This window comes from Lampris incognitus, chromosome 11 (genome assembly GCF_029633865.1).
Source record: "Lampris incognitus isolate fLamInc1 chromosome 11, fLamInc1.hap2, whole genome shotgun sequence".
In the NCBI taxonomy this organism is placed as follows: domain Eukaryota; kingdom Metazoa; phylum Chordata; class Actinopteri; order Lampriformes; family Lampridae; genus Lampris; species Lampris incognitus.
This window is the reverse complement of record NC_079221.1, coordinates 39,558,267-39,702,445: the sequence shown is the minus strand read 5'-3', so window position 1 is coordinate 39,702,445 and position 144,179 is coordinate 39,558,267. Positions and strand designations below refer to the sequence as shown.

The following is a 144,179-nucleotide window of genomic DNA, read 5'->3' as shown; positions in this document are numbered from 1 at the left end:
AATTGGGAGTGATGAAGAAGGACAGGATTAGGAATGAGTATATTAGAGGGACAGCTCTGGTTGGACAGTTTGGAGACAAAGCATTGAGGCAAGATTGAGAAGGTTTGGACATGTGTGGAGGAGAGATACTGGGTATATTGGGGGAAGGAAGCTGAATATGGAGCTGTCAGGGAAGAGGAGAAAAGGAAGGCCAAAGAGGAGGTTTATGGATGTGGTGAGGGAGATGGCTGGTGTGACACTGAAAACATGTTTGACTTTGTGCCGAGAATGTGGACACAGCTCTCACTTTGGTTATACAAGGACGGATGGCTTGTAGCAACTGCTGCGGTAACCCCATACTCCCGCAGTACCCCCCACAGAGTGCCCTGGGGTACATGGTCATTAGCCTTCTTCATCTCCACAAAACCAATGTAGACTGGCTGGTCAAATTCCCATGCAACCCCTTAACTATGAAGCGGGTTACAGCCCGGTGACATTTCTCTCTCTTTTCTTTCCTCATCTTAGCATTGGTACCAGCCAAAGAGAATGGAGTCACAGAGACTTGACTTGGCTTGACTTGGTGATCTACACTACTGCAGGCTTGGAGTAGGGACGAATGAAATAGGAGATAAAGTCAGGAAAATGCAGAGCTGACGTTATCTTTTTTTTTTTAACCTCAGACTACTAACTGTTAACTAAAGTTAGCTAGTGCTAGCTATGTTAGCTTCATTTTTATAACCTAGCGTAGCTAACGTTCTATGACGTTAGACTAGCTTCATTTCTTTTTTACCTCAGACATACTGTTAACGTTGGAACCAGAAACATTTGACAGAACCGTCCTTACCTGTTTCATCATTGCTAGCAGTGGCACCAGAAGACCCAGTGGCAGATGTCCCAGAGCTAACGTTAACGTTGGCAGCAGCACGGCCATTAACGTTATCAAACACAGAGCAGTTGTCCACTCGTAAATTTATCCCATGCATGATCAGATGTTTCATCATATTCGACGTATTCCCAGACTTGCATTTGATGATCACTTTGCAGCGGTTGCATTTTACTGTGCCAGGTTTGCTGTTTATTTTTACAAAGTGTAGCCATGCTTTGGAACGCATCTTGCCTGCCAGTTTTAAGCTCCAACCAGTCACGAGACACACACGCATACCAAATAGCTTCATGCTGATTTGTCAGTCTGTGTACAACAACGCCGGCAGTGATTGGCTGGCTGCAATAGCGTTCACGTCATCTACCGTAAAGTATCGAAATTTGGCACCGTTTTTTTCCAAAGAGTTTGATACTCGGTAGGACCGAGATATTTCGGTCGGTGCCATATGGGCACAGTTTTTGATACCCAACCCTAGCCAGGATGGAAACCACTTTGTTCCTCCTAGATCCGAGGTTTGACAGTCAGTCGGAGCCTCCTTTCCAGCACCCTAGAATAGACTTTCCCAGGGGGGCTGAACAGTGTGATGCCCCGATAATTGGAGCACACTCTCCGGTCCCCTTTTTTAAATATGGGAACCACCACCACAGTCTGCCACTCCACAGGTACTGTCCCTGACCTCCACACAACACAGAAGAGGTGTTTCACCCAAGATAGCCCAACAATGTCTAGAGCCCTCAGCGTCTTGGGGCGAATCTCATCCACACCCGGCGCCTTGCCACTGAGGACCTTCTTAACTACCTCAGAGATCTTTGCAAGGGATATGGGTGTGGCTTCCCCCCGAGTCTTCAGACTCTACCTCTTCCACTGAGGACATGTTAGCTGGGTTCAGGAACTCCTCAGTGTTCTTTCCACTGCCCGACAACATCCCCAGTTCGGGTCAGCAGTTCCCCTCCTCAGGTTAACACAGCCTGAATCAAGTCCTGCTTCCCCTTCCCGAGTCGCCGGATGGTTCGCAAGAACGTCCTTGAGACCAAGCGAAAGTCCTCCTCCATAGCCTCGCTGAACTCCTCCCACACCCGAGTTTTTGCTTCCACGACTGCCGAAGCTGCAGCCTTTCTGCTCTCCCGGTACCTGTCTGCTGCTTCAGGAGACTGCTGGGCCAACCAAGCCCGAAAGGCCTCCATCTTCAGCCTGACGGCTTCCCTCACCACCGGTGTCCATCAGCAGGTTCTTAGGTTGCCACCTCAACAGCCACCGCTGACCATAGCTCCTACCTGCTGCACCTGCAGTAGAGGCTTTGAACATGGCCCACTCAGACTCCATGTCCCCCCCTCCCTCAGGATATACAAGAACTTCTTCCGGATGTGGGAATTGAAGATCTCATGGACAGGGGCCTCCTCCAGACATTCCCAGTTCACCTTCACTAGATGTTTGGGTTTGCCAGATCTGTCCGGCAGCCTTCCCCGCCATCTGATCCAACTCACTCCCAGGTGGTGATCAGTTGACAGTTATGCTCCTCTCTTCACCTGAGTGTCCAAAACATACAGCCGCAGATCTGATGATACGACCACAAAGTCAAGTCAATTTTATTTGTAAGTCTATCATCGATCTTCAGCTTAAGGTGTTCTGGTACCAAGTACACTTATGAACTACCATATGTTCAAACTTGGTCTTTGTTATGGCCAATCCATGACTTGCACAGAAGTCTAATAACAAGGCACCGCTTGGGTTCTGATTGGGGAGGCCGTTCCTTCCAATCATGCCCCTCCAGGTTTTTTTATCATTGCCCATGTGAGCGTTGAAGTCCCACAGCAGAACTATAGAGTCCCCAGGCGGAACCCTATCCAGGACACCACCCAAAGAAGACCACCACCACCCAGACAATTGGATAATCCAAATTGCTATTCAGTGCATAAGCACACACAACAGTCACAGCCTTCCCCCCAGTGACTCACAGTCATATAGAGGTGACCCTCTCATTCCCCGGGGAGAACTCCAACGTGGCGGTGCTCAACTGGGGAGTTGTGAGTATCCTCACACCCGCCCAGCCTGTCACCTTGGCCAACTGCGGAAAAGTAAAGAGTCCAGCCCCTCTCCAGGAATTTGGTACCAGAGTCCATGCTATGTGTGGAGGTGAGCCCGACTATTACCTAGTTGGTACCTCCCGCACCAGCTCAGGCTACTTCCCTGCCAGAGAGGTGACGTTCCGTGTCCCGAGGACCAATCTGCTATGCCGGAAGTCGGGATGCCCTGGTCCCCGCCTTTGCCTGCCGCCCGGCCTGCATTGCACCCTACCCCAATGTTCATCCCCACGGGTGATGGGTCCACATGGTGACACATGTCTCATATAGCGTTCTACATATTTTTTTATGTCTGAGTTGTCCTTGACACATGATGTTTTGCCCATGGTAGATTCAACCCGTGTATTGCTCAACTTAACTGGCAACTTCCTCTTTCGAGACCCAGTGACATTCCAGCTCAGAATGTCATGTTTCTTCATCAGATCATCTGTCAGTGTCATTACTTTATCAAAGTCATGTTTTTGTATTCCTGAATTTATTGTAACTCTCCTTATGACACTCAAATTAGATCAATGCAATCTGTAACTGATACAATAGAAAATTGCAAGCCCTTAGTGGCATAGTCATTCATTTCAAACAACTTACATGACAAGTAGAAACACAGTTATTTTATTTGCATTTGCTGAAGTAGAGAGTTGGCTTCAGGTTTTGTGTGGCCAGAGCTTTCAGAAAATTCAGCAAGAGTCTCCAGAATTGAACCAACAAGTGTCAAGACTTTACTTACGGCACTTGACCATGAGCTCCATGGGCTAGCGCAGGATCTCTGTAGTTCTGAAGTTCGTTTCCCTGGTCACCGCTGTTGTTGGATTTCCATAAAACTAGCATGTCTATGTGACCCTGTCATGAAACTATGCAGGTTATTAATGACATCGATAAAGATTGAAATGGCTGGGGACACCTTTGATACTGGGCACAGGACAAGATTTCGGCAATGGGAATTGCAATCTATATATATGGCAAGAAGAAACGTTTTCTTTAAAATCATGTCCCCCTTCTTTGTTGCCAGACATACCCGATGCTCCATCGAAACCAAATCCAACGCACAATGAGGGGTCCAGCTGCATCGGCTCCAGTACTTGCAGGATCTTTGCTGATATAGCATTTGCGTTCATGTCCCCAGTCTCCACAAAATCCAGAGCCCTTTCCTTCAACTTGTCTCCGTGAACCCTCACGTCTTTGTGCTTTGTGTATGTATCTCTTACAGACTACCACAAGCTCTCGTTTCGATAAGTCTTTACACTCGTCTGTCAAAATTGCATAGTACGTGTCTGTCTCATTATACAAACCCGTCTTTATTTTGCAGATAAGTAGTGATGCTGTGATTTCCAGTATCTCATTCTGGATGTTGGGGCTCGTAAGTTTCTTGTTTCTAGGTAATTTCTCCAGTTGCTGTTTTATTTCCGAGTCATAGTTAGAGATCAGTTGAAATAATTAACACGATGTCACCTCTGTTCAATGCTATTTCGTTTTAACGATGCCCATGCAACGGGATGTCTTGTTTTGCACAGAATAAAACAAAGTCTATTACAACTTTAATGTACTCTCTATTCCTTTCCACAGATGCCCTGTTGACAGCATCATTGTTCAGCTGGTTGATATTTCCACATCCTGGCTGATGGCTTTGATTGTATTCTTTGGTTCTGCCCAGCACTGTAGCATGTGCCCAGCTTTGTTTCGCCATGATTTTTTTAACCTACAGTAGTAGTAGTCCTCTGTTCCTCTGCAATGGGGCAGGCTGTACACTGAGCGAAAGAGGAGGGGCTGCTTGCAATCTGGCTTTTGCGAAATGCACTGCCACTCAAAAAATTAGATTTATCAAGAAGCAAGAAACAATAATTTTATTTTTATTGATCGCATATTCAGATAATTGAAACAGTATCCCTTGACTACTATTCACTGAATGATCCAGCAAAAAGAGAAGCCTTCTGATTGGCTGGGCCTGAGTGTCAGGTGGGTGGGCCCCGACCCACCTAGGCCCACCCACAGCTACACGTCCAGTTTGACTAACATCTTTCAGCCCTTCTCCCCCTTTACTTATACCTTTTTCAAAGTTTAGATATTCTTAGTTGTTTTGTATGCTACCTTCTTTTTTTTTGTTCCTGATTTTTTTTTCTCAAGTCAAGTGAAGACTGGATTATTGTTTGAAGCCCAGTTTCCGTCTGCTGTTTTCTGCACTTGGGTCCTATCCCAAATTGAGACTCCAGCACTGACAGTATAAGTATTTGAAACTCTGAAAGCTTGTAACATTCAAACATCTTAAAAGTTAGATACATTTAGACATACTGACTAGGGTTAACTTGTATAACAAAAGGAGTCTAACCTGCCACCAACATTAACTTATCACCCCGTCAAATTTCGCTTGTCTTTGAAGCACTCACCAAACGCACTGTTCAGTCTAGGGTTGGAATTAAAATGCATTTATATTCATTTTTTGATAAGCCTTAAATGCTGAATCTAAATATAAATTGCTGATGGACTAGAGTGGAAAAAACCCATTACCTGCATTTGAAATGAGTTCTATATCCTTCTATACATCTGTCTTCTCTTAGGATACAGGGCTGCCACGGTTATGGGAGCAGGTGATTTAATTTAGCTCCAAAAATGGATTTTTGTTTAGTTTTAAGTGAACTTGCGTTACTGACATTTTTGTTAAAACTATTAGTAAGTCTTTCAATAAACATAATCACTGCTAGTGTGCTTGCCCTGGTCTGTTGAACATCCTGACCACATCTTACAGCAGTGTTATCTTCCATATTAGGGCTCAGTGTTCGGTGTGAATACATTCACAAGGCTGGGCATGCACCCGGACATGCCAGTGTGTTCAACACACACACACACACACACACACACACACACACGCACACACACACATACACATACACGCACGCACACACGTAAGTAAATTGCGTGATCCAGCTATATTAGTGTCGCACCTTGAGAAGATGCTAATTATCACGAATGTCCAGTATCTGCTTGCAACTATTATCTTTATGGCTGTGGTGTTAATGGGATCAAAAATTATGCTGTTATGAAAGAGATTGTGTGTGTGTGTGTGTGTGTGTGTGTGTGTGTGTGTGTGTGTGTGTGTGTGTGTGTGTGTGCGTGTGTCTGTGTGCGTGTGTGTCTGTGTGTGAGACAGATGTGTGAGAGATGTGAGAGAGAGGTGTGAGAGAGACAGAGATGTGTGTGAGAGAGACAGGCAGAGACAGAGAGAGGTGTGTGTGTGAGAGACAGAGACAGACAGACAGAGACGTGTGAGAGAGATGTGTGTGTGAGTGAGAGAGAGACAGACAGACAGACAGACAGAGATGTGTGTGTGTGAGAGCGAGAGAGAGAGAGAGACAGACAGACATATGTGTGTGTGTGTGAGAGCGAGAGAGAGAGACAGACAGAGACAGAGATGTGTGTGTGTGAGAGCGAGAGAGACAGAGAGAGAGAGACAAGCAGAGACAGAGAGATGTGTGTGAGAGACAGAGAGAGACAGACAGACAGAGAGACGTGTAAGAGAGAGAGACAGACAGACAGAGACAGAGATGTGTGTGTGTGTGAGAGAGAGAGACAGAGAGAGAGACAGGCAGAGACAGAGATGTGTGTGTGAGAGACAGAGAGAGACAGACAGACAGAGACGTGTGAGAGAGATGTGTGTGTGAGTGAGAGAGAGAGAGACAGAGATGTGTGTGTGTGAGTGAGAGAGAGAGAGACAGACAGAGACAGAGGTGTGTGTGTGTGTGAGAGCGAGAGAGAGAGAGAGAGACGGGCAGAGACAGAGAGATGTGTGTGTGTGTGTGTGTGTGTGTGTGTGTGAGAGAGAGAGAGCAAGAGAGAGAGAGAGCGAGAGAGAGAGAGAGAGAGCGCTGTATAATACCTGAACAAAGCAAGTCATTAGTGCCTGTGACCGGTATTAAAGCAGCTATGCTCAGCAGTTGCGTCAGTCCTTTCAGCTAGCTTTAGACGCACCTTCCAACCCAAAACAAACTCTTGCAAAGTTTCAAATTATATGCAGCACATTTTGTCTCGTGCAAAACAAAATCTATCGGCCACATGTGTCTCTTTGTCAAGCCATCATCTGATCTGGGCTTGCTGTGGTCACACACGCGGGAGGAAATGATTCTGGGTGTTGAGAGAGGGACCGGCAGATGGGTAACCACACAGAGGAGAGAGAGAGAGGCATGCATGAGTGCTTTTGACTGGTTATTTGCTATCAAATGTGACTGTGAAAACAAATGATGGCTTTGCGTCCACATAATGAGGCTGGTTTGCTGAGAACCTCCGTGAACCCTCGCTCGTCATCACAGCATTACTCCGCAAATCCCTCTGCCAAGGCGAGCGCCTACAGTAGTAGTAGTCCTCTGTTCCTCTGCAATGGGGCAGGCTGTACACTGAGCGAAAGAGGAGGGGCTGCTTGCAATCTGGCTTTTGCGAAATGCACTGCCACTCAAAAAATTAGATTTATCAAGAAGCAAGAAACAATAATTTTATTTTTATTGATCGCATATTCAGATAATTGAAACAGTATCCCTTGACTACTATTCACTGAATGATCCAGCAAAAAGAGAAGCCTTCTGATTGGCTGGGCCTGAGTGTCAGGTGGGTGGGCCCCGACCCACCTAGGGCCACCCACAGCTACACGTCCAGTTTGACTAACATCTTTCAGCCCTTCTCCCCCTTTACTTATACCTTTTTCAAAGTTTAGATATTCTTAGTTGTTTTGTATGCTACCTTCTTTTTCTTTCATTTTCCTCCCGTGTGCAGAGCCAACAATGGCGTGCGATGCTGTACCGCTAACGTCGCCAGCAACCTTCACCTTTTCTGTCTGAACGTGTTTGTGGAGGTTTTCTTTTCTTGAGGTTTTTTTTTTTAAATTATGTTGAGCCTTTGTCGTGCAATAATTTGATAAAAAAAACATGTTTAGATCTGCGAAATACTGAGTTAAAGATGTCTCAACACTTTATCATCATATTATGTAAAAACTGTTTCTTTGCTATGGGGTGAATTGTGGAGACGCTGACATTTCATTTACATATCATATGCTAATTTGCTATCATTAGTAAGAAGGCAGAATAAATCCAGAGGATGAATTATTTGTTGCTTTACACGAGACAATATTAATTCTTAAATATGGTGGGCTGCTGAAATTGAGACTGTTTGTTGGTTCATACGGGGGTCGGCATCACGCCATAAAGACGGGAGTGGATGCAGCGTTTCCACATTGCATATTTTTACTTTGAATTGGAGCAAATATGATGAGCCCAACCGAAACCACTACTTTAAAGTGAGATTTTGTGATCTTTGCATACAATTTAATTGGCCACCACAATAATCAAATAGCTCTTCTACATTAGATTAAAAAAAAAACTTGTATACTGAGCCATATGGAGTACGCTTTTCTTAAGAACATTTCTTCGACCACTGCTCGTTAATGCAAATATGAGGCGGAAACTCTGCATCCAAGTTTTGTTCTTACTGACTATTTGTTTTTTGTTTTTTTTAGTGTAGTTAAACATGTGAGCATTCTGCCCAGAGCATGTGTAGTGTAGCCCTGAAGGAATCATATAAGGTGAAAAATCTGATGACATAATTCTAATAACTTCTTTCTCCTGCTTAGTTTGTTACAGTCGACAAAGGGTGTGTGTGTGTGTGTGTGTGTGTGTGTGTGTGTGTGTGTGTGTGCATGTGTGCGTGTGTGTGTGTGTGTGTGTGTGTGCGCATGCGTTTGAAAACGAGGGCGCTAAACAGCCGTTGACCGAAACAACGGAACACATCTTGACTGAAAAATAATACCAGCTCCTGTGTGCAGGTAGCATGGCGGTCTGTTCCGTTGCCTGCCAACACAGGGATCACCGGTTCAAATCCCTGTGTTACCTCTACCTTGGTCAGGCGTCCCTACAGACACAATGGCCGTGTCTGCGGGTGGGAAGCCGGATATGGGTGGGTGTCCTGGTCGCTGCACTAGCGCCTCCTCTGGTTGGTTGGGGCACCTGTTCGTGGGGGAGGGGGAACTGGGGGGGAATAGCGTGATCCTCCCACGCGCTACGTCCCCCTGGTGAAACTCCTCACTGTCAGCTGAAAAGATGCGGCTAGTGACTCCACATGTATCGGAGGAGGCATGTGGTAGTCTGCAGCCCTCCCCGGATCGGCAGACGGGGTAGAGCAGCAATCAGGACGGCTTGGAAGAGTGGGGTAATTGCTGGATACAATTGGGGAGGGAAAAAAAAAGGGGGGAATACCAGCTGTGACATTGTCACTTACAGTAATGTAGGCATGCATACCCCAGCCCTGTCATGATATGACATCCCATTATTATTTCATTCCATGAAACTGCCAACAATACCTCCGACACAAAATATATTCACTTTTGAGCACCTTACCAAATTTATCAGGAATTCTATCACAAAGTTTTCCAAAGTTATCCATCATATCTTCCTCCCAGGTGTAGAAGTAATACCAGCCAGCCGGAGGAATCCTAATTTAAGGATTACTTTCAACACACCTCCAGCATTTCACATAGCCTTTCATCCTGTGTCAGTTCCTACATTTTTGTGGTTTTATGTAGGATATAATGCGATCGAACGTCACATCAGTTCAGGGTTAGGGTTCTAGTTTAAATGTAGACTTTATGAGATTTTCAACATTAACCCTAGGTAATAATTTCGAAGCAGGTCTTAAATATATAGGTCCTGAATCCAAAGGCTCAAATTTACCTCATGTCGATAAAACTTTCGGACACAACCCTGAAGAACATGAATAACCCCCGCCACTCAAAAGAAATGGTGGTGGAGTGGCCGGTCCTACCAAAAGGTACGTTGTGTAGCAACAGTGACACCGGCCTATAAGGATGCCAATGTATACAGAGATAGACGGAGGGTATGTTCAACAGAACTGACGCACTTTGTAGGCCTTTATACTTGGTATTATTCTGTCAGTTCTTCGCTCTGAACAAAAAAAAAAAAGTTTGCTGATGATAGTCTTGCTTGAAAGAGAGAGGGCACTATGGGTCTGTGGAATAACAGGTTGATGCTATGGGAACTTGCAACTACAACCACAGCACCCACATCAGTCACTCTATCTGCTCAGCTAGAGCACCTCTTGACGTAAATTTAGGTAATAAGATGTAAGCAGCTTCATTGCTGACTGTAAATGACAGTAGTATTCCTTTTTATTTTTTTTTCTCCCCTCTTTTTCTCTCCAATTGTATCCGGCCAGTTATCCCATTCTTCCGAGCTTTCCCGGTCGCTGCCCCACCTCCTCTGCCGATTTGGGGAGGGCTGTGGACTCGCCAGCCACTTCTTTTCACCTGACGGTGAGGAGTTTCACCAGGGGGACGTGGTGCATGGGAGGATCACGCTGTTCCACCCAGTTCTCCCTCCCCCCGACCAACCAGAGGAAGCATTAGTGCAGCAACAAGGACACATACCCACATGCAGCTTCCCACCCGCAGATATGGCCAATTGTGTCTGTAGGGATGCCCGACCAAGCTGGAGATAATGGGGATTTGAACTGGCGATCCCCGTGTTGGTAGACAATGGAATAGACTGCCACGCCTCCCGGACGTCCCCAGTAGTTTTACTTTTGAGTCCTTAGCACTGATGTGGTTGTGTAACATTATACACAGACAATATATTTGCAGTAGGAAAGGGAAAACATTGTAGGCCTTTCTTAACAGAAAGAAATCGAGTCTTTAGTCCTGAGGGAAACTGGGAGAAAAGTGTGGACCTAGAGCTTGTCATTTTTGGAGCACGGACAGATAGCAGACTACCTACCGGAGGTAATTTAGATTGACTTTTTTTTCTGCACCTGTGAAGAGGCAGCAGTTTTTCCTCACATATCTTTAATTATTCCCAAGTTGCAATTATTTTTTAAATGACAGCTGTGAAAACGTTGTTTGTGAATATGGAAAAGTCAATTACTCATTGCAGACTGAAACTGACATATAACATAATTAAACATTTCACTGTATGACTGGCGCGGCTCATAGTATCCATTAATGGTTTTGTACAATGTGGAAAATGTGTTCTTCATCCTGACTTTGTTTTATGAGAAGAAGTTATCTCCAGAATGAATAGGGCCTGGTTGCACGTCAGGGTAATGGCTTTGCAAGGGATGTAAACAGATATTAAATGGATCACATATGAACTCAGCCACCCTAATACATCTCTCTGGCTATGTTGCTTTAGCTTCCACAATGGCTTTTCATGAAACTGGGGAAGTTGATGGACGTGATGCTTTCCCAACACACCAGCATCTGGATGGCAGATGATAGAACTGAAGCCAAGGGCTTACTGTAGGTGCAATGACTGACCAATCTTCTTGTTGATGCTCCACAGTGGATTTGTTCTTCAATGGAACTATGAAAAGTAATCCAGACTTTACATTCAAAAAGGCATACCGAAAAGGGCTATTGTGGTGGTCTTCCTTAAGTCATTATGACCCTCACATTTCTTTTGGGCTCAACCCAATGGCGGCTGAAAAGCCGCTGGCCTCTGTCATCCATTGTAAGATGCCGAACGGCTTTGTGGATGAAGGGTCGCTGCATTACCATCTACTGGCTTGATCTACTGCAGACTGAAAGAAGTGCAGACAGTCTCAACCCAACGCCTCTCACCTGGAGCCTGACTAGGTCGTTACCTAGCACCCACCAGACACCAATAGGCTGCATGAAAAAGACTCCAGAGATTATGGATTCACCAGAATAGCTGGCTTTTGGGTGTATATCAACATTCAACCCCCAACCCAACCCCCTAACTATGAATTTGTTGCTGTGGTAAGCCAAATGAATAGACTGCTCCGTCTGCCCATCCTCATTACTCTGTACTGTTATAAGTCGAAAGCAAGGGCCACATAAAATCACAGTATTCTGAAACAGACTGTCACACGGTCTCTTACATCTCATTCTCTTTTTTTTTTGTTGAAATTTTTCCCCCTTTTCCTCCCCAATTGTATCCATGTGGAGTCACCAGCCGCTTCTTTTCACCTGACAGTGAGGAGTTTCGCCAGGGGGACGTAGCACGTTGGAAGATCACGCTATCCCCCCAGTTCCCCCTCCCCCCTGAACAGGCGCCCCCGACCGACCAGAGGAGGCGCTAGTGCAGTGACCAGGACACACACCCACATCCGGCTTTCCACCCACAGACACGGCAGATTGTGTCTGTAGGGACTCCCGACCAAGCTGGAGGTAACACAGGAATTCGAACTGGCGATCCCCGTGTTGGTAGGCAACGGAATAGACCGCTATGCTACCAGGACGCCCCTACATCTCATTCTCTGTATTGGCCGTTACATTTTTATCATCTGTACAGTAGAACACATCTACCTTGTAGACTTACCCTTTGTATAATTCACAACATTAGATGGATATTGTATTTTTTATGCATTCAAAAGTTGTAGTAACTCAAATTTGACAAAATTAGTCATTCAATTTAAAATCAAGCATGCCTATACCATCAATAATGTACAATATTACTTTCCATTTGTGGACAATACACAATGCATATTTCATATTTAACGTCTGAAATGACCAGCATGAATCAAAAGTGACTTCATGTAAAAAAACAAAACAAAACAACAAACTTGTAGTTAAACAGATGCAAGAAGGGCCACTACTCACCAAGTCCCAGTTATTTACACAGTGCCTTGATGATGTAAACTTGCAACTTGTCATTATTTTCCCTCACAAAGCCAAACATAATGAAATTCTTGTATTGGCACATTAATGAAAAACTGAAGCAAAAGGCAGCCATCTATAGTTAACATTCCTCATTAAAAACAATGGTTTATAATTAGCATAATTCAGCTCATTAGCAGTACAACGCTGTTAGATTGAAGCATTTATATGATATCAATAGCTTACGTCACGGTAGTAAAAAGACAAACCTTGGTTTTATTTCACAATATGAAAACAACAGACCAATTTATATTTATATATATATATATATATATGTATGTATGTATATATATATATATATATATATATATATATGTATATATTGTGGCAGGATGAGGAAAAACACAGAAGACAAAGGCGAGTTTGAACTTCATTCCTCAGCTCCAACCAAACTGAAACAGGAACAACCTTGCACCAGAAAGCCCGGGAACGTAAAACATGCCCCCAGCTCACAGCCCTGCAGGGTGAGAGGCATAGCCCCTAGTGTCCGCCACAATATTTATTTATATATAAAAAAAATATCTATGTATACCTTTTATTCAAAGAGCAGTAGCCAGCATCTTAGGACCATTAAGAGAGTGAAAACAACTGGAGAGGCATAGTCCACATAGAATGAAGAAAGACAATTTGGTGCATTCATTTGGATGTAATTATCCATACGATTCTGTGCTAGAGGAAAACAATACCGATCCAGAGACCATGTGGGGAAAAAAAACAAAAACAGCACAGTCTGCAGTATTCCTGATGGGCTGATTTTCATCCTGCGTTGCAGTGCAGGTTGGGAATATGGGGCGTCAGCTTTACTCCATCTCCCTCATGTGTCTTCTGAAAACCGGGTAAGCTTTGACCACTGAGAGCACAGTCGTCCTTGGGTACATTTGGAAAATGAACACGAGGAATCTGGAAGTGCATGTTGATATGAAAACAAGTTTTCAACAGAAAGCGGATTCTGTGCAAGAAATTCAAATTGTTCCTTTTTTATTTTATTTTGTTAGGGTTTTTTTTTTTTTTTACCAAATGAAAAGCTTGCCATATTTCTGGCACTATGTTCCAAAGAGTATGGGGGCAAATAATAAAAGGACAGGGTTTTTAAAATGTAGTAGGTACCAGCTGGACTTAAAAGCCAGATAACAAACAAACAAACAAAACAGAAACCTGTAAATTTCTCCACACATAGTACCACTGCCTGGTCAACAAGGGTTAACGTGTTACTCGAAAGCAGAAAAGCTATTTAAAGGTTGATTCAACCTGAGTGTTGCTTCTCAGGATGAATCATTTCCCGCATGAAGAAAACAAAACCAAAGAGCGGAAAGCAAAAGGTGCTTTTTCCAAATGGCTCTAAAGGGGTCCTATTAGGAGAATGGCCTCGCTGTGCAGTCAGACGTTGTTCATGTGTCCAGGGTCCGGTCACTAGATCCATATTGTAACCATGTGACACATTTTATATGCACGATTCTAATGCCAAACGGCTTTACAATGATTTTAGGTGCCACTGTAGGGATTTCTTTTTTCCCCCTCATCAACTTGCTTAATGATGCTTTGGAAAAAATCAAACTGACCATAGCAATCGGACATTGCAAAGTGTCCACATACATTTTTTTAAAATATTTCTGTGAGTAATGGTTTGGCTGGTGAAGCAAATGATACTGTGGAAGATACTGTTGAGAGAAATAAATGTTGCTAGGTTTTCAGCTCAACAATACTTTACAAATTTATTAGGGATAAAGAAAAAGTTACACTTCTAACTCTCATATCAAAAATAAAGTACCTCACATGGTTACAAGGTGTGCATTTGCCATATAGCTTCCGCTTTAAGTGAGGAACATATTTGCCTTATATGGGACTCTAGCTGTTGCTGAGTTACTGATATGTATGCCGCTGATATGTATGCTTTGAGGAATACAACAATCTGCACTCATTTCTTTTATATTAGAGATCTGCAGACTTCTATATCATATAAGCATGTGCGTAGGCTTTCCCCTATCTTTTGGCCATTTCACTCACATACAGTAGTGCCCTTTAAGAATGTGTCCATTCCTTTGTTCAAGGATTTTACTTTGAATCATCTTCACATCTTTTAAAAGGAGGATGTGTTTGAAAGCTGTCCATGGAAATGTCATACGTGTGCACCTTATACACTGATGACCCAAAACATTATGACCACTCACAGGTGAACTGAATAATGTTGACAGTCTCGAAACAAGGGCACATGTCAAGGTCTGGATAGATTAGATGGTAAGTGAACAGTCAGTTCTTTTAGTTAAGTGACACAGGAGAAATGGGCTGGAGAAAAAAGCCAAGCGACTTGACAAGGGCCAAATTATTATGGCCAGATGACTGGGTCAGAGCGTCTCTGAAACAGCAAGGCTTGTGGGGTGATCCCGGTCAGCAGTGGTGAGTACCTACTGACAGTGGTTCGAAGAGGGACCAGTCATAAACCGGCGACAGGGTGTTGGGCGCCCAAGGCTCATTAATATGTGAGGGCAACAAAGGCTATTCCATCTGGTCCAAATCAGTAGAAGGTCTACTGTGGCACAAATCACAGAACATTTTAACGATGGTTACGGGAGGAATATGTCGCAATACACAGTGCATCGCGCCATGCCGCGTTTGGGGCTGCATAGCCGCAGGCTGGTCAGAGTACCCATGATGACCCCTGTTCACCATCGAAAGTGCCTACAAGTGTCAGAGCTGGACCTTGAAGCAGTGGAAGAAGGTGTCCTGATCAGACAAGTCCTGTTTCTTTTTAGATCCCGTTGATCGGCATGTTCATGTGCACTGTTTACCAGGGGAAGTGATGACACCAGGATGCACTGTGGGAAGATGACAAGCAAGTGGAGCAAGTGTGATGTTATGGGCAATATTCTGCTGGGAAACCCTGGGTCTGGCCATTCATGTGGATGTTACTTTTACATGTGGCACCTATCTAAACCTCATTGCAAACCAGGTACATCCCTTCATTGCAACGGTAGTGAAATGGTAGCTGAAGGAGGCCACTAATGGCAGTGGCCTCTTTCAGCAGGATAATGCAACCTGTCACACTGCACACATTGTTCGGGAATGATTTGAAGAACATGATGAAGTGTTCAAGGTGTTGCCCTGGCCTCCAAATTCTCCAGATCTCAATCCGATTGAGCATCTGTGAGATGTGCTGGACCACGATCCATGGCAGCTCCACCTCGCAACTTACAGCAGGACATAAAGGATCTGCTGCTAATTTTTTATTGCCAGATACCATAAGACACCTTCAGAGATCTTGTAGAGGCCATGCTTTAGTGGTTCGGCACTGTTTTGGCAGTACATGGAGGACCAACAGCATATTAGGCAGGTGGTCATAATGTTTTGGCTCACGAGTGTATCTTGTAAAAGTCTATTAAGTATTTTGTACTTCCCGGAGCCTGGCAAATATCCCTTTAAGCATGGTCTGATGTAAAGACAAAGATCTCAAGTGCCGAGCCCTACAAATGATACAGAAATGTTTGATGAACGAATCATGGTCAATTTATGAAAATCTCCTCGATAGAAATGTGAACAGTCAGTGTAATACGACTTTGTCACATCTTAACTATTTAACATCCAACGGTTCCCTACTATTGATATTCATCTCTGGATTTGTACTGGAACCGGGCAGAAAGGACTGCGGCTTCTCTTTGTGTGTTGTGTGTGTGTGTGTGTGTGTGTGTGTGTTTGCCTCACACCTTCCTTGAAGGAAAGCCCAGTGGGGGGAAAAAAACAGAACTGAAGAAAGCCAGGGTGAACAAAGAAATCCACATCCATCCCCATTCTTAACACTTTCAGTGCATCGGGAAAGTATTCACAACCCTTCACTTTCCCCACATTTTGTTATGTTACAGCCTTATTCCAAAATTGATTAAATTCCTTTTTTTTCTCATCAATCTACATACAATACCCCATAATGACAAAGTGAAAAAGGTTTTGTAGAAATTTTGGCAAATTTATTAAAAATAAAAAACGGAAATATTGCATGTACATAAGTATTCACACCCTTTACTCAGTACTTGGTTGAGGCACCCTTGGCAGCGATTACAGCCTCAAGTCTTCTTGGGTACGAAGCTACAAGCTTGGCACACCTATATTTGGGGTATTCTTCTCTGCAGATCCTCTCGAGCTCTGTACGGTTAATTGGGGAGCGTCGCTGCTCAGCTACTTTCAGGTCTTTCCAGAGATGTTCAATGGGGGTCAAGTCTGGTCTCTGGCTGGGCCACTCAAGGACATTCACAGACTTGTCCCGAAGCCACTCCTTCATTGTCTTGGCTGTGTGCTTAGGGTCGTTGTGTTGAAAGGTAAACCTTCACCCCAGTCTGAGGTCCTGAGCGCTCTGGAGCAGGTTTTCATCAAGGATCTCTCTGTACTTTGCTCCATTCATCTTTTCCTCGATCCTGACTAGTCTCCCAGTTCCTGCCACTGAAAAACATCTCCACAGCATGATGCTGCCACCACCATGCTTCACTGTAGGGACGGTATTAGCAAGGTGATGAGAGGTGCCTGGTTTCCTCCAGACGTGACGTTTGGCATTCAGGCCAAAGAGTTCAATCTTGGTTTCATCAGACCAGAGAATCTTGTTTCTCATGGTCTGAGAGTCCTTTAGGTGCTTTCTGGCAAACTCCAAGTGGGCTGTCATGTGCCTTTTACTGAGCAGAGGCTTCCGTCTGGACACTACCATAAAGGCCTGATTGGTGGAGTACTGCAGAGATGGTTGTCCTTCTGGAAGGTTCTCCCATCTCCACAGAGGAACGCTGGAGCTCTGTCAGAGTGACCATCTGGTTCTTGGCACCTCCCTGACCAAGGCCCTTCTTCCCCGATTGCTCAGTTTGGCTGGGCGGCCAGCTCTAGGAAGAGTCCTGGTGGATCCAAACTTCTTCCATTTACGAATGTTGGAGACCACTGTGCTCTTCGGGACCTTCAAAGCTGTAGAAATTTTTTTGTACCCTTCCCCAGATCTGTGCCTCGATACAATCCTGTCTCGGAGGTCCACAGACAATTCCTTTGACTTCATGGCTTGGTGTCTGCTCTGACATGCACTGTCAACAGTGGGACTTTATATAGACAGGTGTGTGCCTTTCCAAATCATGTCCAATCCATTGAATTTACTACAGGTGGACTCCAATCAAGATGTAGAAACATCTCAAGGATGATCAGTGGATACAGGATGAACCTGAGCTCAATTTTGAGTGTCATAGCAAAGGGTGTGAATACTTATGTACATGCAATATTTCCGTTTTTTATTTTTAATAAATTTGCAAAAATTTCTACAAAACCTTTTTCACTTTGTCATTATGGGGTATTGTGTGTAGATTGATGAGAAAAAAAAAGAATTTAATCCATTTTGGAATAAGGCTGTAACATAACAAAATGTGGGAAAAGTGAAAGGGTATGAATACTTTGCGGATGCACTGTATGTTTGGCAGTACAGTCACCTATTGCCGTGTGTGCTTGGCAAGTTAAGTCTCACAACTAGCCGGAAAGCAGAACAACATTTGGGTTTTCTCTGCACCAACCATGAACCCCAGCTGCCCCCTTTTTTCACCTCTTTCTTATGTGACGCTAAACGTAACAAAACTTATCCATATTTTCTGGTGCAAATTTGCACTTATTTAAGCTGAATATCAGAAATCGTCTCACATTTAAGCTAAACCTCATTAAATTTCTCAAACTTATTACTTGTGAATTTACTTAAAGATGATACTTAGATGTTAAATGTGCTATAGCAAAATTGAATATTCACTAAATGTCTGAACAATTTCTCAACATTTATCAAGTGTATGAACATTTTGTTACATTTCAAAAACGTTGGATTTTTTTCCCATCATTTAACCAACGTGTAAAAAGTTTTTCCACATTTAATGAATTTCTTTTATACATTTACTCACTCTCCTCCTTCAACCCCTCATTATAATGCCTACTCCTTCTACTCTTTAAACTACTTGTACCACTCCTACTCCTTCAACTTCTTCAACTCCTCCTACCATGCCTACTCCCCCTTCTTCTTCAACTTTGACTATTGCTCCTACTTATATTCCTTCTACTACTCCTACTCCACCTTAAACTACTCCTGCTCCTTTTAACACTCCCAGTACTCCCACACTTCTCCTCAACCCCTACTATTACTGCTACTACTGCTCCTTATTCCACAAGGACTATTCCTCCAACTACTTCTCCTCATTCTACCATTCTGAGTAATCTTCCAACTTCTACTATAACTGCTACTGCAACTCCTTCTCCAACACTACTACTCCCCCATCTCTCACCATTAGTTCTACTATTACTCTTACTGCTTCTCCAATTACTCCTACTTCAACCACCCTATTACTACTCCTTCTACATCTATTACATCTCCAACTTCTCCTTCAACTTCTAATCCTCCTACTACTATATGATCATGAGGACAAAACCATTCAAATTGCTCCATAGGGGGCGCAACAGTGCCAATGCTTGGACCCCTCCCAATGCCGCTTGCGGCTTTAATTTGTTTTATTTCTGTTTTTATTTTTACTCTTACTTGTTCTTATTCTTATTTTTGCCTTGTCTGGTTTTACTTCTTTGTAAAGCACTTTGTAACATTGTTTTAGAAAAGTGCTATATAGATATAATTATTATTACCTAAAAACACCATAGCAACCACCTGTTACCTCTTATATACCACTTGGAACACACTAACAAATATTTAGTGACAACTTAGCAATCACAAGGAACACCCTAGTGTAGGTGTAACAGGGTTATCAGATCACTCTCATAAAATCAGTCTCAAAAATGTTTTAATAATTAATTTTGGTTGTCCAATATTTATAATTGAACCATTCAAATTGATGGAATAATCAATGTTTCACCAATTGGAGTATTTGGCAGAGGATGGCTCTAGTAAATACTGTCACAAAACAGGCAGGACAACTTCCTTTAGTGAAAACAGTTTGAACAATCAATCAAAAGAGGAAATAGACTAATTCTAATCAACACTAATTATAAACTAATACTAATCAGGTACATTCAATAACAATCCACATTGATCAAGGTAAAAGGGTGATATGAGGTAGTGAGGCTATGTGAATAATGTGTGTGTGTGTGTGTGTGTGTGAGAGAGAGAGAGAGAGAGAGAGAGAGAGAGAGAGAGAGAGAGAGAGAGAGAGAGAGAGAGAGAGAGAGAGAGAGAGGGAGAGAGCGAGAGTGGGAGAGAGAGAGAGCAGCACATGCGCAATCTACCTGAAAATAAATGTTCAAACATCCATCCATCCTTTATCCAAACCACTTATCATACAGAGTGTCGTGGGGATACTGGAGCCTATCCCAGCAGTCATTGGGTGGTAGGTGGAGACACACCCTGGACAGGCTACCAGTCCATCACAGGGCCAACACCTGGGGACAATTTAATATGGCCGATGCACCAGACCTACATGTCTTTGGACTGTGGGAGGAAACCGGAGCCTGGAAGAAACCCACCCAGACACGGGAGAACATGGAAACTCCACACAGGATGACCTGGAATGACCCCCAAGGTTGGACAACCTCGGGGCTTGAACCCAGGACCTTCTTGTTGCGAGGCGCCTTAATAATGATAATAAATGATATAGTTATTAATGTTAAATAGCAATATTAATATTGATTCATTAGTAACAGTATTATAATAATTGATAATAATTATAATAATATTATATAACTTATATAATGATATCATTATTATTATTATTATTATTATTATATATTTATATTATAGCAGCACAGTGATGCAGTGGTTAGTGTGGATGCCTCACAGCAAGAAGGTACTTTGTTTCAGCCCCGGGGTGGTACAGCCTTGGAGGTCGTCTCGGGTCATCCTTTGTGTGGAGTTCGCATGTTCGCCCTGTGTCTGTGTGGGTTTCCTCCGGGTACTGTGGTTTCCTCCTACAGTGTAAACATATTTAGGTCAGGTGAATCGGCCGTACTAAATTGTCACTATGTGTGTGTGTGTGTGTGTGTGTGTGTGTGTGTGTGTGTGTGTGTGTGTGTGTGTGTGTGCGTGTGTGTGTGTGTGTGTGTGTGTGTGATGGCCTGGCAGCCTATCCAGGGTGTCTCCCCCCCCAGCCGCCCAGTGACTGCTGGGATAGGCTCCAGCATTCCCGCGACCCTGAGAGCAGGATAAGCAGTTTGGCTAGTGGATGGATGGATTATATTCATATCATAATGTTATAATAATATTAATAATAGTAATGTAATAATTAATTAATAATTATTAATAAGTTATTAATTAATATCAACTTCTATATATTTAATATTATTTTAATGAATTATTGTTTATTTATTAATAAATAAAGAACAAAAATCTAAATGGGCTTGTCCAATCATAACTGTCTGAGCTCCTTAAACTTTATATTCCATCTCAAGCTCTCCACTCTCAAAACACAGGGCTCCTATCTGTACCAGAAGTTATAATGAAGTCAGCAATTGAATTGGCAGGGCCTTTTCCTATCGGACTACATTCTTATGGAATAACCTATCTGCTGCTGTCAGATGAGAGTCTGTTGAGTCCTTTAAATCCTAACTTAAAACTCCCTTTTTGACTTAACCTACAATTAGTTGCCTTTAAATTGAATATTTTATGACCTGTACTGCACAGCAGGTTGGTTTCTGTCTCAATGAATTTACCAAGCACTGTTCTGCTGACATTAAAGAGTATTGATTATTGCAACTCTTTTCTCTCACCTGTCTCTCTTTCTCTCTCTCTCTCTCTCTCTGAATGGTGTCTTTATCCTTTTTTCTCTCCTGTGTGGATAATGTCTCTTCTCCTTTGATGTGAATGATGTGATGTGAGCTTCCCCTTTGTGTATGTGTAGTTTGTCCTCCTGCCAGGTCACTATGGTGACAATAGTCGCCACCTTGATGCTGCTTGTCATCCTCCTCTTCACATTCTTTACTATATATCTGATAAATCCACACTTTTGTCATCCTGTTTCAATGTTGTATCTTTCTCTCTCTCCGATGTATGACTAATGTCTTTTCTTGTCTCTTCTCCCATGTATGTAAATGGTATAATGTGAGTCTCCCCTGTGTACATGTATAGTCTGCCCTCCTGCAAGGTTACATGTTGATCATGGTTGCATGGCTCAGGTCCTAGGCTGTTCCAGTGGCATCTGGATGCTGACTGGCATCCTCCTCATCATATGCTTCATGTAGTTTATAGGTCCATTATAATTTGGTTATCTTCTTTCACTTTTGTATTCTGTAAATTTTGTTCTATTCTGTGCACACAACATCCATTGCACACCTGTCCGTCTTGGGAGAGAGCTCCCTCCTTTGTTGCTCTCTGAGGTTTCTTCCTATTTTTTTTCTCCCTATTAAAGGTTGTTTTTTTTATTATTATGAAGTTGTTCCTTATCCAATGTGAGGGTCTAAGGACAGGATGTTGTGTTACTGTAAAGCCCCCTGAGGCAAATTTTTAATTTGTGATGATGGGCTATACAAATAAAATTGTCTTGAGGAGTAGAAGGACCAGTAGTAATAGTAGGAGTATTTAGAGTGTTAGAATGATGAAGAGTAACTGGAGGAGGGGAAGGGGTAGCAATAGCAGTAGAAGTAGGAGTGAAAGCAGGAGTTACATTAGTAGGAGAAGGATTTGGAGGAGTAGTAGGAGTAGGAGACGTTTTAGAAGAAATGGGAGTAGTTGGAAGAGGAGTTGCAGTAGAAGTTGGAAGATTAGAGTGGTAGAATGAGGAGAAGTAGCTGGAGGAGTAGTATTAATAGAATAGTGAGTAGTAGTAGGAGTAATATTAAGAGTTGAAGGAGATGTAGAGGTGTACTGGGAGTGTTGAAAGGAGTTGGAATACTTTGAGGAGGAGGAGGAGTGGTAGAAGGAGTACAGGTAGGAGCAATAGTAGGAGTAGAAGGAGGAGTAGGAGTGGTAGAAGAAGTAAGCGTAGTTAGAGGAGTAGTAGATGGATAAGGAAGAGTTGTAGATGTTGGAGGAGTTGTAGAAGGAGTAGTTTAAAAAGTAGACGTGTAGGAGTAATAGTAGGAGGGATTGAAGGAGCAGAAGGAGCATATAGTTACAAAAGAGAAGTAAAAAAGTGTGAAATGTTGAAAGAAGAAAGTCAGTGCAAGTCTCTGAAGCTGCTAGAGTGAATTATGACTACTAAAGCCTTTAGAGTTGATGCAGCCAATCAGAACCGAGAGATAAGCAGCTAATTTGCATATCAAAATTGTGCTGGTTGAATAGATAGAGTGTATTTATTGTACGGAGTGTCAGTATGGCTGTTAGCAAATTAGTTGGATGGCTTTTTACTCCTAATATGTTTTGTTTTAGTAAATCTCAGCACAGGGGTCTTTGTATCTGTTTTTTGCTCAATATGAAAAATAAATGTGGAAAAATTTCACACATTTGTTAAACGTCGGAAAAGAATCAAACATATATTAAATATGGAAAAATATTTCACGCATTTGTTAAATGTTGGAAAAAATTAAGCATGTATTAATCATGGAAACACTTTCCACACATTTGTTAAATATATGAAAAAATTCAACATTTATTAAGTGTAGAAAAAAAATCTAACATTCATTAAATGTAACATTTCTATACATTTAATAAATGTTGAGAAATTGTTAAGCCATTTATTAAATATTCAATTTTGCTTTGAAATAATTAAAATTTCAGTATTATTCCTCAAGTAAATTCATAAAAGTAACAAATCTGGGAAATTTAACAAGTTTCGGCTTAAATGTGAGTCAGTTGCTGATCTTTAGCTCAAATAATGGAAAATTTGCACCTGAAAACATTGATATTTTTGTCATGTTTGGCACCCCATATTTTCTACAGTCTTTATTGCCAGGTTACCGACCTAATCTATGTGCCTTCTAATGATGTAGGCAGGGCTGAACAGTGTGATAAATGGTGTTGTCCTTAATGGTCCAGTATGAGCTGATATATGCCACATATTAGCTGAAACAGGGGAAGGAGCTAATTTGTTGCTGGTGTTACTCAGCTTGATCATGGAAAGCTGCACATTTTACCTGGGACATGTTTGTTAGGAATAAATAATAGCAATAAAGATAATGATGTCATCATCAACAGCGAATGTCATGTATCCATGGTATTCCTAGAACCTGTGATACCGTGCGTGTTTCATGGGAGCAGTGTGTTGTTGCTAGCTCTGTCAAATAAATTCGTGCTAATGATGCGGGAGCACAACCTGACAAAGCTTACACACAGTGACATGATCATAACTGTTCCATCTTTTATTGAAGGATGGGACGACGAGCTTGAGGAAATGGCCTCGGATAATGTACAAGCAGCATATTTATTCTGTCATTATCCAGCACTCAGCGCCACAAACTGTTTGACATTGTCAACCTGACTATTTGCACAGAAATATTTATATCGATAAATACAATAAAGTGGTTCTTGTATCCCAAGGCAGCACTTTAATTTCGTATTTGACAGGAACAATCATTCTTAGTTTTAGGTCTCTATTCAAAACACTCTTGTTTGAACCACAGGTTTAACTTGGCCTGGTTGTTGGTGCAGGCATGAATAGCACAAGTTGTGCCTGAGCTCCATAATCACATTACTGTCAGAGTTACTGAAATAATTTTAAGGAACCGCTGCAAAAAAAAAAAAAAAAAAAGCCTCTCAATTAAACCAGTAACACCAAAGCTAGATCGTCACCCCAACCTGTTCAGCAGAGGTTTCCTCAGTCATTAATCACAGGTTTCCATAATCATTGTTACAGCCGCGCTCTCGTAAATGAAGTCTCATGGTACATTTCTTCCTCCAGAAGAAAAGTATGCATTTGCAGTAATCTTTATGCAATATAAAATGTCTGAAATGTGAATGGGTTAAGTGCTAATCCACACTGAATGAAGTCAGCAAACACAAAACAACCACCTTCCCAGCGAATGGCAAATGTTAAAACTATGGTAACCTAAAGGTCAGAGGTTTGTGACCTGAACAAAAACTAGGCGTTGCTTGGTAGAAGCTCCGGTCTGAATTTAATCCATGCTGATAGTGGGTGCACTATGAGATATTTTGGGGGGAGGAGGGGTCCTTACCTTGAAGGAAACATTGTACCTTTCATAGATACTAGGTCTCTCATTTGACTTTGTCTCACAATGTATGAAAGTCTTATTGATCATTAGTGCTATAGCCTCTGAATATTAACTTGATATTACATTACTGTTGACCTTAATCATCCCCCTCAAGGAAAACTCAACAGAGCATTTGAGAATGGGAATGGGTGAATAGATAATGAGTGGATAGACTGGGCGGCATGGTGGCACAGTGGTTAGCATTGTCACATCACAGCAAGAAGATCCTGGGTTCGAATCCCGGGGTTGTCCAACCTTGGGGGTCATCCCAGGTCATCCTCTGTGTAGTGTTTGCATGTTTCCCCCATGTCTGCGGTGGGTTTTCTCTGGGTGCTCCGGTTTCCTCCCACCATCAAAAAGTCATGCATGTTAGGGTTAATATACTGTTGTCTGTGCCCCTGACCAAGGCAATGGCAAGAAGAACTGGAGTTGGTCCCCGGGTGCTGCACGGTGGCTGCCCACTGCTCCTAGCTACACAGCTAGGATGGGTTAAATGCAGAGAAAGAATTGCCCCGTGGGGATTAATAAAAGTAGCAAAAAAAAAGAAAAAAGAGCCTATCTAAAACAAGTGTCATCTCTATTTGTATATATATCAGGCTGTATACATTAGGTTTATATATATATATGAATACCCCCTCATAATGACTTTATAGGTTGGGCTACCCCTGCATTTGGGTGGGCTTAACCCAACCTAGCCCCCGCCCCCTTAGAACAAGGCCTGTAACAGCAGTTCAAAGGGATTTTGTGGCAACGCCAAGCATGTGTATTATGGTTGAGAGTACCATGTAGGCTACACATGTAGGCTACACTGATGGGACTGCTGCCAAAGAATTTGTTTACCAAATAATATGAAATTCCTCCGGGTAGAAAGTATACTGAGGTAAACACGATGATTTGCAGTCCATAGTGAGATGCCTTGGGCTTGCGGATTTCAATTTGCATGTACACAATGCACAGTGAACAAGGCCCCATCTGGAAACAATAAGATGCCTTTGAAAAGGTAACCAAGGGGAGAGCATCTTACGTATTCCCAATGTGACCATTTAGCACCAAAAAAATGATCTCCAAATATAGAGGCGTGGCCATAATGAAAATAACAGTTTGTGTCTCCAGCTCACCAGTCAGAGGAATTCTGTGGGCAATGCTCACCCATCTGTCAGCGGTTGCTGTCAAGGTGTTTGCTGCCGACTCCTAAGATGCTGTGATGAGCTCCAGAAAAAAAGTCGGGCTCGCTAGACTCGGTTTCACTGGAAGGCTTCAGAGTGGGAATAACTGCCTGAATGAAAGCAGGTTGTTTGTGAGAAGTGCAAAAGTGCAGAGCCAACCTTCCCCATGCAAGTAAAAGTAAAGGAAAACATGGTCGATGTTTGGTAAATGAGGCAAAGCAATGCATTCTAAGCCAGGAGGGCTTTCAATGATTGCTTGATGCTCATTCACCCCCCCCCCCAAAAAAAAGATTGGAGTTCAAACAACTTAGAGAAGAGGTGCTACTTATAGAAGAGTAAAACCTATGATGAAAATTTTTATTTTCTCCCTTCTCCCCCTTTTTTTTTTGCTTTCCCTTGTTTCTTTCCTTTTTCATGTTTTCGTGTTTCTTATTTTTGTGTATTGCAGTCGAGGAAAACACACACACACACACACACACCAGAGAAACACAAACAAGGCCATATGAACACATGACTAAGAATATCTTCACTTTTATTACTAAAGTATACATCTATATGATATACCCTTGAAACTGCAGCTATACAAATCATTAAGAAGAAGGAAAAAATAACCACATATTATACATTGCAAAAGAAACAAAACAATCTGAGAGGTATGTATTTGTTTCTTTTATATTAGAGATCTGCAGACTATTACATCTTGAAACATACTTTCATACAAGCACGTGCACAGGCTTTGAACACCCCCCACCCCCACCCCCACCCCACCCCTATCTTTTGGCCATGCCGGTCACATACCGTACTGCCCTCTCAGAATGTGTCTATTCCTTCTGTAGAAGTGTCGTTTTGTGTTACTTAGAGTCACCTGTGCAACTTTTCAAAGTAGGGTAAGACGTCCGTGAAAAAAGGTTTTATGCCGTTAATAAAAGCCAACCCTCCAAATCAAATAAATACATCCCCAAGCAAAAAATTAGGTTCCATTATTTTGTGAGGGAGATGGCTTTTGTTTGATACCCTGCTCGACAAACTGTACACACAGCTTGACCTGGTAATTACAAACTGGGCAAACTCACATACTCTGGGTCCTGGTAGGCAAACGTGAGCGATATCGATGACTGCTACTTAAACCGATGCGGTGTAAAGGAAAAATAGATTTCCGGGAGTTACCCTGCAAATGTGACTGAACTTCTGCAGTTTGCGATTTCGTACTGTAAACCACAGAATTGTGTAACAAGCTGCCGTTTTTTTAGACAGATGTGATTGCCACTTTACCAATCACTGCAAAACAAAAAAAGCATTTTAACGCGTCGAAATAAAAACTTGAAGGCAAATTAGGCACTCTTACAGTAGGCAGTATTGGCCCCTTTTTCTTCTTCGTTTTCACATCTCAGCCCCACCACGGTGTAAAAAAGACTGGCATATCTTACAGGCCTGGCCTACATTTCCTGTCTTGCATGTGTCGATTAGCACATTCCACTGGAATGTGGAAATTTTCAGCATCTTGAGCGTTTCCAACTGAATGCCGTTGTGCGTTTTCAGGGCTGCGAGTGCTTACTCTCAACGCACTTGGTTTCTCATCCGGCCTCTAAATCTTCTGCATGGGTAACAACATATTTTGCCAAAAAAAAAAAAAAAAAAAAGGAAAAAAATATCACCCCGGCTTTATTTGAACAGTTTCACTAACATGAAATACACCCACACCCGTAAAGATTTAGCTAGTTGCTGTTCACTTGCCATGGTCCGGGAGTATTTAGATAGCAGGCCATTTCCCAGTCTTACGTATAGAGTCCCTGGAAAAGGTCCAGGACAATGGGCACTGAGATTTGTAGTGCCGAGGAATGCTGCTCCGACACGTCCGTCTGACAGTCCTTAAATCAGAGAGGTATCCAGCTTAGGTCCAGGAGGAGACATGCCGCTGTCCATCCGTCATATGTAGTACTCCTTCATATTGTCTCTGACTGGGTTGTGGAGGTGTAGCTCGGCCCGGTAGGCTGTCTCCAGGTCGTGTCTGTGCTCCTTCTCCTTGATGCCGGTGCTCCTCTGGGCCTGCCGCTGCTGGTAGAGGAAGCGGCTTATCGCTGCCAGTACACACAGCGTAATGAAGACCACTGCTGTGACTACACCTGAGGAAGAGCCAGCACAATGACATGAGTAGATCCCGGATCCCCGTGGTGGAGGCTGAAACACCGGTATGAGAACAAGCCTCGAGTGCCAAAACTCAGCATGACCACCTTTCATCTCATTTTAGAGAGAAAAACACATTGTTTCAAAAGAAACGAAAATACGTTTCATATGTGATCTACTTAATTTCACGTCCATGATTTTAAAAAAAAAACTCTGTTTGCACAAATCGCAATAACTGTGTAAATGAGCGTGAATTAAAATGGAGACTGAGATGATAAGTGACTGGGACAAAGACAATTAAGGTGGAGACTGATGAAGACAAAGACAAATAACAGATGGTGGAGGCTCATTTTAAACTATCAACAGAACAGCAAATTAGCTCAAAGGAGAGAGGAAAACAGACCTCCTATTACAGCCGAATCATTCCGGGTATCATCACCGTGCCGCTCCTTATCTTTGTTTGACTTTGCAGCTTGATCTACAGAAATGAAAGGGAGAAACAGGCAAATTCATTAACTCTCAGTAATGAGTGAATGAGCCGTGCAGCCAGTGGATGTTGTTTTTTGCTGGGGTGTTCACTGTGCAAGATAAACCATTTCGTATAAGTGCAAGAATGACGATAAACATAAATTATATTACACTGGAAGGTGTTGGTTTATTCTTGTTTCAACATGTTTTTGATTTATGCTTGAAATGTAATAATGATGCCTAAGGTTCAAGGTGAGGCGTTGAATATGATGAATAAACTCAGAGCTCTGCAAGTACACTGCTGTGTGTGGAAAAAAAGCAATTAAAACAGGAACGGAGAAAAGACAAATGAGCAGATTTTATTGGCTGATTCCACCCAAGAAGCTATGAGCAAAGCAAATTTGAGCATTACCCAGCAGAGTGTGCGAAGTGGTGGAGTCCGCAAGCACGCCGCAGTTTGACTGAACCAGAGGACCTCGGATGCTGACCAGTGAGCTTCCCCGATTAAGCAGTGCCGCTTTCAGAGGAGCCACATGATTCACTTGGACTGACGACAGGCAGCCAATGAAACCTTCAGAACCTGCTTGCATCACTTCCTCGTGGAATGCATCCCTTCCTACAGATCGAGCGATTGAATTCATCAAAATATATATAGACAGACAGAAAAACTAATAATAATAATACTAATTGAATTTATATAATAAAATAAATGATATTGATAATATTATGATATAATATAAATCTATTATTATTGTACATATAAATTTAAATTCATACATACATACGTACTACATACATAGAAAGATAATCATTCTATAAAACTTCAGTTTTTGCTAACTTAATCATTCAATGAGATTTTTTTTTAATGTTACGCAAATAATTTCAAAAACATACTAACTTACAGTCAACAGGAAAGTGACAACCTGCTTCCTTGCAAGGGTGTATTCCTCTGGCACTTTGATCTTTCTTTTTGTCAAAAACCTTGCACAGTGAATCATGGATTTAATTCAAATTTCAATCTCCTTTCTTTCACCACCAAAATGATTTCTCTTTGGCAACAGCGGCGGAGAGGATAAAAGGAACAATCTGTGTATTATGATCCAAGTCTTTAATCTTTTGATGAAATTTGATGAAATTTTGATGAAACTTTGAAGCCTCTTCAGTAGGTGACAGATTTGAATATATATGCTGTATATCTGTCTCTAGGGAAGATACTGTCAGAGCATCATCAAGAGCTATCGTTGACCCAAGTTGTTTGCTAAGAAAAGACTTCAGGTATTTTACATTTTGAGAGGACTTACCAGTGACTTTGCCCAATGTCAAGGATCTGATTAAGATCAGCTCTGCATCAGATGACAGGGTGTATTTTCTGTGGATGTCCTGGTCGATCTGGTTGAGTGGAAAGTAATCAAATAATAAGCCGGTTATCCAAACCAAGAAAGTGGTGCATATCAATAGAAAGCAGATCGAATATTATGTTCTTGACGGCTTCACATAAATAGTATCTGCCCAAGACTTGTCTTTAAGTGCTTCATTTCTTTTTACTTCTGCTCTAATACATAGCCTCACATGCACTGCTGAACTTGATATAGAATGGAAAACCAAACATTACCACAAAAGTCACTGTAGGCTCACTATGCACAAACTCAGTTAGGTTTAAGAAGTTATGCCTTTAATAGAACGACCAAGGCAGTCATTTTGACGGTTTTGGACTTTCAAAGTTTAATAACTTTGTGGAAAAACAAAAAGATACAGACCTGCCGCTCCCTGAATGTTTATAAATTGCATATATTTGCATTAAAACGGGTTTTAGATCAATTGCACAAAAAATTGCAAGGTCTACCTAAAACGATCATGACCAACCGTAATTTGCGCGTCATCGTGTGTGTGTGGTGGTCGTGTCATTTCCTTCGTGAAGTTCATTGCTCTGTCCTAGAAACACACTAGTGTTCTCCAGTGCAGAGTAATAGTCTGAATTTGATTTTTGATTATTGCCAACATGTCTGGTTACAGATGCCGTTTCAGACGCACCATGACTGCTACCAAGGCGTTGCAGGATTTACGGGCATTTTAATTTGTTTGAAAAATAGTATTAAAGTTGTTAAAATGTTAATTTTGGTGTCAGTCGTTTCTTAACGGTATTTATCTTGACAGAATATAGAGTTGAAAAACCGTGGGCGGTGATTTTGATGGCCCATGGTAGTTCCAGTAGTTTTTAAGTTCTGGTTGTAGTTTGGAACTGTGTCAATGATTATTTTCAGTTCTTTTTTTACATTTCAAGTTTTATAGGCCTTGTTACATTTGTTAGATTAGCAGTATGTGTTTTCCCGTTTTGTTTTTCAGGTAATATTTTCACTTTTTCAGTTTTGCTATTCAAGTTCGACCATGTCTCTCTGGTTTAAATTGTTTAAAAATAGTATTATAGTTGTTAAAATTTTAATTTTGGTGTCAGTCGTTTCCTAACAGACATATGCAATGCATTAATATCTCAACTGGGTATTTATCTTGACAGAATATAGAGTTTAAAAACCGGCAGTCATTTTGACCGCCCATGGTCGTTTTAGGTAGGCGTGAAATCCCGGTCGGTCCATCTAGCATTCAGTCTGCATGTCAAAGGTGTTACCTGCACGTAGACGTCTTTGCCCTCTCGGTGGATTCTGATTCGATGGAGGAGTCCATTAGCCAAACTACCGAGGGTGGGGGTGAAAACATCTGGATTCCTATTCACCTGAAGGTGATACCAGATCTTCAGACTCCCTGGACAACACAAAGCGAAAAGAAAAGAAAAAAAACAGCATGAAAATCCTTTCAGTAAGAGGCCCATAATTAGGCTCTCTTGAAAACTCCTCTTACAGTGTGTTTAGCATCTGTTTGGTATGGTCAGGACGTGCGGTTCACTGCAATTCAACTGCAATTTCTCTTAAAAGACTTTCAAACACTCTGACTGATGTAAAATTGACACTCATGAATCCATTACTGTAACATGAAAACGGCATTTTTCCTCACCACGGAGTTCAGATATGTGTGCCTCACATAGCAGGCCATCACTGAGAGTGCACATATTGACCCTTTTCAGTGGCTGAGAACAAGCATAATAATACAGGCACACACGTATTGGAAAAAATTTGGCGATCATTTATAAATGGGATTCTCTCTCTAAACTCTGACGAATGCCTTTTGAGATATATAAATATTTATCCCACAGCTCTTTACTCCCCTACTGGATATGTCAATATGCACTCGGCATTCCTCCCACACACACGCGAGCGCACACACACACACACACACACACACACACACACGCACATGCACGCACACGCCACCGGATCAGAGAGGCAGAAAGCTTTGCATTATCAAGTGGAAATGGATCAATATTACAATTCCAGCTCTACTGGTGACAGGCTTTGTGTTGTATTTCAGTGAGTCCTGAAGAGTGCTTCTCTCACGGATGAAGATTACCGTGGATGAAGTGTCCCACCGATAATTCAGTATTTACCAGGACCGGACTCATCCGAGCGTTCTGGCTAAACACAAAAGAGCACAGAACTCCACTGACTTAGAGGAACATTGGGGAATCATTCAACATAATGCTCAGGCAATTGGATACAGCCCAATGGCTGCCAGATTAAAGGTCTGAGGTGAGTGATCCAGAACTTGCAAGGCTTTCTTGTGACAGACTGACTGAATCGGCTTAGGTGCATCACTGTACGCCTGGTACCCGTTGACAGACACATCCTTTACTTAATTTTTTTTTTTGTTTTTTGTTTTTTTTTGTTCCAGTGGCTGTCTGAAAATAAACTGGAATAAGGGGAAACTGTGTGTGAGTGGATTAGTACTGGACCTGTTTTGAGGGAATACGTTTTATTTAAACAGAACGTTGTCTCATGTGACAATGACGGTTTGCCTCGTCTCGCTTTAGCGGGGCGTGATTGCGAATGCTGTAACTCTGAATCCTCGCAGTACCAATCCATTGCTAGAATGGAGATGTAAAGAGGTCTTATATTCTGGCACCCATTTGTATTTGACAGCATACAGTTAGGTTTAAGAAGATGTACAGCATACAAATACAATAACCCTCCAGTATAATAAAGACAGAAGAAAAGCTCACGAATTGTCATGTTATAATTTCATTTAGAAGACGCGTTTATCCAAAGCGACGTACATCTGAGAGTTAATACAACACAAGCAAGGATCTAGTCAGGAGGCGACAACACAAGTAAGTGCCAAAAGCCAGGTTCAAGTCTGATAGGGCATAGTTGTCAACAGACAGTGTACAAAGGCATAGAAGTGATTTTTTATTATTATTAATACCATCAGGTGTGGAGGCGTTTGTGAAAGAGCTGGGTCTTTAGCCTCATCTTAAAGATGGAAAGGGACTCAGCGGATCGAATATTGAATGGAGTTTGGTAACCCGTTCCACCACTGGGGAACTACAGAAGAGAAGAGTCTGGCTAGTGACTTCTAGGAACTTAGGGCCCTGTTGTGGCAGAAGTGCCAGGCGCCTTTCATTGGCAGAGTGTAGTGAGCGGGACTGAGTGTAGACCTGAATGGGGGGGGTCCAGGTAGCATGGCAGTCTTATTCTGTTGCCTACCAACACGGGGTTCGCCAGTTCGAATACCCTTGTTACCTCCAGCTTGGTTGGATGTCCCTACAGACAATTGGCCGTGTCTGTGGGTGGGAAGCCAGATGTGGGTATGTGTCCTGGTCATTGCGCTAGCGCCTCCTCTGGTGACTCGGGACAACTGTTCGGGGGGGAGGGGGAACTGGGGGAAATAGTGAGATTCTCCCATGTGCTACGCCCCCCTGGCAAAACTCCTCACTGTCAGATGAAAAGAAGCGGCTGGTGACTCCACATGTATCGGAGGAGGCATGTAGTAGTCTGCAGCCCAAAAAAAAAAAGAAAAAGGAGAAAAAAAAGGATTTGATGCGGGCAGCAACTGGGAGCCAGTGGAGGGATATGAACAGTGGCGTGATGTGCTGTTTTGGGTTGGTTGAAGACCAGACGTGCTGCCGCGTTCTGGATCATTTGCAGAGGTTTGAAAGTGCTTGCAGGGAGACCTGCCAGCAAGGAGCTGCAAATTGTAGAGCGTTACAGTTGACTGTATGCAACACGAGCTCTGTGCTTTAGCAACATTTATCCGCCTGGCAACCTGGAGAAAATATATGGGGGCTTATTGTAAGTGTATGGAGAGATTCACATGCACACACCCATAGAAACACAGACACACAGACAGGTATTCACACCTGGGACCTGGCACTGGCTTGTAGTGTTAGTCACTGAGGCACTCAGTTGGGGAAAAAAAAGGAGGTTGACTTTCTACAAATGTTCACCCAGTGGATCTGAAACACCTCTCAAATCAAACCTGGCAGCCTGCACTTTAACCCCGCAGACATTATGTGATTTCACATAAGGGAGGTGGGCTGAACCACCGAGGACTTAATATGGCACGCGTTGCCTTGCTGTCCAGATGTTTATGGAGCACACTGCATATGAAGCCTGGTGTTTTTTCTTTTCTTTTCACTGACAAATGCTAAATCTAAGTGTCCGTACCGTTGCTAGCCAGGATGACAGCGATGTACTGCTGGCTGAAGGTGCTGACAGTTAGCAGCATGGCGGGGCTCTGGAGGGTGAGGAAGCTGAAAGCGATGCTCTCTCTGGCCCTGCTCCTCTCTCTGGACACAGTGGAGGCCTGGGAGCTTCTGTTCTGCATGACGGAGAATGGCTCCTGGAAGGTGTAGGTCACTGAGGACTCTCTGTCAAAGGACACAGACACCTCTGCTCACACACACACACACACACACAGAAAACGAGATCTGAGTAGAGGGCATAGGCACCTGAGCAATGGAGCAAGTGAAGCAGCTGCTCTCCTACTTATAAATCGGGGGGAGCAAACATATGCTTTTGCACCCTCACTTTTTTACTGGACCAAAAAAAAAAAAAAAGCTCCCCTGTGCATCATATTGGGCCCCATAATGACCGATCCCAGTTATCTTGGACATGTCAAGATTGTCCCGGCTTGGAGTGAGCAAGCCCCCATGCAAGCTCACGTTTACAATGGTAGATACTGGCAGTGCTACTAGCTACTCACTTTTATTTATTTATTTTGTGCCCCCCCCCTCCTCTTTTTTTTCCCAACTGTACTTGGTCAATTATCCACTCTTCTGAGCCGACCCGGTCGCTGCTCCATCCCCTCTGCCGATCCGGGTTCAGCTGCAGACTACCACATGCCTCCTCCGATACATGTGGAGTCACCAGCCGCTTCTTCTCACCTGACAGTGAGGAGTTTCGCAAGGGGGACCCAGCGCGTGGGAAGATCATGCTATCCCCCCCCCCCAGTTCCCCCCCCCCCGAACAGGCTGCCTGACTGACCATAGGAGACAGGAGGCGCTAGTGCAGCGACCAGGACACATACCCACATCTGGCCACCCACCCACAGACACGGCCAATTATGTCTGTAGGGACGCCCGACCAAGCCAGCGGTAACACGGGGATTCGAACTGCCAATCCCCGTATTGGTAGGCAGCAGAATAGACCGCCACACTACCCAGATGCGCTACTAACTTTTCAAGAGACATCTACCAGAATAGGAAATAAGACATTTGTGAAAAGAAATGTTTTGTTGATGAAAGTAGGTATGAAAACACCTGCCGATTCCCCATATTTTCCCCGGCTTCTACCCACTCCTGTCACACTACTATTTTACAATTTCTCCCAGAAAACCCGATTTCCCCAACCCCTACGTTTTGGTTTTGCACAAACCTTCAAACAAAACAGGCACCCCTGGTAGAGGGTGCCCTCGTTATTGCCTGTCAGTGTTCAGTGTCATTTTTTTTCATTATGCTTAAGTTGAAGTCGATCCAAAATTGAGATAGTTATATTTTCTAAGTTACAGTTGGTAACTTTTTTTCTGTTTTATTTGGTAAAATTGCCATAATACCCTTTCAGCTATCAGTAATATAAGTGGTCTGAGAATAAATCGGGATCTCAGAGCCTGTCTATGGCCTCTCCGCCCTGATAGGTTGCGGGCCTGTCCTTGCTTCTTTTCAGTCATGTTGCTGTCTGAGTTTCCTGAGCGTTCATGAGAAATCCATAACAATGGCCGGCAACGAAGCTCAGGCAGCGTTGAAATCAACTCCTAGTACATTTCCAGTTCCTCCGTTGCCAACAACTCCAGATTCAAGCAGAAAAACTACTGGAGCTCCTTTCTGTTTTCTGTAGTGTTAGGTTGTTATTTCTCTGTTACCACCGCCGGTAGAAATGAACCCACATGAACGAGCCTGAGTTTTGTTTGGGGGGAAGGGCTAGCTGAGGAAGAGAGGGGCTGGAGAAGGAGCAGGAGGGAAGGGGGTGTTGGTATTTGTGTTCGAAATCTCTCGAAATCTCTCTCTCTCATTCTTTTCTCCAAAGTTACCAGCTGCAGCTTTAAGGCTTTAAACGTCATGCATTTTGTACTACCTCTGTCTACTGAAAAAAAGTACAAAAAGGTAGATTCAGTTTTTTCTTTTTTCTCTTTTTAAAAGTGCTTCTCATTGGCGTTGTCAGGTCATCTTGCCGGGGTTTAAGCCCCGAACGTTTTGAGTGTAGCCCTGAAATCTACTTCTACTATGTTTGGCTGCTCCCGTTAGGGGGCGCCACAGTGGATCATCCGTTTCCATCTCTTCCTGTCTTCTGCATCTTCCTCTGTCACACCAGCCACCTCCATGTCCTCTCTCACCACATCCATAAACCTCCTCTTTGGCCTTCCTCTTCTCCTCTACCCTGGCAGCTCCATATTCAGCATCCTTCTCCCAATGTACCCAGCATCTCTCCTCCACACATGTCCAAACCATCTCAATCTTGCCTCTCATGTTTTGTCTCCAAACCGTCCAACCTGAGCTGTCCCTCTAATATAATCATTCTTACTCCTGTCCTCCTTCGTCAACCCCAGTGAAAATCTTAGCATCTTCAACTCTGCCACCTCCAGCTCCTCCTCCTGGCTTTTCGTCAGTGCCACTGTCTCCAAGCTGGTCTCACAACCATCTTGTAAACCCTCCCTTTAACTCTTGCTGGTACCCTTCTGTTGCAAATCACTCCCGACACTCTTCTCCATCCACTCCACCCTGCCTGCACTCTCTTCTTCACCTCTCTCCTGCACTCCCCATTACTTTGGACAGTTGACCCCAGGTATTTAAAAGTGTAGCCCTGAATATAATTATAAATTAAAGCCTATGTGAAGCCCGACAAAAAACATAATGTGTGTGAATGTCCGATAGTCTTCGTAACATAACAGCCTGTCAGAATAAATGCAGGTCTCTAAACTAACTCCGTGTTTGTGTGTGTCTGTGTGTGTGTGTGTGTGTGTGTGAAAGAAAGTTTAATATAATATAATAAACTAATGTTAACATAAATACATTTAATTTTTTTCTCTAGTCTGGTACTGTAGCATGTCAGTAAATATTTAATAATAGCAGTTGTGAAGTATTCGGCTTCTACTCAATACTACTACTAATTACCAACAACTACTACTATTTTTAACATCACAATTCATAATTAATCTGGAGAGTAAACAACAGTTTTTGAGGTACACAATTAAATTTTTCAATAATTAAAACATGTACTTTGAATGTAAATAAGGTGCCAGAGTGCATAAGAAAGCATCAAAATAGAGTTTGTTCATCAGAAAAATTTCCAGGGAGGATCCCCCCCGGACCCCCCTACAGAAGTCCGGGCTAAGCCCCGAATGTCCTCAAATCCTGGAAACGCCCCTGGTGCTTCCTCTAGTTCAGTAAGTCTCATTTTTTTCTGATGCTCAGGTCCTGTCCAAAGTGGTTCACCTGCGGTCTTTTCATTTGTGCGTGTCAGCATGGACCGCGAGGCCGTCCGGTGTCCCATTTTTCATTCGGTGGCTCAACAGGGGGCTCATGAGTGCCCCCACTGAGCCCTTGACGCGGCTCATTAGCAGGGCTTATGCTGCGTTCACACCGACAGCGACAACAAGAGTTACTGTGGCTGGAAGTAATTCATTTTCCATGGTCTCTGGGCCACACTGAGCTACATAGCGCAGCGACTCGCCCAGCGACAAAATCTCTGCAACTTGGCAACAAGAAAGAAGTTGAGCAATGTTCAACTTTATGCAAATGAGCAGTGATAGACATGAGTGACAGCCACTCAGAGGGCAGATTTGTTCCTCATATTCTTTCGCTGTGAAACATTTTATTAGACTTTAGTTGCTATATTAGCATTTTAGTTCCCCATCGCCGATATGGAGGAGAAACTGATTGCAGCGGTTGCTGACTTTCCTGTCACGATATAATGAACATGCGCCTTTTCAACCATGAGTTGGATAGCCCAAAATGTTTTTTTTTCCTTTTTGAAAACTTTATTTTCCAATTTTCAAGTTTTTTTGGAACAGGTATACAAGACACACGAACAACAACAACGACAACAACAAAAAAAGAAACGTGTAGGAATCCCCCCCCCAAGGCTCAAAAAAAGAAAAAAAAGGACTATGCAGGGATTTCTTATTCCAATTCCACATAATAACCATATTTTTGAAGACAATATAAAGTTGTACACATATATCTCGTTACAACCAGGTAAATAACAAGTACATTCAATAAAAGGGAAAACCTTCAATAAAGTCTATGAAAGGACTCCAGGTCAAAGTAAAGTTTTTGCGGGTTTTACATATTTTATATCGGAGCTTTTCTAAAGGTAGAAAGGACAGCACCTCCCTCAACCACTGCAAAAATGGAGCTTTATTCCACTTCCAGTTAAATAGAGTAAGTCTGCGAGCTAGTAATGCAAAGTTGTGACCTTACAGTTAGGGGGTGGTATGCCAAAGATGGCCTTGTGAAAATCAGGGTTTATGGTCTGTTTACAGATATGTGAGAATACATTAAATATCTGTCCCCAATAACTGTTGAGGGAGGGGTATGCCCAAGACATGTGTCCCACCGAGGCTGGACTATGGCTGCACCTCGGACAGCCAGGGTCTGTGGTGGGAAAGATTCTGGCAAGCTTGTCCCCCGAGTAGTGAAGACGGTGAAGCACCTTAAACTGAATTAACCCATGTCGTATACACAATGAGGACGTATGTATACGAGTTAAGCTGTCCCGCCATACCTCTTCAGAAAGCTCTACACCTAAATCTCTCTCCCATGCAGTTTTTGTTTTGTCCCAGGATATCTGTTTTAATCCCTGTATCAGTGTGTAAATTATAGAGACCCGTCTCTTCCCAAAGGTATCCATCTCTAGAATAACATCTAATTGGCTCCTGGGTGGCAGATACGGAAATGAGGGAAACACTTTCTTGGCAAAGCTACGGATTTGAAGGTATCTAAAAAATGGGATCTGGGTATGTTATGGTCTTTGGTATGAAATGTTTTAATTGGGAATACATGCAAGAGGGTATGATTTGATTTTTGATTAAAAAATGTAAGATGGAAAAATATATTCGAAAGTGCAGAGAATAGGTTACTAATCGACATTGCATGAACTGTATTGCATGAGTTGTATGTGTGTGGTTGTTGTTTTTTTTAGTTTTTTTTTTTAAGTTAGATAGTTTCCACCGGCAGGAAAAACTTTTCAGACTTCCATCCATCCATTATCCAAACCACTTATCCTGCTCTCAGGGTCACGGGATGCTGGACCCTATCCCAGCAGTCACTGGGCAGCAGGCCGGGCAGACATCCTGGACAAGCCGCCAGGCCATCACAGGGCGCACACACACACATATTCACACTTAGGGACAATTTAGTACGGCCGATTCACCTGACTTACATGTCTTTGGACTGTGGGAGGGAACCGGAGCACCCGGAAGAAACCCACGCAGACACGGGGAGAACATGCAAACTCCACACAGGACAACCTGGGACGACCCCCAAGGTTGGACTATCCTGGGGCTCGAACCCAGGACCTTCTTGCTGTGAGGTGACCGTGCTAACCACTGCGCCCCCATGCTGCCCCTAGTCAGACTTAGCATCCAATAATGGATTTCCACATGACAGCATATTTTGCCAAGATTGCGCGAGATGTGGCACGAATAACTGTGTGTGTGTGTGTCTATTTATCCCACACGCCCATTGGCACTGCCGTACATTTGGACCTGATGAGGCAAAAACACAAACCAGGCAGCCCACAACACAACACAACACAACACAACACAACACAACACAACACGATTGTGAATGCCTTCAGTATCTTTCCTGCACTGGTGAGTGTTGCAGTGAGTAATATATATTTATAATATTTTTTTAGTGCATACATTTTTTTATAGAAAATTGATGCATCTGCTGTCAATATTGTAGCGAATTCGGGGGACAACGCAACCACAGGAACTGCCGAGGCCGGGAAGCGAACCCCTATCGCCCGTACCGCAGGAGACATCGCTAACCGCTCGACTAAAGGGTCAGACCCGTTAGTCAAGGACCAACGTGTCTACTTATCCATGCGCGTTACAATATGTTAGTGATCCACTTCCTCAAAACTATGCTAGCAATGGCCACAAGCTGGCTGCAAGCGACAGCTTGGCGACATACAGCAACTCATCCTCATGCCTCATCAGACACGCTCATTTACATACAGCGTATCAGATCAAATCATCAAATGATGAAACCCCACCCACCCTCATTGCCAGCCCTTGCTTGTACTTGTCACTCAAATATCAGCTCATGAATATTTATTAAGACTACACAACTTCCTTACAGTTCTTGAGAAATTTGCAAACGGTTTTGGATAAAGGTAAAAAATATTAGCACCACAATTTTAAGTCAATTACACATAAGAAGTTGTTGCTGAACGTTTTATTACATTATAGTCAAAGTGTTTCGGCTCAAGGAATTAAATCTGATTATAGATTTCGGTCCAACTTTAAACCAGCATTATAATTTTGAAAGGATGAATAGCGTGCTTTGCCAAATAAGTGATGTCAATATCGAACTCAAATGTGAAAGGTGCCACAGTGCTTTCAAGACGCAGAGCTTTAAAAATCAGATCTGCCATCATCCAAACACACAACTGAATATATTCAACAACTACTGTACATTTTTACCACTGAAATTTCAAGAGAGTTTAATACCGGCACTGAGTGACTTTCCATTTCAACAAGCCTTGGTGAAACGACTGGATCAAAGGGAGAGTCTATTGTATTTCATGCCGGTAACAGATCTGATAGGTACTCGTCTACAATAATAGAACCCTAGATGAGTGTGAAGTGAAAGCCCGATCCTCCCAGCCAGACCAGAGACGGCGGTGCAGCCGCAATCTGTCATACGCTCTCGCTCTTGCTTTAATCACCTCCTCACATCAGATCTAACCTCTGCTTTTTGAATCACTAATCTTAACACCCTCCCTTTCTGAGAGGCAGCACGAGCCGAGCCGCGCCAACCCTAAAAATGATAACCAACTCTATTGTGGGTTGTCCTTTCTACTTCCCTCAGGTATCTATGAACGTGAATCAGTCCAGTTCTTTTGTGACGGTGTTTGTGATGAGCACCTTAAATGAGATGATTAGAATTGAGGAGCGTCCTATAATCATATTCTCATATGAAACTGCATTATGTATATCCATAACAGTGGAATACAGCATTACTGAATAAATCCAGGCGGAAAGGGAAACCAGCGCATTCGGCATTGACTGGTAGCTGGACTGCAGATCCAGCTGGAAAAAAAATAAAGTGTGCTGCCATTGTTGCATCACTGCCAAGTGGGAGTCAGTTAAATTCAATTATTTGGAAAACCCCTAAAAATAATACAAAATTTTCCATCAGTGGCCATCAAATATATAAAAACACAGCCAGCAAGAAACTCTAAAAACCAATGTCTTTAATGACAATTTTTTCCCCCACAACCAGAGAAAAGTGACACAATGTTGACCACAAAGGCTTGATTTCTTAGGGGTGTCCGGGTGGCATAGCAGTCTATTCCGTTGCCTAGTAACACAGGATCACCAGTTTGAATCCCCGTGTTGCCTTCGGCTTGTTCGGGCATCCCTACAGACACAATTGGCCATGTCTGCGGGTGGGAAGCCGGGTATGTCATGGTTGGTCAGGGCACCTGTTCAGGGGTTGGGTTGCCAACCGTTCCTTAAAATAAGGAATCATTCCTTATTATATATATATGTGTGTGTTTGTGTGTGTGTGTGTGTGTGTGTGTATATATATGTGTATATATGTGTGTATGGTGTAAGGCACATTATATTTGTTAAGCCCGCACCACCCTGTCCATCCAAGCCCCATCCCTGTCCTCCGCTCCTTATTTCCATTTTAAGGAGTTGGCAACCCTATCAGGGGAAGAGGAACTGGGGGGAATAGCGTGATCCTCCCATGTGCTACGTCAAGTTATGTTAAGTCAAGTCAAGTCAACGTCCCCCTGGCTTCCTCACTGTCAGGTGAAAAGAAGCGGCTGGCGACTCCACATGTATCGGAGGAGGCATGTGGTAGTCTGCAGCCCTCCCCGGATCAGCAGAGGGGGTGGAGCAGCGACCGGGATGGCTCGGAAGAGTGGGGTAATTGGCCGGATACAACTGGGGAGAAAATAGGGGACCCCCCGAAAAAAAGGCTTAATTTCATCACTATCTTGTGCCACAGAAGAGTGGCTGCAGCTGAATATTTTAGTATTATCGTACACCAGCAGCCAATCATATACAAGCTTTGTACCAATTTCCATCCATCCCTACCACTCTATCAGCAAAACAGCAACCATCTGCTTGAACTGAGTCACTAGATAATACTTGGATTTGGATATCTGTGAGCTACACCCGTCATCACCCACCTTCTTTACAGGTCGGTCCTCCATAGGCGGACTGGGAGCAGTCGCAGACGTAGCCACTGCTCTTCTCAATACACCTCCCTCTGTTGTGGCAGAGACTGCTGGAGCCACTGCAGTACCCGGGGCAGCCGGAGCTCACCCCCGGGGTCATCTTGGCCCTCTCCTCCAGGTTAAAGTTCACACCGTTGATGGTCAGGGTCCTTATGCAACCCAGGAAGCCCCTCTGTCTGGTGGCTGTTCCCCCTGGGATGAAGGATGACTGTTAGTCTCCCTTAAAGCCTGTTACTTTGCTACACAGCATCTATTACCACCATATAATCATAAGTCCCTTGGAAGCTGACAGGGATTTATGACAAGCCGTCGCTGGATTCCAGTAAGCATTTAAAGCAACTCTGGAAGCACTCAACTGTGTGAGGCCTCATTAGGTCCAAGTATGCAAATACTGAATATTGTTCATTAGGGTCAAGTGTTGGGCGTTTTGTTGACCATCATAATGTAGGGAATCAGGAGACCATGCAGCCTCCACTTAATACAGCTACTGTGGAATAGCTAGGACGGCAACAATACAAGTTAAAATTCAAAAAACGGCTGACTACCAGATACCAGAGTTACAAGATACCAGAATTAGCAGCTGTGTAATCCAACACTATATTAATATTTGCCGACCAGCTGGCTTCAGCCGCATTTTGAGAAAAAAAACAACCATTGCAAATTAAAGGGGAAAGTATTCAGCCTCCTTCCTTCTTATGATGTTTGCAATTTCTGCACAACAATTGAAATTTTGACATCTAACGTGCTGTCTCTGTTTGCACAGTCACTGAAAGAAGTGAGCAAGTGAACTGCGATACCAGGTTGCATCATAGAAACTGTAACTATAATGCTAGAAGTCCTAATCCCCCTTGAGGCAGACGAGGATTAGCAGCAAGAATTCATTATGGCTCAGTGCAAAACAGCACATAATTTGGATTTATTCCATTCAACAAATAATGAGTCTCCTAATGATGGGAACTGTTACGTGACTGACAGACATCATTTTTGCCAGTGTTAAAACAAAGTGAAACAGAACCCCTCTCTGATCCACAGAGGCCAGTTAAAGGCCATTTCCTTTCTTTAGTCTGCTAAATTATTTCACTCCTTAATTAATGAAATTTTAACAAAATAAGACTACCGAAGTATAAAAATATCATATCCTTGTCCTCCCTGCCATGTCAGATTATTATTAAATGGACACATTAAAATATCGTTTTGGAGATGTGAGGATAAGGGAATCCAGGGTTTTATAAAAACATGGCATAATAAATCAACGCCCATTCCACTTTGTTTAATTAAATCTGTGTCTCAGCCGGGGTTTGGCGAGGCGTGAGGTGAGGCCAGACGTACCCACAAACAGCTGGCTGTTGAGTTGTAAGCGGAGGTGTCCGTCAGCCGGCGCCTCCAGGAAGCGCAGGGGCAGCTGGTCCACCTGCAGAGAGGCCTCCTTCACATTGCGCTCCGCCCTCACGTAATGCCACTGTCGGTCATTCAGGGGCACATGGGACTTCACGGCCAAGACCACCGGTCCGTTTCCCACGTCGAAGGAGAAAGTAACCACCGAGGGGGCTGGGGAGGGCAGCGGGGCCGGAGAGATGACAGCAGGGTCAGATTAAACGCGATGCTTTTTTTTTTTTTTGGACGTAGTAGTATATCAGCCCCTGGAGCGATGCAATGTGATACAATGATGCGGGGAAAGCTTGATGACCTGAATGGATTTATGAGGGACTGTGCTGACAGATTGTCAATATTCACAATGTCTCAGCTTCAGTGACCTGCAGTTATACATTATGGCTCCAGATAGCCTAAGAAAAGGTACAAACCCCTTTTTGTCACATTTTGACATATTTCTTACATAGCTTACCATGAATAAGGGTATAATAACTTTGCCAAGGCTGTTGAAAACTTAATATTTCATCCCATTGTTTTATTAGCTACTCTTATGTGTTTAGACTTCATGAGTATTTCAATAAGAAAAAAATGTACACACACACACACACACACACACACACACACATATATACATATATATATATAAACTTTGTTGAAAGTAACACTCAGCGGTAGGGAAAGTGCTCAACAAATAAGGAGCAAAATAATCCAGTGAGTCAAGTAAATATATATATATAGGCCCTGTGATGGACTATATTTATCAAAAGTTAATAATAAATTACCTCTCGGGTGCCTGGAAATAAAGCTGAGAGTTTGACACATGCCGGTGTTTCTGTGTGGCTTTATATAACGTAGAAAGCACAAAGACAACAGAGTGTGTCTTTGTTTACCAGAAATGGCAGATACGTTTATCACCATGTGTAACAGTAAATCCTATTTTGGTGGATTTTGTTTTTCTTTTGAAAAGCCACTGAATCACGTGACAGCATGTAATTTTGCTGCTCCCTGGAATCTAAGCAAATATTTCCTGTTTTATATTTTCTTAAAATAAATCTATGAGCAAAACTGAGCAATACTTACTTTTACATCCATCACTTAGCTTCTCTGAGTATCTCAACCTTGATTACATGGATGGTGGAGAAATGATTCTGTTTTTCAGGTCTTATATGACGGGTGGATAATAGGCTGTTCACTGTGTCATTAGGATTACATCAAGCTGTGCAAATCTGACAGATACGATCTCCTGAAATGGGATTGTCAGCTGCAGCAGGCCTTTCCATTTTGGAAGAAAAAAAAAAAAAGCTAATAATGTTGTTGATGGCTTTTGGATTGGTGTCGATGTACGGAGGTGCGGGACTACTTATAAAAGCAATTTGTTGTGCGGAAGGACTTTTCCTTTTGAATCCTGTTTCATTGTGGTTTCTGCAAGAGAAAGAACACATCTCTTACTACAGCATTAAAGGTGCTTGTTGTTGGACTCACAGCTGAGCTCCAGTCTGATGAAGTCCTTGAGGCCCAGGTTCTCCAGAAACACTCCTGAGGGGGCGCTGGTCTTGAAGTAGAAGGAGATATCAGCACCAAGCTCTGCCTGGAGGGTGGGGAAGTGGAGATAGGAGGACTCCTGGTAGAAGGAGGCTGCATTCCATATAGACCCTGAGAGAAAGGAGAAAGGAGGAGGGTTGGTACAAAGAGAACTATTTCATGTCTGGTTGCGTAGCTGGCGGATTGTTGGCACTTTGTTGCACTGCTTACTTTTCAACCTTTTAATTTTTGACAACTTTTATCAACTCCTGTGACCATCAGATTATTTTATTTGATTTTACGGTTTGCTTTTACTATTTTATGAATTTTAACCGGTCATCGATTTTTGCACTGACTCCCTGATATAGTCCTGTGAGAACCTTGTGGACTCAACCCTTTATGTTTCAACTCCGATCTTGTCTGGTTTTATTATTCTAAATTTATCCAACAAATACCCCCATGATCAAGTAAATCAAGAGCAAACTCAAGTGGTTTTAGCTGAACAGCTACTTAGCAACGTGTTACCTTGTCACCGATTTCTTCTGTAGCTGCTGGTTGTCAGAAATCCAAGGCAGTGTCTGAAACACAGTCGTGAGTTATCCACTGAAAGTCTGTGTCTGAAGTTATGGTGATGGTTCCTGAGCTGTCTGGGCTCAGGGCAGAGCTACTATCCATTACCTAATCAGCAAACTACTTAGCCGGCAAGCTAAACTCCTCTCCCGTCTGGCCGAGCTGGAGCCTGCTGGCCTGAATATCAAGCTACTTGATGATGACAGCATTGAAGAGTTTACTCCCCCCAGTAAAAAGTGTCCATCTGGGTCATCTTGAATATCAGTAGTCAAAGGAAATAAGAGACTATCAGTTCCTCTTTTTGAACCCCCAGAGTTTGACAATGTCCTTCCGCTGTCAAACTTCTTCGTTCACTATCTGATCTACCAGATGATGATAGTTCATTCGTCCCCGTGGCTGCTATTCGAACATCTCCTTGGCAAAGAAAGCTCCTGGCTAGCCCCGGGAGTTACACACTGTTCAGTTCTTCCAAGCTTAAATGTCCGAGGATATCATTGCTGCCCCGCAGGCCCTAGTCTTGTTGTTCTGACAAAATGGACTCCCCCCATCCACAATTCCCTGCTCAGTCACCTTCCCAAGTATCCCAGCAGTCTGATCTGGCTCTAGCTCCCAGTGTGCCCCATCTGGCACCTGTTATCAACTTCATGGAGCCCTGCTCAAATCTTTCCATGTATGGAGGCCATATCACAGATCTGGAGTTTCTGCTGGTGGGAGACTCAATTATTCACTTTGTGGGACTCCCTAGGGGCTTTACATATTGTTTCTCTGGTGTGAAAATATTAGAATTAGTCCAGTACATCCCTTCAATCATTGAGCTTTACCGATCCGCCCATATGGTCTTCATCCACATGGGTACAAATGACACCAGGTATAAACAATCAGTCAAACTCCAACATGATATTGAACTCTTTGACCTAAATGTTGAAAGTTTGGGTAAACAATGTGTAATATATGGGCCCATTCCAGCTCGGGGAAAAGGTTGTGAAGGTTTTAGGCGGCTTTTTGGTTTTAATCAATGGCTTCAGGTGCCATGTTCTGCCACCAGTTTCAGCTTTATTGATCACTTCAATTTAGTTTAGAATCTGAGACCTATATAAAAGAGATGGTCCACACCCAAACAAAAAGGGCACAGATTTGCTCACAGCAAATTTTGTTTCTTTCGTAAACAATACCTGGCCATGGTGACTATCCAGCACAACCCCTCCTCAACAGTGTTCAAATGATTCTCAAGTGTACAAGATAAGGGCCATTTATGGTAGGAGAAAATCAATTCTGCAAAAGAGGCAGCAGCAGCTATTTTCAAATACAGATCCAATTTAATATCCATATCCAATTTAATCACAATTTCTGGCTTTCCTTTGTCAACTAAACCCAAGAAACTGTGGTCAGCTCTTCTTAATGTGAGATCACTTGTAAATAGATCTTTTTTTATGTAACGATCTTATTCTTTCAAATGATATACATCTCATTGTGACCATGAATTTTGGCTTACATCATATTCCCCTACTCGAAGCTAGCCCACCTGGTTTTTTTTTTGTTTTTTTTAAACCAGCCCAGACTAACAGGCAGGGGTGGTGGTGTTGTCCCTTTCTATAAAGATAGCTACACTGGTCTAGCATTGATCGTTGGCTGTTTAGCACTTTTGAAGTGCTTCCTTTCACAATTAAAGAAAATTCTCCCTGTCTGTGCTTGACAATATATATACCACCTGTATGTGATCACAGTTTTATCAATGAATTCGCTGAATTTCTGTCCTTAATGCTGCCTAGATTTGATCAGTTTCTGATCTTCTGTTTCTTCTTCTGTGTATGTGAATGGTGTGATGTGAGTCTCCCTTGTGTGCATGTGCAGTCTGTCCTCCTCCTAGGTCTCCATGGTGACGGTGGTTGCCACCTTGACATTGCTTGGCATCCCCCTCATCACGTTCTTTTTTATATATCTTATATATCCATATAATGTTGTTATCCTGTTTCAATCTTATATCCTTCTTTCACTCAGATGTGTGATTCATGTTTTATTTTATTTTATTTTTTTTGTCTCTTCTCCCGAGTATGTGAATGGTGTGATGTGAGTCTCTCCTGTGTGCATGTGTAGTCTGTCCTCCTGTCAGGTCTAAATAGTGATGGTTGTTGCGTTGCTCAGGTCCTGGGCTGCTCCAATGGTATCTGGACACTGCTTGGCATCCTCCCCATCATATTCTTCAAATATTTTATAATTCCATTGTAATTCTGTTATCTTCTTTCAACGTTGTATTCTGTAAATTGTGTACACACAACAGCCATTGCATGTTGTCCATCTTGGGAGAGAGAGCCTTCCTCTGTTGCTCTCCCTAAGGTTTCTTCCTATTTTTTCTCCCTGTTGAAGGTTTTTATTTTTTTAGGGAGTTGTTCCTTAGCCGATGTGAGGGTCTAAAGACAGGATGTTGTGTTGCCGTAAAGCTCCCTGAGGCAGATTTATAATTTGTGATATTGGGCTACATATATTAATAAAATTGACTAGACTTGACCTGACTAGATGCCTGTAACTGTCTGTAACTTGGTGTTGCCTTGTTTTACCTGTATCCCTGTCCCCAAAACTAGATCTAGAACTTTTAATTCATCCTCTGCAGCTAAATTCAATACTGTCTTCAACATCCCCACTAGTTTTTCGGGCTTGCCTCCTACTGCAAGTGAGCTGTTGAATAGTTTTAATAACATGTGTTCCTCCATCTTAGATGAATTCACTCCCTTCAAGACCAAAAAATCTAGTTGCCTCTTGATGCCCCAGATAAATGAAAATATTTGGGTCCTGAAGCAAAAATGCCACAAGTTGGGGTGTTTGTGGAAATCATCCAAACTTCCAGCTCACCAGGACCTTCTAAGGTCCCTACTTAAGACTTTTAACATAGAGGTTAAACATTCCAGAGCTGCATATTTTGCTTCTTTAATCGAAAACAATCAGTCCAACCCAAGATTGTTGTTCTTTATTGTGAGCTGTGCCATTGATCCTCTCCCGGGCCAGATATTAGATGCCACCCTGAGAAATGCGATAAATTTCTTTCCTGCTTTACTCAGAAGATCTCAATTATTAGATGTTGCATTTCTCTGAGATTCTTCAATCACTGTTGAGGGGTTAAGGCCAAGGGAGTGGAGTTTGGTGGTTAGTTTGAAGGGGATGATTGTGTTAAACACTGAACTAAAGTCTACAGACAGCATATGGATGTAAGTGTCTTTATTGTCAAGGTGGGTCAGGGCAGAGTGTAATGCAGTGGAGATGGTGTCCTCTGCAGACTTTTTTGGGTCTATAGGGTTAGTATATTTTCATATGTTAACACTTTGCAAAGTGCCGTTTGACTCAACTCACATATAGGTGCCAAATTGACATCAGCCAGACAAGAGGACCTCCCAAAGTAATCATGTTATTGATGTGATCATCACCTTTATAGCAGGACACAAAGACATTTAATGACCTTGCCAGGATATCTTCACCATTGATCATGGAAAGAAGACTTAATCCCATCTCCACCTAAGACAATAACTTTTTTCCACAGAAGAGGAAGAACTTTCTCATCTCACCACTGATGAAGATTACAGTTGTGTTTTCGAGGTTAAATACATGTTCTCTTAGTCAGGATAATGACAAGTTAATTCAAGTTTCATCCTCTCACTATCCCTGTCTCTCCACCACAGACACACACACCACAGACACACACACACCACACACACACACACACACACACACTCACACTCAAAAACCCCTCTCTGAAATATGCCAGAAGCTGGTGATCTTAATCTGAGGTCATACATTCAAACATTGCTTAGAGAGCTTTAATGTAAATCTGTTTCCGTACATGTCTGAATTTATATGAATTAATTGTTAATCCTTCCTCTAACCCAGCTAATCTTACTCAGCAATCAATTTTATGAACAAGGACCTAGCCCCCCCCCCCCCCATAACCACAACACTTAAATTGACTGAGATATCGATTTGATTTTAACCATATTTCTACCATGTAACCATACTGTGATCTGGTGATGATAGCTGGTTACGTGTCTCGGGTCAAACAGTATGCTGTTAACTGTGTTTTATAATTTAATTTCTTTATTTCTCTTCATTTTATTTTATTAATGTTATTCAGTTAGTCTTCTCATATAAGATTGTATTCTTATCACATGGTAATCAACGAGTCATTAGTTAACTTCTGTTCATCTACTGCTAATAGCTATAGAGACTCATCTTGCTAAATAGTTTAAATAGATATTTTTTGTATAAGTATTTAATTTGATAGAATGATTGCTGTTTAATCTTATGTTCTCTGACGTGTTAGGTAATATGCTGTAATATACTTCCGATGTTTAAAATCACTATTGATTGGCCATGGTGTTTCAGCTGTGTGTGTGTGTGTGTGTGTGTGTGTGTGTGTGTGTGTGTGTGTGTGTGTGTGTGTGTGTGTGTGTGTGTGTGTGTGTGTGTGTGTGTGTGTGTGTGTGTGTGTGTGTGCGTATAGTCTGAATTAAATAATCCTCTCCCCTAAGATCATGGAATGAATATCAATGAGGAGGTGGACTGCATTGCACGTCATGAAAACCATCCACCCAGAGTAAGCGTTGATAAATAGCAAAGTCCGCCTTTGTGTAAAACGTTTTCTTTTCCTTTCCAAAGTTTTCTTTTCCACTGTTTCTTTGTTCAAGTTTCTTTACCAAAGTTTTTTTTTCCAAAGTGTTTTCTTTCTCTCTGAAGATTCTTCTCAAGTCTTCTTTATTTTTCCAAGTCCTTTCCTATTTTTCCACTTCTTTATAGGGGTCCAAGTTATTATTATTATTACTTCTTCTTCTTCTTCTCCTCATGTAATAGTATCATGGTATCAGAAACCGTCACAGCTACGGTTCCCAAGTTGGCAGGTGGATTGCCAGTCTCACCCGCTACACAGGCCAGAGAGGCGCTGTAATAACGAGCTTTACGTTTTGGCCTATAACTTTTGAACTGTAAGTGTCAGAAACAAAAATTTTTTTTGCTGGATTCTGTGGGTCCAGAAAAATTTGAAGATAGAAGCCAAGCCGTAGTGTGCCTGGAAATATTTTCCGCCATTTTGAATTTTTCCAAATCTGTTTTTTTGCTATTCCTCCTACAGATTTTAAGGAATTGTCACCAATTTGGTAGAGTATCTCTGGACCAGGCCAGAAAAAGTTACTTTTTCTGAATTTTGATATTCCATACAGTAAAGGCAGCACTACAGTATTGCTTGGAGTTGCTGTAGCAAGCCCACGATTTGGCATAGCAACTGCAAAGCAAACCCAAGAATATCATTATGAAAATTAGTACAAATACAAATTAAGTAAAAACTTTATTATATTGGTAATATATTGTGCGTTTTTGATTATGAACACATGAATAAAAATATCTAAATGCAGTCTTTTCTCAAACGAAGTAGTGCTACTCAGACTTAAGCTAATGCGAACCAAGCCACTGAGGATGCACAAGTCAGTGCATTCTTAGGGCCGGTCCCAAGCCCGGATAAATGGGGAGGGTTGCATCAGGAGGGGCATCAAGCGTAAAACCTTTGCCAAATCAAATATGCAGATCATAAATCAGATTTCCATACCAGATTGGTTGAGGCCCAGTATACCAATGACTGCCACCAGTAATGTGGGCCAGCAGGGTGCCGGTGGAAACTATGCTACTGTTGGATGAAGGAGAAGGAGAGGGGGAAGTCATGCCCAGAGGCAGCGGGAGTGGAGGAAGGGTAGGAGTGTGGAGGCGAGAGTCGAAACTTTGAATGTTGGCAGCATGACTGGTAAAGGGAGAGAGCTGGCTGATAAGATGGAGAGAAGCAAAGTAGATATACTGTGTGTGCAAAAGAGCAAGTGGAAAGGCCAGGAGCATCGGAGGTGGGTTCAAACTCTATTTACCATGGTGCAGATGGGAGGAGAAATGGGGTAGGGGTAATCCTGAAGGAAGGAAGAAGGACTGGAGTAGGAATGCGTATATTAGAGGGACAGCTCAGATTGGACAGTTTGGAGACAAAGCAAGAGCAGCAAGATTGAGATGGTTTGGACATGTGTGGAGGAGGGATGCTGAATATATTGAAAGTATGCTGAATATGGAGCTTCCAGGCAAGAGGAAAAGAGGAGGTTTATGGATGTGGTGATGGAGGACATGCAGGTGGCTAGCATGATACAGGAAGATGCAGAGGACAGGAAGAGATGGAAATGGATGATCCAATGTGGCGACCCCTAATGGGAGCAGCGGGAAGTAGTAGTAGTAGTAGTAGTATGTCTTGGACAGTCACATTACTTTTTCAGTGTGTGATGGCAGTCACATGTTGGTGCTTACGTGCTGTTGGCCCTAGTATAAATGAATGACTGTATGTCACTTTGAACAAAAAAAGTGCAATTAGTGAATTATATTCACTCTGTAAGTCACTTTTAATAAAAGTGCATAATTCTCTGTAATGGATCTGACACCCTGCATCTCCGTTCTCCATATGCCTGCTCACCAAAACTTCGTTCTGCACTCCACAAGAGTAGTTAACGTTGTGGATATGATTTGGATTGTGATATTAAAGATAAGATAATAGTGTTAAACAGAACATGATGCTGTGATATTGTCGCACCAAGCACAGACACACAGACTTTTAAAAGAGAGCCGTTTTTTGAACAGAGGAGACGTTGCTATTAAATAGATTTTTTAATTTTTAAATATTTTAAATAAAACCTTAGAATTATTTCATGAATATTATTAACATAACTTTAACTGTATTGCTTGCAGAAAGATTTAAGGTTTAATTTTTTTCAAAGCGCCGTCAGACACTGAGCCACGGTCAAGATGATTATTCAAAATCTTTTATCAAAATTAAATTCTAACATCAATAATAATTGAAAAATACTAAACAGAGAATACATTATTTAATAACAACGAATAAATGCACTAATACTACTACTACAAACAAACCAGGTTGTCGTCTCTACTCCCCCTGCCCCTTGGCGATCAGATCACTGCTCAAGTAGCCACGATTGGATGACATAAAAATAGAAATGATCGCCCAACCCTAACACTTGAGGCAACCCCAGGCAGTAATGTAGCAACTGCTACGCCACTGCAGTGAAACACTCCTGATGCTGCCCATGTCACACGGTGTGATTATAAAAGCTAATCAAGTTTTATCAAAATAGCTAATTTTAAGAAAAATTGCAATAACTCATAAATACATAGAGATATCAACCTGAAGTTTGACAGACATGTTCAGCAGTTTTCGTTATACTTCTGTATTAACGCGCATTGCACTTAACATCTAGGGGGCGCCACAAAGGCGAAAAGTTTATTTCTCATTATCGGCTGCATGGCTTCGTGTGAAATTTTTTGTTTGCATGATCCAGGGTCATGATTCGGTCGATGCTTAAAATTTGGTAATGGTTGATTAAAGTGGGCGTGGCTTATTACAACAAAAGCAAATTTCTAGACATTTCACATTCCAAACTTTAAAAAAAAAACGTCTTACAGAGTTGAAACTTTTTCAGCACACCCACTTATGTATGACAAAAGCCTCACTGCAACCTATGGTCAAATCAGAAGTGTGTCATGCAATAGTTTCCAAACTATTCAAAATCAATTAACATCTGTGTCTCCACATCTTCATTCATCTGCAACCAAAATTGACACAGAGACTGTGCAGATGCTCAATATCAGAATCATGTTTATTGGCCATGTAGGTTTGCACATACATGAAATTTGACTCCGGTTTCGTGGCTCTCTCAGTGTACTTAACATAGAATAACAACACTACAACACAACAATCTTAAGATATATATATATATACACAAGGATTGACTTATACAGGTGAAATAAGAGGTGATAAAGTGAAGTGGTGCAAAGAATATATCAGAGATGCTGAAATAGATGTTAGCAGGTTACTTACATAAATGCCTGAGGTAGATGTACATGACAGAGCGTACTGGTATACATACAATGTACAGTATACACAAAATGGTTGGATCTATTTGACAGTGTTAAGTGTTCCTTTGAATGACAGACCGCAGAAAGAAACTTTTTATATCTGGTTGTTTTGGGGTACAGTGCTCTGTAGCGCCTGCCAGAGGGGAGGAGTTGGAACAGGTTGTGACCAGGGTGTGATGGGTCTGCAGTGATGTTGCCTGCCCATTTGCTGAGTCTGGATGTGTGTAAGTGCTGAATTGAGGGCAAGTTGGCACCAATGATTTCTCTGCAGACCTAACTGTCCATTGTAGTCTGTCCTGTCCTGTTTTGTGGCCAAATCAACCAGGCAGTAATGGATGTGCAGAGGACAGACTGGATTATTGCAGTGTAGAACCGAATCAACAGTTCCGGAGGCAGGTTGAATTTCGTGAGCTGGTGGAGAAAGTATATCCTCTGCTGGGCCTTTTTGATGATTGTGTTTATGTTGGATGCCCACCTTAGGTCCTGGGAGATTGTGGAACCCAGAAATCTGTAGGTTTTCACTGTAGACACCATGCTGTTGAGTATGGTAAGGGGGGCAGTGTTGGAGGACTCCTCCTGAAGTCCACTGTCATCTCCACTGTTTTGAGTGTGCTCAGCTCCAGGTTGTTATGGCCGCACCAGTGGGCCAGCTCATCAACCTCCCATCTACGTATATTGAGACTGGTCACCATCCTGGATAAGGCCAATGATGGTTGTGTTGTCCGTAAACTTCAGGAGTTTAACAGATGGGTCACCTGAGGTGCAGTCATTTGTGTAGAGGGAGAAGAGTAGAGGGGAGAGCACACATCCCTGGGGGCACCAGTGCAGATTGTCCGGGCATTGGATGTGATTTTCCGTAGCCTCACCAGTTGCCTCCTGTCTGTCAGGAAGTTCTTAATCCACTGGCAGATGGGGGCTGGTACAGTGAGCCAGATGAGTTTGGAGTGGAGGATATCTGGGATGATGGTGTTGAACACTGAGCTGAAGTCCACAAACAGGATCCTTGTATATTTCAAAGAACCACATCCAAGGATGTAGGGTAGCACTCACCAATTTCAAAAAGGACAGGAACAGCGCTTCATTTCCACCAATATATTTTGGCATGCTAATGTTTTGGCCTATTGCTACAGGCCTTCATCAGAGCATCCTTGTATATGTCCCCGGGGAGTCGAGGTGTTGGAAGATGTAGTGCAATCCCATGTTGACTGCATCATCCACTGACCTGTTTGCGTAGTAGGCAAACTACAGGGGGTCGAGCAGGGGCCTGTGATTTCCTTCAGGTGGGCCGACACCAGTCTTCCAAAGGATTCCATGACCCCAGACATTAAGGTAATGGGCCTGTAGTCATTTAATCCTGTGATATGGGGTTTCTTGGGGACAGGATGATAGTGGAGCTCTTGAAGCAGGAGGGGACTTCACACAGCTCCAGTGATCTGTTGAAGATCAGTGTAAAATGGGGGCCAGCTGGTCAGCAAGGACTTTAAGACAGAAGGGTGACATGCCATCCAGGCCCAGTGCCTTCCTGGTCTTCTGTCCCTGAAAGAGCTGGTGCATGTCCTTAACACAGATCCTGAGTGTGGGTGTGGGTTTGGTGGGGAGGGGAGAGTGGCTGGCAGGGAGTGCAGTTGGTTGTGTGTTGTGGCTGCAGAGGGTGAGCGATGTGAAAGTTTTCTTTTCAAACCTGCAGTAAAACCCATTTAGGTCATCAGCCAGTTGATGGTTCCTTGCAGTGTGGGGGGATGGCCTCCTGTAATTGGTAATGTCTTTCAAACCGCTCCAGACTGATTATGGGTCGTTGGCAGAAAACCTGTTTTTCAACTTTCCAGAGTAGCCACCACATGGTTCTTGGCAGGGAGTGGCCAGAGTCCAATGGCGTGGAGAACCAAGATGATTGGGGACCACCGTCTGTTGCAGCCTTTATCCGCCTTCACTGCCATTGTGGCCTGGAGACATCTTCCACCAGTTTTGCCATCAAGGTCTTTGTTGAATCGGGCTTCGTCTGGAACCTCGTCCTTGACCAATCCGCCTTGGGTAACCCTACCAGGAGCCAAGCTCCGGATGGCATAGTTCTTGGGATCATTGGTACATGCAAACTTCTCCACCACGGCAAGGTGGCTCAGCAGACCAATGTGGCAAAGATCCCATCACCTACTAAATTTGGACTATTGCCAAGGACACTACTCACCTATCAGCATCTGATTGTTGCTAAGGGACCCGGGCAGTTTTCCCCAGGCTACACTATATACAACTCATGGCAGGACATCAATGAAGAACCAGCCAATGCTTGACATCATTGCAGAGCAACTTGACCCCCTTGTGGGTTAAGTCTCACACCGATGTTGGGAGTAAATCTGCATCGCTGACTACAGTGGCCTCCATTGGACCAAATCATCTTTACAGCGGCACTTCATCGATAGTAGGCTCGAGTCATAGCTGCTGCTTTTGATCAGAGTTGATGTCAAATAGTAATTTAAGATTAAATTTTAAGCCTCAAGTCAAATCAAGTCAGAAAGTTTTAAAAAGTTCATGGCATCTCACCTTCTTTGGTAGATCTGAAAATCACATACCCTTTAATGCCATCACTAAACTAAGTGATAAGCTTTAGTTTTCCAGTTGAAAGGGATGATTTCATTCATCTATTTGGTTCTGATTTTCCATTTATTCATTTATTTATTCATTTACTGATTGACTCTTGTTGGTAGACATTTAGCTATTAATAAATATCTCTATTATTGAAAGTTGTTGCCTGTATGTTTCTCTTAAAGCAAAGACAGAAATCCCTGTAATCAAAAATTTACAACTTGAAACTGATTAATTTGGTTTACTTAAATTTCCTACTTGGTGTAGGAAGCTGAACGTACTATGTGGTGCCCCAGATTTATAACGACAGCATAATTATATTGTGCCCATCTATCGCTACAGGGGTCAAAAATAGACATGAAAAGGCTCTTTTCTCTCCCTCTTCTCTGGAAAAGCATGTTACACACCTCTTGCATTAAAGCCAAATTTGTAGCTGGGGACTTTTCTGGAGCTGGACACAACAGGTCCCGAACATAAAAGTCTTTGTTCCACCCATTTACTAAACCAGCTGATATCGCTTACTAGTTTCCTCCACGTAGCTGAAGGGTGGAGTTGAACAGAATCAGCTGGTTTAGTGCATGGATGGAGAAAATACAAGCTTAGGACTTTTACATTCTGGACGTTGTATGTCCACAAGTGGAAAAGGGTGAATGTCAGTACTTGTGTGGATGTGAGTTTTTGCCTATCTTCCTCCTTTCCACTTTCCAAGCTACCTCAACCAAGAAACACGGACCCAAACTGTTACAGCATGTATAGCATGTCTGTAAACTATAGCATGTTGTGTTGTATGATAATTCAACAATTTTTACTTTTACCAGCATTAATAAAGCTAATAAAAAAAAACAGATGAGGTTTGGAGCCTCTCTTCAGAGCAGAAGACATGGCTATAGGCGAGAGAGAAGAGGGTGTGTTGAAAGGGAAAGGTAAATGGATTATTTGAATATGCTTAGTCCCAGATCGACATTAAACCTGGGAATCAGGGCGGCTATTTGCAGCTAAATTCTACAGCTCTCCAACAGAAGTGATCACCTACTGTCTCCATAACAACGCAGAGGGCCGATTTGGTAGTCAGCCTCCGAGCCCGATCGGTTCGTGTCTCCAATCACGATCTGGCTCACTGGCAGGTGGTCTTTATAGGAGAGGATTCCCGTGTCATTAGCCCTGTGACAGAGAAAAGAAAGTCCTCTCAATTTCACCGTACAGATAAAGGAATCCATTCCTCTGCATTAACCTGAGCACAAAGTAAACACATTAAAAGAGGAGCAATCTATCACAATGCCGACAACTGCCTCTGGAAATAATGCAAATTAAGCTTCCCATTGCAGCAGCCCAACGCAGACCCAGTCAGGTGTGGATTAACATGGGGAACATGGAAAAGGAAGGTAGAAAGTGTAATATACCAAATTGTGATAGAATCTTTATTTAATGTGCAGCTCTTCAATCTATGCTTGGCAATTGTAAGTTTGTGAATATTTGTTCTATATGCAGAAACTCAATTATTTCTCTAACAACATCGGGATACTAATGTTTTACAGAACGACTGAGATGTCACGCCTACCTAAAACGACTATGGGCGGTCAAAATGACCGCCAGTTTTTAAACTCTATATTCTGTCAAGATAAATACCCAGTTGAGATATTAATGCATTGCATATGTTAGTATGTCTGTTAGGAAATGACTGACACCAAAATTAACATTTTTGACAACTATAATACTATTTTTAAACAAACTTCAGAGAGACATGGTCGAACTTGAATAGCAAAATTGAAAAAAGTGAAAATATTACCTGAAAAACAAAACGGAAAACACAAACTGCTAATCTAACAAACGTAACAAGGCCTATAAAATGTTAAATGTAAAATAAATAAATAAATAAATGAAAATAAATATTGAAACAGTCCCAAACAATGACCGGAACTTAAAAACTACTAAAATCACCATGGGTGGTCATTTTGACCGCCACGGTTTTTAAACTGTATATCCAATTGAGATATTAATGCATTACATACTATGTTGTATGTCTGTTAAGAATCGACTTAAACCGAAATTAACATTTTAACAACTTTAACACTATTTTTCAAACAATTTAAAATGGCCGCTGTCCAAAGCCTGTAAATACTGCAACGCCTTGGTGGTAGTCATGGTACATCTGTAATCAGACATGTTGGAAATAATCAAAAATCATGTTTAGACTATTACTCTCCACTGGAGAACGCTAGTGTGTTTCTGGGACAGAGCAATGAACTTCACGAAGGAAATGATGCGACCAACACACGTCATCAATAGTGACATGACACGCACAATCACGTGCAAATTAGGAGACGGTCATTTTGACCACTCATGGTCGTTTTAGGTAGATCATATCATAACTTTTTTTTGTGCAATTGATCTAAAACTCATTTTAATGCAAATATATGCAATTTTAGGAGAATTCAGGGAGCAGCAGGTCTGTATCTTTTTTTCCCACAAAGTTGTTAAACTGAAAATCCAAAACAGTCATAATGACTGTCTTGGTCATTCTAGTGTTAAATAGTTAGAAAGAAACACTGCATTGTATGAGTTACACGTGTTGCTCTTTACTTGATTCATTTGAAAAGTGTCAATGTGCCAAATGCCATTTCACAAATCCAGCCTACAATATTTTTAATGCACTGAGTGCTGTGACCACGTGGTATTTTTACTGCGTTGTGAATTTCTATATTGCACTCAACGTGTTTCATTTCCACAATTCGTTGCTGATGTGACAGTTGCATAAATAAGTTATGCTGTTGCATTCACTTTGTGCTTTAAGTACCATGCGTCCGTGTCTGCATCGCAGTTGCAGAAGTAATTCATGTCCAGGCAGTTCTCCTCCAGGCTGCAGGAGCACTGCTGAACTCCAGGCAGGAAGCCTCCCCAGTAGGTTCTCCTCTCTCCTCCCTGGTCCACCCACCAGGAAAGGGGGGTGCCATCTGCAACAACACATAAAAAGACAGTCTTGTCAGTCATACATGAACCCAATTAGGTCAAGATCATTGATTGATGTTTGAGAGGTGCGATATTTTTCCCTTCATTGTTTTTCTTTTCAAAGGTTGCAAAGATTGTCGGAAGTGAATAAGAAAAACACAATTAAGATAAACAAAAAACAGTAGCTTATTATGATTTCCATTTGCATAAGCGGGATGTAACTGACATTCTAAATATGGATGATTTCTTAAAGCATTTAAATGGGTGAGAGGATTGCCTTGATGCCTCTTGTGGTATTATGTGCTGTTAAAGGATCCTCAGAGGACGTCCGCGCTGTACCTATGCCGCATGAAATCACCAGCAGCTAACTATCTAACATCTCCCACAGATAGAAAGTCATGCGGAGAGGTTTTCAGGTTTCCATTAATTGCCTTGTGGTTCGTTTTGTGAAGCGAGCAAGATAAGCCTAATCAAAGCTATGGGCGGCCTGTCTATCGGTATCTCATGACGTGGTGTCTTTCAGCATCAATGAGGCCTCGGCAGTGCCAGTCAGGCAGGGCTCATTACCTCCAGCATTTCTAAGTGGTCCAGCTTCAGTCATCTGTCACACAGCATGACCCTGCATTAGAGGTAGCGCTGGCTAACAGGGGAGAGGACCTCATCTTACTTAGCCGCAACGCAACATGCATAATCAAGTTTCACATGATGTGATGCTTTGTTCCTACCCCAGCATACATTAGTAGTTTCCTACTGTGCAGACCCCAGAATGAATGCTACTCTAAAAAGGTTTGAACCTTTCAGCGTGTTATTTTTGTTGTTAGTGGTCATGAGGGAAGACCTAGAAAAATACAATCGTGGAGATAAGGAAGCAAAGAGAGAAATTAAACTGGGGTTGTGAATTGTTAATTATTTAATTATTAATTTCTTGTCATGTTGTGAGACTGTGCGTTGTCTCCAGCTAAATGCAATTTCATGTACTGAGTTAATTTGATATGATGAATAAATAGCAAGCAAATTAAACTAAGTCATTGCATAAGAACTGGGGTCACACCTGAGCTGGCTTGCAGTAAAGTGCGACAGCAGCCTAGAAAATTGAAAGAAAAAAAAAACAATATTTTTTTTTGATTGCTGCTTCTGCTCAAGTACAAAGTGAACACTAGAGAAAAACAAGAAAAATGGGAAGATGAGGGGATTGCATGTAGCCAGGTCACAAAACTGAAGATGGGCTTAATTTCCACAAGTATAAGGTTCATTACAAAATGTGCAAACCCATGAGTTCACCAGGCTGTTTTGTACCGATTCTTAATTTTTCTTTTCTTGTTTTAAGTGTGATTACTGAAAATAACCGTAATGAAAATATGTCCAATCATTAATCGTCATATGTTAAATGATGTGTTATTGAGCGAGAGAATTTAGTCATGTCTGCGTGCTCAGCAAAACAATGAGCGAGAGGTATTGCAATTGCTGACCTTTTTCCACAAGAGATATCTGCGTTCGATGAAGGAACAAAGGCAACAGCCGAGCAGCTCAATCTGTATCTGATAGTGTTCATAGAGCCATAAAGTGTCTTGTTTTCCGCCTCTCTTTGATCTGGTGTTATAATGAACTTGTTTGTTTGCACATATGTGGCACCGAGGGAATGGTGGAATTCAGGACTTCATGAATGTTTCATGATTTAAGAGCAAATGTGGTATGTCTGGGACACCACGGGCTCCCAGCACATTTTGAGATGAATGCGCTCGGTGCAGATTGGAGATTGCCTTTCAAGTAATTGCAAATAGGAAATAAAGAAAGAAAAAAAGAAAAGAAAAAAGAAAAGAAAAAAAGAACATAGCAGTGCAGGAGGCATTTTATATTTTGCCTCACTTGGGTCAGCATTTTGCTCTCTCTCCTAATGTTAAATAGGTCAGGCTGAGATGTGGGCTGCAGCTTTGATCTCATGAGAAAACAATGCTCTGAATCAACTAGTTTACCTTTGGTACTGAAGAGACGGGACTTCCTGCAGCGGTAAAGCACTTCCTGTTGGCACTGCTCTGACCCGGTGACTATGGCACGCAGTTGTTCAGCTGAGGTGCTGTAGTTGAACTTCATAATGTACGGCTTCTGCGGAGAGGAGCCCCGGACCCTCACTGGAGCTGTGCTGTTGTGGGTCACTACAGTCCACACCCTCTCCTCTTTAAACACACACACACACACACACACACACACACACACACACACACACAAACACAACACAACAAAAGCAAAAGTAATTTGTTTAAGCATTATTAACTGTATTCAATTTGTTGGTTATCACTGCCACCTGCAGCTGTCCAAAACACATCCACGACAGGACAGTTAAAAGTACTTGGGTACTCCACAGGCAAAGGCAAATGGAAACCACAAGGAGGCAGCAAGGAGGTCAGCTACAGCCAAATACCTCCAGAGAGTGAGGCAGGTCCTTAGGAGCCAGCTCAATGGGAAGAATAAGATCCAAGCCATCAACACATGTGCCCTACCAGTCATCAGATACCCAGCTGGAATAATGATAAGCTGGCCAAAGGAGGAGGTAAAGGCCACAGATATCAGGACATAGAAACGCCTCACAACACATGGAGGGTTCAGCTCGAAGTCCAGCAGCCTCAGACTGTACAATAAGTGAAAAGATGGGGGCCAAGGGTTAGTGAGTGTCAGAGCCACGATCCAGGATGAAACATGGAACATCCACGACTACATCAGAAAGCGGGCCCCCCGGGATGAACTGCTGAGCGAGTACCTCAGGCAGCAGAAGACAGAGTGGGGAGGAAGAAGAAGATGACGTATCATAGAAGACTAAGCCCCTTCATGGGATGTACCATCAACAGATAGAAGACATGGCTATTGTTGAGAAATCCTACCAGTGGCTAGAAAAGGCTGGACTGAAGGACAGCTCAGAGGCTCTGAATATAGCAGCACAAGAACAGGCACTCAGCACCAGATCAATTGAGGCAGGGGTCTACCACACCAGACAAGAGCCAAGATGCAGGCTGTGCAAAGACGCCCCTGAGACAGTCCAGCACTTAGTAGCAGGGTGTAAAATGCTAGCTGGCAAAGCGTACACTGAAAGGCATAACCAAGTGGCCTGGATAGTGTACAAGAACATCTGTACTGAATACAGATTGGAGGTCCCCAAGTCCAAATGAGAGACACTCCCAAAGGTGGTTGAGAATGGCAGAATGGCTAAGATCTTGTAGGACTTCAAGTTCCAGACTGATAAGCAGGTTCTGGCTAACCAACCAGACATTGTGGTAATCCGCAAGGATAAGAAGACAGCAGTAATGATCGAGGTAGCAATCCCGAGTGACGGCAACATCAGGAAGAAAGAGCATGAGAAGCTAGAGAAATACCAAGGGCTGAGGGAGGAACTAGAGTGGATATGGAAGTTGAAGTCCGTGGTACCATATTTCCTGGACTACAAGTCGCTTTGGTGTATAGGTCCCATTTATATGGTGGTACAGTATAGAGCTCTGCGTGGAACTGTTCTTAATCCCACTCCCATATGATTACTGACCATTACTGCCCAAACCCACAATGAGTGTGTTACACTCCCGCCTGCTTCCGCATTTTTTCATTCATTTTGTGTCTTCTCCTGTCTTGCAGGGAAAACACATTATTTTACTGTGTCGTATTAATAAAGAGATGCATACCTGTCGGTAATAACATAGCGAAATTACGTTCTAGTGCAGAACTCATGCAACAATTACAGTTACTCTAGTGCAATAAATAAGTAGACCTATTCTAGGGCAAAATTACACTATTTTATTTATTTTAGAACATGAGTTGTTGGCTGTTGTTTGTTTGCAGGGGCTGTTTTATTTTATTTCATTTCCCTGTGTCTTTTAACACACCGATCAGCATTGTATTCTGTAGAGTGACAATAAAGGATTTTTATTCTATTTTATTCTATGTCAACAAAGCTTTTCCCAACGACAAAGTCATATGACCAAATGTCTCTTACAGAAAAGTGTGACACATTTCTTCGTTGTGTCATGTTTAATATGTGCAGGATGAAGTGCTTTATCCTTGAAGGAGAGCTTACTTTGGCTGGGGAGAATGGAGCAGGTCTGTTACCTGAACCCAGAGGTGCCAGATTTGTGCCCGTTGTATATCAATACTTTTGTACATTTGTCACAGCGAACAAAATCCAGTTCATTTCCATCTTTGTCAGTAACAACTGAGAATTTTTTCCAAATGTCAGACATGCATGCCTTTTTTTTTGTATTGTAATGAGCTGCTATGATCTTCTTTTCAACTTCATTTGTTGACTATATCCTTCTGGTTAGCACTAGCTAAATCCCGGGACCCACAGTTTATTTTTTGACTGCCCGCTCCCACCTGCAGCAAAGTTAAAACTGCCCACTTCTGAGAGATTTGCGTTGGGTCTTGCTGGACCCGTGGGATCCCAATCCCAATGCTGTCAGTCAGTTCGAGTCACACGATTAAACAGGGCATTCTAGTGGCCTTAGTTGCAATGCGGTATATTCGGCCAACAAAATTACATTGGGTGGCACGGTGGTGCAGTGGTTAGCGTGGTTGCCTCACAGCAAGAAGGGTTCAAACCCCAGGGTTGTTCAACCTTGGGGGTCGTCCCAGGTCATCCTCTGTGTGGAGTTTGCATGTTCTCCCCGTGTCTGTGTGGGTTTCCTCCGGGTGCTCCGGTTTCCTCCCACAGTCCAAAGACATGTAGGTCAGATGCATCGGCCATACTAAATTATCCCTAGGTGTGAATGTGTGTGTGTGTGTATCGGCCCTGTGATGGACTGGCAGCCTGTCCAGGGTGTTTCCCCACCTGCCGCCCAATGACTGCTGGGATAGGCTCCAGCACCCCGTGACCCGAATTCGGAAATGCGGCTTGGATAATGGATGGATGGAAAATTACATTGTATAAATCGAAATATAAATTGCAGGACCAACCAGACGAGTACAAACACAGCAATTTATAGTCTGGGAAATACGCTAGTCCCAGTGGTAATAGGAGCACCAGGGGCTGTGACCCCCAAACTGGGTGAGTGGCTCCAGCAGATTCCAGGAACAACATCTGAGGTCTCTGTCTAGAAGAGAGTAGTACTAGGAACAGCGAAGATGCTGCGCAGAACCCTCAAAGTCCTCTGGTAGAGGACCCGAGCTTGAGGAAGACACACACCACCCGGAAAAAGGGTGAGAGGAGGATATGTATATAAATATATATATATATATATATATATATATATATATATATATATATATATATATGTATATATGTGTGTGTGTGTGTGTGTGCAATGGTGATGGACAGGTTGACGGACAAGATCAGGCAGGAGTCTCCATGGACGATGATGTTCGCGGATGACATTGTGATCTGTAGCGAGAGTAGGGTGCAGGTTGAGGAGAGCCTGGAGAGGTGGAGGTATGCACTGGAGAGAAGAGGAATGAAAGTCAGTAGGAGCAAGACGGAATACCTATGCGTGAATGAGAGAGAGGACAGTGGAATGGTCAGGATGCAAGGAGTGGAGGTGACAAAGGCATTTGAGTTTAAATACTTGGGGTCAACTGTCCAAAGTAACGGGGAGTGCAGTAGAGAGGTGAAAAAGAGAGTGCAGGCAGGGTGGAGTGGGTGGAGAAGTGTGTCAGGAGTGATTTGCGACAGAAGGGTAACAGCAAGAGTTAAAGGGAAGGTTTACAAGATGGTTGTGAGACCAGCTATGTTATATGGTTTGGAGACAGTGGCACTGACGAAAAGACAGGAGGTGGAGCTGGAGGTGGCAGAGTTGAAGATGCTAAGATTTTCACTGGGAGTAACGAAGAAGGACAGGATTAGGAACAATTATATTAGAGGGACCGCTCAGGTTGGACGGTTTGGAGACAAAGCAAGAGAGGCAAGATTGAGATGACTTGGACATGTGTGGAGGAGAGATGTTGGGTATATTGGGAGAAGGATGCTGAATATGGAGCTGCCAGGGAAGAGGAGAAGAGGAAGGCCAAAGAGGAGGTTTATGGATGTGGTGAGGGAAGACATGCAGGTGGCTGGTGTGACAGAGGAAGACGCAGAAGACAGGAAGAAATGGAAACGGATGATCCGCTGTGGCAACCCCTAACGGGAGCAGCCGAAAGTAGTAGTAGTAGATATGTGTGTGTGTGTGTGTGTTGTGCCACACAATTTTTTAATCATCTGAAATCATTTGTTCCGTGGGGTTCAAAATTAATTAGCCTTTAGACTTCAATATTCAATATCCAAGCTTGATATTGACTGTCGTGTCATCTTCACTATGCTTGTGTTGCTCAGCGTGACATTGGATATTCACTGTGAATATCCAATGTCCAATATCTATGTCTGTGATTTGTGAATTTATCCCCTGAAGTGTTTGAAGTAGATTATACTTAACACCGCATTATATTAACAAGGACGCAAACTAGAGATTTACTGTAGAAAGGGCTCTATTTTACCCACGTCATTCACTGAATACCCATCATCACAGGTCAGTTACGTTCATTTTACTCATGATTATTTCTTTCTATGGCATGGCCTGTAATTTAAAGGGTTACCCTCTTCTCTTCTTTTATTCAAATGAACACTCTTCCACAAATACTTGTAGCCACTTGTCATTTTTATCAGTTCCTTAATTCAACTCAACAGCACAGTTCAGATTTATTTAAAAGAGGACTCCTGGCTTGGATGGACCATTGGCAAAGGGATCAGTCATAACATCACCATCACCCGTGCACATTTGTGGGGAAACTTTACAGCTCAATATTGCGGCCCAACTGAAAACCCAGTCTGCCTTCCACTCCCTGTTATTCGCTGAACCATCAAGGCTCCGGAGAACAAAAAAGAGATAAAAAAAATCAATGAAATTTCCATAAAGCATTGCAATTTTATCTCGCTAAAAAGCAGCCTGACCAGTACCGGCCTATGGGTACAGAAGCAGAACTGTAATGTTCTTGTCCATTTTTGTTTATCCTCATTCTGAGTGCAAATATAAACACTATTTCACAGAAAAGCTTCCCTAAATTCCAATTATGAGGGGGGAAAAATGCTGCAGGATACTGGCTAATTAATTTGCATATGTTTCCCGAATCAATATCCTCTGTGTCCTTAACATTGGATTAAGATACAAAAAAAAAAAAGTTAAGTAGGTAGCAGAAATCTATTTTAAGCTGCGGATATTTTTTTATTTTCCTTTCTTAAAATGACGCAACTACACTTTCACTTGCTTCCCCCCTACAAAAGGGTTGACAGTTTGCATGATTAATTAAGGTGAGAACTCAAGTCCATTTACATTCCCCACTTAGTATGCATTATGACGATTTTGTGTTTACCTAGCCTAAGAGAAAATCCCTCTCCACTTTGTGATTATTCACACCCGAGCTTGTCAAGCTGAGAGGTATTTACATCTCTAATGGATTCTTTAATTGAGGTCAACCTGAGGCGTCTCTATAGCCAGATGATTGGGATTTGTGAGGGGTTGGGGGTGGGAACACCTGATAGTTTGGCGCAGGGCCATCAAGCGGCAACCCCCCCCCCCATTCCCGTAATGACTTAACTGTTGCATTAACCTCTGCAAAGGACGGAGCTGCCACGGCATGCGTCAACACTGAACATGCATATTTCTCCCCTCTGATCCAAATCTGGCCTCTTATCCACGCTTTACCACCAACTTGTGGTACTGCTACTACTGCTTGTACTGGTTACTGTAACTGATATTTGATTTTGAACTTGTACTCCTATTGCACTTGTAAGTCACTCTGGATAAGAGTGTCTGCTAAAGGCCAAATGCTAATGCAATTTAAATATATATATATATATATATATATATATTTACTACTGTAACTGTTTACTGTTTGCCAAAAGAGAGTTTGGTATGAGGAACATGAATTCATGTTCCACATGTTACAATCTTACATGTTTATGATGTTATTAATAATGTTCAATTAAATATTGAATTTGCTTGTAGCAATAGAAGTGCCTGGGACATTATGTGCATGTTTCATTGTTTCATCATTTCATAACAATTTGATTTAGACTGAAATAAAATTAATGTAAACCCAAGTGATACCGATAACCCATTCTGGTAGCTTTGACTCAACAACGTAGTCATTTTTACCCATTTTTGGGTAGAAAATATAACCCAACATGCTGGATCAAACCCGTGACCCACCCGTGCTGGTTTATAACAACCCAGTGCTGAGTTGGTCCCTTTTTGACCCAACACTGGGTTACCAAAATGACCCAAATTGGGTTATTTTTAACCCAGCAGTCCTTAGAGTGTAGGCTATATTAATGTTCGTTATACTATATAGTTTCACAAATACACGCCGGCTTCTTCACAAGAGATAGTTCCTGAGCACCGATCCAGCTCTTGCCTCTGGTACGAACCTTTGTAAGATGTGTATTGAATGCCGATGATGCCTTCTCACTGGACAGCAAACTGTCAGCTGCCAGTCGCGGTGCGGATCGATACACCGTGATCCGTGAGCGACTAAACTATTTTACGCTGAGCTCTCAACAGGGTCCCCACGGGCCGGCGAAGAGTGTAAAGGTGACAACTTGTGAATCAGTGGTGGGCTCACCTGTCATGTTGCAGTAGACCTGTGCGGGCCCCAGGGGACCACTCCCATCTGGATCAATGGAGAAGTAGCCCGAGGAGCTGCCCATCAGCTTGTAGGCCTCGCAGGACGGCTCGCAGATGGCTGCAGGAAATAAAGTGTGGCTGGTGATAATCAGTCGTTAATACCTTTAAGGATAAACAACAGCCCACTGGGCAGTCCACTAGAAGGCACTCCACCATGACGTTTACTTGCAACCTGTTTTTCTAATATTTATGTAGTTTTTTTTTTTGGTAACACTTTACAATAAGGGTACATTAATTAATAAGAGCTGATGCAGTAATAAGCATTAACTAACAGTTAATTAACAGTTAACTAACCTTATTAACATTAGTTACAGTAATAAGCATTAACTAACCCTAACCCATTTATTAAGGATGTGCAGGTTAATTAAGGTACTAACTAATATTAGCAAATGATGAACACCATTAGTAAATGATTACTAGACACATTAGTTAACTGTAAATTAACTGTTGGTTATTGCTTATTACTGGTTAATTAATGTACCCTTATTGTAAAGTGTAACCCTTTTATTTATTTACCAATGCACTGGTGGTTGTACTTAATGGCGGTTTTGTATACATCCACTCAGGTTCAGTACCAATTTGCTTATGATACAGTTTGTGAATCAGACTATATTTTTGTGTGGGTACTTGATTAATAGATTAACTATTTCAACATGTCAGACTATGGAATAATGTAAAATTTAGGAAAAACGCGTAGTCATATACACTCACTGGCCACTTTATTAGGTACACCTTGCTAGTACCGGGTTGGACCCCCTTTTGCCTTCAGAACTGCCTTAATCCTTCGTGGCATAGATTCAACAAGGTACTGGAAACATTCCTCAGAGAGTTTGGTCCATATTGACATGATAGCATCACGCAGTTGCTGCAGATTTGTCGGCTGCACATCCATGATGCGAATCTCCCGGTCCACCACATCCCAAAGGTGCTCTATTGGATTGAGATCTGGAGACTGCGGAGGCCATTTGAGTACAGTGAACTCATTGTCATGTTCAAGAAACTAGTCTGAGATGATTCGAGCTTTATGACATGGCGCGTTATCCTGCTGGAAGTAGCCATCAGAAGATGGGACCACTGTGGTCATAAAGGGATGGACATGGTCAGCAACAATACTCAGGTAGGCTGTGGCATTGACACGATGCTCAATTGGTACTAAGGGGCCCAAAGTGTGCCAAGAAAATATCCCCCACACCATTACACCACCACCACCAGCCTGAACCGTTGATACAAGGCAGGATAGATCCATGCTTTCATGTTGTTGACGCCAAATTCTGACCCTACCATCCGAATGTCGCAGCAGAAATGGAGACTCATCAGACCAGGCAACGTTTTTCCAATCTTCTATTGTCCAATTTTGGTGAGCCTGTGCGAATTGTAGCCTCAGTTTCCTGTTCTTAGTTGACAGGAGTGGCACCCGGTGTGGTCTTCTGCTGCTGTAGCCCATCTGCCTCAAGGTTCGATGTGTTGTGCGTTCAGAGATGCTCTTCTGCATACCCCGGTTGTAATGAGTGGTTATTTGAGTTACTGTTGCCTTTCTGTCAGCTCGAACCAGTCTGGCCATTCTCCTCTGACCTCTGGCATCAACAAGGCATTTTCGCCCACAGAACTGCCGCTCACTGGATATTTTCTCTTTTTCGGACCATTCTCTGTAAACCCTAGAGATGGTTGTGCGTGAAAATCCCAGTAGATCAGCAGTTTCTGAAATACTCAGACCAGCCCGTCTGGCACCAACAACCATGCCACGTTCAAAGTCACTTAAATCACCTTTCTTCCCCATTCGGATGCTCGGTTTGAACTGCAGCAGATCGTCTTGACCATGTCTACATGCCTAAATGCATTGAGTTGCTGCCATGTGATTGGCTGATTAGAAATTTGCGTTAACGAGCAGTTGGACAGGTGTGCCTAATAAAGTGGCCGGTGAGTGTATATACATACACAAGGCTCGGCGTTTTCGATTTTTACCGATTTTCACTGAAAAATACCCAGATTTTTTAAGCGGAGCAGATTTGTTTAAACTGATTTTCACCCGGATTTTATGTTTCCACGGATCCAATAGTTGTTCCTGTTTGTGTGAGGTTATGCAACAGTGTCCTCTTGTGGCGAAATCGACATGCTGGATGGCTTTGAAAAATAAAAACCGAAAACGCTGAGCCTTGATATATATTAAGATAGATGTTAAAAAAAAACAAACTTGAGTGCATTTCAGTACGAGCTTGTTTCATGCACTCATCAGCTGCCAATGTGATTCAACAACAAAGCAGAACACATAGTCAATAAATATTATGTTGCCCCGTGTCACACCCCTAATTTAGGTGGACAGCAACCAATGAGAGGATAGAAAACTTTTGAAATATTACAACCAATGGGGTAGGTAGTTACGATGCACAGCAACCAATGGTGGGATAGGAAACATTACAACCAATGGGGTAAGGGGTTGGGACTTGTTTTGATAAAGCAATGATTTAAAGGGCCAGGGCACTGTTGAAATAGCATACATTTAAAATATAACACGATAACGTGAAATGGGGTAATTTACGTATATCCTATAGTGGGGGTGGTGTTGGGGCACAGTTGGAAGGGCAGGAAGTTAAAATATAAAAATATAACATCTCACATGTGTATCAAATGTCACATGTGTATCATCTAATGTTGTTTAATCACATTGGCAGCTGATGAGTGCATGATGCACGAAACAAGCTTGTACTGAAATGCATTAAAGTTTTTTTTCCTACATCTATCTTAATATTCCACCCCTCAATTGTTGAGCATGTCTATCTACACCATTGATGGTTTCCAGAATTTTTATATACATATATATATATATATTTTTTTTTTTTTTTGCTTTTGGTTTAATATTTTCTCATAATTACCAAACTTACAGTTTAAAAATAATATGACAAACAATAAACATTCAACAATGACTGACAAAGAGCCAGAGGTGGAAAACCCGGCTTCAGAAAGTAGAAGTACTAACCATGTATTTGCTCCACCCATGGACTAAACCAGCTGATTTCACTAATTAGTTCTCCTGCCTGGCTGAAGTGTTGTGCTAATTAGAATCAGCTGGTTTAGCGCATGGGTGGAGCAAATCCATGGTTAGTACTTCCACTTTCTGAGGCGACGTTTTCCACCGCTGCAAAGAGCATATGGCATCTGATAGCTGCTAGAGAAATATGGTACCCACGTGGTACTATACGTCATATTGTCAAGTTAATAAACACAATTTGGGCCCAATTTAAAAAAAAAACAAGCAAGGACAACTGCATCTTCCCGCATGTAAAAACAAAATCAATGTTATGTATGTTTCACGTGAGGACGCCGACTCGCGGCTCCATGGTGAATATAAAATGGGCACGGCAGGATGTCAAGACATGTCAGCTGAGAAGAAAAACCACTTTGTGTCAGGCTAAGGATCTTGAAATATACCATCATAGAAAAACACCCCCCCCCCCCAAAAAAAAATCAATAGATTCTCTGGAAAGTAAAGGCCAGAATAGCAGGCCAATGACAATGGGACCGGGAGGTCTGGCTGAGCTGAACCAGGACTTGTTGTTGTCTGAGCAGGGCTGCGGGAGATGACAGCTGAGGAGGGGCCCTGCAAGCTAGATGAATAAAGATGTGGGCGAACTGAATAAAATGCCACAGCTCAGCGGAGCCAGAACGTATGGGAGGGGCGATGGGGTGATAATAGGTTTGAGACCGGGTGCGGAGGTGAACGCTAGAAGAAATGCTTACAGCTGTGACAGGTAGCGCCAGAGTATCCTGTCCCCGAACAGTCGCAGTAGAAGGTGCTCCAGGACTGGGAACACTGGCCTCCGTGTTCACACAGGTTAGGCAGACATCTAAGAAGAAGAAAAAAACAAAACAAAACATAAATAAATGAAATCACAGTTTTTGCACATCATCATCTTTGATTTTACATTTCTTCCTCAACAAGAAAAGTTCATGGCAGTTTTCTTCTGGCCTATTTTGAATACAGAGGTTTCAGTGGAGGAAGCACAAATAATAATGAAGTGACTTATCAGGATGAAATGATGAGAAAGAGATCTGTTGAGGGCATCTGGGTAGTGTAGTGGTCTATTCCATTGCATACCAACACGGGGCTCGCCGGTTCGAATCCCCGTGTTACCTCTGGCTTGGCGGAGGCATCCCTACAGACACAATTGGCCGTGTCTGCGGGTGGGAAGCCGGATGTGGGTATGTGTCCTGGCTGCTGCACTAGTGCCTCCTCTGGTCAGTCAGGGCACCTGTTCTGGGGAGGGGAGGGGGGGTATAGTGTGATCCTCCCACATGCTACGTCCCCCTGGCAAAACTCCTCATTGTCAGGTGAAAAGAAGCGGCTGGCGACCCCACATGTATCGGAGGAGGCATGTGGTAGTCTGCAGCCCTCCCCGGATCGGCAGAGGGGGTGCAGCAGCAACTGGGATGGCTCGGAAGAGGGGTAATTGGCCAAATACAGTTGGGGAGAAAAAGGGGGGGGGGGACATTTAAGAAAAAAAAAAAGATCTGTTGAAAACAAAACAAAACCAACCAAAATAAGTGAAGCCCTGAGGTTTGCCCGGTTATTTGGATTTAGTAAACATAGTAGGTGCATGTGTTGTGTATATATTCCAGCTTAATCTTTTTTTATTATTAGTTGAGTGGAATTTCTGGTCGCCAATGTCTTCTTTTTTTTTTTTTTTAAATTCATTTCCATGCCAATATGAAGCCAGGCTTTGGAAAATGAAAATAGATTTGAAGCAGTTTTGCTCGTGGTTTTCATCGGTCTTTATTTTGCTTACGATTGTACGGCTGCTTTTTAAAGCCCGTCAATCATGGTGAATTTGTGAGCCTCGCGTGGGGCATGGCCAGAACTTTGAAAAGGAAAAAAAAAAAAGCAAACGCACTTTGTTGTGGGGCATCAAAAAAGAAACATTTCCATTATGTTCCAGCTAGAACGCATGTTTACGGGATTTGAACACAAGCGCTTTACAGAAATTCAAACCGCACTTTCCTGATTAATAGTCCCTTCCTCAAGCCTCCTTGAGTTTCACATAATTGCCGCCCTTTCAAGCGTGCATCTATGATTTCATACACTTTCATCTCTCACCCGTTAATTACAGCGGAGCGCGTTAGCCACAGGGCGGATAAGGTTGCAGCCGATGGTTTAATTACCATCAAGCTATTTCTATTGTGTTCATGGGTGCCCTTACGGGTCATTGAATTACAGTATCTGGTAGAGAGAAATGTTTGCTTGCCATAAATTGAGTCACAAAGTTTGATTAGACCGAGAAAAGGAGATTAACTCTTGTAAAGGTTAATCTCCCCCCCTCCGAACAAAGCATAGCTGGGGTCATTGTCTTCTAACACACCACAGCAAGAGGAATAAGAACGTACATCAAGGAAGAGATGTTCGCAAAACCGAAAGAAATGATAAATCCATGGCCCCTACAACGACCTGGTCCTGAAAGTCTCCCTGCAACCGAGGATTATGTTTTGTTATGGGATACTGCACAGCCGTCAACTCTCTCCCATACTCTCCCAGCACTCGATTCAGCAGCAGCCAATGATATTGTCTACAGATGTAGCTCAGTTTTGGAGAGAAGACACATCTCATTCTATCATTCAGCTATTTAATCTTTTCCCCACTGAGACTGGGGCTTATTCATCTGTTTTGTTGCACATATCCACTGACAGTATCTGAGTCAGGCTGTGGTGAGCAATCTGGGCAACAGAAAGCAGGTAGTTTGAGATCTGACACAAGAGGGATTCCCCTCAGGGCAAATATGAGGGAAAACAGCAGCTAGCTTGTTTGTCTCCACCCTGTAAATGTTCTAGGCGACTTGCGTCGTGACATTCATCACATTGGAAGATCTGCTAATCCTGCTCATGGGCCCACAGAGCAGGATAAAGAGGGACAGCATGCCATGTAGAGGAGCGGGAGCAGCTTGTTAGCAGTGTCCTAAGCCGGGGAGGGTGTTACCGGGACCTGTCGCAATTTAATTGGATGATCCTGTCAGTAAGCCTATATTTATTGAGCAAGATGTCAACGACTTTCTGGCAACAAAACCTTTGAAGGGAGCATGTTATGTCATCAACAAATTAACAATGCGGGCACAAATAAATCACCATTACCGCCCAGACTGCAATTATCATTAAGGAATGTCCATTCCAACTCTTATATACGTAGCTTGCTTCTCTGTGAGACCGTTATTCTTTAATGTGTACAGATGTGAGTGTGAAATGTGAACAACTACCTGTCTCTTATATTGCATATGTCAAACTGCAGTTCATTGTAGTTTCCCAGCAGTCCTTGCTGCACATGATTGAGGTTCATTGGCTGGCTGTTAATGAATATGAGTCGCATGCATCCCTGGAATGCCAGCGTAGGGTTTTTACAGCCAGTAGGAGGGCATCCTAGGGGCAGATATGACATAACACGACACAAGGTAGACACTCCCTGAGTTTCAAATCATGCAATGAAAATAGTGCATATATTTTAAGATCAGAAATATCTACTTCAAAAATAAGAAAGGAAAGTTGATGGCATGTATATATTTCAGCCACATTCAAAGTCTTCTGAGCATCCACTGACCTCCAAAGTAGAAATTGCCTCCTGATTCCAGTAATTCCCAAAGTTCAATGGTGGAGGCTGGCTCGTTGTCCAGAGTCAAGATGATCTGTAGATTCCTTGTGTCAAGAGTCACCGTATGCCAGAGACCGTCATTCACTCTGTTACCTACCCCAGAAAAAAAAAAAGTCATGTAAGCCTTTATTGATATTGCATAAATGTGAGCAACAACAGCACAGACATGAGCAATGTGTGATGTAAATCTTCCTTTTTCAGACAGTGCAAGAGTGAAGGAGGAAGCACCGAGCACAGTGCACCAGTCCACGGTGACTCAGGTCCATGTGCTTGTTTAGTCTCCCGCCACAGTGGTGAAATTACTTGTCATAGAGGGTTTTCATGTTATGCCACACAACGGGCAGTCTCTCTAATGGCTTTGACACTTGTTTACCACACAACACCAGAGTAAATCTCCTTCACAACACATGATCCTGTTGCTAATTGCTGGCTTGGTAGTGAAAAACCATTTTAAAGTAAAGAGTCTATGTTGTGTGTTTGCCTCAATGCAATTTACTCCTCCTACCTGCTTCATTTTAGCGCCGTATACGATATAAATATTGCAAAGAATCACCTTCTCCATGAGGCTTGAGGAAACTAAATTTGGGGAAATTTGGGAGAATTGGAACTTGTATATTTCCCCAAAACATCCTTCTTTTGTTTAAATTTGTTATGTAAGTACGGTTTGTGCACTTTTTCTTTCTTTTTTTTTCTTTTATCTCAATGGAAAAACACCCCATGTTCTAGTATTTTGTGTTCTATAATTACTCTGTGAAGTGCAGAAAAGACGGATCACTTTGTAAAAGTATCTAACCAAAGATGATTATGTAAAAATGCTGTTAATATGTGATTCCCAAAAGCACCATCCAAATCCAGTGATAAGCCGAGTCAGCCTGAACCGTTGAGAATTTTATGATCATTTTAGCGAGAGCGAAACTACATCTCGCAGCGCCACAGCCATGTATCAGAGGTTGACGACAGACTTGCTACCAATGCTGTGGCAGCTTGGGTCCCATATCAGAAGGCAAGCAGGACGGCTGTCATCTGGCGCTGTGCTCACGCGGAGCCTAAAGGGGGTCGTGCAGGATCCGCAGTTAAGGCGAGTTACTTTCCTAAGACATAAATAGCCGTTATGTCGACTTTGTCCCAACTCTTGGGAAATTTGCCGAAGTCGTGCTCAGTGAGTCCATCAGATTCCAATGATGTCCGCCAGTCACAGCGGGGCTTCGTCCCAGAGGAACCGCCGGCTCCATGTTCTGCTTCCTACACTTGATTGCATGTTTCATGAAACAAGCTTACATCTATCTCAGGGCGTCCCTTGTTGCTCCGCTGCTGGCCAAGCTTGAAGTGACGGAAGCGGTACGGGCTAGCAGACAAACACTGTGTCTCTGTTAGGCTTTGCTGTCTTTACTGTAACACCGACAGTCTCTTTTAAACCTTTTTATTTAGGTTTTTTTTTTTTAGGCAAAAGCTTTACTTTTGTTGTTTAACTGCTTTCTTTGTACAACTAATACTTGTTGTACAACCGAAACTTAAGTAAAATGATGCGAAATCCTTTTTCCTTTTGTCACTCCCAACAAAGAATTAGGTCATCACAACACATCCCCAAACCGTTTGGACATTTACAGTATTCAGCACCTGCAGATAACATATTCATTTGTTCCCCTTTGCTGTTGGTAATACCGTCTCCCCTCTTGACATTTTGATATCCTCGCAAAGGTGCGCTGATATCAGCGTAGCTGATGATAAGCTCCCTTTTGTTGACATTTACAGGACAAGATATCCAGGACGAAATATTTGAGTATAAGTGTAATCTGTTTGCACGTATAAATATTAGGTGTCAGTCTTGCGTCAAGCTTGCAGGATTACTCTGCCTCCTTGACTGCAATGTAAGGATGCTTGCTTGTATGAGAGGTGTATTGCAGGCCAAAAGTGTACTTAACATTGAAAATTGTATGTTAATAAAGGTATGAGCTAGACAAAACGAATCGCTTACCGTTGCTTTCCACGGGACTGGAATGTGAACTGGAATATGAGTTAGCAGAAATTGCAGAAAGATACAATTAAATGCAATCTCTTTGGCTCTGATGCGGTGAAATGCGGTTAGCCCTTGAACACGGTTGAAGGTTATGCTGTAACGCCCCCGCTAGATTTGATATTTATAGCATTTGATGTTCCCGAGGAAGCACGGGTGTGATATTGATGTGACATGAGGAGAGAATGGGAAGGTGGGGTATCTTAAGCTTAGCAAACCTAGGGGGAGAGGTGTGAGGTTTTGATATGCCTAAACTGGTGGAGCGATGACTCGATGCCGTCTAGGATGTCCATGTTTACAGAGAACATGATCTGCAGCGCTCCATAGCCACACATACCGCATATGCTGTCTCATTTCCTATTATAACACATTGACAAGTGGGATTTTCTCATAGTCTCTATATGACTAATATTGATCAGAATTACACGCCTGTATAATTCTTTAGTTTTAGGTTGGAGCCACGGCCACTCTCACAGTGTATGTCATTCATTCATTCATGCATTCATTCATTCATTACCCAAACCGCTTATCGGGAATGCTGGAGCCTATCCCAGCAGTCATTGGGCGGCAGACGGGGAGACACCCTGGACAGGCTGCCAGGCCATCACAGGCCCCCCCCCCCCCACACACACACACACACACACACACACACACACACACACACACACACACACACACACATTCACACAAACACATATTCACACCTAGGGACAATTTAGTATGGCTGATTCACCTGACCTACATGTCTTTGGACTGTGGGAGGGAACCGGAGCACCCGGAGGAAACTCACACAGACACGGACAGGACATGCAAACTCCACACAGAGGACGACCCGGGAAAACCCCCAAGATTGGACTACCCCGAGGCTTGAACCCAGGACCTTCTTGCCGTGAGGCGACCGCGCTAACCACTGTGCCACCGTGCTGCCCTACACAGTGTATGTAACCAAGTTATTTCCCACTTCCATCAGTCCATTTTCCAAGCCGCTGATCCTAATTAGTGTCACGGGATGCCAGAGCCTATCCCAGCAGTCGTTGGGCGGCAGGCGGGGAATCACCCTGGACAGGCCTACATGTCTTTGGACTGTGGGAGGAAACCCATGCAGACACGGGGAAAACATGCAAACTCCACACAGAGGACGACCTGGGATGACCCCCAAGGTTGGACAACACCGGGGTTCAAACCCAGGACCTTCTTGCTGTGAGGCAACAGCGCTAACCACTGGGCCACTGTGCTGCTATATAGATTCATTCATAAACAACAAAAATTCCCATACTTATAATGCTGATGCCTGAAATAACCTAGCTTTAAATTTAAATTATTTCATTCAAACAGCCAAGCAGTCTTTCCGAGGCCAAGGGAAGCAATCATGGTTTGATATTTGGTGGCCAATACATTCAGCCAGCCTGACACAAAGACACCGTAAGCAAATGACCTTGGTCACTTGCCAGACATAGTGTGAGGAAGCTGCTACTATGAGATGTATACACCTCCATGCAAAATTAGCCAAGACTCGAGAAAACCTGTAGCTGTCTTCCTCACAACAAACCACAGCAGACCCGCTCTTCTGGAAGAGACTGTATATCAAACTGAAGTTGGCAATTCTAAAAGAAAAATCCGAATTGATTTAAGAGGTTAAGTAATTTCAAAAGGACTTTCCCTTGACAAAACTTCAATAAATCCGCTTCCTCTGCAAAACAATATAATAAACAACCCTGGATGATGAAAAGACTGGTAGGAATAGTATTCAGTTTTTCAGATCTGCAATTGTGTATCTGTGAGGGGATCAGAGACTGCTAATATTTAATAAAAAGTTTCATTTGGAACGGGTTTCTGGCTTCATCAAGACTTAAATGTGGTTTATGAATTTTGATAGCGTGTAGCCATAATGGTGGAGGGGTTTCTAGCTGCTGCTGTTGTCTGTCTGTATTTCCTTCTGTGCCCACCATCTGCTTAAAGTCTGGCTGCTCCAATCAAGACCGATTATGTGTGTTATCTTTAAAAGGCAATCCCATATTCCATTTGATACGGTGCCCATGGAGGATGAAATCCCAAGGAGATTAAGAAATCTTTTGAGTTTATTGGGAGCAAAGGTGATACAAAATGATTAAAATAAATGAACAAACCAACATATTCGCGCTCTGTGTGATGGATTAAGCCACTGCTGTCTGCCTGTTTGCCTCGGTTAGAATAAAACGCATTGCAAAATCAAAGAAACAGACAGCCAGATGGACTTTGTGCAGCCCATATTGCCAACATGGCATTTTGGGGTCAGCTTGCATGTGTATGTGTGTGTGTGTGTGTTAGAGAGCATCTGTGTGTGTGTTGTGTGTGTGTGTGTGTGTGTGTGTGTGTGTGTGTGTGTGTGTGTGTGTGTGTGTGTGTGTGTGTGTGTGTGTATGTGTGTGTGTGTGTGTGTGTGTGTATGTGTGTGTGTGTGTGTGTGTGTGTGTGTGTGAGTGACACGGTGCTCACCAGTGGAGACTTCGGATTTCTGCTGGGCAGAGGTGTGGAGGGTCAGATGCAGCCGGCTGTTGCTGATCTGCAGCTCCAGTCTCTGGGGTTGTGGGGCCAGCCGGGTGGAGAGCAGCAGCCCATCTGGGTTCCACGTGCGGAACTGGAAACGCACGGAGAAACCTCTCACGCCAGACGCTGTTGGCGGGAGTGACAGGAAGCTGCTGCTGGAACTCAGAAAGGTGCAGGCCACCAGCTGAGGCTCAGAGCAGGAGAAGGTCACGTTACCCTGGAAAGCATGGGAACCCAATGACGATAACATATTCATAAGTAATTCCAAAGACCGTGAATATTGCCGTCGACATCACTGATCACCGATGAACAAGATTTTTAGTTGATAAACTAAATTTGTAGCTCTGAATACTTATTCTATGTATCTGTTCCATTTCTTCATGGAATATGATGGATTTCACCCGGAGAGAGAAACGATCATGATTAACGGTGAGAGACTGAAATCGCCCCGTTAGGAGAATCCACAAATGTGGAAGGTTAATGTATTCAATTAACAAGGACCCTATGCAAACCGTATGTTGCTCACAACCTATCTATGTGATTCCCTACAGTACAGCGGTCATTTTAAGCACGTGTACCCCAAGACCAGTTGTGTCAACTGAGGTCAGTGTCCCATCAATCCTATGCCTAGAAGGTAAGGAAGAGCAATCATAGCTCGTTGGCTCACAATGTGATTCCCCTCCGACCACCTGAGGAAGAATTCAACATTGAAATTCCATTACAGATTTCATCACGGGAGTCAGTGAGCAAAATTGTCCTTCCTCCCTCCCTCCCTCTCTCTCTCTCTCTCTCTCTCTCTCTCTCTCTCTCTCTCTCTCTCTCTCTCTCTCTCTCTCTCTCTCTCGTAAGTTAAGACCCTTTTAACATAGCAATCAGAGGGTAGAGGGTGTCTGAAATAAAATGTGACTCTTTGGCCCCAGTCTGATTTGTGCGGAAGACGAGGACGCTTGAAATGATAGCTTTTGCCCTCGGCTAAATCCATTCATGGATTTGGACCTAATGACATAGTAGTTAGGATCAGATGGAATGTAATGATGAAGCAAAATAAATTTGTTTTCCCAGTGAATTAATTACCCTCTGTTGGCAATTTTCACCCAGAATACTTTGAGTCCATGTGACTATTTCAATAATTGACATTTTGTTATATTGCTCATAATCACATTTTTTTTTGGCTCAATCGGAAACTTTGTTGCAAGGAAAATTACAACACACTCAATCTTTAAAAAAAAAGGTGCTTCCTTTAACTATTAACAGCTAATTTTACTGCCCCCCTGTGAGTCATGGCTCATGAGCTGGACAATGACTTAAAGCTCTATCCATTCATCTCACCACACTGTATATCTGCGGCTTGCGTCTCTTCGCCAGGTCTATGACATTGATTCCGTTGTAGTAGAGGTTTTCAATGCAGCCGTGGAAGTTCTTCCTGAGGAAGGTGCCAGGCTTGCCAGGCAGAGGGATTCCCCCAAAGCTCAGCTTTAATAAAGAAACAAAACAGAGATGTGAACCGCTGATCGCTGAATACACACATGGTTCCCCTAAACTTTGGCTCTAACAATGATCTCTTTCACTGCCAGACCCTGCTCTATAATCAGTAAGGCTTTTACTGCATAGACTTACACATTATATTGATTATTTATTGTCAGTTATTATAGTAAAACCTAGTTTGATGACCAGGGCAGGGGAGAACTGCCTTAATTTGAAAGTCCAAAAATAAGCCATAGACTTGTACATAAATTCTTCAAGTGTGGCTCGTACAGTACATGCCAAATAAGACACATTCATCTTTCCAAACCTACTACTACTACTACTACTACTACTACTACTACTACTACTACTTTCGGCTGCTCCCGTTAGGGGTCGCCACAGTGGATCATCCGTTTCCATCTCTTCCTGTCCTCTGCATCTTCCTCTGTCACACCAGCCACCTGCATGTCCTCCCTCACCACATCCATAAACCTCCTCTTTGGCCTTCCTCTTTTTCTCTTCCCTGGCAGCTCCATATTCAGCATCCTTCTCCGGATATACCCAGCATCTCTCCTCCACACATGTCCAAGCCATCTCAATCTTGCCTCTCTTGCTTTGTCTCCAAACCGTCCAACCTGAGCTGTCCCTCTAATATAGTTGTTCCTAACCCTGTCCTTCTTCATCACTCCCTGTGAAAATCATAGCATCTTCAACTCTGCCACCTCCAGCTCATCTTTCATCTTCCCAAACCATCCAACTCGAATCATGTGTTAAATTTACTTCGCTGTACTCAAACACTACTTGTGTTGTATCAGCCTTTTATAGCTTCAAATCAGCAGTTATTCATACTTAGCGTTGTCAGTCATTAATTAAAATGCAAACCAGTCAGTCTGAGAATGTTGTGTTATGCGTCATGTGTGTGCAGGGCCTCACCTCGTAGTCCACCTCCAGCGAGTCTCCTTCCCCTTTGGTGCGGAAGTGCTGTGTGTGGGAATCCACCGTGAGGTTTACCTGCTTATTGAAGCGCTCAATAAGGACAGAGTGCCAGTGCTGGTCATCCAGTAGGCTGCCCAGAGTGATGGCAACACGGCTGCTGCTGAACCTCAACCTGGTGTCGTCTGCAAACACGTACGAAAAGCCAAACCCAGTATGTGAAAACGCTTTGACCAGACTCTGATGCCCCCAAGTGTAAATCTTTAAACGTCCAACACCAAAAAGGTCGAAAGAGCTCAGGTGCAGTGGTAATTGGAAGAGCTAGGGAAGCAATCCATGCGCACGCATGCACGCACGCACGCACGCACGCACACACACACACACACACACACACACACATCCATAGACACGCAACATGCACCCTCCCTCCACCTCCCAGTCACATAGAGTCCCAAAAGGCAGTGAGATGAAGAAAGAAAGAAAGAAAGAAAGAAAGAAAGAAAGAAAGAAAGAAAGAAAGAAAGAAAGAAAGAAAGAAAGAAAGAAAGAAAGCAAGCCAGGAGGACTCACACCGCTACACACACAAACACACCCACACTGACACAAAGACCAATGCGAGAGCACACATGCAAGCGCACGAGCACAAATGCTGTAAATCCTCAGCCCACTCCCAGGATGCTAGTTGGTATAAAGGGGCTCATCAATCCATCTTTTCATCCACCCAGTTTTCCCTCCTGTCATCAGTTAACAACCATGACCCCCTGTTACCCCCACCCCAACACCCCCCGTGCTTCTCACCCAGGTTGAGGTAGAGGGCCAGTTTGCCCCGGTGCAGCTCCAGGGTGATGTAATCTCCCCTTTGGCCCTCTCCGTGGAGCAGGACCCCCTCGGCCTGGCGGCTCTTGAAGCGCAGAGAAACCACGTCCTTCACCGTCGACATGGACTTCTGGTTAAACCGATAGAGCAAGGCGCTCCTGCCGTCAAAGTCAGCCACGTCGGACTCTAAAAGAAAAGCAGGTAGGCAGAGAGATTTTCTGACGATTTTATCGTTCACTGTATCAAGGGGTATTGGCATAATGTATTCTCTTGAGAGAAAAAAAAATGTTTGCCCTGTGTTGGTGAATTAACGAGATTATTCTCTCAGAATTATGAGAAAAGTTTTCATGGAAAAAAATAATTCTGCTCTGTATATCTGAATTAATGAGACGCCTCAAAATCCTGCGAGAAGCTCTCATCTGCATGGGGTACGGCTGCTGCTGCTAATCAGCCCGGCCCGTCGACAAGGGTATCTCCCAAAGTCTTAAACCAAAATAAGACCGGATTAAACTAAACGGGACATGTTTGCTTCCGTGAAATCGAGCTTCTCTTTGGATTGTCAGGTATCTCGTTAATTCAGAAAAACAAGGCAGATTTCTTCTCTTCTTTTTTTTTTACACGAAAACTTTTCTCACAATTCTGAGATAATAATCTCGTTACTTCAGGAAAACAGGGCAAATATTTTTGTTTCTCAAGTGAATACATTAAACTTCCGTAGCTATATAATCATAAAAATGACAGTGTAGTTAAAAGCTCACAGGAAGTTGAATCAGTTCATCTGGACACAATGTTTATTGAGAGAAAAGTTTCATCACTCATCCAAGCGACCTCTTCAGTCTCAGCTGACCCCAGGTATCCCCACCCTTATAAACAATGCAGTGGCATAACGACTGAAACCAACGACCAGTTTCATATGCAAATTGCCATGACCATTAACTGGAATTACAATGGCTATGTGTACTATTCACAGACGATTGGGGAATGTTTGCAATTACAGTATTGTAAGATGGCGACAGGTGCAGTCTTAGACCCCCTCCCACCTCGGTTCCGCGATGGTCGTTCCCTCTTAACATAGATGGCCTCTTTGACTCCCTGTTCAAAGCAGCATTCCTCCCTATCAAGGATGTGCACATCCTCATCCTTGAAAGAGTGGCCACTGGCCTGTAGATGGGTGTAGACTGGAGTCCTGGCCTGGTGTCTTAGCTCTTCTGTGATGTGCTATCCTCTTGGCTAGTGTCTGTTTGCTTTTCCCAATGTATAAGTCATGGCAATCCTCCTGGCACTTAATAGCGCACACTATATTTGCTCTGTTTGTGCCAGGGGACCTGACCCTTGGGGTGGACCAATTTCTGGCGTAGCGTGTTTCGAGGTTTGAAAGCAACTAAGATGGGGTGTTTGGAAAATATGCTTCTCAACTGTTCTGACACTCCCACCAGATATGGAATCACCACTGGTTTACGCTTATAGGCAGCTGTTGTCCTTCTCCTCTCTTTGATTGGCTGGTGCACTGTTTGGGCATCTTCCTGGCTTTGACAAACGCCCAGTTAGGATAACCACACTTAACCAGGGCCTGTTTAATATGGGATTTCTCCCCTTCTCCGACCACTGCGTCAGTGGGGATGTTGTTAGCTCGGTGGTACAGCGTCCTGATCACTCCTAGTTTGTGCTCCAGTGGATAATGAGAGTCAAACCTTCAGTACTGATCAGTATGTGTTGGTTTACGGTAAACATCAACAATCAAATGTCCCCCACCACCAATTGCAATTTCACAGTCTAAGAAGGCTAACCTGTCATTTTTCACATCCTCCCTGGTGAACTGGATGTGGTTGTCTGGTTGTCCAGAGTTAATGTAGTTGGTGAAATGTGTTACATCCTGAGATTTAATTTGAACTCAGGTGTCGTCCACAAATCTGAACCAATGGCTAGGTGGTGTTGCTGGATATGACATCAGAGCCCTCTTTTCCACTTCCTCCTTAAACAAGTTGGCCACTATAGCTGAGACCGGAGAACCCATAGCGCACCCATGCTTACAATGCTGTGATGCAGCTATTCCCCAATCCTCTGTGAATAGCACACATGGCCATTGAAACTCTAGTTAATGGTCACGGCAATTTGCATATGAAACCGATCGTTGGTTTCGGTCGTTATACCACTGTATTTTTTATAAGGGTGGAGATACCTGCAGTCAGCTGAGACTGAAGAGGTCGCTTAGATGAGTGATAAAACGTTTCTCTCAATAAACGTTGTGCCCAAATGAACTGATTCAACTTCCTGTGATTGTCTTACCTGGATTATTGAGCATGCATAAAGACTTTAAAAAGCTCTTCTTTTTTTTTGCTGCTTGACTGTCCCCCTTTTCCTCCTCTTTAAAAAAATAAATTAAAATGAAAGGTAATTAACAGCTTATAATGTAAGAGAGTTTCATTGTGAATATAGTTCCCTGTATTACAAGCCATTTAATTTATGCCATTGCCATAGCCCAAGGGAGTTTACATTTTATGAGTTTAATGCTAATGCAGTGCCACTGAGGAAGATGACTTGTTACTTTGGAGGACGCCTCCATGTGGAAATGGAGAGAACCACCAATGTACACCTGTTATTTTGCTTATATCCTCCTTTGTTCGCTCCTGTCGTTCATACAAAACTGATTCCTATGTGTCCCAAACAATATGGTTGAGACCATTTATTAGTTTGGGGGCGTTTTCAGCTTTACCTATATATAATTCTGCTCTAGAGGGACACTCATGCATAAATTCATGAATTTATGGATTGACTCTGAAATGGAACAGTATGAGAACTGCATAGCAATGTCTCTCACTTCCCACATATTCTAAGTTCTGCCCACATCTGTGCGGTTTGCGATACGGGGGGAAGTCCGAGTTTCCAGGCTAATTCTATGATTCAATTTCATTTTTTTGACCACTCAAATGTGAAAGTACTCTCCTGACACAGAGCTGTCTCATTATAAAGCAAGAGAATATGAAGATAACTTATCTCCCAGGGAAGGCCTGAGGGTAATCGGCGAGTAGCCCCGGAAGTTTAGCAAAACAGTGTCTTCTTGTAAATATATGCCTCACCCCTACCGTTTTTAATCTTCCAAATTCCTCAAATGTTGGGCTCCAACGAGGTGCTTGTGAAGTGGCGTATTAGTGGCGTGCTCTTCATTCAACATTAATATGGGGAACCTTACTGTGGCATGGCTGGGCATTTAAAAAAAAACTGCTCACTCAGGGATAATTATAACTGTCTTTCACAGTGCGGTAACTCTCCGGCTCATCCAGCGAGCACTGCCTCGCAGTGTGTGGGAGAAGCATCCGAGTGAGTCGCCGTTATTTATTTAGGATTGCTCAGCCTCATCCTGCAGGCCTGTCATTACCTGTTCCCATTAATGTGAGTGTGTACACCGCTGTGTCTACTCAGCATTTCTCTGAATCATGTGAGACCACAAAGGTCCAGTCTTTTTACACGCCATTACTTATCAATAGTACAACCTTTTTACCTCAGGGGTGTGAATTGCAGCAAGGAAAAAAGCCAAGTAAGGTAAACATCACAATTAAATGAGGATTGAATAAGGAGAAGTAAGGCATTGGTTTGAACATCCAGCCCAGTGAGGGTGAGGGTGAGGGATAAAAATCTCAAAAAGAAGAGCAGACGAGGATATCCGCGCTCTAAAAAAAGAAAGCTCCTTAATATGTAATGCAAATACTTATTTAACGCAACATTTTGGTCACACAGACCTTCAGGTATCAAGGCATAAATGAACAAAATACATCTTACATACATTACTCAAGGCCACATTAACCTCCCATCACCAATGTATGACTAGCCATGTGTGCAAAAGACACACCTACCATTAAGAATATGAAGACGGAGGTATGACAAATTACTGAATGACCATTCATCGTTGAACAATATTAAATAATATAGAAGAAAAAAAAACTCAGACAAGTTACCAGAGCAGAAAAAAACACCTACATACTCAGCCTCATTTAAACATGAATTAAGTGTCTTTACACTGATGAGGATGATGATGATGATGATGTTGTTGTTGAGAATGTCCATAATGACTAATAATAATAACTACTAATCAGTAATAACATATTATAAAACTTACTAGTATCAGTGTTCATATGAATATTGGTATCAGTATTGGCTATCAGTATAAGCATTAGTATTTGATTTAGCATTTATATTAATGTAAATATACTACAGGATTCTTGTAGAGTATCAGTGGTTCAAATCCCCCGACTGGTTGAGTTAATGTTGGTGGGAAGTTAAACTAAGAAAAACAACCCTGTCTGGCCCCAGCAACTGATTTGGTGGTCTCTAACCACCTACAAGGCTCTAATGGAGGAAGTGTGTGGGAGCAAGGGGGATGTGTGTTACTGAGAGTAACGTGAAGATGGATGTTGCTGGAAAAAAGTCAGCATTCTTCTTGCGATACTGAAATTAGTTTCATCAGTAGTGGATAAAGACTAATAACACTAGATTGTCTGTAGGATTAATGCAACCTTAAGGGTGTTGGTACACACAATTTCCTGCTTGCTTATTCTAAGAAGACCCATTCTGATGAACAAAACAACCTTGCATACTTGAAACAAAATAGCCCTCCTCTCACAAAGTGGAACATAGGTGTTTGACTCACTGTAGGCACAGCCGTACACCTCCACTCTCAGGCCCAGCCAGCCACTGGGGTTCCAGTCCAATGGGATGAAACGCAGGAAACGGGTTCTGACTGAATGGGAGAGCTTGTTCTGGACGACACCATCAGAATTCACATTTCCTGCAAACTTCTACTGACAGAAATGGATGAAAAGACAGACAGACAGAGAGAGAGAGCGTGAGAGAGAGAGAGAGAGAGAGAGAGAGAGAGAGAGAGAGAGAGAGAGAGAGAGAGAGAGAGCGAGAGAGTACAGTATATAAATGACAGCTATTCAGTTCTTCCAATAGAAAACAAAACTACACATAACTACAGAGAAAAGCAAACAAGGAAACAACACTGGTTTAGTATAATAATGTATAAAGAACAAACAATATGGTACTGTGTTGCCTTTAAGGCATAATGATGGGTGGACTTTTATTTTGACAAGCCTTTTATTTTGATAAGTGTTAGTCATCCCTTCCTGTCAGTCATGTTGAGGAAGCTGGCTGAATTTGTCTAATGTTTGCGTTCGTTTAGTTACAACCCCAAGGAAATACTAGACAACCCACACTGTAAACGCCACAGAGGCATAGGTGCCATCACCAGTGTAAACGTAGTATTGCCAAACTTTCTCGCCAAGCACAATATGGTGTGTGCATTAGATAAAGGACTTATAAAGCTACCTACTACTGTGTGGTTATTGTATCTTTAAATATGAAATATTTTAATGTAATTATGGATCATGTTACTGAAATGTAAGTTTCCCACAGATATTTTTTTTCCAATGGTTGGTGAACCCAAAACACTGTAAGGGTGGTCAAGAAGCATGAACCCCCATTAAGACAATTATCACAATCATAATATCTAAATAGGGCGAATACAGGTAAAGTGGGACACTTTCTGATAATTTACATTTTGCATCATTTTAAATTATGATCCAAATGGCTTAAATGTCAGAGCTACAGGTGTAACTCATGGGGGGGTCGGGTGGGACATGTCCCCCTCAATATTTAGAAGAGGTGAATTTGTCCCCCCCAAAAAATATATCATGAATGATAATGTTAACTCCCTCGCTAAAAAATGTAAAATAACAACACAGACAGTCGAACTACTTAAAATGTCATTCATACTTGTTTTCCAACGATTTCATACACCCCTATGCTTGGACCATACCATTTTAACCTTGCCACTGGGATTGCCGACCTCGTTGCTGTCTTGCAGTTGCTCCTGACGACCGGAGCATGAATGATCGTGTAAGCAAGTGTAAGTAACGTAGCTAGCCAGCTTGCTTGTCTAGCCCAGTACACCACCCTTTGTTACCTTTGGGGTTTCTGAGTTAGATTTTCTTACGTATTTCCGGATGAATTATAGCCTTATCTAGTTTATAACTTGTGTTTGGGGTTATCAGTTCAGACCCCCTCACAAACTAGCTAGCTAGCTAGCTAGCGCTTGCTAACAGTAGCCCCTAGACGTTTATGTTAGCTTAAATGAACTTGAACTGATAATTTCGGGCACATGAGCTAACATAATAGGTACATCTACAAACCAGTTTGTGCCAAGGGTATTGTATTAGTTCAAATGCATCTACTACTTTCATTCACAGAGTCAACATGAGCAAGAGGAAAGTAACAGAAGATATCCGGTGCTTTTTTGGTGCAAAAAAAGAGAGTAAGATGAGAGAATTACCTAGAAAGTTGTTTTTCTTTTACATAAATAAGAAATTTCCACAATAAATTGATGTAGAAAAAGAGCAAATTGGTGCATACAAATTCACCAGAATGCAGGAAATTACATGTGTGATGCTCAAAATTTCCAGGGGGAGGACCCCCTGACCCCCCACTAAATGTTCCCTCTCCCAATGTTCAAGTGAAACTTACACCACTGGTCAGAGCTACTGAAACTTATAATAAACTTGGAAACGTATTTTTAGTAATGGAAGTATATACACATAAAGATTAAGATGATGAAATTTAAGTGTCCCACTTTACCAGTTGTCCCGCTTTACCTGTATTCACCATACTGTTTACATCATGAAGTAAGTCTCAGCAGCAGCTGACAGCTGCACAGCTGGGTTAAGTACTTATCATAACATGCAAACTCCATTTATGTACAAATGTATTTACTAATAACTGTTGAAATTGATAAATATACATATATATTCTCGACAAGTTCTTTACAATTAGATGGATGCAGTTATACACGAGTAGGCCCCTATTACATACAAGTGATTTCATTTAAAAATGTTACTTTTGAATGCAATTCACTTATGATTATTTGATTATGTAAGTACGCATTATATAATGACATTAAGTGTTTATAGAAAAGTTTATACAGTTTAAAGCAGTTTTAATCATTAAAAAACTGGTTTAACCGGACTCGACGAAGCAGCGATCATTGGCAACGCTGTCTTCGGGAGGGGGGCGGAGTCGGCTTGTGTTCGTCACGTGAATGCGTCTCTGTGTTTGTCGGAAGAAACAGTGGTTCGGCTTGGAGTCGCCTTGTCACGAAAGTGGCGAGGCGGTCTCCTTCGAGACTGCCGGCCCGGAGAGATGCAGTTGGCGAACACATACAGTGCGAGGGTGGGTGTTTGAATTAAAATAGGGATCGATTGGCCACTAAATTGGGAGAAAAAAAGGGAAAAATCAGAAATAAATTTATTAAAAAAAAAAAAACTGGTTTAAGCAGGTGGTTTGAATGTTGTGGCTGATCGGTGTATTTCAACATCAGCTTACCCCTTTCATGCCTATGGCACCCCCATAGGCGTGAATGACCCTATGAGACACTAGACTTGCCTGTTAATGCTAAAGACATGAGAAAACACTAATTTGGTGTTCCGCTTTAAACAATTACATTTTTTTCCAGCTGACTTACATTTTTCAAACATTCCCGCAGTTTTATTGCAAAAAACAATTTTTTTTTCGAGTCTTTACAATTCAAGCGCTAACTGAGCTGGTTGAAAAACACTTTCCCGTTTGGCAGAAGCTGTGATGAAGGAACTTATGTCTTTAGTGTACTCTATTGAGTCTCTGGCAAGAGTCACTGCCGTGACTGCCTGCTGTAATGCGAGATTTAACAAATTAGCTGTACAATGAACAAAAAGTGCTTTTGGCTGCTCAACCAACATCTGGGCTTGAACACCATTAATGCTACCAGCCATGCTGGCAGCCCCATCATAGCACTGTCCATAAAGATTGGAAAAGGAAAAGCTGAAACGGACCATGTCATCTTTGATCATCCTCACAATGCTGTTTGAGTCTTTGGCTGCGTTCTCATAAAAGCCAAAGAACTCTTCGTGTATGTCAAAATTTTCGCTAACATGACGAATGACAATTGACTATTGCTCTTTGTTGAAATATCGGTAGTATTATCAACAATTAGGCTGAAAAATTGGTCAGTTCTAACCCGTCTGCGAGCTTCCTAAGTACTTCATTTGACATAATGCTCAACAGCTTATTTTGGATGGTTTGAGAGCAGAATGTCTCTTGTCTGCTCATCCAAGATGCCAGTGATTGACTGTCCTTAACTCTCAGATGTAATAGCTTGTGGAATGTGCTCTGCTCGTCTAAACTATGTTGAAAAGGCAAACCCTGCTCTGCTAGAAGCAGCACTGATTCCGAAACTTTACAGAAAGCTTCACGGGCAGCCATTTGCTGTTTTTGTTTCACTGAGTGGATCTGGGTTGTAACCAACTGGCTTTTTGAATAGTGAAACAGTTTAATTGTGGCTTCTGTGTGACATGCTGAGTGCTCATGTTTTCGAAAAAGAAAGGGTCCATTGCGCCATGCATCAAAACCTTTCAAAATAAGCATTTTTAGAAAATGTGAGCAAGTTAAGCTTGCCTGGCAGTTCTACAAGTATGGCAAAAAACTCTGTTGGTCTCACTACACCAATCCAACCACTCCCATTTCTTGAACCATGCCACTTGGAAACATCGTTCATCTCTGCTGTTTTGTGGGACACTTGCAGGCTGGTGCGGCTGCATCCAAATCTGGTTTGGTACTGAAGACCTCTCAAGTGTCTGTCTACAATCAAATGAAACAAATTCTTTACTTGGATTATAGTATAATAGTCACTTATTACAAAGCGTTCTGTCAACTGTGCTACTCATTAGAAATATACAGTATATGTGTAATACCTTCACGTCACATCCTCAGCCATCACTGGCTTGCTTTTTTATAACCAGTGTTTCCCACACGTCTCTTCTAGAACCCCCAGCCAGTTCAGGTATTTGTTGTGTTCCATCTCAAGCATACTTGTGCAACTAATCAAGCCCTTGATTAGTGCATCAGGTGTGCTTGAGATACAACACATCAAATAGCTCCCTGCTATACCTCCATGCTTATCCTGCCTGTTTGCAAAAACACCACTTACACGTATGCATATACTCATACCTTGGGCTTAATTGCACCCACTGCTGTGTTATATTTTGCTGAAGGCTACCCTTGATTAACTTGGACGCTTCATGACATGAACTTGATATAAAGTGTCACTAACATGGCTACTAACCAACTTGAACTCTCTCTGATGACTACGACTGGGCTCCCTGCTATGCCTCCATGCTTGTCCTGCCTGTTTGCAAAACACCACTTACTCGTATGCATATACTCATTTCTTGGGCTTCCTTGGCACCCACTGCTGTGTTATATTTTGCTGAAGGCTACCCTTTATTAATTGGGTGCTTCATGACATGAACTTGATACCACTAACATGACTACTAACTTGCTTGAACCCTCTCCAATGACTTGGACTGGGCTCCCTGCTATGCCTTCATGCTCCTCCTGCCTGTTTGCAAAAACACAACTTACTGATACCTTGGGCATAATGGCCCTTACTGCTATGCTATATTTTGCTGAAGGCTACTCTTAATTAACCTGAGTGCTTCATGACATTACCTTGACTTACAGTACTAGCTACTGATCTGGCTACTAACCTGTTGGTACCGGCTTCTGCCATAACCTGGGCTAGGCTCCCCGTTGTGTGCTCCACCTTCTGTCTGTTTGCATACCATAACGTTACACCATTTACTCCTATACTTTATTTCATTACCATTGTTTTGTCAGCACTTACTGCTATGTTATTATAGCCAGAAACCATAGAACTTTATAAATTGTTGGAACACATTCTTTTCAAAGCTCATGGCTAAAATCTCCTTTAACTAACCTTTTAAAGAAAGACCATAATGTCTTTTTAAGATGGCTCACCTGCATGCTTCTTCATTATATTACATTATATTACAGTCATTTAGCCGACGCTTTTATCCAAAGCAACTTACAATAATTGCATTCAACGTATGAAATCAGGAGAACTACTAGTCATCAGAGGTCATAAGTGCATCTAAACAAGCATCTAAGAGCAAAACCAGTGCTAAAGTAAAAGCGCAAGAAAGATTTTTTTTTTTTAAATGAGTGAATACAATAAGTGCTAAGAACAAGTAACAAGGTAGTAGTTCTTGAAGAGGTGAGTTTTCACCTGCGCCGAAAGATGGGCAGCGACTCCGCTGTCCTGACATCAGTGGGGAGTTCATTCCACCACTGTGGGGCCAGGACAGGAAAGAGCCATGACCGGGTCGATCGGCAGCAGGGGCCTTTGAGCGACGGCGCAACCAGGTGTCCCGAGGCAGCAGAGCAAAATGGTCGGGCGGGGGTGTAGGGCTTGACCATGGCCTGGAGATAGGAAGGAGCTGTTCCTTTCACTGCCCTGTAGGCTAGCACCAGAGTCTTAAACTGGATGCGAGCAGCTACTGGGAGCCAGTGTAGGGACATGAGAAGGGGAGTTGTGTGGGGGAATTTAAGGTGGTTGAACACAAGACGAGCTGCAGCTTTCTGAACCAGCTCCAGAGGTCTGATGGCCAACGCCAGGGCGCCAGCAAGGAGGGAGTTGCCGTAGTCCAGCTGGGAGATGATCAGAGCCTGGATGAGCACCTGTGCTGTCTCGTCGGTGAGGAATGGGCGAATCCTCCTGATGTTATAGAGGAGACATCTGCAGGAGCGAGCAACTGATGCAACGTTTGCAGCAAATGACAGTTGGTCGTCCAGGATCACACCCAGATTCCTTGCAGTCCGAGTTGGCGTCACCACGGTGTTGTCAATGGTGATGGCCAGGTCTCGGTGCGGGCAACCTTTCCCTGGGAGGAACATCAGCTCTGTTTTGACCAGATTGAGCTTCAGGTGGTGTGTCACCATCCACTCCGAGATGTCAGTCAAGCAGGCAGCAATGTGTGTCTCTACTTGTGTGTCAGAGGGAGGAAAGGACAAGATCAGCTGGGTGTCATCAGCATAACAATGGTAAGAGAAGTCATGCGAGCAAATAACAGAACCCAGGGATGTCATGTACAGGGAGAAAAGGAGAGGACCCAGAACCAAACCCTGTGGAATGCCTGTAGTCAATCTGCAAGGCTCCGACACAGATACCTTCCATGTCACCTGATAGGAGCGACCCATCAGGGAGGATGCAAACATTGAGAGTGCAGAGCCTGTGACACCCAGTCCCTCGAGGGTAGAGAAGAGGATCTGGTGGTTCACTGTGTCGAATGCAGCTGACAGGTCCAGGATTATCAGGACAGAGGAGAGAGAGTTTGCTCTCGCAGAGTGGAGCAATTCTGTCACTGCAAGGAGGGCCATCTCTGTCGAGTGACCCACTCTGAACCCAGACTGGTTGGGGTCCAGCAGGTTGTTCTGGTGTAGGTACAAAGACAGTTGGTTAAAGACAGCACGTTCGAAAGTTTTGGATAGAAAGGGTAGAAGGGAAACTGGTCTGTAGTTTTTGACGTCAGAGGGGTTAAGTGATCGTTTTTTGAGAAGGGGGGTGGCTCTAGCAGTGTTGAAGGCAGATGGAAAGCATCCTGCCTGGAGGGAGGTGTTGATGAGGTGGGTGAGAAAGGGAAGGAGTTCAGGTGCTACAGACTGAAGAAGAGGGGAGGGAACCGGGTCAAGGGAGCATGTGGTGGGGCGACTGGATGTGATGAGGTTGAGGACCTCGTCTGGAGAGAGGGGAGTGAGGTGGGATGGAGTGGGACGTGGAGAGGTGAGGGAGGGTGCAGAGGGTGGGATAGTGCAAGCAGCACTAGCCGGGTGGTGAGAAAAGGAGGATCTGATGTCGTTTACCTTCTTGTCAAAGAAGTCAGCAAAGTCATCAGGGAGAAGGGAGGAAGTAGGAGGAGGAGGTGGGGGTTGAAGAAGTGTAGAGAAGGTTTCAAAGAGTTTCTTAGGATTAGAGGCAGAGGATAGGATTTTAGAGTGATAGAAGGCAGCCTTAGCAGCAGAAAGGGAGGAGGAGAAAGTGGAAAGAAGAGATTGGATGTTGAGAAGGTCCTCTGAGAGTTTGCCTTTTCTCCATTTGCACTCTGCCACTCTTAGGCTCCATCTGTCAGTACGTACTGAGTCGGACAGCCAAGGGGCAGGTGGAGTTGGGCGTGCAGGCCTGGAGGTGACAGAGATTGTCCAGAGAAGAGGATCAGTAGCAGTGCCAGGGGGTAGGAGAGAGAAAGATTCAGGTGTAAGGAGGATAGAGGTAGCAGAGGAAGAAAGATCAGTGGTGGAGAGAGAGCGGAGGTGTCTACAGTTGGAAACCATGTGGGTAGGGGGAGGGGCTGAGGGGGGTGAAGAGAGGGAGAGAGTGTAGGACATGAAATAGTGGTCAGAGAGCTGGAGGGGAGTAACAGAGAGATTGGAAATATTACAGTGTCTAGTAAAGATAAGGTCCAGCTGGTTGCCGGCCTTGTGTGTAGGAGGAGAGAGTGAGAGGTGAAGGTCAAAGGAGGAGAGGAAAGAGAAGAGGATCTAGCTTGTCGGTTTGGATGTTGAAGTCACCGAGAAGGATAAGTGCAGAGTCATCAATACGGAAGTGCGAGACAAGTGTGTCAAGCTCCTCTAGAAACTCACCAAGGGGGCCTGGTGGGTGATACACAACCACAATGGTGAGTTTGACTGGATAAGAGACAGTAACAGCATTACATTCAAAAGAGGGTGGAGAAAATTGTGGAATGGAAACAAGAGAGTATTTCCATTTCGGGGAGATTAGCAGGCCAGTACCACCACCTCGCCTCCCAGCTCTGGGAATGTGAGAAAAAGAGTACACATCAGACAGAGCTACGGGCGTGGTAGTGTTTTCTGGCATGATCCAGGTCTCAGTTAGAGCAAGAAAGTTGAGGGAGAGCAAGGATGCTTTTTCATGCTGCCCCACGCAGTGCACGTGTGCAACCTGTTCTTTTTCTGCCCTCACTGCCTGCGTGGGGAAAAAAAATACAAGCCATTGCCAACTTCATCTGAATAAAAAAAAGATAAATAATTAAACTAAACTTAATGCTGCTTGAATTCATGCATTGTCCATCCAAATACACAACAGTTGTGTGGACGGTGTCATTAGCTTATGTAGCTAACATTAGCTAAGTTAGCTAGCTAGTTATCCATTCACTTCAATAATTTAAATTTAGCTGGATAGTAAGCTAGCTAGTAGCTACGGAGCTAATAAGAACTAGCTAAAGTTAATGTATTTTGGCTCAAGATGCATCTAACATTACATTGCGACTCTGAAAATTCAATTGATCACAATTAGTGAATAAGCCAACTAACATTAGCAAGCTAGCTAGCTGGTGAACTACGTTTGCTGCTCATCTGTCCCAGTACCTCGATGTAGCTACGCTAGCTAGCTAATGTTAGCGGCTGAAGTTGACCACTTAACGTTAGAAATTGAGGAAGGCATGCGACAATGTTTCAGTCAGAAATACGACCAACTGTTGTACAATACTAATAATGATGCCAAATATGCTTGTTTTTATGTACACATCTCACATGTGATTGGAAGACTCAAGCTCGATGACTTGATCGGTGGACACCTCTTTCCCGCTGTTTCTGGTCAAGGCGGTCTGGTGGAGGAACGTTCCAACTGACGTGTCGTATCTAGCTCATTGATAAAGTCGAATGTTTTCATATATCGTAGCAGATGTAATCAGATTCTTCACTATATAAAATTAGGTATTCATCAACTCAAGTCTTCTAAATGAAATAAACAGCATATGGTCTGTGAAAAGGTAGTACTGCCAGGCAATACTTGGTTGAGAAGTAGTATTGCCATGGCAATATTGGCAATACTGACGGCGGCGGCCATGCACAGATGCAATGTCGTAAGTAAATAATTTCATTATTGTACTTATAAATTAATGTTAAAAAATGTATTTACATGAAAAAGCATTTGATTTGTTTATAATTAAAAGGGGATGATACCAACAAAATGGTGATTGTTTACATTTTTGTTTGTTTTCACTCTGTGAAAGATGGTGTAAAGAGCCACAGTAAACAGCAAGTAAGGCTTAGTATGACTCAAGTTATCATTTTGCAAGAAAGAGTTTAGCTGGTTGGATAGCTGCAGCTTCTACGCTGTAGTGAAGACAACATAGTGAAAATAAAAAGGAAAGTTGATGTTGTACATCGTGGTAACATGGAATCAAAACTAAGTGATAAGATTTCAGTGGCAAGTAGAAGAAGTTCATGGTCATCTACTTCATCAACTAGCTCATTAATACGTGCTCGCGCTAAAGTGGGGACAGCCAAAGTATGTGCCGCATATGCAGACCAAGAAGCTAAAGATAAAATATATATATATATACGTACACTACCGTTCAAAAGTTTGGGATCAAATTGAAATGTCCATATTTTTGAAGGAAAAGCACTGTACTTTTCAATGAAGATAACTTTAAACTAGTCTTAACTTTAAAGAAATACACTCTATACATTGCTAATGTGGTAAATGACTATTCTAGCTGCAAATGTCTGGTTTTTGGTGCAATATCTACATAGGTGTATAGAGGCCCATTTCAAGCAACTATCACTCCAGTGTTCTAATGGTACAATGTGTTTGCTCATTGGCTCAGAAGGCTAATTGATGATTAGAAAACCCTTGTGCAATCATGTTCACACATCTGAAAACAGTTTAGCTCGTTACAGAAGCTACAAAACTGACCTTCCTTTGAGCAGATTGAGTTTCTGGAGCATCACATTTGTGGGGTCAATTAAACGCTCAAAATGGCCAGAAAAAGAGAACTTTCATCTGAAACTCGACAGTCTATTCTTGTTCTTATAAATGAAGGCTATTCCATGCGAGAAATTGCTAAGAAATTGAAGATTTCCTACACCGGTGTGTACTACTCCCTTCAGAGGACAGCACAAACAGGCTCTAACCAGAGTAGAAAAAGAAGTGGGAGGGCGCGTTGCACAACTGAGCAAGAAGATAAGTACATTAGAGTCTCTAGTTTGAGAAACAGACGCCTCACAGGTCCCCAACTGGCATCTTCATTAAATAGTACCCGCAAAACACCAGTGTCAACATCTACAGTGAAGAGGCGGCTGCGGGATTCTGGGCTTCAGGGCAGAGTGGCAAAGAAAAAGCCATATCTGAGACTGACCAATAAAAGAAAAAGATTAAGATGGGCAAAAGAACACAGACATTGGACAGAGGAAGACTGGAAAAAAGTGTTGTGGACGGATGAATCCAAGTTTGAGGTGTTTGGATCACAAAGAAGAACGTTTGTGAGACGCAGAACAAATGAAAAGATGCTGGAAGAATGCCTGACGCCATCTGTTAAGCATGGTGGAGGTAATGTGATGGTCTGGGGTTGCTTTGGTGCTGGTAAGGTGGGAGATTTGTACAGGGTAAAAGGGATTCTGAATAAGGAAGGCTATCACTCCATTTTGCAACGCCATGCCATACCCAGTGGACAGCGCTTGATTGGAGCCAATTTCATCCTACAACAGGACAATGACCCTAAACACACCTCCAAATTGTGCAAGAACTATTTAGAGCAGAAGCAGGCAGCTGGTATTCTATCGGTAATGGAGTGGCCAGCGCAGTCACCAGATCTGAACCCCATTGAGCTGTTGTGGGAGCAGCTTGACCGTATGGTACGCAAGAAGTGCCCATCCAACCAATCCAACTTGTGGGAGCTGCTTCTGGAAGCGTGGGGTGCAATTTCTCCAGATTACCTCAACAAATTAACAGCTAGAATGCCAAAGGTCTGCAATGCTGTAATTGCTGCAAATGGAGGATTCTTTGACGAAAGCAAAGTTTGATGTAAAAAAAATCTTATTTCAAATACAAATCATTATTTCTAACCTTGTCAATGTCTTGACTCTATTTTCTATTCATTTCACAACATATGGTGGTGAATAAGTGTGACTTTTCATGGAAAACACAAAATTGTTTGGGTGATCCCAAACTTTTGAACGGTAGTGTATATATATATATATATATATATAGAGAGAGAGAGAGAGAGAGAGAGAGAGAGAGAGAGAGAGAGAGAGCTGCTAAGGAGGCTAAAATACAGAAAGAAAAGGCTGACTGAGAAGCTCAGTACCAGAAGGAAAGGCAGACAGGGAAGCTCAATACCAGAAAGGGAAAGCAGCTAAAGACTTAGAATCACAGCGGGAAAAGGCAAAAAGGGATGCAAAGCTAGAAGCGCTTGCAGTCTGTTGAGAGGCAGTGACTGCCGAAACCACAGTGGCGGTGTGGGAAGTAGCAGAGGCAACGGAGAATTGTGTTTTATTGGATGAAACAGGCCCATCAGAGGAAGACAAACTGGAATGGACAGTTGAATACGTCCAGTCTCATTTTGACCAACACTCACAGAAAAGCCATCCACCTCCTGACTCCTCAGTGGAAGCAGCCATTAATGCTAGCCCTTCAACATGCCAGCCCCCTGCAAATGAAACCTTTCAGTTAAGCACTAACAATCCTTTCCATTCACGATGGCGGCCCTCTGTTTTTCCAAATGAGCCATTACATGCTAATAACACTTGCCACCCTACGTTAGCCAAAGATGGTTTTGATGATGTGTATGTGCCATCAGCAAACAAAATGGAAAATCAGGCTCCATGTGGAGAAAGTGACCATTTGAGAAATTCAAAAATGTGTCACACTGACTTGAACGAGTCTGCACAGCCCTTCCATATGCCAACAACTAACCATGGTGCACCCAAAATTGAACACCTAGCACAGTACTTAGCTCGGCATGACCTGGTGAGTTTAAGTTTATATCAATTCGATGATAAGCCTGAAAACTATCATACGTGGGAGTCATCATACATTAACACCACTTAATGGTTAGGCCTCACAGCTACTGAGGGATTAGACTTGACTAAATGGCTCGGTAGAGAATCCAGCGACCACGTCAAATGTCTGCAGTCAGTGCATATCACAAATCCAGTCATAGCACTCAAAAAGGCCTGGGAACGTCTCCGGGAATGTTATGTGGCACCTGAAATAACCGAAAGGGCTCTTTTCAGCTTGACAGTTTCCCAAGAGTTTCAAGGAAAGACCATATGAAGCTCTGGGAACGAGCAGACTTGCTAACTGAACGACAGTGTGCTAAGGAGGATGGATACCTCCAAGCCCTGTCCTACCTGGATACTGCACACAGGACTGAACCCATAGTTGCGAAACTACCTTACGCACTTCAAGAAAAATAGATTTCTGCTGTTTTGAAGCACAAAGAAGAAAATGGAGAAAAATGTCCACCATTTGAATTCTTCACCAGGTTCATATGCAATGAGGCACAGAAGAGAAATGGCCCCAGTTTCACTCTTCCAAGTGCTAGTGGCTTACCTGAAAACCCTGTCTATAAAGGCACAAGGAACCCCATTTCAGTTCACAAGACAAATGTTTCCTCAACAGGCTCGAGCACAAACAGTCATGTGAAAAGTGTCAACGACCCAAACAAAAACTGCCCAATACATGGCAAGCCCCCCCCCCCCAAGCTATGTAAAGCCTTCGGAGCCAAAATCTCAAGGACAGAAAGACCTTTCTCAAAGAAAGAGGGATCTGCTTTAACTGTTGTGGCTGAACCACTCACTTAGCAAAGAACTGTGCTACTGCAGTTAAGTGTACAGGGTGTGGTGTGGTAGCACCTACCATGACTCTGCTATGCATTCGGGCCCTGCACCTCAAATCAAAGCACCCTCAACTACACCACACAATGGCGGGGAGAGATTAAAGCAACAACGTCACAGCTGTTGTCGACTCAAACTGGCCTGAAGTTTGTGGAACAGGAGAAGTCAGCCGGTCATGAGCTAAGATTTGCCTTGTGATAGTATATCGCAACAGTCAACCACACAAAGCTATCAAGGCCTATGTCATCTTGAATGACCAAAGTAACCAGTCGCTGGCAAGGTCCAATTTTTTCAAGCTGTTTAAGGTCAAGTGTGAACCATATCCATACTCTCCGAAAATGTGTGGAAACATCTGGCCGATGGGCTGAAGACTATGTGGTTGAGTCACTCAATGGAAAGGTCAAAATCCCTCTCCCTCCACTCATTGAGTGCAACGACATACTCAACAATCGGTTCGAAATCCCAACGCCAAATGCAGCTCGACATCACCCACATCTTGTCAAGGTAGCAGAGCACATCCCAGAGCTTGACCCTGCTGCTGAGATTCCCCTGCTGCCCGGCAGAGACCTAATTAGAGTACACAAGGTACGGGAATAAGTCAACGGCCCTCACAACACCCCCTTCGCCTAACACGTAGACCTAGGCTGGGTGTTAGTTGGAGAATTTTGTTTTGGGGGACACACACAAGCCAATAGTTAACACCTTTAAGGCAACTGTGCTGGACTATGGCTGTCCCTCTCTCCTCCAACCATGCACAAGCCTTTTACATATCAAATAAAAGAGTCATCATGGCAGGGAGTTGCAAGACAGGATCTCAGAGTCCAGTGAGGCCACAGAAAAGATGTTGGGACAAACCATATTCAATCACACCGAACATGCCAACAAGCTGGCATCTTCAGTTGAAGATGAAATCTTCTTGAAACTGATGGATGAAGAAGTCTACAGGAATGAGTCACATAGTTGGGTAGCCTGCGGCTATTCAGACAGCCAAGACAACGCTTGCCTAACAACCGAGAACAAGTCGTCAAACGCTTTGCATCACTCCAACAAAGCCTAAACCTAAACAGGAGACTTTACAGACAAAGACCTCCTCACCAAACAGTGGAGACAAGTCCAGGCTCTGGCCAACTAATTCTGGACCCGTTGGAGTCGAGAGTACTTGTCCACCTTGCAAGGCCAGAAGAAATGGACCAAGTCCCACCAAAACCTTCAAGAAGGAGACATTGTCCTTCTCAAAGACGATCAAGCTGCCCGCAACAACTGGCAAATAGCCATAATCACAAAGACCTTCTCTGGAGAAGATGGGGGAGTGAGAAAAGTGGAATTAAAGACCTCGGATCAAGGACATTCAAAGAAGTTCCTCAGAAGAATCTCAAAAGTCATCTTACTTCTGACTAAAGACTGGTGTTCAGAAATCTTCTTAGTTCACAGGCCGAGTGGTGACCTCACAGAGGCCAGGCAGGGAGTGTGTTTAAGGCGTAAAGAAGGGTGAACTTTTACTTTGACAAGACTTTTGTTTCATGTGTTAGTCATCCCTTCCTGTCAGTCATGTTGAAGAAGTCGGCTGACAACTAGACAACCTACACTATAAACGCCACAGAGGCAATGTCGTAAGTAAATAATTTCATTGTTGTGCTGATATGTTAATGTTAAAAAAGTTATTTACATGAAAAAGCATTTGATTTTTTTGCAATTAAAAGGGTTTATTTACATGTATATTTAAATTTTAAAAATGCAGTTAACCACCAAAATAGTAATTGTTGTTCATATTGTTTTTGTTCAAGTTTTCACTCTGTGTAAGATGGTGCAAAGAGTCACAGTAAACAGTGAGTAAAGCTTACTACGACTCAAGTCATCACTTTGGAAGAAAGAGTTTAGCTAGTTGGATAGCTCCAGCTTCTACGCTGTAGTGAATACAACATAGGTACTACTAAAAGAAAACAAAAAAAAGACTGGTAGAAAAATGAAACATATTACTCATAAGGGAATACAGAATTTTTTTTCTTTTTAGGTGAATGGGTGAAATCAAAACAACAACAAAAACGCACAATTCCCTTGACTAACACAAAGATTAACAAAGTGCTGACAAACCAAAGCCAAGGGCCCTGTCCTCTTCCTTCCATGAACATAATGAGGGAAAGAGATTAGCATCAGTGTATGATGTAGAAAACGGGGAACATCCAACCAAGCATTTCTGTGTTGGGGGGATGGGGGATGGCCACTGTGGCAAGCAGCAAAACAAGGGGTCTCCATGCTGGGTCCTCTCCAAAAAAGACAGAACTGAAAACCTCTGGGTGAAACTGTTAGGATGTCATTATTCTTCTTCATTTCCATCCCCTACCTCTCACTGCATCAACAGTCTGCACCATTAAAGTCAGGGGATATAAACTCAGAGAGAGACAGACAGACGCACAGATGGCGAGACAGAGAGAGAGTGAAACTGACAGAGACAAATATAGGAGTGACAGAGAGAGAAAGAGAGAGAGAGGGAGGGAGGGGGTTATCATGCAATACCCCCCTCAGATGACTGATTACCAGGGCCCTTCATAACGGATTTGAGGCAGGTGAGGCGCCAAATCGATAACAGCGTGTATTAGAAAGTAACGGAAAGATAGATTGTTGACACTGGAGCTCAAGGCTTTGCGGAGAGCCCAGCAAAACTCAAGCATGGCCAATAATTCAGCTCTCCCCAGGAGCTGAAACACACGGTGGCATATGGGAGAGTATGCTAAGCAGTGGCACAAATGGCTGTACAACACCTATGGAAGGCTGCAAGAAAGAAGCAGAATCACTCTCAGAGGAGATGAAAACACTCAGATGCTGCGTCGCTAGATAATGAAGAAGACAGTACGACAAGGTAACTATTAAGTCTGTTATTGTGATTTATGTCAGCACCTCCCTATTTTCAGCCATTTAAATTGAGCCTTGTAGCTGAATCTTAAAGGAGGTGCAAGCTAAGCACTTACACACACACATACAGTAACTCATGTCCATGCAGAAGAGACATTAACACATTTCATTTGGGGGGGGGGTAACGCATACATTCATGGGAGGCACACATTATTTCAGTGTCCTGAGCTGCAACAGGATATCTGGCAAAATAAATTAGTTAAACATGCTGGTGTCGTTAAAACAGGATTTACATATTCATAATACTGGGGGGTGCAGTGGTTAGCGCGGTGGCCTCACAGCAATAAGGTCCTGGGTTCGAGCCCCAGGGTAGTCCAACCCTTGGGGTCATTCCAGGTTATCCTCTGTGCAGCATTTGCATGTTGTCTCTGTGTCTGCGTGGGTTTTCTCCGGGTGCTCCGGTTTCCTCCCACAGTCCAAAGACATGTAGGTCAGGTGAATCGGCCGTACTAAATTGTCCCTAGGTGTGAATGTGTGTGTCAACCCTGTGATGGACTGGCGGCCTGTCGAAGGTGTCTCCACGCCTGCCGCCCAATGACTGCTGGGATAGGCTCCAGCATCCCCGAGACCCTGAGAGTCGGGTAAGCGGTTTGGATAATGGCTGGATAATACTAGGGGGTCCTTAGCAAATCTCAGTCAATTAAGTTCCATCGTAGGAATTAGGCTGTTAAAAACCTTTTGGTGTTCCTATCCTGCAGAGGGTGAAAGCTGACCTATTTTGAGGCCAGGCGACGGTTTAAAGAAACACTTCTGCATGAAGACAAATCTGTTGCTCGACACCCTAAAAATGCATCCTCAGGGGGGGAAAATATTAAACCATAATATTCTGTGTCAGTACTCTCGTATGAAAATCTATTTCACATACGGCTGCAGGAGGCATCGTCTTATCCTGGGTTTTTAATTTTACCAGCCTCTCAACAACTTGCGTCGTAAATTTGATAAAACAAATGGCCACAGCTACATTGCATTCATTACAACAGTTCTTTAGCCGGCGAAGTAATGGATGGTTATGTGCACAATAACACTCCTTGGTGTTTACTTCCACGGGTGTATACCATGGTGAGAAGTGCCTCAGACATGATGCTTCTGTTTTCCACTCCGGAAAACCTTTGTGACAATACATCCTCCCAATTAGTGCATGAACATGAAGTGCAGTCTCTGGCTAGAGTCCTGAGGGTGTGCAAGACCTCCCATTGGGCCAGAGGGCTGAGCTTAGCCATTGTCCATATAAACAGTCCTAAACCCTCTGTGACTTCATTACTTCTATTCTTGTATCTGTTGAGCATCCTCCCCTCCCCATTCATTAACCGTCTTTACTCTTACTTTCCTACGATGAGCTCTCTTGTGACACTCCCTCTAGAGTGTGTGTGTGTGTGTGTGTGTGTGTGTGTGCGTGCGTGTGTGTGCGTGTGTTCCATAAGCACGTACGTTCAATCTCGCCATGATCAGCTCAGTAAGGATAAACCCCCTGCTCGCCGTGGAACGCAGTGGTGATAACAATAATGAATTTATATACTGCGATGTCAGTGAAAGGACACAAAGCCTTATTGAGCAGGTAATTAACTTTTAACTGTGGGTGTGCACACAGCAAAGCGGGTCAAAGCGGGTCTGGCAGCAGCCATGACCTCAAGAAAACCAAATCAAAACATCCCAATTACTCTTCCGTCAATTCCCAAGGGCCTGTCGGTCAATCATGTAGGTCACATGGGTAAAACTGTCTCTCTAGTGGGATGGGGGGTGGGGGTGGTGGGGGGGGGGGGTTGAGAAGCCTTAATTGTACAACGCTGAAAGTGATTGACAAAATCTTACAAGGATACAGGTGCTCAAATGCTCTGCCTTTTCCCAGCCAGGCTCATGATTTTCGAGAACCCCCCGTTATATATGCTGTAGCACAGGTAATTGCTATTCCAGCAACCAAAGTAAGTGGGAGGGGGTAACTGCACACTCAGTAAAAAAAAAAAAAGATCAATTAGCACTCAGGCAAATAAGTTTTAATCCTTATTACAAATCCCATGGGTAGCCGCACCTAACGCATACCTTAACAACTACTAAAGCATGCAAATAGAGGTTTAAACAATCCTTAAATAGAAAAAATATATTTCTGTCGGCGCTCTTTCGTGGCAGAGTAAACAAGTGCTCTTTACACAAGTCTTTTCTCTCATGATGATAGCAATCAGCAGCGCTAGGCCCCCCGCCACGAAGCGTTTTCTGCTTGCCCTCCATATGCGTTTGCTAGAAGTGCTTAGCTAACTTGCTGTGCTTCGGTATGGGCCGCGGATCCTGCACAGGCAAATGGGAAGGGAAATTAGACGGGGGTAAAAATGCCGGGTTTACATTTTGTCTGAGGAGTTATGTGAGAGGCATTTTCAAACACAAAATATAGATTTAGAACTAGACTAAAACAGATATTTTTTGAATATCTTCTCATTTTCAATACAACAAATGCAATTCAAATGTAACCCATTCATTGGCTCAACTGTATTTTATCTATTTATTTATTTATTTATTTTTAGAATTGGTCTCAATATTGCACACATGAATTCCTCATTTCATCACCTCAGAGCTAGTCCCCCCTCAGACAGAAACTATATTGTTGTCTTTCCTCTCTGGTTTTGGCTACTTAGGTCATTAACGGCTTTCAGGAGAGTGACATCCTGTTATTTTCACATGCTTCTCTGCAGCCTTACGTATGTCTTTTGAAGGTTTGCATACACGACTCCCACGAACAACCATATTGTACATTTACATGAACAAGACGATGTTGCCTTGCCATTGTGATCCCGGTAACTGACACGGGGGAATGAAAACAGGTAAGCGACTCAGAGAAAAAACAAGACACAAAGAGTAAGAGCATCAGCGTCTTTAATGAAACAACTGAGTATGCTTATGCCTGTGTGTATGTGTGCATGCATAATACATCCATCACTTTACACACGATTAACAATTACATTTTTACATTTCTATAGTTTCTCCATTTTCCAGCATAGCAAAATACTTAGCCGAGTCTGGCAGGTGGAGGGTTACTCCGAGTTAACAGTCTGAGCAGCTGCTTTTCTCTCATTAGCCCCCTCTGTCTATGTACCGGCAGCAAGCCATTACCTTTGAACTTCACTTGTTAAAATGCCAGACGGACGTCAATTACTAGCTCATAAAGGCCGAGGTTAAATCCACGGTTTGCCACCTTTGGATTGTATTTCATTAGAGATGTCTCACTAATTAGCTGCCACTCATCTCCACGGCATCTTGAGTCCAGGTCCCCAAATTACTTTGCCATCACATATAACTGATAATCAACAGCCAAGGGCTATCTGTGTGTGTGTGTGTGTGTGTGTATGTGTGTGTGTGTCCAGACATTAACAACTGCTGCATTTTAGTAGTCGTCAACTACTCCCAAAAAGTAGTCGAGTAGTCAGTTTATCACGGGAGATATATAGTTTTTTTCACCCAATAACAATGACCAATCCTCGTCAAAAAGGTCTCAAATACAATGAGTAAAGGGTTAACTAATATAGATGGGCCCAACCTGGGGGGTAGCTGAAATAGCAGAATCCTCGATTGGCCCAGAGACGCTGTTTACAAATAAACCGCAATCTGATTGGACAAAACCCCATCATATTATGAGCTGGAGATAAAGTTTGACTGCAGTGACAACTCGACTTCTTTGGCAAAAGTTATGGGGCGAGAAACAAGGGCCGTCATTTGTATAAAATAAAACCAAAAGTGGGAGGGAGGGCTCAGTAGGGAAAAAGTCTGGGGGACAAGCAGTCATTTCGAGATTGAGATTAGGGCACACAGGATTAAATGGAACAATGCACCTATTAGGGAAGCATCCATCAGGACTTTGTGAATGTGGATCAGAAGAAACTGTTGAGCATGTTTATTTGTCACTGCCAGAAATACTCAACACAGAGAGAAAAGCTGAAGAAGGAACTCAAGACATTTGGGGTGGGAGTATTTAATCTTAAAAAATGTATTCAGTATTGAGGGGGAGAAATATAAACCATTGTTTGTGTTATTAAAAATAAATTGGCACAATGAAGAGGATCTAGTGCTATTATTATTTATTGTTATTCGTTTTTTTCATCTCTCTTGCCTTTCATCATTTAATACTCTGGCCCACACTCCAGCACAGTAGGTGACGGTAATGCACTTTAAACGCGAGTTGCCACCCGCCATTAAATACATGAAGAAGAAGCAGAACAGAAGAAGAAGAAGCAGACGCAGAAGAAGAAGAACAACAATAACAACAAGATGAACAAGAAGAAGATCAACAACAACAACAACAACTCGACTTCTTTCTTGCAGGTGTTTGGGTTTAACCAGTTGCCATGTTCTGGCGACCTTCTGCCGACTGCTTCCACGGTTGTCGTGTTAAATTATTAAATGTGATGTTCAATACAGTATATATATATTCGTCTGGTCCTTTTTGTCCTACATTATGTAAATTAAACGGTGTCGCCAACAAGAAGCGTTCCCATTTCTTGAAGTTACTTTTAACACGGGGGAAAACACAAGATTAGCAGAGCAGCTAGCATCTAATGAGAAATCTGACAAGGCAACGTTACAGGTCAGACGAATGGATATGGGTCACCTTCCGGTTCAGGATAACGGTCTAAAACAGTGTTTCTCAACCGGGGGTCCGCGGACCCCTAGTGGTCCGTGGTGTAATTGCAAGGGGTCCGTGAAAATAAAATATCTTTAAAAAAAGATCCTATTGTGGTGGACACGTATTGGGGACAGAATTCAACCCAGGAACTAAGGGTTAAGTCATGGTTGCCCTGGCAGGTTAACGCAGGGTTAAGTTATGGTTGTCCAGCCAGTTTTCTGATTATTCTTGCCACCTCCGCTCAGTCGAGCTGTGGTTTGGTTGTCTCTCTGATTTACCGTGGATTAAAGAAAGTTGCCTACACGGCTAAAGTGTGAACCTACGGTCTTCTCCGTTCCTTCGGCTCTACACTGGTGACCCCGACGTCGGTTTTCGGATAAGTTTTCTGAAACCACACACATTATGGCTACGAACGCCGTTGCAATTAAACTGCCGGAGTTTTGGGAGTCTTCCGCGGCTACATGGTTCGCGCAGGCTGAGGCACAGTTCGCGCTCAGAGACATAACAGCAGACGAGACCAGGTACTACTACGTAGTGGCAGCGCTGGGGGGCGCTACGGCTTCCAGGATAAGCGGTTTCATAACCAACCCACCGGCCGATGGTAAATACGCCGCACTTAAAAATCTCCTCCTTGAAACTTTTGAACTGTCAACAACGGAGAGAGCACGTCGCCTCTTCGCAATTCAGGGCTTGGGAGATGGCAAACCATCGGAGCTAATGAGCAGGATGTTAAACCTACTGGGTCAAGAAAAGCCATGTTTCCTGTTTATGGAGCTGTTTCTGCGCAACATGCCGCCCCACGTCCAGACTGCGCTCGCTAACTCCACCATCACTGATCCCCGTGAGCTGGCAAAGGAGGCTGACCGATTCTTCGTCGCTACACAACGTTCCTCCCATGCCGGGGTGCTGGCTCCTACCTTCACTGGCCCCCCGCCGACATCGCGGGCGTGGCCCGACGGTGGCGCCACAGCATCAGACCGCTACAAGCCCTCTGGACTCTGTATGTACCACGCTCGATTTGGTGCGAAAGCTAAACGGTGCCGTTCCCCCTGCAACTACAGGCCGACGGGAAACGAGAGGGCCAACACTCAGTAGTGGCCATGAGTGTTGGCGATACGAGCAGGCTACTCTTCATCCTCGACACCATCTCCGGTCGGCGATTTCTTTGTGACACGGGCGCACAGAGAAGCGTGCCCCCTGCTACTGACGTCGACATCATGGGCGGGGAGCGGGGCCCCCAGTTGGCGACGGCTGACGGCAGCCCTATCCACACCTATGGCGTGCGGTCTGTAGAACTGTGTTTTGGTGGACAACGTTTCACGTGGGAGTTCGTCATGGCCAATGTAACGCTTCCCCTCCTCGGAGCTGATTTTTTATGCGCTTACGGTTTGCTAGTGGACATTCAGAACAGCCGTCTGGTCGATGCCTTAACCTTCTCCTCCTTCGCATGTACGCGGAGGGAAGCGGCCTATGCAGGTCTAGCCAACTCTCTCTCAGAGGCAGACAAGTTCAACCGCCTCCTCGCTGAGTTCCCTGACCTCACCCAGCCTACCTTCTCTGCACCCACCGCTAAGCATGGGGTGGAGCATCACATTGCTACGAAGGGGCCCCCGGTCTACGCCAGAGCCAGGCGTCTCGACCCCGCCAAACTCGCCATTGCCAAGTCTGAGTTCGAGCACCTGGAACGCATGGGGATCATCCGCCGCTCTGACAGCCCGTGGGCGTCCCCACTCCACATCGTCGCTAAGCCTGATGGAGGTTGGCGCCCATGCGGGGACTACCGCCGACTAAATGACGCCACCACGCCCGACCGCTATCCTGTCCCGCATATCCAGGACTTTTCTGCAAACCTGTCTGGCAAATGCGTCTTCTCAAAAGTCGACCTGGTCCGTGGTTATCATCAAGTTCCCGTGCACCCCTCAGACATCCCCAAGACAGCGGTGACTACCCCATTCGGCCTATTTGAATTCCTACGAATGCCATTTGGACTCAAAAACGCGGCCCAGTCCTTTCAGCGGCTGATGGATTCAGTGCTCCGTGGCCTTCCTTTCATCTTCGTCTATTTGGACGACATACTCATCGCCAGCGCCTCCGAGGAAGAACACCTGTCCCATCTTCATGCCCTCTTCACACGCCTCAGCCAGCATGGGCTGATCGTCAACCCGGCGAAGTGCCGGTTCGGGCTGACAGCCATTGATTTCCTCGGGCACCGCATCACTGGGGACGGGGCAGTCCCCCTGCCCTCAAAGGTGGAAGCGGTGGCGGCCTTTCCACGCCCCCAAACAGCTCGTGCGCTCAAGGAGTTCATCGGGATGGTGACATTCTACCACCGCTTCATTCCCCGAGCCGCCTTTATCATCCGGCCACTGTACGAGGCGCTGAAAGGCATGTCCCCCAACCAGGCGGTCGACTGGACAGCAGAGCGGGACCGTGCGTTCACCGAGACTAAAGCTGCGCTCTCCCAGGCTACCCTGCTAGCGCATCCTTCACCTACAGCGCCTATTTCCATAACCACGGATGCATCGGACTATGCTGTTGGTGCGGTTCACGAACAGTGGGTGGGGGGGGCTTGGCAGCCTTTGGCCTTTTTCAGTCGCCAGCTTACACCCCGAGAGCGCAAGTATAGTACTTTTGACAGGGAACTCCTCGGTCTCTGGCTCGCCGTCCGGCATTTCCGTTTCCTGCTAGAGGGCCGCGAGTTTACTGCGTACGTGGACCACAAGCCCCTCACGTTTGCCATGTCCAAGACGGCCGAGCCATGGTCCGCTCGCCAGCAGCGACAACTCTCCTACATTTCGGAATTCACTACCGACATCCAGCACGTCGCTGGTAAGTCTAACCAGGTAGCTGACTGCCTGCCTAGGGCAGTGATTGGAGCGGTCCACCTAGGCCTTGACTATGCACAGATGGCTGCTGACCAGGCCACGGACCCGAGCATCCTCCGGCCCCCGGCCTCCGACACGGGGCTCCGCCTGCAGGACGTTCCTTTCAGCGACACAGGTGTCACCCTCCTGTGTGACATCTCCACAGGACAGCCCAGGCCCATCGTCCCGCACAGCTGGAGACGCCCCGTATTTGAAGCTGTGCACGGCCTCTCTCATCCAGGCGGTAAGCCATCCGTGCGCCTGACCTCTGCTAAGTTTGTGTGGGAGGGACTTAAGAGAGACGTGAAAGCGTGGGCCGACTCGTGTGTTGCCTGTCAGCGGGCTAAGATACACCGCCACATTAAGGCGCCCCTGGAACGCTTCGCAGTGCCGGAGAGACGATTTGACCATGTCCACGTCGACCTGGTTGGTCCCCTACCCCCCTCCCATGGGTTCACCTACCTCTTCACTGTGGTGGACAGGACTACGCGCTGGCCTGAAGCTGTTCCCCTGGCATCCACGACGTCTGCTGATGTGGCCCGGGCTTTTATTGGGTCGTGGGTCTCACGTTTCGGTACGCCTTCCGACCTTTCATCTGACCGCGGGCCACAGTTTACCTCAGAGCTATGGAATGCTGTGGGTGAGGCTCTGGGCGTCAAGCTTCATCGCACTACCGCCTACCACCCTCAGGCGAACGGCCTATGTGAGCGCTTCCACCGGTCCATGAAGGCTGCGCTTCGGGCTACTCTCAAGGACTGCAACTGGGTCGACAAGCTCCCATGGGTCATGCTGGGCCTGCGGACCGCCCCGAAGGAAGACCTACAAGCCTCCTCTGCGGAGCTGGTGTACGGCACGCCGCTGCGAGTCCCAGGCGATTTCATGCCCAATGCAACGCGTCCCTGGTCAGCTGTGGACCAACGAGCCTCCTTGCTGGACGGGGTCAGAGCTTTCACACCCGTCCCTACCGCCCAACACGGCGCTCCGGTGTCCCAGGTGCCCCCAGGTCTGCAGTCAGCGGACTACGTGTTCATCCGTCACGACGCACACCGCCCCCCTCTGCAACCCCCTTATGACGGCCCCTTCCGCGTCCTGGAACGGGGAACTAAGCACCTGGTGGTGGATTTTGGGGGCACGGCCGAGCATGTTTCAGTGGACCGAGTTAAACCCGCACACCTGGACTTGACGCAGCCGTTGGTGTTAGCCCAACCTCCTCGTCGCGGTCGTCCCCCGGCTCCGCCTCCTCCCCCCGTGGAGGCCCGAGCTGCCTCTTCTGCTCCTCAGGCCGACCTCCACAGGCCCGCGTCAATGCCTACCAGAGACACTCCGGCCCCTGTTATCCGGAGCCGCCGCGGACGGCCTGTCGTCCCCCCGCGCCTGCCTGACTTCGATTACTAGGGCGAATTCTGGGGGGGCTCATGTGGTGGACACGTATTGGGGACAGAATTCAACCCAGGAACTAAGGGTTAAGTCATGGTTGCCCTGGCAGGTTAACGCAGGGTTAAGTTATGGTTGTCCAGCCAGTTTTCTGATTATTCTTGCCACCTCCGCTCAGTCGAGCTGTGGTTTGGTTGTCTCTCTGATTTACCGTGGATTAAAGAAAGTTGCCTACACGGCTAAAGTGTGAACCTACGGTCTTCTCCGTTCCTTCGGCTCTACACTATGACATTTATAGAAATAGGATTATTTTACTCAAATGTGACCGAGACCTTTATCTACCTAAACTATAAAGGGTAACAGGACTTTTTTCTCTAATTACATCTGTTTCACAAGTGTAATTTATTGTATTTTAATAAGAGATCTCGCTCCCGTTTGCATTGTTAAAAGTTACTGCATAAAAATTCTGTTTTGTTACATATATCTGAAAGTTACTGAATACATATTCTGTTTTGTTACATATATCTGAAAGTTACTGCATAAGAATTCTGTTTTGTTAACTATATCTAAGTTACAACTGAAAGCTCTTATTTTTGCCCCAAAGAGTGAATAAATGCTATAATGCAATTTAAAATGCAGTTTCTACTGTTTCTATCAAATTGCAACCCCCCTCCCCCAAGATCAGGTGGAGGGGTCCTCAGGGTAGATCAAAAATACGCAGCGGGTCCAGGACCCCAAAAAGGTTGAGAACCACTGGTCTAAAACACAGCTGCGGTTTGTTTCCCCACATTATCAGAACCGTTACGAGAGGTGGGTGAGCGTTACTGAGCACAATTTAACTTGCGTAGATGGTTAGCATAGATATTAAACACGGATGAGTGCGTATTCAGAAGTGATTAGAGTACAACTAAAGGCTTTTATGAGGACTACGAGCTCGTGTTTTCAACAGCTGTCGTCACTAAAGTCACCAATTAACTAGTCTCACGATACCAGACAATCGGAGATCTCCGCCTACCAATCTCCAGTTCTGGTAGCGTTTAGAGACTGACTTGTGAGTCTACCAATTAACATGGTCACTCAAACCTGCTCTCAGGGTCGCGGGGATGCTGAAGCCTAAACCAGCAGTCGGATGGATGGACTTCTTAAACCGAGACACAGAGTTAGCGATTGTCTTTCTTTCTCTAAATACCTGTAGCGAATTCGGGGGGCAGTCCGGGAACCGCCACAGCCGGGACGCGAACCCGTGTCTCCCATTCCGCAAGCAACAACGTTAACCAGTCGACTAAAGGGTCCGACCCGTTAACCAAGGGCCAGCGTGTCTACTGATTAGTAGACATGCTGGGCGCTGGCTGGCGGGTTTGACCCTTTAGTCTAGCGGTTAGCGATGTCTCCTGCGGTGCGGGCGATACAGGTTCGCTTCCCGGCCGCGGCAGTTCCTGTGGTTGCGTTGTCCCCCCGAATTGGCTACAATTCCTTACATTCTGTTTATTCAACATGGCATAACATAGAAAATGATTTTGTTTATTCAACGTGGCATAACTTGAACACGATTGCTCCAACCACAGCGCCTCCAGTCAGGGCCGTAACTGCCGTTTTTGCAGGGTATGCAGCCGCATAGTCCCGCGATGATTTAGGGTTCGCCCTGCACGGCTGAATAAGGCCACGGCAGGCAGCGCGGCTGCACTGGGCCCCGGACCCCCACCCACGGAGGCGAATAGGTCTGTGGAGCGAGCGATATATACCCGCAAAAAGGCATTCTCCGTATGGTTTTTACATAAAGTAGTCTGTAGCAATCTATAAACTATTGTAACGTGCATGGATAAGAAGACACGCTGGCCGCTGGCTGGCGGATCTGATCCTTTAGTCGAGCGGTTAGCGATGTCTCCTGCGGTGCGGACGGTACGGATTCGCTTCCCGGCCGCGGCAGTTCCTGTGGTTGCGTTGTCCCCCGAATTCGCTACACTATGAAACACGATAAATAAACTATTCAATTAAATGAATGAGTGCTTCTTATTTCGGTATATTTGCCATAATTTTACACATAATATGCAATGATTGCTGGGTAATACTGCATGCATGTTGTTGTCCAATGTCAAGTCTCAGTTCGATCATGTGACGAGATAGCGGCTACTAGACAGCACCATCGCAGACCTGCAGGCCTTCCGAGACCGGTTTGAGGATGCCAAACAGACCGCGCAGGCTCTCGCAAAGAAATGGGGGGGCAAAACCTTCGAGGATACTGGACGGAGGACAGTGAAAGGGCATTTTGATGAACAACTGCATGGCTGCAAGCTTCGGGGAAGGCTGGACAGTTGCGCTGCTTTCCTAACACTTCCGGTGACTGTTGCAACTGCAGAGCGATCATTTTCAAAACGGAAGCTCATCAGGTCGCATGCGAGGAGCGCAGTGGGGCAGGCCCGTTGGTCTGGACTCGCGGCCCTCGCAGCTGAGAATGCTCGTGCCCGCCAGCTGGATCTTAATGGTTTAATTGACGACTTCGCACAGCGAAACGCCAGGAGAGTGCGGCTATGATGTAAGTACAACTTACTTATTATTTATTTGAATTGTCACTGTGCGGTGCTTATATACGTGTTGGTGCGCCGTCACCATAATGTTTATGTAGGCCTATGTGTTGGTGCGCCGTCACCATAATGTTTATGTAGGCCTATGTGTTGGTGCGCCGTCACCATAGTGTTTATGTAGGCCTATGTGTTGGTGCGCCGTCACCATAATGTTTATGTAGACCTATGTGTTGGTGCGCCGTCACCATAATGTTTATGTAGGCCTATGTGTTGGTGCGCCGTCACCATAGTGTTTATGTAGGCCTATGTGTTGGTGCGCCGTCACCATAGTGTTTATGTAGGCCTATGTGTTGGTGCGCCGTCACCATAATGTTTATGTAGGCCTATGTGTTGGTGCGCCGTCACCATAATGTTTGTGTAGGACTATGTGTTGGTGTGATGTCACCATTATGTTTTCATCTGTGTTTAGAGGTATGCGTTATGGTGATCCGACCTATTACTATAGGGCCCGCTTTGACCATCTTGCATTAGGGCCCGGTGCTGATTCGTTACGCCCCTGCCCCCAGCTGCATATCTCTGTGGATGCCTGGCCACCGCTTTATTACCGCACAGCGCTTAAACCGCATATGTACAATTAGTCTACAACTAAGCATAGTGTCGACTAGAGGTTTTGATAGTCGACTAGTTGACTATTCGGTGACACCCCTTTGTGTGTGTGTGTGTGTGTGTGTGTGTGTGTGTCAGAGATAGTGACAGAAAGAGCGCTTAACATCCCAGCAAACAGAAAAAACCACAAAAAAAAAACCCAGATGCACTGTTCCCTGCCAGTTTTTTAGAAGGCTGATGCCTCTTATCTTTGCACCTAGAAAAACACCTGTATCTAGCCTTAATCATTACCAACCTACTGCTTTGACCTCTGTTATTCTGAAGTATCTGGAAAGATTGGTTATATCATATATAACAGTCCTGTCACCTTTGACCATTACAATTTACCTACTGTTCCAACAGATTTGTAGATGACATTATCTCAATCGCTCTGCATACGGCTCGTCAGAATGTTGTTTATTGATTACAGATCTGCTCTTAATACAATTGTACCACATAAACTGGTGTTGAAACTCAGAGGTCTGGGTCTGGGCAACTCTATCTGTAATTGGCTAATTGATTTCCTGACAGGCAGACCCCAGACTGTGAGAATAGGTAAAACATACTCGTCTACATTAGTTCTTAGGACCGGGGCACCTCAGGGCTGCTGTCTCAGTCCCCTATTGTACAATCTGTTTACACATGACTGTGTTACCAAATATGACAACAACGGCATCATTACATTTGCAGATGATGCCACAGTGGTTGTACTAACAGGCAGTAGTGAAGAGAGGACCTATAGGAGGGAAGTGGAAGATTTAACCATATGGTGCCGTGAGAACAACATCTTTTTCAATGTCAGTAAGACAAAAGAAATCATTGTTGACTTAAGAAAGATCAGGGGAAATGCTATTGCTATTTCTATCAGTGGGTCATTGAAATTGTGGACAGTTTTAGATTTCTCGATTTACACATCGCAGACACTTTCCCATGGTCTCTCGATACCAGTTGTATCTTGAAAAAGGCGCATTAGAGACTGTATTTTCTGAGACCTCTCAAGAGTTTTGGTACTTATACCAAAAGTCTTATGAACTTTCATCATAGTGCGATGGAGAGTGTCTTGACAGGCTGTATCACTGTGTGGTTTGGCTGCTCAGGACTGCAAACTGCTTCAAAGGACTGTAAAGACAGCAGCTAAACTCACTGGTAGGGAACTACCACAACTTCGTTGTATGTACATCACTCGCTGCAAAAGGAAAGCTCATCATTAAGGACACCAGCCACCCCACTCATGTTCTGTTCTCACTCTTTCCATCTAAATAAACACTACCGGAGCATCAAATCCCACACCACCCATCTCAGTAATAGTTTCCACCAGCAGTCAGGTTGTTGAACAGCTGATGCACCCATATGCACCTTACATTGTTGCACTATCGTGCACTTTTCTATACTGCGTATATAATGTATGAATTCATGTGTCCATAGTCTCACAGTCTATGTAGGTGTGTAGTGTTGTTAGTTGGAGTTTTATTTTGGGATGGTGTGTCCTTATGTCCTTTGCCCTTGTGTCCTTTGTGGTAAGGCAGAGCGAGCCAGAGCACAATAATTTCATTGTATTCCAATACACTTGATGATTAACTTGAACTTGAACCATAGCACGATATTCCCTGGATTTGCTTCAATTTGAATTTTAAAATATGATGAACGAATTAGTCCCTATGTCTCTTTCTGTTACTCTCTCACTTTCTCTTGCTCTGTCTCGCTTTCCAGAGTACAAGGCTTTCTTAGGGACAGTTATAGTGTAGCTGATCTTGAATACAGACATACTTTACAAAAGAGAGACTCTTTCTGCCCAGACTATACACCGAACCGCAGCTGCATTTCTCTTTATAATCCTAGAGGTTTGTAAAATGACAGATAACATCTGACGGAGCATGAGCTATTTTATTGGCAAAAATGGCAACTTGGAAATCTGCTCAAAAAAATGAAATGGTATTTTAGAGGTTTGTACTTTTAAGCTTTCAGAATGGTTGTGGGTGATGTTAATAACACAAATCTAAATATAAACCCTGCTTGACTGTATATTCTGTGGCTTTTGAAGGCAAAGTAACCAGATGGTAAGTAGTGACCAGTTACCAGTATAATCAGATTAAACATTTAAATAGTCTTGCCAATGCTGCTTAAAATTTGAATCAGATAATCAAATCATGTTGTATTTGACTTAAGGTTGAAAGTAGACTTCTACATCTGCAGTCCTCATATGCACTGCTTAATATCCAGGCTTCTATGCAGCTAAAACAAATATTTCAGAAAATTCAAAAATAAACTCCTCAAGATGTCAAGTAAAATATCTAAAATGAGCTTTTCCCTGGACATACTATGATTTATGTTTAATCCCATGCCTCGATCTCTCGTTCCAAATTATGTATTTACAGAGATGTGTAGAGGAGAATGAATTACTCAAGACAGTGGTGGACATGGTGTTAACCCTAACATCTCCACATTATTTTAATTCCAACACGATGAAGAAGAGCGGTTCACTTGGGCTCTCTGCTCGGGTGACTGATTAGAGGAAACCTCTAGTAATGTTTAGTTGAATCAGTTTCTCCTCGCATGTTTTCTATGGGATCATTATTTCGCTGCTATTTCCACAACAGTATGCGACATAACTAGGGCAAACACAATAGGTCATAAAAAATGGATGGCATGTTCTAACTCGGGCAGCAAAAGCAGCCTGATAATTTTTTTTTTCTCATTGACTCAATTGTGCACAGGCTTTGCAACAAAGTATAACGTCACATGGGAGATGAAAAGGGCGCACTTCGAGGAGTGTGTAAATACAACAAACTTGATGCCCAAAAATATCTCCTTTGAACGAGATCACATTATGTTACTACACATTAAGTTAACCTATGGATCACACATTGCATTTGATCCTTAGAGACCAAATAACATGTCTTACAAAACAAAGACAAGACAACGTTTGTGTACTGACAGCAGAGCGAACCTTAACGTGTACAACAAAAGACTTTAAACCTAAAATGTATTTTTATGTCAGCATGCCGGTGCTGGCAGCTTTACAACAATGGAGTCAAGAGAAGAAAAAAAAGACGAATGTCGCTGCAGAAATGATCAAATAAAGTTTCCACGAGGGAGACTCACCCCTACTCCGTCCTCCTGTCTGTACTGTTTCCAGGTCCGGCCTGTGTCACTATAGAGCAGCAGATAGCTAGTGACCCAGTCGGAGCTGTCGTAGCGCCCCTGTGTGGCCACAGCCATCACCTCCATCCTGTCCCTGAGGTCCAGCTGAAGCCAGGGCTCTCTGTCTGTGACCAGGGGAGACCAGCCACCGGCTCCTTGGGAGAGTGCAGAGAGACAGAGCAGGAAAGGAATCAATTTTAGCATCGTGTTACTGAATCACGGGTTGTTAAAGGTACTATCTATAAAGTTTTGACTTTAGCATAGCGGAAAAAAACAACAACATCATGTGTCGAGAGGTGGTGGAAAGAGTTGTCAGTCTACCGACAGTTTTGTCGGGTGCTGAGATTTATGGCCTTGAAAACGTGGCTTCCAGCCCTGAATATTCATTTTGGTAAACAAACCAATAGAGGGCATCTCGCCCTTTAGAATGTAATGTCCCATCGCGATAACTATGTGTCTTCCCACATTCATCCCGCCCTGCATTTCAGCTTTCCAATATGGAGATGCTAATTTTGTAACACAACTCTACAGAAAAAAACCCCTACATGATAAATGCACCAAAAGCAGAATGAATATACTAGGTATCGTTTTTGAGTGGTGGGGGGGGCGGTGAAAACTTTGCTGCTCTAAAGGCATAAATGATGCTGAGCTGACCATGCTACTTTTGGACAGGTATGCAGCATTGTCATTAGAAATATAGCCATGTGTGAGATAGGTTATAAATACTGAACAATGATTTTTCAGCTTGATTTCTTCTTCACTTCAGATATCTGCAGAATTTCTGTGTGGTAGCTTGTGACATTGTCAGATGTTCGCTCCATTAGTTGTGCTGTCATTTGTGACATGATGCTAAACATGCATGGGGGGAGTGGGGTTGTGACAGTCGTTTGTGTAAGAGGAGACTAAATTGACTGACATTGCAATTCCTACAGGTCACCAATAGTGGGCGGAAGCGGAAAAATAGTGATGGAGATTATTAACGGTATAATTGGAGATTATACCTTTAATGATCCTTTTAATTAAAGGTGTAATTGGAGATTATATCTTTAATGCTCAATGGTGCTATCGCTCTACCAGCAGGTGCAATTCATAGAAACTGGTGAGTTCCTGAACAGACGTTTGTATAGTGACAATTGCTTTCCTGTACCAGTGCTTCAGTACAGAAAGTTTTTTTTTAAAGGTTGGGCAAAATGTCTCAACATCCTTTGGTAAAAGTATGAAAACTTGACTCGTACTTCCAAAGCATATATGTGTTTGAAAAGCAACTCACTACTGCAAAAGAAACCGTTTACCTTTGAAAGGAAGGGGCACATACAACACTGCAGAGCCTAATGTAAACATGCTAGGCGACAGTGCCGTGTACAATTAGGTGGAGACCCCACACACTACTCAACTATCAACCTGAAGAAAGGGGTCAGCTCTGGCAGAGAGGTTCATTACTCAACGGCTGTGGGCTGCGAAACAACACCATGGGAGCAGATGAGCGTGGAATATCAAACCAGAGTCTCCTTCATGGAGGAAGCATCGTTTACGGAGCACCCCAGAGAGTTGGGTTATACTGTTTGTTACAGACTCTGGCACACATACAGTAGCAGAGTCTGTGTGTGTGTGTGTGTGTGTGTGTGTGTGTGTGTGTGTGTGTGTGTGTGTGTGTGTGTGTGTGTGTGTGTGTGTGTGTGTGTGTGTGTGTTTGTTTGTTTGTTTGTCTCAGTTTAAAAATAACCTGAGGTCATACCGGACCATTTTCTCATCCTCCTCCAGTTAAAGGAATATTTTCTATACAGGTCACATTATGTGACGTCCATTATGGTGTCTGTCTGTTTACAACAACAACAATAATAAACTAATAATAATAATAATAATAATAATAAACAACTTTATTTATATAGCACTTTTCTAAACAAGGTTACAAAATGCTCCACAGAACAGGATAAAATTGTTAAAAATGACACACACAAAAAACTGTAAGAGAATAAAATAAAAAAGCACAAATAAAAGCAGTAGATAAGGGCAAAAGGGAAGAAAGAAATTTGTTAATCAAAACAGTTACAAAAATAAGAGTAACAAAAAATAAAAACAGTATAAATAAATAAAAACAAATATCAAACATTTGTAAAAAAACTCATAAAAAGAAAGGTTGTAAGACGAGATTGGAAATAAGCTAGAGATTTGATTTGTCTTAGTTGAGAATAGGAAGAGAGTTCCATAGTGTGAGGGCTTTAACAGCAAAAGCCTGATCACCCTTTGTGACAAACCGAGACCTAGGAACAACCAGCAGGGCTCCATCTGTGGATCTTAATGGTCGAGAGGGCATATACTAGGTCAATAAATTGGAAATATAAGTAGGAACAAGAGAGTTTTAGGCCTTAAAAGTGAGTAATATATTTTTAAAATCAATCCGAATTATAACAGAGAGCCAGTGTAGGAGGCAAGCACAGGAGTGATATGATCATGCCTCTTTGTCCTAGTAATGAGTTGAGCAGTGACATTTTGTACCAACTGCAGATGGTGGAGGGAGCCCTTGCTGATACCCAAGTAAAGTGCATTGCAGTAATCAAGCTGAGAATAGCTAAAAGCATGTACAACTTTTTGCAGACCAGCAATTGATACAAATGACCTAATTTTTAGAGATTACCTTGAGCTGGAGAAAGTATGACTGAACAACATGTTTGATTTGATTATCAAAACTGAAGTTAGCATCAAATATTATGCCTATATTCCTATCAGCCTGCTTAAGACTACCTGACAGACCACCAAGATTAGTACCAAAAGGGCTAGTGGAAATTGGGGGACTGAACAGAATGACCTCAGACTTATCAGGTTTTAATGTCAGAGAGGCAAGTTTTGAGATTTGCTAGAGTGATAGGATCTGTGGGTCTTAGTTGCATGTATAACTGAGTGTCATCAGCATAAAAATGGTAAAACACATCATGGTTTTGAATGACCTGGCCAAAGGGCAACATATATATATATACACACACACACGCACACACACACACACATATATACACACATACACACACATACATATATATATATATAAGAAGGGAGCCAAGAACTGAGCCTTGAGGAACACCACAACTCAGCTGAGCCATCAAGGAAGTAGAGTTTCCCAGAACAACAGAAAAAGTTCTGCTGGAGAGATAAGAGTGTAAAAATTAAGAGCCAAGCCCTTGATGCCTATTCAAGTCTCATCCCAGTCTCTAGGTGATGTAAGAGGAGGATACTGTGATCAACTGTGTCAAAGGCAGCACAAGTCTAAAAGAACTAAAATTGAGCAGTCATCTCTCTCTGCAGTTAGCAGTAAGCCATTTGTAACTTTTTTTGTTGGAATTTCCCCCCCCTCTTTTTCTCCCCAATTGTACTAGGCCAATTACCCTATTTTCCGAGCTGTCTTGGTCTTTGCTCCACCCCCTCTGCCGATCTGTGGATGGCTGCAGACTTCCACGTGTCCTCTGATACATGTGGAGTCGCCAGCAGCTTCTTTTCACCTGACAGTGAGGAGTTTCATCAGGGGGGCATAGCATGTGGGAGGATCATACTATTCCCCTCAGTTCCCCCTCCCCCCGTACAGGCACCCTGATAGACCAGTGGAGGCGCTAGTGCAGCGACCAGGACACAGACCCACATCCGGCTTCCCAACCGCAAACGTGGCCAATTGTGTCTGTAGGGACGCTCGTCCAAGCCGGAGGTAACACAGGGATTCAAACCGGCGATCCCTATGTTGGTAGGCAACATAATAGATTGCTATGCTACCCGGATGCCCTGGTCATTAGTAACTTTAGGTAGAGCTGTCTCCGTACTATGAAGTACTCTAAAACCAAACTGGAAACTGTTAAAAAAACTATTAGTGTTCATTAAAGGAATCAATTGAGATGAAATTACTCTCACCAGAACCTTAGATAAAAAAGACAATTTGGAGATTGGTTTGTAGTCACTTATGGACAGGGGATCTAAATTAGGTTTCTTCAGCAATGAGTTAATAATGGCATGCTCAAAACTGTCTGGAAAAGAAGCAGAGGCCAGAGAATTATTAAGAATTTTATCTATCTATCTATCTATCTATCTATCTATCTATCTATCTATCTATCTATCTATCTATCTATCTATCTATCTATCTATTTAGCTAGCTAGCTAGCTAGCTAGCTATCTTTATTTCTTTCAGACTGCCTAGCTATCTATCTATCTATCTGCCATGCTACAAAGGTCAGACCTGTATTATCTCGCCACTGGTCTGTCAGTAAGTTAAGACAGTCTGCCTCTCTGCCTTTGAAATAAAATATCATTGTAAATGAGAACCCTGCTAATGTTTTCACACCACTTCCTATCTTCTTGGCAAAAATTCTTGTCTGAGAATACACAAAGATAAACAAAATGCAAAAAAAACAAAAAACAAAAAATATTACAAGGTTCCACATTCATCTCCGGTTTGCAGATTCCCATCCAATAAGTAGTTTGAAGTTTAACCAACCAGTCTAACCAGTCTTTTGGCTGTTCCTGCTATCAATTCATAGCATAGTGGGCAAGAGACAGAGGATGATTTGGAGACTGACATAACTGACATAATGTAACAGTGATAGTAACAATTTAGAAGTTACACAGCAAGTACTGTACTCTGAGCAATGTGTTTAAAGGAAAGGATGTTACTGAGCATATGAAGGATGGATTGGGGTGTGCAGCTCTTACCGTCTCGTCTGTTAAGCTTGGCATTGTAAGGAGCATTGCTGAATGAGGACTGTGAGGAGCTCTGGAAGGAGGCTTGGGGTAACATGGACACTAGAGGACCATTACAGTTATCTGTAAGTGGAAAAATAAAGTAGTCAGAGCCGTGCTATGATGAGAAGAGAAAACACAGTCTAAACCAGGAAACTTTTTTATGAAAATAAACTGAATGCAAGCCATGAAGAGAAATAATCTATATGAAACTAATTTTCTAATTTCTGACATTTTTCTCGTCACATAGGAATATTTTGCTGTAGCTGCATTCTCAGGTTTCACCAAGTAGTATTTTACTAATCTGAAGGATTAATGTTAAACTCTATACTGGGTACTACCGGTCAGAAGTTTGTTATTGCTGGGGGAAAAAAATATATAAAACAGACACATCAATACTTCAAGGCTCTGGTTCGCTGGTTCTCGCCTGCAAATTGTGCAGTCCACACAGTGGCACTTTAAAGTGTGAAAATAACAGGTCTGCCTCACTTATCCACGTCACAAATCTCTCCAACAACCCATTAACACAAGCAGTGAACCTTAAGAAAGGACAGTAGAACCTAAAGTTTCTGTTTGACGGCGGGTGTGAGCGTGTGTTTCCGTTTAATCCAACAGTGTGAGATTAGAGCACTTCCAACACGCAGGAGGAGATTAAGAGGCCAGTGATCTGTCTGTCTATCTCATCTTCCACTGATCCAGTTCCACCGGGCACAATAAGAGCAGTGGGTTGGGGTTGAGCCTCCCCTCACTTCTAATGCAATTCTCCTCCACCGGATCAAATGAGCCGAGATCGGCATTAAAAGTGTGGCTGCTTTAAGGCTTGTATCCGAGGACATAATGAAAACTGGCACCGGCTTGATTACAATTATCCCTGTACTCTCTCCATCAGCATGCAATTCATTCCTCTCAGTGCAAGAGGCATTTTATTTTGGATGCCATCCACTTCAAGTCAGTTATTCTGAGCACATCTGCAGATGCAGTGCAGTTGGTCATTCATCTGCTAGACAACAGCAAGTTAGAATTGACAGTTTAAGCCTGTTTACTGTACTGTGCATGGGTCTTTCTGGGCGTCCCACCGAATTTCATCCGACCCGATTTGAGTGTTCTCAGATCATTTGCCAGGAGATTTTTCAAATGCTGATTTAAAGTGTGACTAAAGTGGATCAACTTGTTTTTTTCCCCCCCTGATGCCCAAATTATGGCTGAGCCGTGTTGTAGTTGCAGATGTTCATCAGGAAAAGGCATTAATTGGCAAGGCATCTTAAAAATTCTTCAACCGATATCAAGTGACACTCTTGATCTTTCGATTTGGTGAAGTCCTGCTCAGCCTTTTTATTCTGAAAGGACAGCTGTCACTCTTCAAAACATTCTTTCTTTCCCTCCCATCTCTTTCTGCACCTATGTGATCACATTCAGGATGCATTCCCTGGACAGAGATTTTACACCCCCTTCAGTATGAGCCCAAGTTGAGCAATGTGGCTGTTCCTAAAGCAGCCACACCCACAGCACCCCTATAAATGATAGAAGTCTGGTCATCGTCTTTCACCTCTGTAAAAAAAAAAAAAGTCTGGTCAATCCCGTCTCTATTCCATCAGCGGTTTATGGCAATACATACAGTAAATGAGACCTTGATAGCCTTGAAAGGGAAAACAAACCAATAAAGTTTTTATGACACGAGACATGTTCTTAAACTGACACGAGTGCCATAACTCTCAGGCTGGGTGAGTGCGGAAGACAATTTCTTCGATTGCAAAATGTGCATCCCATAAACAGTGCTGTTGTTTACAACCTTCATCTCTGGACTTAGTGACGTGCCAAATGCCGGGCTGTCAATCAGGGAGACTTATGGAGGAAGAATGATTTGCCTGCAAAGCTGCGTTGTTCTGCTCGGTGCCTCCTTGGGCTGTAGGATAATTGAAAATCCTCTAAAGCTATGAATGCCATCTTTGCTCCCCTACAGTTTCTATACCATGTCCTGGGGCTTAAAACTCACATGCAATTCACACGTAATGATGTAAAAACACATATACTATGCACACAATTATGATTGTCAAAACTTACCTAACGTGTGTGTGTGTGTGTGTGTGTGTGTGTGAAATATATATATATATATGTATGTATGATATGTATGTATGTATGTATGTATATGCATATGTATATACACACATACAATATCATATATATATATATATATATATATATATTTCACACACACATATATGTATGTATGTATGTATGTATGTATGTATGTATGTATGTATGTATGTATGTATGTATGTATGTATGTATGTATATATATATATACCAGAATCACAATCAGAAATTCTGATATATTTGTATATTATGTTTATATTTATGTAAATATGTAATATACATATATGTAGATTTGTAGAAATAATAGGCAAAAACTTTTGAATGTACAATGCATATGTAGAAATAAAGAACCTGAATGATGAGAACAAAACATCAGCAAATTATAAATTGTTATTTCTCCAGTAACATGAGTGTCTATTGGATGCTGGTTAAGTCTTACACAAAGAACGATTTAGATGCTTCCTATGGGTGCATAACTAAGATCCCTATATATTACTTGTGTTTAATGTCATGCCCTCATCAGCACACATTACTGAAATGAAAGTGAAATTGAGATCCAAAGAAGCTGTGTTGAAATAAGATTAAATGAGGACACAAGATGAAATGGCCCATTACATGAATTAACAAAAAGGGTGAAATGCATTAGCCATTGAAATTAAGGCTTTCTGAATTTTTTCTTTTATTAAACGAGCATTTCTCTCTCTCTCTTTTTTGGTGATTCGACTGTACACCAAATTTTAATTGCTGTCTTTTGTGAGCAAAATATTCAAGAGCACATGCTAAGGGGATTTTTTTTTCCTGGGCGTGCTGTAGTGGGTCTGCAGCATGGGTGAATGCACCGGAGTCATCTTGACACCGCCGGGCTGATATTGCACTACTAGAGGTTATCAGTGATTGTGTTCGGGATAAAAAGATAATAGCCGCCTCTGCCACCGCCGCCGCTCCCTGCTAAATTCTCAAGGAGTGTGATGATTCACAGATGCATGGTGAGATGGATGACAGCAAACACATTAAGCTTCACAATGCTAGCGCGGATTCCCCTCATTGGCCTAGAAAATGTACATCAGTTAAATAACAAGCTCCGTGAGGAACATGCTCATCATTTAACATGACGTCCATAACCTGCCTCATGTGAAGCAACTTCAAATGTAAGGAAACAGCATCTTCTAAAAAAATAAAAATAAAAAAATGTGTTTTACCCGCAATTAATAAAAAAAGACTTCGCATACCTCCTGGCAATTAGAAGTGAAATCACTTATTTTTTTTCCTTTGCGTTTTCTTATAGCTGATCTCGGTTCCCGGCCGTACATTAGTGTCTCATTGTTCTACCATGGCTTCTCATGATTTCCAGCCACAGCTTTCCAGCGTGATACCCTGCTCATTACCGAGCCCACCTTAATCTGCACACGCAAAACAAACACCGCTCCACAAAGAAATCAGGCTCAATTATTCCAACAAACTGCCTTTTGGACCACATGTGGGCAGGGTATTTTTAGTTCTTGTTGCAAGGCACCAGTGCACCTGAAGATGACTAAGCAGCCAATGTTTGAGACGGAGAGCTGTTTGCTAAGTCTAAATCAAATAAACATGGCTGAGTAGATATGTGGATGAAGGCTTGGTTTCATCTCTGATATCAAGTCTCGGGAAACGTGGCAGCGGGGGAAATAGCAAATGCAGCGGAGTTTCTATGGACTGAAAACTCGCCACGGATTTTTCGCTCTCAGTCATTCTTGAATCAACCACTCAATCCGGCCCTATCCTCCGGTCTGTAGGATAGCTGAGGGAATCACAGAGATTTCAATAATATGCCTGAGATTACAATCATGCATTAAACTTAGATTATTGTTCAGTTAATCATGCATTAAACCTCGCCTAGCGTTAACTGTGATTTTGGTGTCATCATGTGGGGTGCGGGGAGGTGTGTCGAAGGTGTCTGGCTGGCAGAGCTGGCGTTGGATCGGCCAGGGGAGCTTGGTCTGCTGCATCCCGTGGGCGCAGGGACCACGGCCCTGCCTGGAGCTGCGCCCGAGGAGGAAACACTAGGGTGGTCTGACAGGACACGGAAGTGGGGCAAGCTAAGCTAACTGCTAGCCCATGCAGACCGGCAGTTCCGACAGTCATCCTGGCGTTCGTGCTCTTGGACAGTGACATTTCTTCTTTTTTTTCCCCAATATGTTGGATATATGTGTTTTTGTAGTGTTGTTGTTTTTTTGTTGTAGTTTGGACATATATGTGTTCTTGTAGTTTGGATATGTGTTTTTGTCCTTGTGTTGCACCGCTGTGGGCTGGGGGGAAATTATATTTTGTTTCGTTTCATGTACGCAAGCGCATGAAAGGAAATGACAAATAAATATTCCTGACTCCTGATTAAATTTGTGATATACCTTTAAAACCCCACCACAGCTGAATTGGGGGTCTACTGAAGGGTGGAAAGGTTAGAGTGGCCCAGGGCTGTCAATAATATCAAAGGATGTAGCGATGCCATTCAGAAACGGAGCAATTCCAGACATCCGGGAGGAATTGACAGGGCCACATGCGATACCTAGCATGGATTAATACGCTTTCTGAGACCCAGCGATCTGTGTTCAGCAATACCTCGAGTGGAGCTAAGGTATCGGCTGACAATTAGCCCTAGACATAGGCTGAATTTGAAGAGGAGGTCAATACAAGTGATTGAGAAACACGGCCCGGTGACTGCAGCACTTCATTTCCAACAAGAACCTCAATAGCGTCAACTGGAAATCAGTTCCTTGAGACTCGAGGACTTACATAAGCGGAGTGGAGGGGGCCTGGTGTAGAGACACGCAGACCATGGAATGTATTTTGGATTTCCGAACTTTGCATCTGCAGAGTGCTGAATATTCAACCTTCGGTCATGCATTAATAAAAGATTATTTGAGTTCACTGTCAATTCAATGAGGAGGTCATCAACTGAAAAGTATGTGATGTGACTCGTTGTAAGGACACAGCCCCACTAGTGGACCCCTAATGACCCAACACTGTGTGTCCCTATGCAAAGAAACCAGGCGTTGGAAGTTGATTAGCTTATGCTGGAGTATCAGCCTGGAGGCCAGAGGAGACCGTTGGTGGAGAATAACGGATTAACTCCAATATCCCAATAGCCCCAGACAGTGCTTCGGCTATAGCAGCCCCACCCGCTGACTATAGAAATTATCCTCATATATAGGCTGTAGATACTGACAATGTTGTTGTCAGTGTGTGGACTTTTTTCTAGTCAAGCTAATCAGGTTATAATTATTGCCGCACATTGAATAAGGGCCTGTCACGGGATACTGGCAGATTAATTGACAAGGCAAAAGCAACATCATATTAAATATTATGCAAATATGGATTGCTGGCTCCTTATGGATGACCACAATCAATAGCTGATTCCAGATAATACGATTATTCAAATCTCTGCTGCTCTGCCTTTCAATATGAGTCATGGAAACGTGTGAGGGAAAAAAAAAGCACACTGTATAGTTAATGTTAATCCTTGAAATGATGTTTTGTAGGATGTGAAATTCTGCAGAGCAAAATCGTTTACAATCAGTCGTTGCCTTCCAAGTTTATATCAGCATTAGTTTTTGTGAGTTTGAGATTTAATAAATAAGAAGAGTTGCTGTTTTGTTCAGAATGTGTTTTCTATTATTTATTGCCATGGCTAGAGTTTGCTGCATATTGCACTTGTCATTTTGGCACTGTCAATAGAGAGTGGGTGTTTGTAATCATTTAAAACCCTTTGCCAGTAACACCAAAAATAAATCGAAGATGAAACTTACGGACTATACTGCTATTTGAAGCATATTCATTCCAGTTTATAGATCCGGACAGGGTACAGCATTAGTGTGCGAGCAATGCAATTGGAAAAGGGAAGGCCTCCACTGGCGCCACATTCATCAAAATAGATTTTCTACCCTCCCAAGATGCCACATAGAAATTATTGCTCTAAATAGCCTTATATCATGTATCCACTGCATTTTCTTCTTTTCGGGTTTTTTTTTTTTTTTTTTTGCTTTTTAATTATTTACTCATTTCAGCCAAATTGTCTGGAAAAAATGTGCTGAGGAGTATATTATATTCAAGAAATTTAACTGAGAAACCCACATGAAACAAACTTGGCATTGGCGTGTGTGTGTGTGTGCGCGCGCATATAGTATAGCACAAACAGTCAAGATATCAAACGCTGAATCGAAAACTTAAAAATGCGGTGTGACAGACAAATGGGTGAGGAAGTGTCCTGTCATCAGTGACGACCATGTATCACGTCCAAAGCAAGCAGCCTGCTAATAAACGGGAAAAGCCTGCGATAGCTTGTCACCAAGGTCGGATTGAAGTAAATTTTTTTGACCCGGATAAACGACTTCCTTAAGTATTTTCACTTTGTGTCCCTGTAGAAAAGAAAGCTACTTTATTTCGTCATTGTATTCTCACGATGAGTTTGTCTTCTGCGTTTAACCCATCCTATTGTATAGGAGCGGTGGGCAGCTGCAGCACCCGGGGACCGACTCCATTTCCTCTTTCCACTGCCTTGCTCAGGGGGCACAGACAGGAGTATCAACACTAACACGCGTGTCTTTCTGATGGTGGGAGGAAACCAGAACACCTGGGGGAAACCCACGCAGATGCGGGGAGAACATGCAAACTCCACACAGAAAGGCCCTGGGACGGCCTAGGGTTCGAACCCAGGACCTTCTTGCCATGAGGTAACAGTGCTAACCACTGGGGCCACCGTGCTCCCCTGTAGTGTAAAGGTAAGACAGCTATCATCCATAGAGCCTAGTAAGACCGCATTAGATATGTTTATCCCAGTAACAAACGTCAAGCTGCCATGCAAGTTCCTCTACCCTCGCGTGTTCTTCGCTCACTTCTCCGGTTGTTCACTGACAAATCCGTGCTATCAGTTTACTTCCAACGAGCCTGCTCCAGCACAACACCCAAAATAACTGGTTACCAGCAACGGCTTGTCAGATCAAATAACTGTGATGCAGGAGCGGCACCTTGGCACCCCCGCCGCTCCTCTCTCATCCCGGAGAGGAGTTATGGACTCTCAGAAGCCAAAGACGAGCAGATGAGCAACACATACCAGGCAAGGAACAAAACAGATAAGATGAATAATGAAATTAATAAATAAGGAACAGTGATGAACCACTGACTTCCTTCAGGAACTGGCTGATATCTGTATAAATGAGGGGCGGTGAAAAAGAAAGCGGTAAAAAAAGGAGAAAATCAATTCCAATCAACATGAGCGTTTTGGTCCAGATGTCCTTCTAGGATATCGGCTCCTTGGCCAGAAGGACTATATCACTTTTACAAAGTCAACCGAGAGTGCCTTCCCCACAGATGTGTTTATTCTGGGGGGTGGGGGGGATTAACTGAGAGTAAACTAAATAAATATGCTTAAAATGCTACGTGGCATTTTTAATTTTCAATTAGCGTTATTGAAATTCAAGATGTAGAATAAATGTGTGTTCTTTTACTTCCTCGTGCCGCACAAAGTGACTAATCCAGCACCAGCAAAGCACTGTTGGTGCTGTAGTGGCCGTTGTGAAGCGCTAATCCAATAAATCATTTTATGCTGCATAACGCTACTACAAAACGCCTTTGCCATTATTCTGACGGATGCAAATATTATTCAGCTTACATCCTATAAACATATACAGCAACTTTTTTTTCCTCCTTTCTCATGACAGCTCAGCCTTTCATCATGCAGCAGGCCCACATCTGGCAGGGTTCAGATCTGCAGTTAATGCTCTGCCTGTGTGAACGTCTCAAAATCTTGACATCAAATACCCCCCCACCCCCACCCCCCCACTCCCTCTCCCCAGCTTTTGTCTTTGTGGTGAAGTGCTCTGTGTGTTTAAACCTGGGAGGTAATGTGCCATCACACGGCACTGCAGTGCTGTGCTTCATTTATCTCGTGATAAATTCATCAGGCCCACATGAATATGTGCAACAGTAGGACTTCGGCGCAAAGCTACTTTGCATAAATTAACGGACGAATCGTGAGCGCTGCCGTCACACCTGTGTGTCGACAAAAAAGAGAGGGGAAAAAAAACAAACCCCAAAACAGCACATTGTCATTATCCGGTGTGTTGCTGGATGGCAGTGCTGCTCCAACTTGTGCTGAAATGCCTTCAGCTGGTGGGGTGAATAATCGACTTGCCGCTCGCTGAGCTAATGTGCACCATGAAATTTCAGGTAAAACAAAAAACAAAAAAACGAAAAACAACAACAACAATGTATGTGCAGCCCACGTGAGAGAGTAAAAGATGGATAGTAGGTGCAGCGAGCTCCATCAGCTGTGAGGCAATCAGAGAAAGTGGAGCAATATTCCTCCCACAGAACCCTGGCTGAGGACTCTCGTACCCGACAGCACCCCGGTAATGAAAGCCTCCACCGCTTCCAGCCAAAGGCGAGTTAAAAACAAACAAAAAGAAAAACGTCACCTCGTCTCTAAGCAAGAAACATTCCCTTAAAAGCAACCTCACTTTAGCCTCGATACAAAGAGGACAAAGAAATAGATATATTATACAGCTGGCCCAAACCCAAGCAGCCTCAACAGCTCAGGGGAAGCTGCTGATTACACGGCCCATCATTTGAAATTAATCCATTAATAACGATCAATTGAAAATGGAGCACGTCAGTATACAGCATCAGCGGAGGCCCACCGAGCTGGACGTGCCGGACGTCCTCCTTCACAGAAAGAGCAGGGGACTATCTCTTGTCATGTCTTTGGGAGAAGAGAGAGAGAGAGAGAGAGAGAGAGAGAGAGAGACGTGCGCGAGGACATGCCCAGTTGAGAGGATGTGGCTGCCATTATCTCCGTTACCTGACACAGGGACACGGGGCCACGCGGACCAGCCATAATAGATCCCCACTCTCCTTCTGTTTCTCAGTGCTGAATATGAGAGCCATCATTTGCTTGTCCTCCAGGAGCATCTTGCCATTTCATCTCAGCACAGCCTGTCAATTCTGATCACTGGATACATCTGAGAACCACGGGGATGTCATAAATGAGTAATGCGGCTGTCGGTTTAGTTCAATTCATCTGCTTACATCACCGCCATAAACTGCTTATACCCCAACACACCCCGGTGTCATGGTGCTCCCCCGGGTGCGGGGTTAGATCAACTGATGTGCTCCCACTGGCGTTCCCACCATGTGTGTTATAATTCAATAATTTAAAACCAATCTAATGAAGAAGAGAAGAAAAAAGATCCCCGTGTCATATCGAAGAAGATGCACATGGTGCCACAAGCAGGGCCTAACAGCGGAGGTGACGAGTCAAGGGTCACCGCACCGTCCAGTAGTGCTGCAGAGTCCAGCTGTTCTGGCCGAGTGACGCGTCACAGCGTAGGGCGTCACATCCGGGCGCTGGTGTCGATTGCGCCGTGTTTGTTTTTATTTGTTTGGGGTTTTTTTTCAGCCCCTTTACGTAAATACAGCGTCGTCCGTTCGAAACTACAGCGTGAGCGATTTTGAAGACGTGCAACCTTTCCATTGTTCACCCCCAGCAGAGCAAACGCGACCTCTGGCGACGGGGAAACACGCCGCCGCCGCCGCCTCCGCCGCCGCCGCTCCTGCACGCTGTCCGGAAACCAGGGTCCCCAGTCCGCTTCACCCAAAGTCATGCGGAGCTGGCGCAGCGCCACGGCGGTGCCCAACTTTCCCCCCAGGAGCAAATCCAGACGCACCAGTCAACACGTCCATCGGGGGGGGGGGGGGCGCTTATTCACCGACGGCACGAAAACAACCGGGGGGGGGGGCATCAATGGTAGACCTTGCCCAAAATGGACTCGCTCTACCTGGAGGAGGAGGAGGGGGGGTGGGTGGCTTAGCAAATTTCTGCCGCTTGCTTTTGAATTTCACTTAATGTCGCCTGACACCTGCCCGACGACGGTCGAGTTTGCTTTACGAATTTATTTTCTAGCGGACACCTCTCGCCCACCACGTACGTAGGGGGACGAGGGGGAGGCAGCGCACGTATGAAGAGGTAGCAGCCGAGCGAGACGAGCCCGTTAACTTCTCTCCCACTTCTACACTAACACACACACACACACACACACACACACACACACACACACACACACACACACACACACACACACACACACACACACACACAGGATCCGCCCTCGGCGTCTCACGTTTTACCAACGGGGATCCCGAAAAGTCATGACGCCTCTATCAGGAGAGACGGGGCAAAGGTGCGTCCGGGGTAAAAGAAAAGAGAAAAGAAAACAGGAAAAAAATGAAACTAAAAAGAAGAAGAAGAGAAAATCCCCGGATTCGAACTGACGCACGGCGATGAGCAGAACGCGGCAACACGCGGCGGAGCAGCGGGCAAGTTGGCGGCTCTGCCACGCGCTTACTTACAGTGGCCGGCGGCGGACGCCGCGCCGAGGACAGCCCAGACGCACAGAGCGTTACAGCCGAGCCGGAGCATCTTCCTTAAATCCATCTCCGCCGTCACGGTATTCCCGGTTCCCGCCGTCACGGTATTCCCGGTTCCCCGCCGGTCGCCAGGGGACGAAACGCGAGTATGTCTCGAGGAAGGAGGGCTGAGAGCAGCGTGGAGGGAGCCCGGCACCCCGCGAGCACCGAGCAGTGAACCGCTCCCGCCTCGACACTCTGACTGAGACGCATCCCAAATACTCTATCTGCCTGCCCCTCTCCACCCCCCTCTCTCTCTCTCCCCCTCTCTCTCTCTCTCTCTCTCATTCTCACACACACACGCGCGCGCGCACGCGGCTGGTTTTCTTTCCTCGCCACCGGTGGCAGGCGGGGGCTCCTCAGCACACTGTGAATCTTTTCAGTACCAATGTGGAGGACAGCTCCCATGTCCCTGTTAGCTGTCCAGACTCATCCTTTCTCTGTCTGTTTGTCTGTTGGCTGTCTGTCTATCTATCTGTCTGTCTATCTATCTGTCTGTCTGTCTATTTGTCTGTCTGTCTATCTATCTGTATGTCTGTTTGTTGTCTGTCTGTCTATCTATCTGTATGTCTGTTATCTGTGTATCTAACTGTCTGTCTATCTATCTGTATGCCTTTCTGTCTGTTGTCTGTCTGTCTGTCTGTCTGTCTGTCTGTCTGTCTGTCTGTCTGTCTTTTTGTCTGTCTGTTTGTTGTCTGTCTGTCTGTGTTTCTATTGTCTATTTGTCTGTATGTCTGTTGTCTGTCTATATATCTGTATGTCTGTCTCTTGTCTGTCTATATATCTGTCTGTCTGTTGTCTGACTATTTGTCTGTCTGTCTATCTGTCTATCTATCTGTCTGTCTCTCTCTTGTCTGTCTATCTATCTGTCTGTCTGTCTGTCTATCTGTCTGTCTGTCTGTCTGTCTGTCTGTCTGTCTGTCTGTCTGTCTGTCTATCTAGCTGTATGCCTATCTGTCTGTCTATCGTTTGTCTGTCTGTCATCTGTCTATTGTTCTGTCTGTCTGTCTATCTGGCTGTCTGTCTTTTTCAGTTCTTTTGCACATCTAGTCCAAATTTCCCCCTCTCAAAAATGTCGCACGTTTGCAAAATAAATACGACATCCTTCATGTTTCGCCCGTTAGGATTCCCAAAAAAACCCAAAAAACCAAAAAAGGTAGTCCGTCATAAATTTTGGAGATTTTCTGCATTACTTGTCGGACCACGGTGATGGAGCGAAGAAAAAAAAATAGAAAAAGTAAAGCCCCCCCCCCATTTGGGCAACTGGACACTGAAATACATATTGGTATATCATATGAAACCTCGCTGGACATTTGCTAGGCATTGACGGGCTTTGCTGAGAAAGCCATAGACATGAGGTGTACTGGCCTTACCCTTTCGACATCCGAGATGTAACCGGCCAACATTGTACAGCTCCACGCTGAAAGTGGATATTCTCATTTTAGTGTCTGTGTACATTGGCAGTTGACCAGGTACATCACCTCAACTAATTCATGGAGTGTGTGAGTGGGGGTGGGGGGTGAGGGGGTAACTTTATAAATTGCACATCTTATAGATTTCTCTTATAGAACCCTGTGGTGTAATTATTTAAATGATTTATGTTAATCAATGCCATATAATGGGCCTACTCTGCTGCTGTAGCGTTATTGTCACCATGTTTGAACAGTGGGAAAAGGCTGAAGCTAATATGAAAAAGCTAACACAGCAATGATTGGATTTCAAATCTCCCCGCAGCCCACGGATAATACAGTCCAATGTATTGTATGAGCTATCATATTGATCTGAAGATCACAGCAAATACAAGTCAGCGGGTATTTAAAGAGGGCTACTAGTTCAAATCACACAGTAAGTTTACAGAACACCAACCCTTCAAATATATGCAATATAAGATTATTTATGAGATGAAAAAAAAACACGCAATTAGTCATAAGATTAAAGAAAGGGGGGGGGGAGCTCTGCAGTTCCCATGAAAGAAAATGTGGTAATGTGGTAAACTGTGAAAAATAAAAAAAACAAAAACAAACATTTTTCCCATTTTGTATGACTGGCTTAAAAACGAACAGCAAAAGGGAAGAGCCACGTATCCTAGCCGTGGGGTCTGGGTGGAACTTACTTCAACCTGTGCTTCAAAATGACGTTTTCCGGTTACTTGGGTACCTTGATTGTAAAGGAGAACAATCTCCTCAAGGGCGCCATCATCAGAACTGCTCAGCCCCTAAATGTGAGAGTCCTTTGCATCTGAAAATTCCTGCTCATCCATCATCCGTATGAGTGAGACTCTCGGCAGCGTCTCCGTTTCCCAAATTAAATTCTCCACAGTGGCTGCATCTCAGGATAGTTCACCCAGGAGTTATGTGCCAGATAGGAGATCCTGAGAAAGTCGCAATCAGAGATGTGTCACAGATCCAGGTGATCTGTGAGTCCCAAAGGAAGAGGCCCTTTTTTTTGTGTGGTTTCTTTGCTCCTACAGAAGGTCCAAGCAACAGCATTTCACAACTGACGAGATGACCGAAGCCTGCTAATTCCACGGTTGGGTGGATGATCCAAAAAAAAAAAGGTTCTTCAATGCTGGCAGTGTTTTATTTTATTTTTCTATTGAATATTATTTCCTCTGCGTGAGTTCTTGCGTTTGCAAAGTGTAAGCGTATTTATTATACTTGATAATTGTGGAAAGATGCAGCTGGCGACTAATTATGCCATAAAAAGTCACAATTCTGGTGACAATGTAACACAGTGATTCGCAGGGAGATCAAAGGGATGTGATGCAGAGAGGAGCTTAACGCAGGCAGCAGCTAACTGTCTTTGTCAGCCATTTCATTTTAATTGTATGGATTATGGAGCTCATTTCCAAAGATAATGTTTCTTGTTTCATCGCCTTTACAAGTCCCACCCTGTTTCATTGCGCTCTCTCTCTCTCTCTCTCTCTCTCTCTCTCTCTCTCTCTCTCTCTCTCTCTCTCTCTCTCTCTCTCTCTCTCTCTCTCTCTCTCTCTCTCTCTCTCATTCTCTCACACACACAGCTTTTCTCTCCAATGAAAAGCCCATTCATTTCCTTCATGCTTTTCCTTGCATCACATAGCTCTTTTCATTTACTCCAAGGCAAATGCCAGAATGGGAAATGCGGGAGAGGTTATCATCGCTGACTAGAATATATCATGGAAAACCCGGAAAAATCCATGGCAGCGTCTCGACGAAAGTAGCCCCGGAGATAATACAGGGTTGTTATAGGGGTAGAGTTGGGGAAAACATACTAGATGTATAATTTACTGTCATCTCTCTTGGCTGCAGATGAGCGAATGTGAGAAAAAAGTAAAAACTTCACAGATTTTTACAAAGAATCCAGATGAAATCCAAAAGCCCCTTTATTCTTCAGAGCGTTGAACAGTTTTTACCGTCATGTTTGCTTCATTGCTAGGTCTCTTCCCAAGAGTATAATACATAGTAATAAGAAAATAAATAAAATGTGGTTTCCTTGATTTCCTAATCAGTCATCTTTACCGCCAGCAAATATCATAATAATGGATTACATTTATATAGCACTTTCTAGTGGCATCTGGACACTGCTTGGCATCCTCCTCATCATATTCTTTATATATTTTATAATTCATTATAATTTTGTTTATCCTCTTTCAATGTTGTATTCTGTAAATTGTGTAAACACAACATCCATTGCACGTTGTCCGTCTTGGGAGAGCGATTCCTTCTCTGTTGCTCTCCCTGAGCTTTCTTCTATTTTTTCTCCCTGTTAAAGGTTTTTTTTTTTTTAGGGAGTTGCTCTTTATCCGATACGAGGGTCCAAGGACAGGATGTTGTATTGCTGCGAAGCCCCCTTGAGGCAAATTTTTAATATTTGTGATATTGGGCTATACAAATAAAGTTGGCCTCACTTTATCTAGACACCCAAAGCACTTCACATTGAAGGGGGTAATGCACTTCAACCACCACCAATGTGTAGCACCCTCCTAGGTGATGCACGGCAGCCATTTTGCACCAGAACACTCACCACACATCAGCTTGAGGGGGAGGAATCATTGAGTCAATTATACTGGTGGGGGGGGGTGATTAGGTGGCCACGTGGAGAGAGTCAGGTTGGGAATTTTGCCAGGACACAGGGGAACCCCCTACTCTTTGTGATAAGTACCATGGGATCTTTAATGACCACAGTGAGTCAGGACCTCAGTTTAACGTCTCATCCAAAGAATGGCATGTCCTATGACAGTGTCCTTGTCACTGCACTTGGAGTTTTTGTTGTTGTGCTGTTCTTTTTTTATCGGACCAGAGGGAAAACTGCCCCCTACTGGCCCACCAACACCACTTCCAGCAGCAGCTCAGTTTTCCTAGGGGTGGGGGGGTCTGCCATCCAAGTACTAGCCAAGCCCATGCCTGCTTAGCTTCCATCATTTAGCAGAGCCAGGGTACATGTTGGTATGGCTGCCGGCTAGACAGAAAGGTGACAAAAAATGTGGCACTGATATGGATTGAAAAAGAACCTATGGCCCCCAGGTCAGAAGAAAGCCTCTAAAAGAAATTCCGAGAGGTAGTGCTGGATCGTGAAATACTGGAATACAAAGATACAGCAACGAAGATGATATATATATTTTCTGGTGCTCTTAGCAGAGCTAGAAGTAGAAGACTATGATTGGAGTGCTGAAAATAACGTTACTGCATAACATTGAACTCAAGCAGCAGTACATCGTAGCCACATATTTAGCCATTATAGCCCATAAACAACTCTGCGAGAACATCTGAAGAATGCAAATGAATGTTGCTCACAGTTAGCAGATGTACTAAGTAAGGCTCTTGGTTTCTTTAGTCCACGCTCTCTCTATGCCTGTCTATGTATACATGTGCAGAGAGCCCAACATTTGTATTTGTATCTGTATTTGTTGAGGCAGAAAAATTATTTGTATTCAAATAAAAGGGGAAATACGGGTAACAATCCTGTTTTGTTTGTTTTTATTACACTTCTATGTTAAAGTGCAAAAAGGAGTTTGCATGTTCTTCCCGTGTCTGCTTGGGTTTCCTCCAGGTGCTCCCATTTCCTCCCACCATCAAAGACCTGCATGTTAGGGTTAATACTTCTGCCTGTGCCCCTGACTAAGGCAATGGAAAGAAGAACTGGAGTTGGTCCCCAGGCACTGCAGCTGCCCATTGCTCCTATACATTAGGATGGGTTAAATGCAGAAGACAAAATTCATTGTAACCTACAATGACAAAATAAAGTGGCTTTAAAAAAAGTGTTCTTCAGTAAACAGTTATAATAATTGTGAACATTTAAATGTAATATTGGTTTATGGTTTTATAAACCCAGCAATAAACATGTATAACCATACACATTATTGATAATAAGCGCCTGAGTATTCTAAGTTGGAAAAAGTGGTTCAGTAACTTTGATAGCATAGCTATAAATAGTACACTATTTCTTCAGTATAATATCTGCAACTGTGTGACACGGGCTCGCTGAGCAGTGAGCACAACGTGTAGGTGAATTTACTAGTACTACACTGCCAGAGCTAACGCGGGCTAACCTCCTCATCAAACAAAGTCCGCTTCTCATATTGTAGGTCCAACAGGAAAACAAGACATCTGCAAAACTACATCCACACACCAGTTAAGGTAAAAACAAGCACGAATCCTCCAGTGCTGTACCTGTACTGTGCGTGTAGGTAGTAGTGACTATGTTCCAGGGATTTGTCATATCCTAAAAGTGTCATGAGAGAAAATAGGCTAACTATATCACTTGCTAGCTGTGGTATGTCCTCACCTCTGTAACATTATTTCTTGTCCTCTGTGTGTCCATATATCAGTTGCGAGGGCTTCTTACCAAACGTCCCTACTAAACTTCCCTCTCAGGTCGAAGTAAGGTAGGTCTTAATCAACTTGAGCTTTGAGAAGCTCCTCTCTGCAGCTGCCACTGCCACAGGCATGTTGGCAGAGATTCTGAAGGCCAGCCACATGTTTGGATAAACCTCCTTCGGTTTCTTCTCTTGAAGGAAGAACAACAGCTCCAAGGTGGTCATGTTGGTCATGGGCCAATCTGGAAAATTCTGCATCTCCAGAGCCAGTGCGCTGTGGTCCAAATTAGACTTCCCAGCACAGCTCAGAGTTTTGCTGAGTGCCAGACATTGCTTCAGAATGTCTTCATTGCTCAGGTTGGGGAAGTGGAAAAGCAGCCCAAACTTGTTCTCAACTTAGCCTTAGGTGCTAAATTGTTCATGCAGTGATGCAACAGAGGTATCCACCACTGCATTGAAAAATGAAACTTCAAGTATTTTCAGTGCATCGCTGATAGGCTCTTCTAGTGACTCATGGGATAACTGCCTCTTAGTTGACCTGAGCCTCCTCTGCTTTAAGAAAGCTTCCACATTCATCTCCTGATAACAACTCTGGCAGAAACTTGGGCAAAGACAAACCCAGAGTCTCTGTAATTGACCAGGTAGGCTTCTGTTTTTTTTTTTAGGAGATTAACAACCACATACATGCATGGATTCAGACTGCATTAATTTGGATTTTTCTAATGATGTTATATCATACCACAGTGCAAATGGAAAAACGGAAAGATCGAGGTTCCTCAGTGAGAGATTGTGCCTCAATCTTTATGGCTGGGTCTGAGGCTTTCTCTCTCACCTCCAGAAGATCATCTCTCACTTGAAGAGCCTGATATCTTACTGCTTCCACACTGTTGATCCGGCTCTCCCACCTGGTTTCCGACCAGGATTTTAGTGTAATAGTGACATGTTTTGTCAGGATGGCCCATCTCTGAGTGGAGGCTGAGAAGAGACTAAACAGCTTTTGTAAATACCCCAAGTAACCTGTAGCCTCTGGGGATATTTTTGCAGCATCAGCAACCACCAGATTTAGAGTGTGTGTGCACCACATGGCACAAATAAGGCCATTGGGTTAACTTAGAAAAGTCTGGCTCGGACACCTTTTCTTTTCCCCTTCATGTTTACTCCATTACCATAAACCTGCCCTCTGCAGTCTTCAAAGGGGATGTTAAGCTCATTCAGCCTCTTCAACATGACAGATGACAGTGCTTTGCCTGTGGACTCCTCTGCTTCAAGGAACCCCAAAAAAATGTTCTTTGATTTGGGGTTTGCTTCCATGGGAACAATTCTTACAATGACTGACAGCTGCTTTGTGTGGCTGACAGCAGGGGCACAGTCAAGAATAATTGAAAACTAGTTGAATTGTTTGATTTCTGAAACAATTTTCTTCAGAACCTTTTTGCTGATGCATTCTATGAGATCATTTTGGAAAAAAATTCCCAAATACAAAGTATGGGTGACTTCTCTTTGCACCCTCTCCACATGGTCTTTTATGACGGAGTCAAACTGGGCCATGAGTTAAACTTCTTTTAGAAAATTCCCATTGTTTGGGTAGAGGGTATCTGTTGTTCCCCTCAGAGCAATGTTTCCTTCTGTCAGAGACTGAATTATGGCCATCAACCTTTTCAGGACCTCATGCCATCTTTTCCTCTCAGCTCCCATCAGTGCCATTTCTACTTTGTCTTTTGTTTGCCCCTTTTCCAGTCTAATTTCCAAATACTCCCATGATGCCGTGTACATTGAACAGTCAGGACTGTTCTCATGACTCTTTAGTATCTGACTACAATGTTTCCAGTTATTGAGACCTTCATTCACAAGTTTGTAATCTTTCTTTGAAAACAGCTTGCAGCAGAAAGAGTACAGTCTTGTTTTTGTACAGTATTTACTCTAAAAAAAAAAAAAATATATATATATATATATATATATATATATATATATATATATATATATATATATATTATTTTTTTTCAGGAGGAGCCAGCTTCTCATTTTTTTCTCTCTATTCGCTAATTTAAAAAAAATGGTGTGACAACTCCTGCCATCCTCCCTTTTTGGAAATGTAAAATCAGGCTTTATCTGATTTGGCCCTTGAATGACCAAGTCAGTCCTTACTCTGACAAGTCTAGCCAGTCTGCAGGATCTGTTGAAGGTGGCTTGATGTTAGTCATATGCTAGTCTTGTATACAGTGTATACTAACACAAAACAGTAAGTATACATGCTGTATACTTACTGTTTTATGTTAATTGTAAACTGTACTACTTTTATAGTCATTTTCTTGTCAATAAAACATATTTTATGTATAGTGTTGCTGCTCCTAAATTTTTGCTGGTGCTCCTAACTTTTTGAAGTTGGGAGCACCAATGCTACCATGTAAAAAAAGTTAATTTTGAGCCCTGTTACTACACTGGCATGTCACATGTGCGTTTGTTGCTCTGGAACAAATATATGAGTAGTATGCAACTGAATTAACACACCCGGTAGAGGCTGTGGCTGATAGGTGGAGGTGGATTGAGTGATTGTGGACATTTGATCTGCAGGCTGTGGCTGATAGGTGGAGGTGGATGAAGTGATTGTGGACATTTGATCTGCAGGCTGTGGCTGATAGGTGGAGGTGGATGGAGTCATTGTGGAGGTTTGATCTGCAGGCTGTGGCTGATAAGAGGAGGTGGATGGAGTGATGGTCGATGATTGATCTGCTTGCCGTGGCTGATAGATGGAGATAGATGGCATGATGGTCAACGATCGATCTGCAGGCTGTGGCTGATTGGTGGAGGTGGATGGAGTGATGGTCAATGATTGATTATCATCTTTTGCAGTACTATGTTTGTGTAACAAGGACTCTGGTGGAGTTGTGGTAATGATGTCAGATTTAATAATCAAACCTAATGTTACTTCATACCTAATAGGTAAGCTACTACATATAATTGACAAAAAGTAAACAGTTTCTATAAACCAAGCTTAATTGGTCAAAACACAGCTCTGTCGTTTTCCATTGGCAATGCACAATGAAACATTTAAACCAATAAAAAAATTACTGATGCTGGAGAAAAAGTGTATAACAGTTCAGTACAGTTCAGTTCAGCTTTATTGTTCCACCAGGAAACACTAAAGACTTAAATGTTTTATGTTGCTTTTTGCTTTAATTCCACAAACCAAATATTTTGGACCAAATAACTTTATCAGAGAAGTAACACAACATATTTCATAGTGCACAGAAAATGCCAATGACAATTTAACATACAAATTGTTAGCTTGCTAGCTGATATAATGTTAGCTTTCTTTGAATGACAAACAAAAAGTCTGTGTCCATCAAAATTTAGCAACTGTACAAACTCACCTTTATATTGGGCTTTTTTATCCTCCTCTTTCTCTTGTTTTCTCCCCGCTGTCCCTGACACTTTTTTCTTTTCATTGATGCACACTTGGCACTCTCTCAAAGGGGTATGATTGACAGTGTGTGCTGTGTGTATCATTGTGTGTGATTAGAAGAGAGGAGGAGGTGACGGCAGACTAGAGAGGACATCTCAGCATTTCCCCGGGGCACGCACTCACTCACTGTTCCATTTATTTAATTTTTGTGTTATTATTTGAGCTATTAATGTAGGAAATGTGTTGCGTGTTATTATGGTTAGTATCTGATGTGATTTATGCCAGAAATTGGGATTTGACCACTTATGTGCATTATTTCCACAAAACCGGGGTGGTTGCATTGGTCACCCCCCTCCTGTTTCACATATGTGTTGAGCTTTGTTGGATGCACTTTCTTTTAAGAAAGCCACGAAAGAAAGAGTTTCCTCTGTCAAGAAGTTGTGATTTCTCTTCCTGGTGTTTCTCAATCCAACAGTCATCACAATAGACCCCCCCCCCGAGTTTGCACCCCTGCATTGGTAGGGGAAAACTGGGGGAGGGGTTATGGCTCCCTGGGCAACAACCACCCATGTTGCCCATGCCTAAAGCTGGCATCGACACCATCAGCAAGGGCGTCTGTTCAAAGGTGACATTACTATGTAAAGCCACATTACATTGGTGTCAAAATCTTCACAGAGATATTACAATGTATAAATCAAATCTTAAGTTAGCTAATGTTAGCAAAATGATAGCTAGATAGCTAGCTAACATATAGCTGCATCACGAGAAGTTAGCCAAATGTCAGATCACCAACATCAGCCAGGTTTGCTTCCTCCTTATTGTTGTGGTGACGTTAAAGAGATTTGGGAAAGGATAGATAGGTTGGTTGCTGACATTTTTTTTCTTTTTAGATGGCATGAATTATCGTGAGCCAGAAGAGATCAAGGCCAACGTTCCTTTTTTTGACATTATCTCTGTTAGGCTATATGCCACCCCAAAGCAACTTTTGGTGTTATTTATTTGGATCTACACAGCTACCTCAGTAAAAGTTATAATTTAGTGCAGGAGCCATGTTGACTGCTAGTCTTGTCATCCTCTTTCTATGCGCAAAGAACGTGGGATTTCTCCCTTTTTTGTTGAGACTGGAATGACTTAGCCTCAATTTGTGTTGTGTTTTTTTGTCTTGCTCATAAAAGTTAACATGTTGACTATATCTTTCCATCGCATACTGTAGTCCTTACTGTCAGCTTCTTGAAGCTGTATTACCCGACTGCTGCTCTCGGCTAGACGGAACTGGTGTTGGCCGTGTCACCATGTTTCTTTTTGTCAAGCTTGTCGGACCTAGCAACAATAACTAAGGAGGGCGGGAGTTTGAGTAGGTCATTTCAGACTGTACATGCAGGTGTCTGTAGGGTGTCCCTACAGACACAATTGGCCGTGTCTGCGGGTGGGAAGCCGGATGTGGGTATGTGTCCTGGTTGCTGCACTAGCACCTCCTCTGGTCCATCGGGGTACATGTTCAAGGGGGAGGGAGAACTGGGGGGAATAACGTGATCCTCCCTCGTGTTATGTTCCCCTGGTGAAACGCCTCACTGTTAGGTGAAAAGAAGTGGCTGGCGACTCCACATGTATCTGAGGAAGCATGTGGTAGTATGCAGCCCCCCCTGGATCGGCAGATGGGGTGGATCAGCGACTGGGACGGCTCAAAGAATGGGGTGATTGGCCAGGTACAATTGGGAAGAAAAAGGGGAAAACATAAAAAAAATTAAAAAAAACCTGCCGCTATTTAACTGTATAAATAATCAGGGTTTGAAAACGGTTGTCCAGTACAGCTGCTGTTCATGGAACTGATGTAAAAAAAAAAAAAAGTTTTTTAAACATCGTTGGACAAAAACAGCTTTTTTTTTGTTGGCCCTTTTGCTCCTTTTTCTCCCCAGTTATACCCGCTCAATTACCTCACTCTTCGGAGCCATCCCAGTCGCTGCTCCACCCCCTGTGGCGATCCGGGGAGGAGCTGCAG

The 144,179-nt window shown here is 43.5% G+C and overlaps 1 protein-coding gene across 1 annotated transcript; it reads right to left on the bottom strand.

Moving 5' to 3' along the window:
• Positions 1 to 27,765: 27,765 nt before the first annotated feature.
• cntnap5a (contactin associated protein family member 5a) lies at positions 27,766 to 122,532 on the bottom strand. The gene is made up of 23 exons (XM_056288836.1): positions 122,427 to 122,532; positions 117,702 to 117,895; positions 86,804 to 86,951; positions 82,141 to 82,344; positions 81,343 to 81,527; positions 80,275 to 80,418; positions 78,886 to 79,162; positions 74,355 to 74,489; positions 74,017 to 74,176; positions 71,516 to 71,622; positions 67,719 to 67,838; positions 61,127 to 61,327; positions 59,002 to 59,158; positions 57,241 to 57,368; positions 45,087 to 45,257; positions 43,563 to 43,781; positions 42,186 to 42,425; positions 33,984 to 34,208; positions 31,055 to 31,188; positions 29,733 to 29,820; positions 28,844 to 29,047; positions 28,367 to 28,441; positions 27,766 to 27,962 (listed from the first exon to the last, which is right to left on the bottom strand). The coding sequence occupies exons 1-23, from the start codon at positions 122,509 to 122,511 to the stop codon at positions 27,766 to 27,768; spliced, it is 3,798 nt and encodes a 1,265-aa protein (XP_056144811.1). The 5' UTR covers positions 122,512 to 122,532.
• Positions 122,533 to 144,179: the final 21,647 nt, after the last annotated feature.

Bases quoted from the DNA above. Each gene is read 5' to 3' on its own strand.
- cntnap5a (XM_056288836.1), bottom strand. From the start codon at position 122,511: ATGTTACCCCAAGCCTCCTTCCAGAGCTCCTCACAGTCCTCATTCAGC. The intron at 74,490-78,885 runs GTGTCACTCACA...TAGGTAACAGAG, and splicing joins AGTCTCCACTGGTGAGCACC to TGAATGACGGTCTCTGGCAT. The intron at 42,426-43,562 runs GTACGTCTGGCC...CCTTCATCCCAG, and splicing joins CAACAGCCAGCTGTTTGTGG to GGGGAACAGCCACCAGACAG.